This window comes from Xiphophorus maculatus, chromosome 14 (genome assembly GCF_002775205.1).
Source record: "Xiphophorus maculatus strain JP 163 A chromosome 14, X_maculatus-5.0-male, whole genome shotgun sequence".
Taxonomy (NCBI): Eukaryota; Metazoa; Chordata; class Actinopteri; order Cyprinodontiformes; family Poeciliidae; genus Xiphophorus; species Xiphophorus maculatus.
The window spans coordinates 5,614,112-5,756,528 of NC_036456.1; the positions used below are offsets into that span (position 1 = coordinate 5,614,112).

The 142,417-nt window shown below is 41.7% G+C and overlaps 6 protein-coding genes across 8 annotated transcripts in view; all 6 read right to left on the minus strand.

Moving 5' to 3' along the window:
* Positions 1–1,147: 1,147 nt before the first annotated feature.
* Positions 1,148–30,497, minus strand: LOC102222291 (zinc finger protein 536-like). Of its 2 annotated transcripts, none has more exons than XM_014472955.2 (5): positions 30,371–30,497; positions 13,560–13,644; positions 11,007–13,353; positions 10,697–10,843; positions 1,148–7,794 (listed from the first exon to the last, which is right to left on the minus strand). In XM_014472955.2, exons 3-5 carry the CDS (start codon positions 13,348–13,350, stop codon positions 6,611–6,613), a joined length of 3,675 nt encoding a protein of 1,224 aa, XP_014328441.1. In that variant the 5' UTR covers positions 13,351–13,353; positions 13,560–13,644; positions 30,371–30,497; the 3' UTR covers positions 1,148–6,610. The 2 variants fall into 2 exon arrangements, with proteins under 2 accessions (XP_014328441.1, XP_023201919.1); XM_023346151.1 differs by having other exon boundaries at positions 11,007–13,357.
* Positions 30,498–43,063: 12,566 nt separating this feature from the next.
* On the minus strand, positions 43,064–87,954 carry LOC111611000 (pleckstrin homology domain-containing family G member 4B-like). Of its 2 annotated transcripts, none has more exons than XM_023346463.1 (27): positions 87,656–87,954; positions 78,480–78,569; positions 76,882–76,989; positions 72,761–73,046; positions 70,765–71,899; positions 70,360–70,595; positions 70,070–70,261; positions 69,841–69,955; positions 68,058–68,151; positions 67,852–67,938; positions 66,338–66,454; positions 65,792–65,890; positions 65,554–65,705; positions 63,178–63,316; positions 62,126–62,245; positions 61,293–61,484; positions 59,918–60,433; positions 58,101–58,474; positions 57,482–57,707; positions 56,590–56,679; positions 54,037–54,243; positions 51,211–51,390; positions 50,926–51,106; positions 49,285–49,395; positions 46,745–46,854; positions 44,807–44,850; positions 43,064–43,757 (listed from the first exon to the last, which is right to left on the minus strand). In XM_023346463.1, exons 1-26 carry the CDS (start codon positions 87,656–87,658, stop codon positions 44,824–44,826), a joined length of 5,187 nt encoding a protein of 1,728 aa, XP_023202231.1. In that variant the 5' UTR covers positions 87,659–87,954; the 3' UTR covers positions 43,064–43,757; positions 44,807–44,823. The 2 variants fall into 2 exon arrangements, with proteins under 2 accessions (XP_023202231.1, XP_023202230.1); XM_023346462.1 differs by having other exon boundaries at positions 57,482–57,731; positions 87,656–87,953.
* Positions 87,955–98,486: 10,532 nt separating this feature from the next.
* Positions 98,487–104,934, minus strand: LOC111611007. The gene is made up of 15 exons (XM_023346508.1): positions 104,809–104,934; positions 103,503–103,783; positions 103,185–103,376; positions 102,983–103,072; positions 102,692–102,824; positions 102,376–102,587; positions 102,060–102,251; positions 101,858–101,947; positions 101,380–101,512; positions 101,106–101,275; positions 99,943–100,134; positions 99,748–99,843; positions 99,499–99,634; positions 99,292–99,420; positions 98,487–99,206 (listed from the first exon to the last, which is right to left on the minus strand). Exons 2-15 carry the CDS (start codon positions 103,779–103,781, stop codon positions 99,163–99,165), a joined length of 2,088 nt encoding a protein of 695 aa, XP_023202276.1. The 5' UTR covers positions 103,782–103,783; positions 104,809–104,934; the 3' UTR covers positions 98,487–99,162.
* An 8,076-nt stretch (positions 104,935–113,010) lies between these two features.
* On the minus strand, positions 113,011–126,750 carry LOC111611006 (mucin-5AC-like). The gene is made up of 19 exons (XM_023346507.1): positions 126,651–126,750; positions 118,528–119,072; positions 118,211–118,402; positions 118,009–118,098; positions 117,534–117,666; positions 117,218–117,429; positions 116,902–117,093; positions 116,700–116,789; positions 116,409–116,541; positions 116,093–116,304; positions 115,777–115,968; positions 115,575–115,664; positions 115,284–115,416; positions 115,010–115,179; positions 113,833–114,024; positions 113,638–113,733; positions 113,389–113,524; positions 113,182–113,310; positions 113,011–113,096 (listed from the first exon to the last, which is right to left on the minus strand). The coding sequence occupies exons 2-19, from the start codon at positions 119,068–119,070 to the stop codon at positions 113,053–113,055; spliced, it is 2,979 nt and encodes a 992-aa protein (XP_023202275.1). The 5' UTR covers positions 119,071–119,072; positions 126,651–126,750; the 3' UTR covers positions 113,011–113,052.
* A 2,810-nt stretch (positions 126,751–129,560) lies between these two features.
* Positions 129,561–134,811, minus strand: LOC111610878 (putative ferric-chelate reductase 1). Its single transcript, XM_023345926.1, has 7 exons — positions 134,692–134,811; positions 134,140–134,363; positions 133,815–134,003; positions 133,633–133,728; positions 133,378–133,513; positions 133,122–133,259; positions 129,561–130,282 (listed from the first exon to the last, which is right to left on the minus strand). Exons 2-7 carry the CDS (start codon positions 134,359–134,361, stop codon positions 130,239–130,241), a joined length of 825 nt encoding a protein of 274 aa, XP_023201694.1. The 5' UTR covers positions 134,362–134,363; positions 134,692–134,811; the 3' UTR covers positions 129,561–130,238.
* Positions 134,812–138,068: 3,257 nt separating this feature from the next.
* The window catches only part of LOC111610883 (ice-structuring glycoprotein-like), an 8,680-nt gene continuing 4,331 nt past the window's right edge, over positions 138,069–142,417 (minus strand). The window contains exons 2-7 of the mRNA XM_023345943.1: positions 140,519–142,417; positions 140,222–140,410; positions 140,019–140,114; positions 139,770–139,902; positions 139,514–139,666; positions 138,069–138,460 (exon numbers count right to left, since the gene is read on the minus strand). The exon at positions 140,519–142,417 is cut by the window's right edge and continues 566 nt beyond it. Coding sequence (XP_023201711.1) covers positions 138,417–138,460; positions 139,514–139,666; positions 139,770–139,902; positions 140,019–140,114; positions 140,222–140,410; positions 140,519–142,417 — 2,514 coding nt within the window. The 3' untranslated portion in view covers positions 138,069–138,416. The remainder of the gene's footprint in view (positions 138,461–139,513; positions 139,667–139,769; positions 139,903–140,018; positions 140,115–140,221; positions 140,411–140,518) is intronic.

The window sequence follows — 142,417 nt, forward strand, 5'->3', positions numbered from 1 at the left end:
ATCTCAGTATAAATGAGAACTTTATTATAATTTATTATCATAATAAATGATAAATTATTATCATAATTATAATAAGATGATAATGTGATTATCAATATAATTATTCATAATTTAGCCTACTGTTTTCCTTCCTCTTCACCGGTCTTGTCCGTAGTTTTTGTTACAAAATTGTCAAGTCAAAAGCAATCAAAGACCAAAGAGAAAAGAAAAAAAAAACTACAATTACAAAGAAACTTGCTGATACTTTCTCAGCAATACACCCAGCATCTAAACATACAAGGCAATCACAACTTTATATTGAAAAGTATCAAAGGTGTTAAAAGTGAAAAATATAAAAATCTGAGTGTATATGCATAAAAAAAGACATACATTTTCTATTTTTTTTGCATGTTTTTATTTCTAATGTGTTTCTTTTTTTTTCCATTTGTCCACAAAGTTATATTAGTCACTACTATGTTAGGTCAGTTTTTCCCTCACTGCAATGGCAGTCAACTACACAAGAGCCCAAACTCAGCGTGGCCCCCTCACCTCAAGAGAGATTTGTCATTTCAAGGCAATACTTGATAAAAAAAACAAAACAAAAAGACAACCTTATAGTAAAACCAGGAGATGAGAGACGAAGCTTTGAGAAGTGTTAGATATGATTACTTTAGGAGAATTTCATCCACGTCATTTAAATTCATTAGTCATTTCAATTTAAATTAAATATTTTTCACTTCCTTTTGAAATGAGTAGTAATATCTTTCTCTTTTTTGCATGAAATGTTCTTAAAAAACACAAGCATGCACATAAGATGTGCCCAGTTGAACACATACAAACCAAGATGAACAATTTCATACTATTTTATCTCAAGAAATATGTTTTTCTAATAATTTAGCTGCTAGAATGTGACACAGATCTTTTTATTTTGCTGGGGGATTTTTTTTAAGCACAAAGTTTACCAAATTTTTTTTATTGTTCTCTCAGATCAATAAACGTCAGCAGCGTCACTTTGTCTCCGTCAATATCTCATAGTGACAGGACCATTGTCTACAGTACAATGATTGGCCGGCGATTTTATTCCCATCTGCCAGTGGGAGGAGCCGAAGGGGCCATCGCTCAAGTTTGTGCTCTCTTAAAAAACAAAAAAACAAAAACAAGAACCCGAAACAAAACACAAACACAACATCTCTAGAGCTATCTGTACAACATTCAACATCACATTTCTCTTTTGTATTTTTTTTTAACCATAATGCCAAAAACAATAATACTTATCATTATAAGAGCATTTCTCCATCTCGACGGCATTGAACAAACACCACACAAACAGAAAGGAGAAGAAAAAAAAAAACCTCTAATAAAGGCCTCAATACCAGATAGTACACGTCACCTTCGAGTGGTGCTAGAGACTGATTTATGGACGAGAGAAGGACGTGGAGGAAGAGCAAGCAGGGGGATGGAAAGAAAACAGAAATGGAAGGGAGAAAAATCTGTAAGTTGTCCTCCTTCTTCAAGCGTTTGTATCTTTAGTGTCGCATTGGACATGTTTTGGCACCTCATGATGTTAAAAACAAAAAACATCGTTCAAGAATCAAAGACTTTGGGCTTTGGTTTACCAAGGATTAGTATGACGACTACAGGTAGCCTCGCTCTACAGCTACAACCATTCTTTTTAAATTACCTAGGGCTTAGACAGTCCATAATTTTTCTTTTTTTTTCTTTTAGAGTCGGGGTAAAAGTGAGGCCTAGTGGCCTTGTTTAAGGCCCAACGGGCCTGATGAGCAGGAGACGCTGGCACGAAAACAGCTCTCCACCGGAGAGAACGGCCGGTCGGGAAGCAAAGACATGGGAACGTGTGTGATGAAGGGAAGAAGGGAATGATAAAAGGAGGGAAAATGAACAGAGAGAAAACAGGAAGAGAGGAGCGAAAGTGTGATATAGGCTAAGTGCTTTTGGTGAGTTTTACAAAATACACCAGGAAGTGCTTGAAACAGAAGGCACGGTGGCATTGATAGTAGTTGTAAAGGAGACACCACTAAGGGACTTTTTCACTACAAAAACTCATAAGGTGCTCTAAAAAAACAGACTCCAAACACATTAATGCACATTAAAGTGTGGTGGCAGTAACTCCAGACGGACTCCTGTGGCACATTTTCAGAACCAATGTTAACCTAAGCCAAACCATTTAGTACACACAGTCGGTACGGAGCCACCAGATATTGCTGGGGAACATTCTGAACACACCTAACGTGTAGAGGGGCAACGTCAGAAGTGTTTCCATCACTAAATGTTTTCGGAACAGCTTTCCATCTTGGCATATATGCTGGTGTATTGAAAAGCACTTGTTTAAGTCTAAAAATATGGGAAAAGATAGGGATTGTGTGGAATATGAAGTTTTGTGGCATCTTTAAAGGATTTCTGATTCACTCCAGTCATGAATAGTGCACGCGTTTTGGGATCAGTGGTGTGGAATTCGCAGTGTACTGCTGTTTCAGGGAGTGGCTAAGTTATTTCTGCTGTGACATGAGAATTTTTTTCATACTTATGCATACATTAAATATATCTGAATGGTCTCACAAAGTCTTCTAATACTTAGATAAATTAATCAGAATGTCGGTCAGTAATTTACCATAAAATGGCAAAAATACATTTGCTTAAAAGAAAGCACGGCAATTTTGAAATAATTCACGTTTTTGATAAAGTGTTTGTGGTAATGAGGTGGTTATCAGCTGTATCAAAATAGATGTATTTCGCACAACTGCAATGGAAACACCTTTTTCGCATCACACAAGTCGCGTGATCAACAGCTGGATGTTACTACTGGCAGAAATAACAAAGAAGACGAAATAGGAAGTAGCAGGAGGAAGATGTTTTTTCTCGGACAGTGTGCAGCTGGCTCCACCAGAGCTATCACAGCTCATCAGAAGCTCTTCTGTAAAATCGTAGACTACAATTTCCCCAAAACGTGTCGTACGTAGCCGCTCCCGAGGGCTTGTTGCTCCAACAACTGAATAAGACGCCATTTACAGCTATCGCAAAATTGTTTTTTCTTCTTTCAACAAAGATTTTCGCACATTTGTAATGGAGACAAGAGATAGTGTCAGTTTTAAGCATCCAGAATCCAAACAGTTCCACATTTGCATAGAGCGAGTTTAGGTGTAGATACGGTTTGGTGATTGCCGTGACATCGGAGTTGGAGTTGCTTCTGTTGCAGTGAATACATCGCATGTTGGGGCTGCAACACACATGCAGTGAAAGTCTATCAAAATCCGTGGCAGTCTGGAATATCTGGTGATTGAAATCTATCTTGTACAGCGTCAAATGTGTAGTAAAACTAATACTGTAGCATTATTTCTCATGGCAGTGTGTCTTCGTGAGCCACTGAAACACAATACTGACTATATTGTTACTGGGACTCAAGAGACTCAACCAAACACAGTGGAGTTTCTACAGATGCCATGCATCGTTGCAAAAACTGAATCTATAAAATCTGGTATAGTACAAATGAGGACTTTTAAAGTTATGTATTCATCGAGGTGTACAATCAGTTGATATGTATAGTTAAGTTACATTATTTTAGGCAAATTAATGTGTGTTGTCAAACACACTGCTTGGGCAGTACGGGGGCCTCAAGTAGGTTTTGCTGGGCAATTCCCACGCTTGCAATCTTGTGCTTTTTACATTTTCTTGTTTCATAATCCAGTGTTTCTGTTAAGATTTGTCAGCGTTTTGTACAAACATTGTGTCGTTTTGTATCCACATTGGGTACATTTTGTACCAGATATAACCACTGATTGTTTTAGTAATGTTCTGTATTGTTCTCAGTGTTCACTATAAATAAACACTGAGGTTATGCGATGTTAATTTAAGGTTAAGCTAACCCACACAGCAATCAGAACCACAATAGATGATGGGGTGTAATATGAAATCCACACAAAAAAAAAATAGCAATAAATATTTTGTGAGTACTGTGGGTACTATTTATCTTCATACTTTATCAAAACGTTAAACTACCTAGATACATCATTGACACGGGAGTACAGAATGGAGGTATGAATTAGCGAAGAAACAAACTGACCCCAATACATACATAAATTTAATGTTGCATATATTGAAAAGCACAGCTAAAATAAAGTTCATCATTTACTCGGATTCTTTGGTTTTCATTCTTAAACTGTAACAACTGTTTTGTCTGAAAAGTTTAAAGTGTCAAATTAAAATTGTCACATCAAAGATTCCATGGAGAGGAAGCAAGCTAGCACTAGCATCCTACCTTCCTTTACTTATAATGTTAGAAGTTGTAGCTAAAATTAAGTTTATTATTTACTTCCTTTTTTGGGGGGGATGTAAAACTGTAATAGTTTATCCGAATTGTTAAAGTGTCAAAGATTAAAACAGTCGCAGTCAAAGATTCCACAAAGAGAAAGCAACTAGCATTAGCATTTTAACTACTTCCATTTGTAAAGTCTTATTTTAAAAGTGTAGCTTAAATAATTTACTCATCTTATTTCCTTAAAAAATTTAAGACTCTAACAAGTAACCAGGACCAGTTGTTTTAAATGTTAAAAAGTTACAGCTAAGTTTCCATCAAGAGGGTGAAAGCTAGTATTAGCATTAGCATCACAAAGCACATCGGCAGAAGACAGGAGATTATCAGACCTTTTAGAGGTATGTGTGGAATCAGATATGCCTGACGATGCCCTCTAAATGTATAATGTGTTTAGAAAACTCTCTAGAAATATCTGATAGTGCTACACAAATTTTTACTTACATGTGTACTAATGCTAATGCAGACCGACACTGCCAACAACATAAACATTTGTTCTGATATCACACCACAAGCCTTATATCCCATCAAATAACAAAAGTCGGCATTAACCAGCGCCGTCTACTTTTATTAGCTATACCTTCAAATCTCTTTATTTTATGTTATTTTTTTTACTTCATATTCTTAGTTATTTATATTTTGAGCTCTAATTATGCTTTGCAACTGTTTGTTAATCGATGGGGTAAATCTACTCAAGCCACACACTTACACATTTAAAATGACAACAAAAACTGCCATTGGAAAAAAACAAAAAGTTTGGTCTATCGATAGAGTCAACAGAAAAACAACTACTTTGGGAACTCAAACCTTGCACAGTGCTCTGTATAGACATTCCAACTAGTCTTAGCTCACAAACATTATAATCAATATTACCTATATTGATAACCTTTTTCTGTAAGCATCTTGAAACGAAAATAAACAAAAGTCTGTGGGTTTTTCTTTTCTTGTCTGTCTTTACAAAAGCTACACATATACTACTGGGATGTCTAAGCATGTGTTAGTGTTTTAATAATTACTCCTACCGTTGTCTTTTCAGGGATTTTTTTTTTTTTTTTACAGAAAAGAAAGAAGAGAAGAACTCTAGTTGTCCAAAAGTCACCATATACCAAAAGTACAGCTTATTTCTCGAATTTTGCCTTGTCCGGTAGCAACTTTGTATTTATTTTTCATTTTCAACCCTCTATCTATTTTTGACACGATTGTTTTTATTACAATGTGCCAGCTGATTGTGGAAGAGGGCTCAATCTTGCCCCCTGCAGCCCTCAAATCCTTGATTTATCGTTTGTTCAGCACGACGGACCACAACCCAGCTGGCACTGAAAACACTGAATTCTAAACTGTGCCCCTTCTTCTATCTCGTAGTCTTTAAACATCTTGTCACCGCCTACTTTTTAAAATTTTTTTAACTCCTTTTGAAAAGAACCACAAACCGGCTACAGTCTGTGTCAAGAACATTAACGCTATGATGTAGCATTTCTTTTACAACTATTCACAACACCCTAGAACCACTTTAAACAAATATATTGTATTTAAATCATTTGAAACTGTATATTCCGATAAAATTAGCGACCTATGCGAGACTCGGACAACGCCAGAGACTCTTTTGACAACATACATGAACAGGCACTAACTGATTACAACAACAACAACAAAAAAATACAAACTTTTCTTTCAGATAAGTTTTTTAGGACAGTAATCGATAAACACTTAGCTGAAAAACAAGGCAGTGATACACAGTCGAGGAAACAGTCACCTCATGCCTTAAATTAATGCCAGATAGCTTAAAACTTTCTGTGGATTGAGGAGGGAGATGAAGCTGACAGTCTCAAACTGTTCAGTGGTCAGTCTGTAGAGTTACCTGTTCAGCTCACTCAGTGTAGTAGTCAGGAATACACTGCTTATATAGCAATGCGTCAAAGTTTGAGATTCTGCAACGATGCTAGACCCTTAGCAGATGTTTGTTGAATAGAATATCGTCTCAAAAAGCATCAACCTTGGACCTTTTCTTGGGGGGAGAGGGACAAATACAAAAAGTGGCCTACAAAAATCCTGAAAAGTTGTGTAGATGCTCCTTTGAGATTATAGGACTATTAGTGTATGTTGTAGAGGATTAAGCAGTCACAAAGATAGTAGACAAGTCATACCAGAGGGAATATTAAAGCAGCACTTTTTCCCCCCGCTTTGCGGAAACATTAATCTTCAAGACTCTTTACGTGTTCTCATAAATTAAACTATGAAGGGATGCCTTTTGCATTATTTCTTGTCTATCACATATACAGCTGAAACTCCCTCTGTCTCTTTCTTTTAACCAGTTAGGACCTTGTCATCCTCCACTGCCATGTTGGGGCTCAGAGCTGGTGAAAGGTCGAGGGACATCCTCAGATCCCGATCTTGCAAATCCTCCACACTGCTGCTCTCCATGTTCTCTTCAAATTCTTCATCGAGTTCTTCTTTCTCCTCCTGTGTCTTTTCCTTGACAGCTGGGCTGTCTCTTACATTCTTGGGCACTGAAGCCACAGAGTCTTGACGATAAGAAGCATCATCCAGATGATCTGCTGTATCCTCAGGGTGACCATTAGTGATCTGGTGCTCAGTTGAAGACCAGTGCCCCACAGGGACTGGAGATTCTCCCTCACTCACATGCCTCCATAATGTCAGAGGATCGAGGTCGGAGTTATCCATCCGTGGCTTGGTGGCCCTTTGGGCGCGTTCATCATCCAGGAGAGCAGAGGAGACCCTCTTGCGCCTGGACTTACTTGTGTGGTTTACTTGGATATGCATGGCCATCAGCTCAGCTGATGATGTATGAAAAGGGCAGAACAAACACTGGCTCAGTTTGACCCCTGCTGAGCTATCCCTCCCACCATCAACACCAAACCCAACTCCTCCATCTCCGGCACCAATACTTTCATTCTCCTCCATCCCTCCGTGACTGGGCGAGGTGCGACGGGAAAGATCCAAAGGTTCAAACCCTCCCTCCTGAGTTGATGGCACAGGTTCATCTTTGTCACTTTGTGGCTGAACCATTCGACTAGTAGTGAGAGGCTTACGCCGGGATACTTTAGTAGTCTTTGGTGGGGGGGATCCCCTGATCCAATTTCCCTCCATCCCTCCTTGGTACAGGGCCCCCATAACTCCAGACAGATACCTGTACTGGGTCTCCAAGTCGACATCCCTTAGAGCTGCCAGAGCCTTCCGATGTTCCCGTTGGTCTGGGAGGCCCAAGAGCCATGACTGCTGGCTGGACCGTGAAACGGTTGTATCAGCAGTGCCTCTGTTGATCGGGCCGTGGTTGAGCTGAGATCGACGCTGCTTGACCAGTCCAGGGGTTCCAGATGTGTGAATGCTGGAGGTGGGCCCAGAGGAGGAATTGGAGGAAGCTGATAAGGCATTGCGTTGCTCCCTGTGGTGCCGCTGGAGGTGGTACTTCAGTGACCCAGACTGAGTGCCTGCATAGTCACAGTGGGGGCATTTGTAGGGTCTCTCACCTGCAGGAAAAAGAGTATGTCAAATCAAACTGATTACATCTGGACATATGTAACATTGACCACAAGTCTCAGGCCCTGTTCACACGGAGACAAGATTAGGGGTTTCTTGGGTGTATCCACAAAGGGATTTTGTCATTTAGGCTGTGCATTCACACGTATCTGGCATTTTGGGAAACCAGAAGCAATCATTTTTGAAAATGGGTCCCAAACTAGATACATTTCAAAGCTGCAATTTTATGTTTCCATGAGGCCATGTGACTTCCGTCATTTTTGAAACTGTGACATAGAGGCTCCGTCGCTCTCGGTATGCAGCATTTGTTTGTGTGGACGGACATTTGTTCTTAATCACTTATGGAAATTTACCGTTTGTGTGCAGCACGTGTGGACAGCACGTCTTTCATTAAATGAGAAAGCCAAACATAGAAGTGGACAAAAATAATGCTAAATGACAAATAATACAAGTTAAATGTGATGTCAACTCACATAGTGCCTACCATCTTGTTTTACAAACATGTGTATCAACTTGTATTTAATTGAACTTTGAATTCAAGTCAACTCCCAGAGCAGATTATTTAAATAATAGCAAGTTTTAAGAAATGTTTTGTCATTTGTAATTCCTGGTGGATCTCTGCAGCGCCTCCAAAGTTTAGTCTAGTAACTGGGTCTACTTGCGCTTTGTTAGTGAATCACATAAAATATGAATAAAATACACTTAAATTTGTGATTGTAATGTGACAAAATGTGAAAAGTTCAAGGCATATGTAGCAATGAAGCTAACGCAGCAACAAGACCTCACTGGGTGGATCCCCTTAGAGTGCAATGTCAGGGCAGCTAAGGGTAAATAAGTGCCACTGGGTTACATTTTATTAGTGTGCAGTGGGAGCCGTAGTTGCAGAGTTTGAAGGTAGATGGCAGTGTTCCATTACAGTTAAAATACCACAGCTGGTTCTACCAGAGGCTCATGTTGCTTGTCAACAGCAGGAAACCTATTGCATATGAAAAGTGCAAAAGATCTTATCTACAACATTAAAAAAAAGCTGAAATTTAACAAATTGTCAGCTCACGATCATACTCCATTGTACAACGGTGAGAATACTTTGAAGAACTCTGAGTGCATTTTGGGCTGATTGAGATTGATGGAGATCTCGCAAATGGACAAGATGGTGTTTAATTTTAATGAGATGTATCAAGCACAGGAAAATATTAAGAAATGGCCACGGATAATCCACTAACGATGCTAGGGAGGCGCTGCAAGAGAGGCCAGGTTCTTCCTTTTGACGTCATAATTTTCTTACCAAGAAGTGTATTAAGGTCAGCATGTGGTGCAGTGTTAGATTGGGGAACCTCAGACATGGAGTCTTTAACGCATCCACCAGGGGTTGGATTGCTAATGATAACACTGTTGCTGTATGTCTTTTTTTTCTCTGCTTTTTCTTTCCTAATTATGCTCAATAAAAACCACTAACAGCAAGAAATAATAAAAACTATTTTTGTTAACTTGCATTCTTGTTATTTTAGTGTTAACTCCAGAGTGGGACTGAAAGCCATATTGCATTGCAAAGGTTTTCTTAAGCCTTTAATCCTTTCACATTTTGCCATGTAGCAACCTCAAGTTTCAACATATTTTATTCGATGACTTTTGTGAAAGAACACAAAATTGTAACGTTAAAGAAAAATCGCACATTCTTTGTCACAATTCTTACTGATTTGATTACAACCAATTAATTATTTTTTTATTAATAAAATATGAAAAATATATAGTGCGATTTTGCTCGGGTCCCTTCACTCTACACTTCAACAAAATCCAGTGAACAAAGTTGAAGTTGTTGACCTACAGAGAAAACGGCTGTCTCTAGAAGAAAACTAACACTGCCCAGCGATTTGAACAAACCATCCCCTCAGTGAAACATAAAGGTGGCAACATCATGATGTGTAGATTATTTTCAACAACAGTATGGGAAGTTGATGGAAACTCAGATGAAACTAAATGCAGCTGTGAGAGTCTCCAAAAGCCTTGGAGGAAATTGACCTTCCAGCCTAATCATATAGCCAGAGCAGCAACTTAATGGATTAGCTCAAACCTATCAAAATCTTAGAATGGCCTAGTTAAAGTTCACACCCAACCACGATTGAGAAATTGTTCCCAGCCCCAATCCTTTAATCAGCTTGGCTTGGTTTATGTTCACGAATTCAACCCTTCCAATCTGACTGAGTTTGGGCAAACATTTCAATCTTTGATGCAAAGTTTGTTGCATCTTGGCATTATGCTAATTTGTGTTGGTCTATGACATTAAATTCCAACAATATACCTTGTAGTAATTAGTTGTAACAATAAAAAATGTGAACGTTTATCCCTTAACTCACCCTAAAAACACTTTTTACAGGGTTCAAAGACCTTTTTGATAACCTTGTAAGTCACTGTATGTTGATGATATACATGGGACTCCAATCCATTCATACTCTGATACAAACAGGTAATTTTTTGTCCTTTATTAGACTGAATTGTTTCAAGTTCCTCATGTAAACCAGCATTGTTTCAATCACCGGTCATAAAATCTATATTTGTTTGACCTTGCAATGGAGATGAAGGTGCACACAAGTGAGAGAAGTGAGCGCCGTCTCGGGTTTAAATCCCCAGCATGGCTTAATTTTCTCTTCAGAAGCTACTGCTAATATGTGCCCGAGCTCTACTCCTGCGCAGGGCTAGAGCTCCAGAGGAGCCGCTCACTTGCCTGCAGTAGAGATCTATGATTAGCACTGGTCAGCTCTCTGGAGTCAATGTGTGGAAAAATAAAGAGGTAGTTATGAAAACGAGACAACACTCAAGAAACCTTTCCAGGGATTTCTAGAGGTAAAAAAAAACAGAGAAAAGTGGCTTATTAAGCCCACAGCTGCGTCTCACCTGTGTGAACTCTCAGGTGCACTTTGAGATGGTGGGAAGAGCGGAAGGCTTTGCCACAGTAGGGGCAGTCTTTTATCCCTCTGCCACGCACTCGCTCCCTGGTGGGAACAGAGGGCATGGAGGAGACTGCTGTGAAGCCGTTTTCTCCTGCGAGTGGAGAGAAAGGAAAGTAAAATGTTAGCATAATAGCTTTTACTGAAGAAATAGACATTATTTACTACAGTAAAACGATAGGAGAGAAATTTACACATTAGGTGTGAACAAGCAAACAGCAGATAACACAAAGAAAACAAGAAAACAGATGTGATACCTTTGAAGTTTGAAATAACAGAGTGAAACCCTGTGACTGCTCCTGCTTGCTGAGATATACTGCTGTTCAGTTTTGATTCCTGTCTTCCATCTACCATTTGCTGGGATCCACCACCGTGAAGTTGGGATTCTGGTCTCACGTCACCGCCGCCGTTGCCTCCTCTTCCCAACCCCGCTCCTCTTCGAGTACCAGCCCCCTCTTCTTCACTGGTGCCATGATTCTGCGGCCTCTGAGCATGGACGCGAGCGTGCACAACCACCTGCTGCAGGCTGCGGAACAACTTTCCGCAGTCCGGGCATTCCCAAGGCCCTCCGGCTCCTCCTGACTCTCCTCTGGGTTCTGGGCCTGATCGGTAGACCCTGATTTGGTCTGCTTCTGTAATCACTGAACTTCGACCTGGGGCTCGTTGACCTTGCTGCTGCCCTCGTTGCTGTCCTCGTTGCTGTGGTCTCTGCTGCTGCTGCTGTTGCTGCTGCTGCTGTGCAACAGCCAGGCTGCGAGCAACCAGCTGCCACCAAGTTGCCTGATCCCCTCCTTCTGAAATAGTTGATGTGGTTTCACCTGTGCCACCTCCTCTGGATGTTCCCCCTCCTCTGGTAGGGTCATCACCTCCACTTCTGCCTCCACCACTGTTTCCCATCTCTGCCACCTGAGCTGCTGCTTGAAGTCTTTCCATGCAACTGGCCCCGCTGCCATCACTGGGCAAGCCAAGGTATCCCAGGATAGCAGACTTGCTTAAACTCATATCGATCCTACCCCCAGTTTCTCTGTCAGACCTTCCTTGTCCACCTCTGGCTCCACCTCCTCGATGGGCCATGAGCAGGCTCGAGTACAGGGAGTTCAGGGTGTGTGTACTAGCAGAGCCCTTTGACTGCTGCTCAGCATTCCCGAGAATACCATGGGTTCCCAATCCAGCTTTGAGGCCAAGCTTGTTAAGATGAACTTTCATGTGGTTCTTGAGGAACCAAGGCTCCTTAAAGCCACGTCCACACACCTGGCACTTATGGTCTAAGGAGTCCTTGTGTTTTCGCATGTGTCCCTTCAGAAACCAGGACTGAGTAAATCTCTGGCCACAAGTATCACAGCGAAATGCTGGCACTGAAGAGGATGCAGAGGCTCCAGCAGCCGATGAGATCTGAGCGTTACCTGGGGTCGGGGCGGGAGTATGGGTTGGGGTGGGCACTGGTGTGTCAATGATGGTCCTGCAGTTGAAGGCTGTTGTCAAGGCCGACACCTCTGGGGAGGGGTGGCACTCCTGTAAGTGAGATGCCAGACTCTCTTCTTGGCTGGCAGAGAAAGGACAAAGGGTGCATTTGTACGGGTTGTGGAGGATGCGGACGTGACGTGCCAGTTCTGAAGCTGTGCGGAATTTTCCCTTACAGGCATGGCAGCGAAACGTAGGCGCTGTGGCAACAGATGAGCCCTCGCCAGTAGAGGAATAAGGGGAGGTTACAGATACAGGGTCTTCTGTGAGGGGTGGGGTCAAGGGTGTGCTGTCATCCAATAAAAAGTTTGGGTTCTGGTCTGGCTTCAGATCATCGTCTAGACCTTTGTCTTCTCCATTGATATCCTCCTCCTCCGTGAGGTGCTGGATTAGAGTTTTTGGCAGTAAACGCTGATTTGCACGACTTCTGTGATTGGAGAGCAAATCTTTGTGATTCTGATGGATTTTGAGATGTTGCTTAAGGGAAGTTGAGGGGGGTCTAGTGCGGTACAGCGATGCAGCTCTTCGATCTCGGTCCAAACTATGTGCCCGAGCATGAAGAGACAAGATGCTTTGGAATCGAAACCTCTTCCCACACACATGACAAGGAAACTTGAGTGCAGGCCCAGGCGAGGCCCCTCCAGCTCCAGGTGTTGCCCTGGTAACAGTTTCCTTCTGGAACAGTTGAAGGTCTAGCTCATCGCTGCAGTTTCCACCCTGTCCTGAAGAAAGGGCCAACTCAAGGGCACCATAACCAAGAAAAGGAGCTGACGGCGTGTCTGGTGGGGAGGAATCCAAACCGGGGTTGCATCCCGCATCTTGAGCGCTTCCACCTGGAAACAAAGCTACAGCTGGGGTCGGAGATGGAGGAATTCCATCTAGCTCTTCTTCGCAATCTTCTCCGTCAAGATCAAGGCAATCATTATTGTTGACCTCTTGTAGGGGGAAGGGAGAGAGGGGGAAGTACGGCGGGGTGTCAGGGCTCTGCGGGGAAGGTTCAGGGCTGGGGATCGGCAGGACAACGGGGCTGTCAGGTAGAGGAGAGGAGGCTTGAGGGCTGTGGTCAAGAGATGGCAGCGTTTGGGGAGACTGTGGCTGCTCACAAGCAAGAGACAACACACACTCTGGTGGAGAATCCATCCTCTATCAATGAAAAGATAAAGACAAACAGAAGTCAGGCAATGATTGAATAAAATATCATTGAACTTATTGCTTTTAAATCACTAAAATAGTTAACCCCTCCCCAACTACAATAGAATTTTCTGCTTTCAAAACACATTCTAAAAGTGTCTATTCAACTATGTAAGGTTCTCATACATCCTGTCTAGAAGGGTGGGGCAGAAACTTACTAGCAGTGTGTTTGGTGTTATGCCATTCTTTAGTGTCTCGGCTTAGGGGGGAAACACTTCTGAGGCAGCCTCCTTCTATAATTTCCTGGGGACAACATAAACAAATAAACCTAATCAGTGAACAGGAAGATCCAACACAAATTTCTCAATATCAAGCTTTTAAAATAAACATTTTTGAACTTGAGTTTCTGTGCAGCTCAAAAAATTTTATGCAATCTTGCATTTTAGTAACAATCTGACAAACTGCTTAATGGTAAATTTGTACAAGTGTAAGAGGAAATGATTTGCAATGCTGAGCATCAAACCGTAGGATTCCCCCCCCCCCCCCCCCTTTCTTGTTGAACAGGATTAAAAGCAATTTGCATTGAAGACACTTTGAACACGTTCCATCACCATTTTCCGACGACAAAACGAACGACACGCGTGCTCGCCGGTTTTAAAACCACGTTTTAACGTGTGCACATAAAAGAAACCCGTCACTTGATCTTCATTTACTCCTCAGCCTGCGTGGGCGTGAGCGCGTGCGCCTCAACGCGTAACAGGTGCGCACCTGTTCGTTTCCTCCTCCGTGTGTTCGCGGGATTCTCCCGCATACTGTCAGCACATATGGGACGATTAGCCGGTGTGTGACTGCGCACCGGTGTGCATTTATGCGAGTGTGTTTAGAAGTTAAGGGCACCACCACAGGACATGGAGTGTCCCAAACAGGATGGGCGCGCAATGTTTTGACTTCCCCACACACCCTTCCTGTCCACACATACAGTAGCAGCTTTTTTTTCTTTTTTTTTCATCTTAAATCGGGATTCCATACACAGGAAGCATGCATCCACGACAATATTTCTTGAATCCTCTGCTCGGGTGCGGTTGTACTTTGCTTAGTCATGGCTACTTGCTTAGGTCATTTACAAATGTAAGCGTTTTTTGACTATTGTGTTGCCTGCACTGCGACTGTCACCCCAGTTAACACGTCAGCTAAAACGTAAAGTGTGATATACAGCATATTGAGCCTTTTTTCCCCCTTTTTCTTTTTGGCAGGCTCACTCACTTACTCACATACACGCCCCAAATGTCTTTTTTGGGGGGGTTTTTTTGGAGTACACAGCAGTTTGACTGGATTTATGCACATTCAGGCTGTAGAGGGGTTTTTTGTTGTTGTTGTTTTCATGCCCATCATTCGGTGCAGTTGAGCAGCGGCGAATGCACCCGCAACAAAACAAAAGGTCATAAATCAATGTGCAAAAACAATAGAACATCTGTGCTCGCAGGTGTGGCAGATATGTTGGCGTTTGCATGGCGGCGGGATCATGTATGTGTTTGTAGGATGCATGTGTTGGGGTGTGCATGTGTGTGTGTGTGTGTGTGTGTGTGTGTGCGTGTGTGTGTGTGTGTGTGTCGCTGAGGCTGGATGACAAAGAGATTCTCATGTAGCCAGTTGACATTTTAGCTCAGCTATGACTCACAGGGATATCACCCCATATCAATCACATGAACACTCACACACAGCCCTTTCTTAATCCACCATTATTGTTCCTTCTCTCCCCATCTTCTTTTCTCCCCACTCTCGTCTGTCTTTTCTTTCTCTCCCTGATTCATACTTCTTCTCCCATCCCCCTCTCATCCTCTCGCACCCTCCCGCCGTCTATTATTCACTAATTTTCTTTCATTTGCTCCCTCTCTCCCCCTTTTTTTTTCTCTCTCCTGCAGTGTTGCCAGTTGGCGGAGTGCCAGGGAATGCTGATATCAGCTGGTAGATTGGGCCCTGCCAACATGGCGAAGAGCAAGGGAGAAAAAAAAATGAGAAAGGAGGCAGACACGGAGAAAGAGAAAAGGCAGACGGAGAGGAATATACAAACAGGGCAGCTTCAGAATAACATTGTCAGAGGCCATGGGAATGAAAATGACTTAATTTGATTGTCAACATGGTGTTGCAGGGTGGGGTGGAGGGGGGGCGAAAATGGGGTGGTTAAAAAAGACAGGCATGTTGGAACAGAGGTTAGTAGAGAGTGCCACAATAATATAAAGAGATGTTATGCTCTTGAAAAATAAACAACAATTATACAGATAAAAATGAGCAGAAGGACAGAAAGCAAAAAAAAAAGGAAAGAAAGCCTGTATGTGTGGCTGTCTCTGCAGTTTTAGCTCTGATGCTATTATCATATGAATATCAGCATCGCGGCGCATTGTTCCGCCGTGACGGCGGCTGTCGCCAACCACCGGTCCCTGTCATGCCAATGAGGAAAATTTGGATAGATGGAGAGCGGGCGATAAGGTGCAGCAAAGGATGCAGGGAAGGGGGGGAGGAGAGAGGAGGAAAGGGAAGGAGAGGGGAGGGGCGGGCCGGGGCCGGTGGAGGGGCAGAAATCAGATTGGAATCGGGTGGAGCAGAGACAGAAACAACAAAAGGTGCAAATGAACCAAGGAATGTGCAGAGGAACGGGTGGGGTGGGGGGGGACTAAAGCGCCTCTAGATGTGGTCAAGAGGCGCATTTATTCACGCTACGGGTTCATGTAGGAGACGCTCTCCAAGTGGAGGCTGTAATCCCACGTCCCCCCCTAAAAAATCCAGCTAGTCACTAAGGCAGACAGACAATTACAGGAGAAATCAGATCCCATTAAAATGTGTGTTTGATGGGATCTATGGTGATTTCAACAGTCGGATGTCGGCCTGTCATAATAACATTTTCCTGGACGATGAATAGTCCCAGAAGTTATCGCGACAAATGATGATATTGTCGCCTTGAGACCGTTTTCCATTAAAATAATGACAATGACATAATAATGCTGGAACACATTCTCACAGATTAATAAACTTTAAATTCAGGTGAACATTTAACACCGGCACTGAAAGATGTTTCAAATGTCCAAAATAAATAAACAAAAACAACAAATAAAATTAATTGTGAAGTCGTCTTCTTCAAAAAAAGAGGCATTTTAATTTATTGCGGCGGTCCTGGTCGCATGGCAACACATGTCGTAAGTATTCACACTGCTCAACTTTTTTTATTTTATTTATTCACATGAAAGAGACGCATAATTTTGAAGTGGAAGGAAAATGGAAAAGATGCCACATGTGATGGAAAATTTATTTATCCACACACACACACCCCCACACACACCGTACCTACAGTGAAACATGGTGGTGGCAGCGTCATGGAGGGAAATGGAGACAAATACAGGATAATTTTAGAGAAACACATTGAGAGGCTGCAAAGCTATGAAACTGAGCTTCACCTTCCAGCAAATTATATTCAGCATCACAGCAGCGATGAGCTGGATCTTCTCAACACTTTGCTAAGTTACTGGTGTAATTTCAGCTTTAAATTTTTGGAGGCATGCTGGGTAAAATGATCCCCACACCACGATGCTGTCACCACCATGTGTCAAGAGGGGTTGGTGTGTTTAGGGGAGGGATGCAGGGTTAGATTTCCTTAAGACTTAAAGTGTCTTATGTGAAATTTCTGATTGGGCTCCATCAACCCAGTACGCAGCTTGTGGCCTTTATTGGATTTCTGCTTGGCGCTTTTCAATGATGGTGTGTTGCTAATTGCAAATAGTTCACAACTGAGTTAAATTTTGGGGTATCTGAATGAGGCGAGGCGAACAAAAATGTGCATCACAAACTTTTTATTTGACAATTACGAGCTAGTTTTTGGTCGACCCCAAAACTCCAAAGAAACACACTGAGGCTTGTAATAGTAGAGCAACAGAATGTGAAAAATATCAGGGATGTCCAAAGTGAGGCCCAGGGGGCCATTTGCGACCCTCTGGAAGATTTTGCGTGCCCTCCCACCGTTATCCTAGAATGGAGCACATCTGGCGTTCAAGGCGGGCGGTTGCTTTGGATGGACGATTTGTTTTTATTAATTAAAGTGAGATTTAAACAATTCATAGTTCTATTTACTGTGAGGTTTGTGGTTGCTCCACAAACATCCAGCAACCTTTAGTCAGAAACAGACTCGGTCCACAGAAACAATCAGAACCCTATGCCTAACATTTTGTTTGCTTCAATAAAATCTTGCCCCGTTTTGCTTGTTATTGAGCAGATAAAGATAAAAATAAAGCTAATTTACGGCATTTCTGATGGGGGGGGGGGGGGGAAGAAACAGCTCTTGTGGCCCACAAGTGTTTCCAACTGGATGTACATTCTGATACCACTTTTGTAGAGGGTGTGGATACTTTTGCAAGGTACTGGGGGAGAGAAGGGGATTTCACACTCTTGTAGATCTTTCTCTTCACTGACAAATTCCCAGCATTCATGGGGGAGTGTAATGACACAAGGTAATGACAGCTTAAAAGCACCGGTGCTGCCGGTTTAAGCAGCGCAGTGATGTTGTCATTACAGTAATTGCAGCGTAACTTTGTGGGCAATGAGGTAACTCATGACCCCCCCCCCGGGCCCCTCCACCCCACCCATCGCCACCACCATCACCACCGGCCCTGTTCTAAAAAAAATCTGAGCGCATTTGCATGGTTTAAATAGTGATAACCCCTCTTGACTTGAAAGTTGCGCGCGGAGAAGAGGAGGTTGCTGAGTCATGCATCACATCCCTGGTAAATAGTTGCCAAAAGGAGCGAGAGGCCAATATGTTCTGACAAGTTTATTTCGGGGAGGTTTTGATGACACTGTCTAAATACCAACAGTATTATAGAGAAGGCGGTGAGCGCGGGTTTGTACATGTCAGCAAGCTCCGCATTGTGAATGTAAATATCAGGGTGTGAGAGCATTTCACTTTTCTTTTTTTTCCTTTTTTTTGACAATGCGTGTGGGCAGCAGTGCAAAATCAGCTCGGCTTTCCTTTAATGTGTGTCATTTTGAGAGGGCTTGGGTAATGTTATCCATCGTTTATAGCCAAATAACGGTTTATGTGATTGTCTCTGTGACCTCCCGTTGTTTTAATGTAAAGCAGTGATTGGTAAAAGGCACGAACAGGCCTGAGCACGGAGATTACACCCGGTGGTGTCAAACGGTGCGTGAATCCAAACAGACTTCCTTTGGCTTTGGGTTTTTTTCTCCCAATCAAATGCCTCAGATCAGAAACATCATTTTAATATTGAGCAAAGATAACTTGAGTACATACAGAGCAGATTTTAAATGATTGTAATTTAACTGAAGAAAGGGTCAATTCTGGCCATATGTTAAAGTCATTTCCCTTACTGAGTCTCAAATTAACTGCAAGTAACCATTTTTCTTTCTTTCTTTTTTTCTTTTTGGAAAGGCAGGTTCTATTCTACCTGTACGCTCTAAAAAAACTGAAATAGAAGCTGTCTGACAACATGAAGTAGGCAAAATGGTACTTCGAGGATGTTCTAATGTTTTTTTGGGGGGGGGTTTGTGATTGTTGCAGCCTAAAATGACTGATTTTGTGGCATGGTTTAAAAAAAGTTGCAGTCAAAGTTGCAAAGTTTTAATACAATAACATGACACGGTCTTGCAGTGGTTATGTGGAAAAGTGTCACATAACCTTTCCAAAACAGACAAGATTTTAACATAGCTAATATTCGAAGTGCATATAACATTTTCAAGGACCTTCTTGAAATGGCACACTTAATCCTAATCAAATCATCTCCTGAGGAGTTGTCAAATGCGAAAGAATTCCATGTTGGTGATTCAATTTACCGTGAAACTGTAGACACAGCAGAAGTAAATTCTTCAGAAAAAACTCAAAATGGTTTTTGCAAAAAAAAAAGAAAAAAGCCAAATGCTGCAAGTTTTGCTTACAAGAAGAGTCCAGCGTATCGATCCAAAATATCGATAATATCAATATCAAGTGAGTATTGGTATTGTATGGATACTTGAGTTTAGGATTTCCTTATGAATTTTTCTTTTTTTGCAGTGTAGTTTCTCCACTCAAAAAATATTTTGTTTTGATTTGTGTGTTTTTTTCCGCAGTTTATTTAGGAAAGAACACAAGTTTGTTTTGGTGTTGAATATTAAAGTATTTTGTAGAAACCTATAAGCTTTGTTCAAATTCTAAGGTTTTGATATAATTCAAAGGAAAAACCACCAAAACACCTAAATGTCATTTCAAAATTAAATAGAAAAAAGTATTGGTATCAGTATTGGTAATACTGGCCGTGCATTTATTTGGTACTCAGTACTTTCAAGAGACGTCGTGAAACAGGAAGTTAAATTAGAAAGGGGCCGAGCGGATTGGTCACAATTCAGCCTAGTTGCTTGGTGGTATTGGTTAAGGTGACTGGTCAGATTTTCAGAAAACTTAAAATGGTGAAAAAAAAGCAATTTTGCGAATGGTTAGGGAATATGTTCTAATAGTTCCGATTGCAACATCGCAACTTCCTGTTTGTACCGACTAACAGATCTCAAAAGGCACCACCTTCAGTCTGTAATTTAATCCAATTGAGAAGCTTGGGGATGACCTGAAACCTCTCCAGTGTCGCTGAATAAAAAGAATTCCACAGGCAAGAGTGGGTCAACATTCCTCCACAGAGACGTCAAAGACTCCGACAGTTATCGCAAACGCCTCAAGGGCAATTGCTACCGCTAAGGTTGTCAAAACCAGTCATTAGGTTTAGGTGGCAATTAATTTTCACACAGTGAGGCAGGTTGGTTTGAATAATATTTTGCCCTTAATAAGTGAAATTATCAGACTTATTTTTGTATTTCCTCAGGTTAAAAAGAAATCTGCATGGGGGAGAGAATACTTGTTTCGCAGCGTTGTATCTTTCTAAGTTCATCCCTTCAGGTCCTTTGTTCCAGCTGTATTGTTTGATATCATCTCCTGAGAGGAAGAGTGTATCAGGTAAGGTGTCCTCTGGGGATAACTCTTGGTGTGAGAGAAGGACCACACACAAGGAAGACGCCACACACACACAGAGTACAAAAAGGAAAAGAACCGGAAAGAAGGAAGCACAGGCAGACTGTTCTCCGTGAGGTACCGTACAATCTGGTCCTGTTTCTTTCTGGCGTGGTCACGTGTCGAACTTCCCCACAGACGGTATTCATTTCCTTTATTTCACCTTTCCCTGAACCCCTGGCGCTTCACTTCAACTTTGCCTGGCTCGCACTCCCCCTCTTCTCCCGTTTACCAGAGATAAGGATGAGAGTCTCCCACTGTGTGTCTGATGTTAACTTCTTACAGGTGTAACTGAATGGTTTTCTTGTGGAGAAAACGTGGCTCTTTTAACCATTTTGGTGTGAAAACGGAAGAAAAATTGCCTCAATATTGTCTTTTGGTCGATTGCAGAGAACTGGAATGTAGGTTCCCACTTTTGGAAATATGTCAGAAGCACTGTAGAACTTCCTGTCTGTTTTTGGCTCTTGCTTCTTCATGCCAAGGTCAGTTCTGTAAGCGAAACCTAGAGGAAACACCAAGCAAGCGTCTTATGTTTTGGTTCGATTCCTCCTTTCTAGTCTTACAACTCAACTCCTCCTTACTCTCCTCTTGACATCCTCTTAAGCTTTTGCTTCCTCTGTTTCTGAATGAATTCCTCCTCCGGCGGAGAACACGAGCTGACACTCACTCGCGGCTTCGGCACAACGTTCTGGGAGCGTCTCGACAGTGCTAGATCTGAGCGAGCGAATTTGAACGTCGGAAACATCACAGCGCCGCAGCAGAAAGAAACAAGACCGTGGCTCCGAGTCACACGGGCCACGCTGCGTCTGAAGGGCTGAGTGGGAAGTGCCGACTGACTCGTCTGATTTGGAATTATAAGACAGAAAGCCTTTAGAGAAGGAAAGATTCAAGGAAATAACTCGGTGTGTTCTCACGGAAAGTTCTTGTGCTTGAGATCACCTGCTGGGCTCAACATCAGAGAACTAAAGCAAGGGAAGACACGAGAACCTCCGCAGATGAAAGCAACATCTACCTGATGGTCAATCCTCCCTAATCATAGATCCAAATCCATCCAGGATACCGTCAATCAGTCCCAAAACACTTCAAAATTATTCCCGTCCTCCTCTTAAGAGCCTTTGAGCAATGACAGTCCCAAGAATCCCAACCCTACACCATGACCTCCTTGTGGAGTTTGTGTATCACATAAGACCCGTGAACACGCACAAGAATCCTTACAACAGAAAAAATAGTGACTGTAGAGTAATAATGAGTTGATTCTTCAATCACTCTGGGGAAATCTACTAAGGCTGTGTTCTCCTTCTAAGTGACACTTTGCTTGAAGCGCACTACATTACGCTATATATATGTTTTAGATCCTTTGACAGAAAGTTATGTCATAAGTTTATTTTTAAACTACAATTACATTATGTTTTACCAAGAACAAGGTCCTTGACACGATTTTGCACGTTCCAAATATTGATATGCTCATTTTGGAACATCAGATTTTATTTTTTTTTATCATGTTCTGATGAATATTTTAGTGATGCACCTATAACCTATAATTCGACTGGGTACTGACAGAAAACTGAGGTGGGCTCTGACCAGGTAAATCCGTCCATTGCTTCAAAACTGAAAAAAATCCCCCAAAACTTTGCATCTGAAAAGGCTTCAGAAAATTCCCTGTTCTCTTTGCAGCACTTTACTTTGGATTGAGTAAAAAACAAGCAGGTGAGTAACCATGATCTTGTCATTTTCATTTGAATTTTGAAGCAGAAGTTTTCAGAGGTATGGACAGGTGAAACACAATAGGACAATTTTTGACTTTTGACATCCAAAATTTCAATCTTTTTCCAATTGGTGAATGAACTCAGATCTCACTAGGCACAGTGCTCTTCAGTGTGGACGTTTCTGTAAGGAACGAAGTTTCAGTAAGGTGTTTATACCAACCTAGGGGATGTTTTGTTGCTGACAAAGGCGAAAACTGACCCAGAGCCAAGTTCAGAGGACAACAGGAATAGTCATGCTGCAGAACAGTTATTATTTCTCGTCACGGAACAAGCCGAGTAAAAAATGTCAGTAGCTTTTTAGAAAATTTATTAATTTTGGAAAGCTAACATCCGTATTCTCTGCAGAGAAGAGACGAGGATTTACAATTAAAGATGCTAACCCTATTTAGTAACAATTGCTTGGTTGAGGTGTGGACTGAAATCATTGGATCAGATTTTACCCATTTGCTAACGTTTGACAATGACATAGCTCAATGAAGCTATCTGGAAACTGTTTGCTGCAAACAACCTTGTGGGGAGTAGGACCACAGCATCTTTGTTAGCAATAAAATGTCTAATACATTCCTCTTGCTCTGACTTTAATTGCTTAGCATTTGAAGGCGTGGCCAACATGGGCTGAATGGCTTTGTTCACTTCCATTCCCTGCCATTGCTAAAACTACAGCGCAGAAAATTGAGGTCAACGTTCACAACTCCTTTTTCTGTTTGCTGATCGACTTAATTGAAATTCAGTCAGAGAAATCGAGCTCAATGGGAGAAAACCCAGACACAGCATTGAAGGGAGATGATAACTGAGTGGAATTGCACAGGTAATGGCCAGACTAGCAAGATGTTAGATGCTCTAAAACAACTCAAAATTGTTTTATTTTTGTTTTGAAAATAGTAAAACTTTGTTTTAATGCACCTGCTCTTTCTCACACACAGTGTGAAATCACCTTCTGTTCTAATATACACAATTAATGATAACACACAGCAAGAGGGCTATAAAAATATATAGAATGCTGTTCTTAAAGTTTTAATAACATTTTGGAGCTGGCAAAAAATGTTAAGGCAGGTTAAAGCTTTCAAAAAACCCAAAGAGAAATCAGCCACACATGCCTTTTTCTGCAGCAGTTTTGTTCTTCCTACAATCAATGTTTGATACATTTATCTTTTTGCTAAAACAATGTATAAGTTGTAGCTCTTATTGTAAGTAGTCAAGGTCAGAAGCCAGAGAAAAACAGAAAATTGGTATCAGCCAGTAAACTCAAATGGGTGCGTCTCAAAAATACTTAGATGACTAATAGTTTAATCTTTTAGTTTTATTTCTGTATAGCAGAGAAGGTTTGGACTTTTACAATGTTTCAAAGGTTTAAAGGAACAAGGGTTTTCTGTTACATCTCTGCATCATCAACTGAGTCAGGCGAAGAGCCTTTATATATGAAACAACGGCACTGTTGACGCCCAACATGCCCAAGATGTTTTTTAACTCAGTGGGGTTGAGGTGTGAGATGTCTGTGGGATCCCTTTCAGAATGAAATAACCAATTCGAATCAAGTTTTATCTAGGGATGCACCGACATAAACATTTGGGCCAATACTGATAGCCGATAATTACAGATATTGCATATATATTATATATATTTCCCCACCCTTTTGACACTGAAAAAATATGCACCCTTGACATTGCTTCTATGCTCCAGTTAAACACACCACACTCCTATCCTGCATCATCACATGCCCATCGACTGACACCATTGTTGATGCTAATGTTCGACATTACCAAAAAGCTACAAAATGGACACCAGTTGGTACGACTGAAAATTTGGAGTTTCCCACATGGACAAGCCAGATGTATTCATGAGAAACATTTTGAGGTCATGTAGGACAAAGGTTGAGCTATGTAGCCACAATTACGAGAAGCACGCTTGGGGAACTTAAGGTGAGGCTTTTGAACCTAAGAACATTGTACGACCTATTAAACATGGTGGAGGGAGCATCCTGCTGGGGGGCTTCTCCTCACGCCATCAGCTAGATGGCTGAAATGCAGACAGTATGACTTCACAACAGAAAAATGTTTTAAAACATTAAAACTGGTTTTGAAAACAGGGTAAGCACGCTTCCAGAATAGCTCTGACCCAAGTACTAACTAGCCAATAGTCTGCTGATGTCGAAGAAACAATTTTGCAATTGCCGTTTCCTTTAAATAAACAACACAGTTAAAATCGAAGGTGAATAAGTCTGTTCAGGTGAAAAGTCATTAAAAGTCATGCCATGGTCTTCCAACTACTTCCTGTCATTGTCGACAATGTCCAGTTGTTCATGTGACTCATGATGTGAAAAAAGTGTTTCTATTGCAGTTTTGCTAAATAAACCAATTTCGATATGGACAAAAAAACCCAGCCATATCCTTGCTTTTTTTTTTTTTTTTAGCAAAAAATGTGTTTTGTCAAAAGTTACATGTTTCTGTTAAATTGCACAATTATGGTCAGTGGAAACACTGTTAGTGTATACTGTTCTACAAAATAACCTATGGTAAAGATCTGGTTTGCTATTGGTCATCTCATCAAATATCATTGCATGGATGTATGTATATATTTGACAATATAAGTTTGACCGAGTGTGGATAGTAGAAGATTGACAACAAGACTCGAGTCTTGCTTTGGAGAATCATTGCCTGTTGTATGATCGCCCCACCTTTTAAAAGAACGGGTCGAAATACATTTATCCATTAAAGAGCCCAAATTAAATGCATTAACATACGTGTTGAGTGCTTATAAACTTCTGCACTGACCTGCTCTTTAGAAAAATGCTCAGTCAGCAAATGCAAATAACGGTACAGGCCTGCTCATTGTCCTATTGGTCAGTATGGAGGAGGAAACAAAAGCAGGAATTGATCTCGAGTCTCCAACGTGTCAGTGGATATCTGAACCAAACCAGAGACTCTTCTACTTTTTTAGTCAACAGCTTCTGATTGCCCACAATCAATTTTCCATGTAGTGTTTCTTTTAGAGTTTAAGTCAAAGTTGAAAATCGGTTGTAGAAGATGAGATTTCATATTAGCTGGAAGTAATTACATGGCTCAGGAGGTAAATATCCACTAATGCAATGAAGTTGAGTGCCCTCAAGCAAGGTATTAAATCCCAAGATGCCCCTAAAGGTAGCCATGACATATGTTTAAAGGAAAACGAAATTGGAAAGCTTAAGTTGTGGTAAAAGATGCCAAACAGTTCAGTAGATCTGTAAAGTGTTATTCCGTATGGTAAGCCGATTGTTGGCAGGATACATTTTCAGTAATGAGCTTAAAAGTTACTGTCGTCTCCGACCAGACGTCTGATCAATGACTAGTAAAAATACAGCGTTTGCTTCAGTTTCCTTCCCCCCCCCCCCCGTTTTAAAATTAACAAAAGCTCTCCGGAGTTTCACCTTTTGGTTGTATTTTCCGACAACTGTCCACTTCCACTGCCAGATTGTTTGAAAAGTAGTCTCCAAACTCAATACGATCTGCGAAAAGTGTCACGCTACATCAGTAAGACCCTAATGCTCTAAATTCACAGTAATCCCTAGCAGCAGGCAGAACTCTCAACAGTCTCAAAATGTCACAATGCAGTAGATTCTCCCTAACTGAGGGCAAGCAGGTGCCTCTCCCGTGGCGCACTAATGACCCAATTATATCAATCAGAGGCCTTGATTGGTGCTACACTCCTTTTCCTTTTACTCCATCTCTTTCTCCTTCGCATACAATCTTGTTCCCAGGAGCCACCTGGATTGGATGGTGTGGGTGCGCGTGTGTGTGTGTGTGTGTGGGCGTGCGCGCGTGTGTGTGGCCCCCTCAAGTACAGCGCAGTACTATGCACACAAAGATAGCAAGTAGGCGGCATTGATGGTGGCGGAGGAGCAGGAGGACACTACTTGAACACAAAAAGCAGATAGGGGTCTGAGTGAGCAAAACCCATTAGACCCTTTTTAATGTTGGGCCCGTGTTTAATGTTCATTAGTGCAGCTGGATCCCGATGAGTACCTGCAAAGGGTTTCACATGAAATCATCATCTTGTTACCAAAAAGCAGACTACCTGTAGAGGTGAAGGGGGAAGTCTTCAACTCTCTGTGTTGTATAAGTAGTAAAACAACATTAATCCTCCTACTTTTTCCTTTTCTGCCATGTGCGACTCGAGAAGAATGAAAAGTTTGACTAAACATCAGAAGAAACTGAGCTTTTCAGAGACGCCCTAAAAAATTAGCTGGTCACCTGAACGAGCTTGATCGGAGTAGAAGATAAACATTTGCAATGATTCTGGCTTCTAGTTTTGTTTCCCTTTGTACAAGTTCAAAAGAATCCAAATTGTGAGTAAAAAGTGCCATTTTCCAACTCTACTTTTTTAGGAATGCAACAAACGATCACTAGAGTTTTCTCCGCTTTATAGAGAAACTCCCAAATCCGATCCCGTTCGATTATTGAACCGGACCACACTTTCAACAGCACTCTTCAGTGTGGGTAATGTTACTGAATGAAAAGCATGAAAGCTGGTTACTTATTAGTGTCTGGGTGGTGTATTAGAATGAGGTCAGAGGAAGCAGAACGATATCAGAAGCTGTTTAAAAGAAAACAACTTGCAATGACACGTGGAGACATGTCTGTGGTTTCGTCAGGCAGAGGAAGAGCGGTAAAGCTAAAATTGACCAGAAAACAGGAAGGCTGAACATTTTGTGTTTTAACAACTTAAGCTAGATTTGGAAGCCTCTTAGTGAAACTACACTCATATTGATGGGGGGGGGGACACACATGGCTTTAGAAATGCGCGACATACTAACTGGTCAGATTGCTAATATGTGAAGGTTTAAAAAGTCTACTTTGTTTTTATTTTTCATTGGTAAACCTTCGTTGTAAAAATGTATTAATGTTTGACCTCTTGTGGCAGGATAGTGAAGAAAAAGCTTGGAATGCTGTTCCTATGTCTTCTTAAATGATTGTTCTTAAAGAGGAAAATTGGCTCAGAGTCTGTATCCGCAGCTGAAAGCTTTACAAAAGCTGGAGATCAGGAATCTGCTACAAAAGACTTTAAAAAAATTAAATAAACTTTCATTTTTCTGGCCACTGCTTTGTAAGTTATTTCAATTTAAAGGCACTATACAGTGGTGTATTTAATTTATTTTTTTCAAATATACACAGACCATAAAACGAAAGGTTATTAAGTATGTAGCTCAACAACATATTTCACAAAATTAAGACTTTTCCTAAAATCACATTGAAGGAAGAAAAAAAAAAAAACCCTCCACAAATTCAGCTTTGTGTTTATTCAGGCTGATGACATCACATGAGACACAAGAACTGACTTGATTGGCTGGCATTAGTAAAACTCGTGGCAGCCAAGCAATTTTTATATGGATTCAGAAACATTTGAGCTCTAAGTGGCTTAACCTGCCCTCTTTGACAGAAAGCATGATTTTTATGACCTCCATTGGACACGTGAGTCTGTTTGGAGATATATTTGGCCAGAAATAGTGGGTGAAAAAAGGGACCTCAAAAGTATGTCAATGCAACGTAATCAAGGGTGCACTGATTGCAGTTTTCTGGCCGATTACCAATCATCAAACAGGATGACCTGCCAATTTGGATTTTGGCCGGTACCAATTTTTTATTTTAATTGTTTTGGTGAAAGTCTGTAAGTTGGCAACAGTGGGGTGACTTGTTAACTGTGCACATCTGGCTTGAACTTGGTGGGCCGGTCTGCCCTCGCTAACGGCAGAGCACTAGGTGGCAGATTTTCAGATATTTGGAGGAAGATCAGCGGATGAGATCAGTATTGCCAATCTGGGCCAATTTAGGGAGTGCACCCCTAAATATGTTTTTCAAAAACATAATTTGGTCACTCCAAATTATGCTTGTGCCCTGATTGTCTTCACAGACTGTTCCTGTGTATTTTATTAAAAGCAAACGTATTTGACGGCAAAATTGGAGTAAAAACATGAAAATGAGGAGGCAAAAGAGAAAAACTACAAATAAATTTATTCAAATGAACTTATGCGATGTCACCAGATACACTGGGGTGTAGAAACTTTTTTGTTTCTTAAAGTTAGCTCGCTGATTGACAACCACCAAAGCAAAACAAACTTAAAAACGGACCATTGAGTGTCGTTCGATACACAACAAACTACGTCAAAACTTAAAATACATGTGACAAAAAAAAATAAAAAAAAAATGCCCCGCTTGTCATTTTAAAAGACTTACAGAAAAATGAAACTTGGATGTAAACAAGAGTTTAAGGATTCTCAAAATCGTCTGATTATAGGACAAGCCAGCAATGTCAACCTACTTCCTCTGTCTGGACACACACACACACACACACAGCTCTCAAGAGTGTGACATTTTTAGGTGGATGTAAAAAAAAAAAAAAAAAGAAGAAAAAAAAGGGGCATTTCAGAATGCCTAAACATATTCCATTGGATATAGAAAAGGGCGACGGGAGTGTCTTTTATGGTCAGGCCAGATGACACGTCTGCGCCTTATCTCGAGAGGAATTTCCTCCTCGCCCCTGTGATGTGCGTCAATAACGTGCAACCATTTTCAGCACGCTCTTTCCCCCTCTCTGTCCTCCTCCTCCTCTCGCGGCCATCTCAATTAGAGGCACATTAATGAAATAAATAACCATCAACAAACAATGCACTAATAAACACCCCGACTAAAACGAGATTAACCCTGCCCCGTAGATTGTATCCCAGAGAAAAAGAATGCGATTAAAACACCACCAGCGGAGGAGCAGGAGGGGGACGGGGGGGGGTGTAGTTTGGAGAAGTCGGAGGGGTGGCGTGTGTGTGTGAGTGTCATGTCAGCCCATCTATCGCTCTCTCCCCTGCTCCATTTTGTTCCTAAATTTTCTATACAAAAGATTAAGGGAGGGGAGAAAAAGGCGAGCGAGCGAGCAGCGAAAGGAAAGGAGGAGGGTACAAAAAAAGAGAGAAAAGTGTCATCATGGATTTCATTTTCAACCCTGTGCCAATCTCGAAACGACATCCGTCCCAAAAAAGCCACCGCGTCCGAAAATTCTTTTTAAAAACACGTTTATTTTGAACATCAAAGCTGAAACCCGGCATCTTGTCTTCACACGATTCAAACCTGCATGTCAACACTTTATTAGCTACTTTATGAGGCGACGTTAGGACAGCTAAACGCCTGATAGTAAACACTGTAGTAAAGGAAAAAGTGTGAAAGGAATAACGTCGCTCGAGACGCTTTTTTTTTTTTTTTTTTTTTTTTTTTTTGCGCAAAGCTGAAATGAAAGTGACGACGCTTATCTCGCCAACGAGGAGCCACACAATGCCGTTTAATGTGCGACCGACAAAAGACAATTAGTCGGGCTGGATACGTTCACCTCCAACTCAACTTACACAAAATTGGACACTTTTTTAAAAATGTGGCTTTTGCCCTCACGCGTTGACACCCGGATTCTATCAACTCTAGTTTACTTTCCAACTCGGAACATCGCGTCGTTTTATTATCAGAGTTGCCCCAAAATTCACTCCTCCTGACAGCAGCTCCCAACTTACTTTTAAGTTGCTTAAATCGGAAACAAATTCCTCTTTTTAACACTCCGCGCGACTTTTCGAGCACTTGCGACCATTTTAAAGTGGCGTTAAAAATCGCCCCGACCCACCGAGGCGACTAGTTCAAACTGTTACGCTGAGGGGTTTTTTTCGGTGAAAACAGCGGTTTTCTCTCTCCCCTTATTTTCCTCTTTTTTTACGGTCACGTCACGGACATGAGACGAGGCTAAAAACGCATGTCGTCCACGCGCGCGCCTACATAACACCCGGTTTTTTACATACATGACCCGACGGAAAGTGTGTCCGGAGCTCGCTCGCTCTCTCGCTCGCGCTTACATGCATACCATACATACGTGCTTCATGCCAATCACTCCACATGCTAACACACGCGCGCGCGCGCGCGTTTCTCCTTGTGTGCGCGCGAGAGAGAGCTAACTGCACATGAAAGAAGCAGAGAGATACAAAAACACATCAACAACTACCATTATCCCGCTCGCGAGCGGAGAAGAGGGGAGAGAAGAAGAAGAAGAAAAAAGGCAACAAGAGTCGCAGTTAAATTCTCCATTTTTGGAAATGTTTCATCCCCGCCGTGTCATGCCACCGAGTGTAAAAGTGTACACACGGGCTATGTAAACATAGTAGTGGGAAAATTTGAAATGGATAAATGAAGATATAGGATATATGTTGAAAGTAAAGACTCAGTGTACTTACGGGAGAGGCGGCGAGGAGATTAATGACACGACACGTCATGATTACGTTTCACTTGAATTAAATACATTACGAGTTGGGAAAAAAATGGAAATCAGGGTTGTATACAAGCATACGCCGTTTCCCCCTCCCTCCCTCCGTTTGGTCACCCTCTCCTCTCTCTCACTCTCTCCTCCTCCTCCTCCTCCTCCTCCATCTCCTTTTCTTTTCTTTCTCCCCTTCTCTTCTTTCTTCTTCTATTCACAACTCCCCCCCCCCCCCCCCCCCAATTTATCGTACAGGAGTGAGTGAATAGGGGAGAGCAAAGGAGAAGTGGGAGGGAGAGTGATGTAGGTTGGAAATGTTAATTATAATCTCAGCACGGGCTCCATTTTACAACGCTGTCATCTCTTCACATTTGTATCCTAAATATGGCATCTGGGTTGGAGGGCAGCTGACAGTTTAGACACATTTTTTTTTTCGGAAGGGGTGAAGGAGAAGGAGAAAGTTTCTCACCAATGGAAGTGTTATAAAAGTGATGGAGGGGATAGGGGGTGGGGGGGACAAGAGGCAGTTTAAATGCTGTAGTGAACCACCCCGGAAGCACATGGCCAGGGGAAGAAACAAAAGTGCACATATTTGGGTCCCAACATGAGGGTAAGTGACTGCATGGGTCCTTCGGGAGGAGGGAGCCAGTCCCCAGTCAAAACATAAAGACAAAAAATGTAAAGAAAAAAAAAAAGTATTACTTTTCACAATATGTAAAATAAGCAAAAACATAAATAAATAAACTGTTGAACTTACAGAAACTAGATTTTAAGATTGGAAATTTCAAGCGCACGTTTTGGACACAGCAGTCGTCCAGCTGACCCTCACCTTCACTGCTATTCTTGACTGGAAAATAAAACACTGTATGCACAATGCAGGCAAAACTTTATGACCACTTACAGGTGAAGTGAACAAGTCAGACTTTTTTTTTTTTACATTATGGCACCTGTTAGCGGCGGCTTTGGCGAACCTCGTGACCTCGAAGTCGACGTGTTAGAAGCGGGGTGGAAAAAAACCGGGGAAGCACCAGAATGTGACACATCTGGGTCAGGGCATATCCAAAACCTCGGTTCTCGTGGCGCGTCCCGGGTCTGCAGCGGCCCATATATATTTTGTACGTGTTCCAACGAATCCAAAAGTTCAGCATAAAACTCTCCAGAGGTGAAATAAAGTTGTATTAATGACCCTAATTGACAAAGAAAGGGGTCATTAATGCATAGCTTTTCCTCAAAAAACAAAAAAAAGGGTAGAAATTCAGTTTTGTGCTTACAATTGGAAAAATAAATTTTATATGTTAAAGAAAATAAATGAGCAAGGAACTGGCTCTCATTGCCCTTTGCTGGCTATAGAAAGCCTTGTGCAGTGCTGTGCAAGATGTCAATTCTACTAAAACAGTTTATTTATCCCAAAGGGAAATGAAATATTGTTGTAACCCATACCATCCCAGAATCTTCAAAGAGTCGTTTTTGGAGGGTGATGCTGTGGGCAGGAAAGATCTCCAGTAGCAGTCAGTCTTCCAATGAATCCGAAGAGACTGCTGACTGAAGACTGCTGCTATATGACAGTCAAGCTAAGCTAGCAACTCAAAGTCTAGGCAGCAGAGATGAGGTTCCACACCAGCACGACCTGGTTGACACAACCAGTTGTTGGCAAGCGCTGCTAAGCACTCAGTTGCTTTTGCTGCTTTAAATGCCCATCTGGTTGTGTGGTTAAAAAGCCAGGCAGACAGGTGTTGGATGTTTTGGTCCTGCTCCGCATCCATGAAGTCTCCCTTCCAACCCTGTAGTTCAGGTTTTGTTTGAGCTTTTGAGATGCTAATCAGCTGCTTCCAGTTGTAAAAAAAAAAACAACATTTGCTGTTATGTTTGCGTATCATAATGGTCCAAAAGCAATTTAAAAAAAGTAAGAGTAGAATCCTTCCAACTGCACAGCATCAAAAACCAGAGGGAATATTTGACAAAATATGCAAAACAAAAAATAAATAAATAAACAGAAGTCCACAAAAAGAACAAGTATAACAGAGCAGTTCCTGCATTCTGCGACCAGGAGCGTTGCAATATTAGTGACTCTGTGTTGCCCAAGTTGTACCCCACCTCACACCCATTTTCACAGATAGACGCCAGTCTGCCATGACCCTACAGGAAACGGAGGATTACGCAACATGTTCGAGTCAAGTTTCATGTAAACAGATTATTCTATAGAGGATAAAAACTGGTTTGGTTGTCATGGCTGAACTCAAAAATACTCTTGACAGTTGCTTTGATAGAAATCAATGCTTCTTTTAAAAATAGAAATTTAGCAAAATTACCACAAAGGTTAATGCTAATAATGATAGCGCACTTGTTAGCACTGTTGCCTGGTAGCAAGAAGGTCCTGGGTTCATACGCCGACCAAGGGACTTTGTGCATGGAGTTAACCTGTCCAAGATGTACCGCACCACCCGTTACAAGACTTAATATTTTGTTTATGCTTATTTTCATTTTAATATCCCAACTTCTTCAAATATAATCAACATAAATTACTTAAGTGCTAGCTTAAATTACGCTATTGTTCTTTTAAAAAGAACAAAATCTTCTAGAACTTTCTTACATTTAATTTTACTAGTACTTTCTAGTGGTGACACCACCAGATCACTTTCCTTCGCCAACATAATTGCCTTGCAAACATTAAACATCCCTCATAAACAGCGTTATGCTGTTTGTTTTATCACATGCAGGTTTGCACGGTGTTGAGTAACAGTAAGGAAACCATTTCCGTTTATAATTGACGGCAAGCCAACGGCAACACAATTTCTCGCAGGACGTTGTTCATGTTCATTTCAGTCTTTAGACCCAGGACAGTTTTCTTGTTACGTCTTGAACATTTTAGCCCACGAGGAGGTGAGAAAACTCTCCCAGCTGGATTTTTACACAGTTACAATTATGTGGCACAATTTGCCACTGGGAGGAGACGAGATCAAGACGGAGACGCTGAAAGTCTACGACTTTGACTGATGTTGCAAGCCTCGGTTATATCAGATGGACTGTGGGAACCTGCCGGGATGCGCATCGCAGATCTGCACACAGTTGCGTCTGATATGTGATGTAGCCATTTGAAGTGTATCGTGTTGTTGGCCTTGAAGAAAGTTATTTTCACATGCCAGCTCTTCTGCGAGCTCAAAATATTTTTTCAGAAGGTCTCTGTCCTCGGCTGTATTTGCTCCACTTGTATTAAGCCAAACGTTTCTCTCACAGTTATCCGCTGTAGTCGTTGCTCCGAGGCCTGACACCACGGTTGAGTTCAGGGTCGAACGTCAACCATCGCAGAGCCAAACCTTTTTGTGCTGAAGAGTTAGAGTGAGCACAAAAATGTGTTGCCAAAGCAAAAACTCTGAAAAATGCTCATATGTCCCTCAAGTCGAGCCTCATCGCTGACTTGTGTCAACAAAGCTTGTAAATGTGGTCAAAAGGTGAAAGTTGAAAAGCTGCTTGTATGTCATATGGAGGTGGTTCCCCAAGAAAGCCTGGTGGTAAGGGCTCTAGGGTAGTCCACCAGCAGTCTACCGTGTTTTTGCATCAACAAATGGTAAAAGTTACAAAATTCTGGAGGTGCATGCGTGAGCAGGCATTATAATTTCAAAAATAATAGCTTGTGAGTCTAATGGGCAGTTGCGGTGATGGCGCAATTGGCGCACACTCTCTTGGCTAACTTCTGTGCGACGTGTTCAATGTTTGCTAAAGATGCTAAACAGTGTTGTGCTTGGTCACCCTTTTGTATTTGTTTTAACATTGGCAACATGTGCTGTCCTGGCTTATTTACATTTAGTCCTCTCCTGCTGTTTTTCCTCCCCTTTGAACAAACTGTAATATTAATGTAGCCAAACTCTCAAAGTTTCACATATTGTGAGGTTTTCTTTGTCAAAAAGGAAAATCAGTGTCTAAATCATGATGGGAAGGCCTTTGCGTTGAATTTTCTAAAGCGCGCATAAACCTGGAGTTCCTTCCACACATGTCAACTGACAAAACCTATGTTGCTATTTTAGCAATAGGCTACTTAACTCCGATGATCAGAGGGTAACGTTGGACGTGATTAACAGCAAGAAGCTTGGTCTTCTCTTTGATGTAACTCCAAACTACCTTCATGCCTGTATCTAACTGCTGGGCACTTCCAGTGACAAATGGATGCTGTTGAACCTTCAGGTTTCAGTTTATGTGAAGTTTTGAGCAAAGACTTAGTTTGAATTGAGAAGAGAGGCAACAATTGTCAATCAGACGTCTTCAAGAGTCAGAAACACATGTGTACCATCTAAAACACGCCCGGACACACACACAGACTTGTAGACACTTGCACACAGACACACCATTCACCACATTCTTACCTGTGAGGGTAAATGTCAGTGTCTAATGACACCATGGAAATATGAACTGAATGTGCGCAAAACATATTTCATTTGAACAAGTTCCTTCACAGTGCTCGTGTTGACTGACGTGTCAACCGAGTTAAAACATTGTGCTGTTCGCGATGAACGTGTCCATTTAAAGTTTCACAAGACCCAAACCGCGTCTCAAAGAATCTGTGATTAGATTTTACTTGAACTGAACGAGTAAAATCACAGTGGAGTATTTATATGGAAACGCCAGCTGTAGCATTGTAAGTGGCTAACAGTCAGCCAGTGGCTGTATTTTTGCACGTCGTTCATATTTTGTCCATAATTCTCTGTTGGAGACTTCAGCAAGTTAGCCTGACTAAACAACGTCAACTACTTCCTTTTTTTTTTTTTTTTTTTACTTTAAAATAAGAGGACCAAACGTAGGTACAAGATGTGAAGTTTGAAGTAATCATGCTAATTTCTCACCTTCCCAAACGAGTCTGGTGAGTTGTGAGCAGCTAAATGGCCTTTTAACGAGACAGATCATGTTCTCCAGACATTTTGTGGCATTTTTACGGGATCTCCTTCCCCTCCTACTAAAGACTGACGATCTAAGGCCAACCTGCAATACTCATTAAAAAAAAAAAAAGATATCCAGCGTTTGGGAGACTTTATTGTCTTCCATCTTCTGCGTTTTAATTGTCGCTTCTACCTTTGAATGTTCGTCCCGACATGTGGCAAGATTCCAGTCAGAACAAAAGAAAAGTTGGAACATTTTCAGCAACAGGCCTGCTTTTTTTTTTTTTTTTTTTTTTTTAATTTGATTTTTTTATTTCCCCCCTACAACATTTAAATGCGCTGCGCTCACACGCTGCGTAAAGGTAAGCGTTGGCTCAGAAATTCAAATGTCTTTGCTGACGCAGAACATATCTCCTGGATCAGCCATTGTAAGCCCGCTATTGTGTGACTGACTTAGTGTCTGTGGCGTGTGTGCGGCGCACGCTCGCCTCCCGCGCGCGCGCGCGCTGCCCTCGCAAATCAACGTGCGTCTGGGCCCGTTTTTTTTTTTTTTTTTTTTTTTTTGCGCGTCAGCAGGGTTAGATCCATGCATGCATGTGCATGTATATGTAGGTATGCCCGCGTCTAGTCGTCGTCCCCGCGAGTGCGCGTGTGTTTGTGTGCGCGCACTTGGTACATATGTGCCACAATGGCATCATCGCCCGCCCCTGACGCTTTGATTGTTTTCTCCGCCGCAGCAGAAATGCACCAATTAATATGCAGAGAGTGAGTGAGACGGAGACACACACACACACACACACACACACACACATAAATACAAAAAAACAAAACCAAAAACAAAACAAAACCAAAAAAAAAAAAAAAAAAAAAACAGCCGTGAGGGAGGGGAGGCGAGGAGGGAGGTGCGATGGGGGGAGGAGGGGGAGCAAAAAGGGGTTGAAGAGATGGCAGAGAGAGAGAGAGAGAAAAAGAATTGGAGAGATGAAATGAAAGATGAGGAATGAGACTGTGTGTTTGTGGAGGATAAGGGCGTAGATGGGAAGGAGAGGGGCGCGGGTGGAGGAGGGGGTGGGGGGGGCGAAATCTAATAGATGTTTGAGTAAAACAAGAGAGAGTGAGAAAGAAAGGAGTGAGGGATGAGGAGGAGAGGAGGAGGATCAATATGCACATATTCAGTGAGATATGGTGGGAAATCAATTGAAAGGAGGGGTGGAGAAATTGATTTGGGGGAGGGAAAGCGGCGGGGGTGAGGAGGAGGAGGCGCAGGTGTGTGTGCGAGGAAGGAGGAGTGCAGAGGTGGAGTGATATGTGGCTACGGCTGCTGTCCTTTTTGTCGCAGTGTCAGGGTATTGATACTGTAATACCCCCCTCTCCCTCCACCCCCAGCACACACACCCCAACACACACACCCCGACGCACACACCATCACAATGCTGTCGCGGCGACGCCTACTGGCACAATGCAGCCACAATACTGGGGGCACTGAAGCATCACACACACACACGCAAACACACCCCCACACACACCCCTCAGAGCAAAAGAGGCCAGATAGACGTCGAAAAAAAAGAAGGATTCAAACAGGAGAAAAGAAGGAAGGAAGGAGACATCCAAACAGGGTGGGGGGAAAGGTGGAGATCAAGATGGAGAGATGAGGAGAAAGAAAGAGGGACAGAGAGAAGGGGGACATGGGTTGATGGAGAGACGGCAGCGAGGGAAGGAATGAAGGAGGGAGGAGGTGGAGAGGAGATAGGTTGGGATAATGTTACATGTGTAAAAATGCCGGAGGGTGTGTGTGTGTGTGTGTGTGTGTGTGTGTGTGTGTGTGTGTGTGTGTCGGTGTGTGTGCCCGTAAAAACATGTTTAATGGCTTTTGTGATTGGAGGGAAGGTAGTGTGAGGTGTGTGTTCTTAGTTTGGTGTTTTATTAACTGATGGATTCAGCGTGTAAAACACACACTCATTCACCCCCCCCCCCCCCCCCCCCCCCCCCACACACACACACGTGTTTCATTTTACGCGTCAGTTCAATCTGTTTAATATATTGGGCAATACTTTTAACGGTTACGTCAAAATGGTTCATATTTCTACTTTGGGACAGTAAGTGTTGTGATTTAATGTTGATTATATTTCATTTTATGAAGATGTCATCACGTCTTTGTTAAGATTTGAAAACGTTGCGCAATTTACGTTTGTTCACATTGAAAGAAAAGGCAGATAAATACGGAAATGTTTTCAAGTTTTCATAAGGTACCGTCGCCTTCCTAAAATAATGACTGAAGTCATTTTTAATTTTTTTTTTTTTGCCACAAGTGATTTAAAAAAGTAATTTTAAAAAAATCACGTGGTATTTATTGTGATATTGAGGCCTTAGTGTTAGATCGGGGTTGATCCAGGTGTGAGTTTTGAATTTTGTGCGGTTCGCCCCCCCATCTTGTCTGATGACTTTTGAACGAAGGAGAACGAGAACCTGAGAATCCGCAGGTTGTAAATGAATTTGGTTGGTTGCTTTATGGAGCTTGCTTTCAGTTACTGGTGTCAAACCAGTATATATATATATATATATATATATATATATATATATATATATACATATATATATATATATATATATATATATATATATATATATATATGACCTCTCTTTTTTGAAAATTTCTGTGCTGGCATATTACTGTACCCCCGCCACCAACCCCGACATGTTCTCTCATTTACAAAAGAAAACGCTTGGCTGGCTTCCTATAAGTCAGTTTATCCGCCTGAGATGACCAATGTCCCTCTTTTTTTCTTTTTTTTTTGGGGGGGGGTCCTTCATACAGTGTGTGTGTGTGAGTGTGTGTATGATCTATAGTTCCCTGCCTCTCTCCATAACCCCCTCCCCTCTCTTCCCGTCCCTCCCTCACCCTAACCCTTCTTAATATGATGTAAAAAGCTAATCGCATGCAAATGTCTGTTGTCCCGGTAACCGGGCCTGAAAAATCCCTTTGATGTTTCCCCCGACTCATTCTCTTCACGTTCTCTTTGTTCGCCACAGTCTCGCTGCTTTGTCAACATCCCCCTCTTTTTTCTTTTTTTTTTTTTTTTTACCCCTCTCTCCTCCATCTATTCTGCGGCTCTCGGTTCTCAACGTTGGAAGGAAAAAAAAAAAAGTTCGAACTCTACTTTGTGTCTCCCTCTTTCTATAAGCCCTCCCCGCCCCCCTTTTTTCTTTTTTTAATTCCCCTCCCTGTTTCTCCCCTTGACTGTGCCTCTCTGTCTGTCTGCCCCTTAGCCCTCGCTCATTTCCCATCATTCCCACCTACTGTCTCCTGTCCTTCTCCTCTGTCGCTCCCATTCTCGTTCCCTCTGTCATGCCCCTTCCTGTTGCCTCCCCCCCTCTCCCCAAGCCTTTTTACTTTATCTCCCACTCCTCTCTCGGTGCCCCTCACATGCACAGATGGACTCTGAAGCTGCCCTCCCTCCTTAAGGGAATTTGATCCCTGGAACTATTTGATATGGCTCTGTACTGTAGTTATCTAATCACTCTGCTTTTTGTGTGGCCGCGGCAGCACAGCTGGTTTCCACAGAGGAGACCACGCACTCATTACGGCGAGTTCGAGGGGCTTACAAGGTTACAAGCCCCCCCCCGTGTCAGGCCATACGAGGCAGGGTGGGGAATAAAAAAAAAACTCAATTGGTGCACTTTAAATTTAAAGTCCAGTTTTAATTCAGAACAGAAACGTACAAAAAACAAAAGCAGAACAACCGTAACATGCATTTCTAACGTTCCACTTTGTTTCACAAAAAAATAAAATGTAAACATCCGGCAGAGTTCGTCATACACCAAAAGCGAGGAGGGAAAAAAAAAAAAGAAAAGAGTTTCTTTACAATGACACTGTTCATAAAAGTGAGACAATGTATGCTGCAGTATAAATGAATGATGGTGTTTATTACGTCGCTTCCAATGCAATGTACCAAACAGCTGAAGGCTGCGACGTGTGCCGACTTCTTCAAGCCAACAAATTGCATATTGATCCAGAAATGGCTCAATAGCCATTTGCAACTTTTCAATATGGATGCAGATATGAAACGTGAAACCGGCCACAATCTGCGGCAGTGGGCTGCCTCTCCTGCATCCTGTAGGTCTGTACCTTAAACATAACTCTTTTTTAAAAAAAAAATGAACATGTTGTTTTTAATTACACTGTATCTGTTTGAAATAGCTACATTTTTGGTAAGCTGTATGCATCTTTCTTTCCCTGTAATTTCCATATCCGAGTGTGTAAATAGCACTCAGCGGTGTAACAAACAGCTATTAATAGGTTTACAGCAAGTGTTGCAGAATCGAGGAGGAAGTGAAAGTTATTTTTATCCCTCGCTATGCTAGTTTTGAGGTCTCTTAAAGGAATGGTTTGACATCTTGGGGATACGTTTCTTTGTTTTTTCGTACCAGTTGCATGTGCTAAAAATGTGCTTGAAATCGGAAAGGTGAACAGAGGTCCAAATAAGGTCATATTTTGAAGTCTAAATGTGACTGAAAGGGGGGATTGAGGTCTCTAAAACACGCTAATAAAGCCTGACATTCAGAATGTTTGCTTAGGCTAAATTTGGACAGAACATACGAGACCCAGAAGTTACATTTTCGCCAACAACCAGCTTGTCCAGCAGCACTTAACCTCTTTGTGCTGAGTGCTTTTGGACAACTTTATCTCCACGTCTTAAGCTCTTCAAGGTCAATTCTTGACTACCAACACATGACACTGGAGCTTCACTACGAAATTCTGGAAATTAATATTGCAAAAAAAAAAAAAAAAAAAAAAAAAAAAAATATATATATATATATATATATATATATATATATATATATATATATATATATATATATATATGCATAACAAAGAAGGAAAGAGTAGTAGTGCTGGGGAATGAATGCTAATTAATTGAGTAATTTGAATGTTTTTCATCTTTCTCTGAGAAGCTGCTCTGACTGAAAGACATGACAGGACTGTAAATCTTTCACACGTTTCCGACAGCGAAGGACGAGGTTGTTGCTGTACGACGCACCGTTAGAGATTTTTTAGCACATTATGTCCTTTCGCTTTGCTAGGTGGTGGCCTAGAAGCCGCGTTCGTTTCATGTATTTCAGACCTTGACAAGACGATGACGTCACCCCAGTTTATAAAATCAAGGTCTGCGGTAGAGAAAGCCGTGTTTCATTTCTCGCGCTGGTTGTTAGCTTTGCATCCAGTCCCTTTTGAATGTTTTCACACCCCCTAAACTTGTCCACGTTTTGTCACGTTAGCACTACAAAACCTCAGTGTACTTTATTGGGATTTTATGCGTCACACTAACACGAATTGGCAAACGTCGAGAAGCTGAAAGGGGAAAACGAAAACTTGGCTTAAGATTCTTTTACCGACAAAAATGTGAACAGTGTGACACGAATGTCTATTCAGGCCTCCTTTGCTACTTCAAAAACAAAATCCAGTACAAGCAATTCCCTCCGGATGTAAAAAGCGAGGGACACATTTGGAAAGAAGTCGGTTTGCTCATCCCAAACTTTGAACATCTTGTGGATTTTCCACTTCACAGCAGCAAATACTCTGCAGCTGACAAAATGTGGAAAGGTTAAAAGAGTTCAAAAACCTTCTTTCAAGGAACTGAGGGAAAAGTAAAAAAGCAAATTTTTTACTCATGCAACCCAAGTTTCTCTTTTGAGTTTTTTTGGTGCCATTTAGTGTATTTCGTCATCCCCAGTATGTAGAGGCGGCAGCGCTGAAACGTGGTTATCTTTAGTTTATCAGTGTTTTCAGCCTCAATGCGAAGACAAACTCACTGCTTCCTTCGACCTCCAAAATTTGCTGTATGGACATAATTCATTCAAACTTCAAGAAAGACATGGGGGGGGGGAAGAAACCCAAATCAAAATTCATACACAAAGCTGAACATTTTACACTTCCTTCTTCAAACGTAATACTGTCATTAAATTTGTCATATTGCTCCTTAAAAATGATCAGATGTGGCTCATGTCTACTAGCCTAAAGGATAAAACTCGTAAACGGAGAGTAAAGCAAACGTAATGATCCACTTTCCTCCATTTCATGGAGAGTGCAGACAGTGTGTGAAAAACAAAACTAGTCGATAATGTTTAAAACACAAGTAAACATTGCACTGACGCCCATTCATACCTTTGGCATACAGAATATGGCATCTTACAACAAAAGGCGAAGCAGTAAAAATTCAGTTTCAGTTCACTGAAGGAGATTCTTCAGCGCAGGCACCAAGACGTTGACGGCTAACAGTGCTGTGAAAAAGTATTTGCCCCCCTTACAGGTAATCTTTTGTTCTTGCTTTCTACTTAAATGTTTCAAATCATCAAACATGTTTGTAATAAAGATAACCCCATGTAATTACACAAGAAAGTGTCTATTTAAGAAAAAAAAACAGCCACCCTATTTGAAAGTATTAAAACTGGTTGTGCCGCCGCACCTTTGGAGGCAAAATAGTTTTGATTTTGTCACATTAGATTTTCCGAAGCTTTTTTTTTTGGCATCGTCCAGAGCTGGACTAGAAGGTGTGCTTCATAAATTGTGTTTCTGACAAAGTTTTCTTGAGCGCATGTTGCATACTTTAGAAGAAGAAAAGGTTGATGGAAACAGCAAACGTTGCAGTAATGTTCTCGAATTTGCAAAAAGAACCCAACAACAACAAAAAACAAAGTTATTTCGCTTGTGTTGGTTTTTGGCTGTCCAAGTAACGGGCAGATGGCAGCACATTTGCCTAATAAGTTACGATGTAGCAAACTTATACCTCACTTGACCAATCCGCTGCTCCGCTGTCGGTGCATGTTAGAATCGCTTTTCTTTCTCTGTCTCCTTACAGGCGGTAACATCGCCAGTGTTAGTTGACATCACAGAACAACTACAACTCAATAGCTTCGCATTCCTGAAAACCTCTCTCCAGTTTTCTGAGATGTGTGGTTCATGCTACCCAACAACTTCTGCTTCCTTACTATTGTAGTCGTGTGTAACGCGAACATCTGACGACATTACTCTTTACGTAGCCTGGTCGATTTGTTCCAAGCCAGTAGGCGGACGCACGACTCATTTGCATTTTCTTCTTTTTTTGCAACATTTAAAAAAGTTTTCTCAAAAATGTGCGACGCTTGGATGGAAACGTAGGCTTAAATTTATGCGCTACTGTTGGCACATAATGTAACGGGACAAACCCCTTTTGGAACAAACTTCCAGAAAACCACAAAACTGCCGCAACACCGAGTTCCTTTAAATGACGGCTAAAAACATTGATCAGCTTGTGTTTGCTTGATGATGGCTTTTGACAAAATGTAATATTTTTGCTTGTTTTAGAATCGATTACATTATGTCTTAACAGCCTGAACTGCCTCTAAAAAGTAAATTTGACTTGTTTGATCTGAAATATTGAAGGATGACCCCAAAAAAAACCCAAAAAAAAAACACTGTAAGGGGGGATGAAAACTTTACAGCACCATTACTTACACTTCAAGAACCACTAAATACCGTTATTACTTTAATTTCTTAGTACTGTTCATAAAAAGCCACATAATTTGCTTACACACTCCCAACAGTTTTGAAACTGCAAACCACTCCTCTTCTTCATCATCTGTACGTGTTCAGATGTGAGCTCGCCTCATTTAGTCACTGTACCAGGCTCTAAGCTGGGCACTGTGTGTGTGTGTGTGTGTGTGTGTGTGAGTGAGAGGGAGCTGGAGAGGAGGGGAGAGAATGTGAATGTGAACAGTGCTCCACTGTCTGATAACAATAAGAGTGACTGCATGTGTCGGGGAGGGGGGGGGGGGGGGGGGGGGGCATTGTGTGTGTCTGTGTGAGTGTGCTTGTTACCTCATTTACATAGATCCAATCCCACCTAACCCGAGACACACACACACACACCCACCTACAAATAAAACACAGGGCAGATAAAAAGACAAAAAAAAGCGTACGGTCTCCATTCAGCGTTATGAGGGTGATAAAGTACATAATACATCCTAAATCTGCAATCCCACGCCACATTTACACCCGGCATATTACTTCCTGTTTATTACCAGATGCCGGAGCATGTGATGTGTACAGTCGGCCAGTCAGTGGTTCAGACCAAGTGGTTTGGCCTAGTGGGGAGTTGCGGGGCAGACAATGGCCGCACTGTGCAAGCTTGAAGTGCCGTCGGTGTCGATGACTCTGCCAGCAGCTGAGACTGGCAGACCCAAAATGGCGGAGCGCCGGAGAGCCACCCTTTCTCCCCCCCCCCATCGGCGCTTGTCATGGTTTAAAACAAGGAAGGGGGGACGGGCGAGTTTTTGATCCTGTTTGGATGCGGAGCGGTGCAGCTGCGCCTGATCCCTCCGCCCCCTGGCGTCGTCTGCACTCTCGCAGGAGGTTGAAGGGCGCGAGAGAAGTTTCGGGTGGAAGTCGGTGAAGTCCAGTTTCGAGTCGAGTCAGAGATGACGGAAGCCACGAAGAGTCCCGAGTGCAGTTCCTGCTTCCTAAAAAGCAGAAAAAAAGAAAGGACATTCACTCCAACTATTTCAGTGGGAAAGGGGGGGAAACTCGCAATTAGGTGTGATACGGACAAAAAAAAAAACAATTTCGCAATTGCAGTGTTTCTATTAAATAAGAAATGAAATTAAAATCACACGTGAATAAGTTTGTTCACACGGTAAGTCAGTAAAAGTCATGGCAACAACAGATGAAAAAAGTTGCATGAGATATTCAAGATTCAGCCATGGTGCTGGCGCTCATCCACCAGCCGTCAGAGGAAACGCCGGCATCTTATTCAGGGGTTGGAGCAACAAGCCCCTTATACTCGGCAGTGGATACATACTCGGCGTTTTCATGAATTTGTAGTCAGCGACTTTACAGAAGAGCTTTGGATTCATCACATCTGACAGGAACTGTACAACGCTATGAGAGCTACAGTGTCCGGAAAAAATGAAAAACAAACCATCGTCCTCCCACTACTTTCTGTCGCCTTCTTCGTTGCAGAAGACGAGTAGAAACATCCAGCTGGTGATCACATGACTCGTGTGATGCAAAAAAAAAAAAAAAAAAAAAGGTGTTTCCGTCGCACTTTAAGTCGGAAAACCATTACACAGCTAACGACGGCATGGCACAACATTCATAGTGCCTCAAACACAAATATCGTTCTTGAAAACTATTCCCATTTGAAAAGGGCCTTTTTTTCAGGCTTCGTGATTTATATCACTAATCTGTGCACAGCACTTATATTTAGTCATATTTTTGAATTTTCTCATAGGTATAGATGTTCCTGTGGAACTAACAGTGGAGAAGACAGCAAAACATAACATTTCTGATAATGACGTCAGTTTTGTATTTTTCTTTATCATCAATAACTGAAATTTATCGCGGCAGCAATAAATCAAAATTCTTGTAAGAAATCGTTGACGATAAATGATAAACGATGCAGCAAATGCCCAACGCTGCTGGTGATATCCCCAAAGTGAGCAACATGAGCAGCGCAATAAAGAAAAAGGAGCAACAGAGGGAGAGGGAGAGACCTGCCCATAAAACTCACTCTTGTTCAGATGACAGTCACACAGCTGTAGAGGGAGAATGACTCTGTGGGCAGAGAGAGAGAGAGAAAAAACATAGTCACATGTTAGATTCTCGCACCAAAGGCGTCTTCAACCTGTTGTCGAACGTGCGCACGTCGCTGCCTGCGTGTTTGCCCTTATCCGCTCTGTCCGTCTGTCCGTCAATCTGTTCCCGGCGCAGTCTGTTTGCCAATCTGTCATATTCTGTTTGCTGGATAAGGAGATCTGGGGGGGGGATCTGTGTATGTGTATGTGTGTGTGTGTATGTGTGTGTGGATGTGTTTAAACAGTAAAAATGCATCCGATTCTGGGTTGGCACACTTGTTTGCTCACAGCTAAAGACGAGTGTTGTGTTTCAGCTTCGCAAAACATATGGAAGGTGAATTCACGGTTTGGGGACGGACACCTTTTTATTAAAGGAAGAAAAAAAACTCAGAAATTGTAATAATAATTTCTTTATAAAGTCGTAATTAGGGACATTTTCACCTAAACAAACACTAATAGTCCTCGATACCATGATGCATGTTTCTTTTTACACTGTAAAACATGCTTCAGTTTTATACTTATGTTAAAGATCATCGCTGATAAAGATTTAATCAAAAAAAATAAATGTTTTTTTGATTAAAGGAGTGTAAACATCGCACTCAAAGTTCACACTGAGTCGTCTGTGAACTCTGCCACGACTTCCTGTGTCCCTGGGGTGTAAATAGATGATGTGACAGAAACGCCTTTTCTAGTTTTCCAGCTTTCAAAATGGGAAAGACAAGAAAACACATCATTCAAGTGCAGCGGATATCCCTAAAATTATTTATGCCCGCAGCTGATTTAGATTTCTAACTTGAAAACACAAACAAAGTTACGTTTGGCTCTAAATTGGGACAACGCAATGAACATGAGACAACTGGCAGTTTGTCTCATTTTTATTGCGTTCATAAAAATAAGGTTATATCACTTTAAAACAAATTTAAAAATGTATTTGTGTGTTTGCCAGATTTTCAACTATAGAAAAGGCAACAGTGGTTGTGTCAGATTAGATACATTTCTGTCATTTTTAACGTTCAAATTGGTAATGTAAGGTGTAAGGTGTTACCCGTAACACCATTAAAGTGAAACTTGGTAATGGCAGTATCATGCTGTGCATTAGCAGGGACAGGAGGCCTGATCAAAAGATTTGAGACCATCTTTCAGCTGGACTTCAACCCCAAGCACGACGCCAACTCTTTAAATCAAAGCATATTCTGGTGTAACGATGGCCTAGTCAAAGTCTAAATGTAAATCCAATTGAGAATCTGTTTCAAAACTCGAGTTTGAGCTGTTTCGCCCCGGGCAAGCCCCCATTAATGTAGGTAAAACAAGATATTTCATTCTGAGGTGAGCATATTTAATTTTTAGGTTAAGTTCTTACATTAAACATGTGTGCATGTACTTGTACTCAGATGAGCAATGTACAAATACATGCCACACTTCTCCAATTTATAATTATAAAAATGGTAAAGAAAAAAGGTTTTGATTTTACTGGCTTGTCACACAAAATCCCAAACATGGACATTTGTGGACAAGATGAGAAAAGTTTGATGGGATATAAACATTTTATGAACAGCAGTGTGAATAATCAGAACCTGCCTTTCTTGGTGACAGTCTGTTGTTTTTAAGCCTGTAAAGGTTTTGAATCTTGACTTTGACCATGTTTGGTGTTATCGTGTTCTGATAGATCCTCAGCTGTTCCTCTGGTATTAATATTCCAACACTCTTACAAAAACGTCCTGCAAAACCCGGAGCCGCCGCAAAAAAAAAAAAAGAGGGGCTTATCATTTCATAACTACATGTTGGGAATTTTGAGTAATGTCTACCAATAAAACCAGCTTTCATTCACCTCAGTGAGGCCTGCGGGTTTTTGTGTGTAAACTCTCCGTGCCCACCTGTGAATAGCTTGTTGATCCGGAGCTTGACCTGGGGTCCCTCCCAGACGCCGGGGATCCCCCCTCCTTCTGGCTGCCCACAGAGGACGAGTCTGAGCAGCTACTGTGGACTGAAGCAGAGTGGTGGGGGGATCCAATCAAAACAGAGCCACGAAACATATTCAGCACAAAAATACAGGTTTTCCGTGGAGAAGACTTCCTTCAATGAATCATCATACAGGTTTTTATTTTTTGGAGGGTGGCAGGAGTTGGGGGGGTCATTATGGTTATTATTTTTGATTTATTCTTGAGGAGTAAGCATAGGGGAAGACAACAGGGTAGAAAAGATTTTCCTTCCCCCCCCCCTTCATCTGTACGGGTGAATTTTTAACACCAGTTTCTCTCCCTGAGGACATTTCATGGCCCGGAACCTGCTCAACAAGACACCTGGTGGGCAGAACGCGCATTGCACTGAGGTGTCATAGGGGAATCACTTTCAAACAGTTCTTCTCTTCAGAGACGGGATGGATCTTAAAAAGAAAAACAAAAAAACCCAGAAGAGTCGTACTTAACAGCTGAACTCTGCGGCAGCAGTTTCCAGAGCATGCTAGCCCCCCCCGCCCCCCGACGCTCATGAATACACTCCCTAATTCCCTGTATTTAAGAGACAGATTTATGAGTGCGCTCTAGCTGTTGTGAATATGTCCCTGCCTATTTATATCACGTCTCTTGTCTCCGTTCCTTTCAGAAACGGTTGGTTACTTTGAATTTGCTCAGCTGCCAAAAGGCCAACGATGTGTTTTTCTGCAAGATCGACAAAAGACGCAATCGAATCCCCGCAACAACAACAACAACAACAACAACAAAAGCTACTCTGAAAGTAGATAAGCCAGATAGTTTAGAGTGCATATTACAATGTTTCATTTTTTTTGAATGCTGCATAACTAAAAGGAACAGCGTGTCCCTCGGAGAAGACTTTAGTTTCGAGACCTCCGAAGAGGCGCGCCGACTAAACAGATGGAACTGCAAATGAAGGGGGGGGGGGAGGCTTCTTCTCGCCCACAGTGATTTCATCAACCATATTAACTTTTACAGGAGGATAATATGTTTTCTGTTAAGAGATTGGTCTGCTGCTCCGAGCGGCTCAAAAACAAAGAAATTCAATTAATGTGTCCGAAAAGCTAGTTTTTTTCAATTACGGCGGGATGTCACGGCAGACTATTACAGGCACAATCAAAGTAGAGGTGCAGGCGAAACATTACGCAATGTATGCTCCAGTGCTCTCTTCTTGTGAAAGTGCATTCCAGGCAGAAACTCTTGAGCTCCATTAGTTACTTGCAAAGGTGTGCATGTCGCTTGCACTTTTTCCACATATTGTCATGTTAAAACCCCAATAAAGTAAAAAAAAAAAAAAAAAAATTAAGTGTAATTTATTGGGATTTTATGTGACAGAAATTTGAGAATAAATTTGTATAAACGATAACTGGGTGGAGTCTAGATTATACTTTAAGAGTGTGCACTCACACCTGACCTATTTAGTCCGCTTTAATCAAACCACAGCAGGAAGTCTGGTTTGTTTGAGGAAGTGTGAATGCTTAATCGAACTCTGATGTGGACCAATAAACCAAGTCTGGTCCATATAAAACCCAGGTCTCGGTTCGGTTGAAGTGAACTCTGCCGTGGTTCGAATGCATGTGTGAACGCCAAGCGGACCGGAGACCGCTCCAAAAGCAGGAAGAGGACCATAGCGCAGGGCATTCTGGGTAAATACAAAATAAACAAACATGAGAGTGTAGTGCTATCAGGATCTTGTACCAACAACAACAAAAAATCGCCATTTTTGTGAAGAAGGATTTCAGTGTCGCTTCCTTCAGTGGTTCTTGGTGCAGTGACCCCACAGACGAGGAGGAACAGGTTTTTTGTTTGACCCGGCGCAGTGTGAAAGCGAACCGCAGCAGCTGAAAATGTTGCAATTATGGTCCCCGGTCGGGCAGAGTCTGCCGGCCTATCAGGTGTGAAAACACCCTTCACATAAACCAGTGCTTGGTAGCTCTGCTTTTATGTTCAGGCTCATTCACTCAGAGGATTTGAATACAAAGGAAATTTGGAACAAATTATTCATGGCAAATGCAGGTAGAAAAAAAATTTCTTCATAGCGCTTTTCTAAAATATTCGAAAGACAGTCCTTCTGAAAGGAAAGCAAGCTGAAATACCTAAGCGCTAATGCTACTGGCTGGTGTTGGCAAGGCAGCCAATCAAAGAAAGCCATTCGTTTTCCTTTGTGCTGATTGGACTGTACCCCCAAAAGCAGAGATAAAGAAGACAGTAGATCCTACCCTCGGCGGTAGGGCGAAGATGGCTTTCGTTGCACATCTCAATGCACTTTGAGGTATATTTGGTGTCTGAACTAATAAAAAAAAGGTTTTTTTTAAAGTTTATTACGACATTGTTTCCCTTCCTGTCCACCATAACTTGCCACTTCATGTTGATCACATAAAACAAACTGAAGTTTGTGGTTTGAAGGTGAAAAAGTGCCGGAGGTCTCGACGCTGTGCTCCCACCTCTGTCGCTGAGACTGCAGATGGAGTCCAGCTCTGATCCCGGGGTTCCTGTAGCGTCCAGCAGAAGCTTGCTGGAAACTCCCATGCACAGCGACTCCTTCAGACACAGCTCTGAGGGAAAGAGTCAAAAATATTCCGAAAAATCACTTCAGTAAGCATTTCTAGGCATCTTTTCTCCCCTACGAACAGCTACGCATTCTCATCCAAATCACGGTTAAAAATCTCAGCAACATCCCATGTGCTTGCATTTGTTTGTTTTTTAGAACAATGCGTTGTTTCTGGGGAACATTACCATCTGAACAGAATTAATCCCTTCTTATAAGGAGCTTCTGAGCACCATATTGCAGGGTGATACTGAAATCTAAGCCAAGAGCAGGAAGCGATGCTCGAACACATGATATGGAGCAGCTCGATGTGTTTAGAAAGCTGAGCATAAACAAAGGGGGGGAAATGTCAAACTGCAAACTGAAACCATTGTTTTGGTTTCCATATGCTTCCTACTTCTAGGAAATGCTAGTAATACTGTTCCACATTTTGAAACAAAGTACATATTTGCATCTTAAAGTTTTTTGTTTGTTTTTTTAACTGTGAGACTTCCGTGAAAAATACTGTAATACCACCTCTCCAGCAGTAGGTGGCAACAGCAAATATAATGGAAGAAGATTCTGGGCACCGCTATAAAACTTTTCTAGCTTGACTTTTTTTTTTTTTTTTGACATTTTCTAACCGTTTCCTTTCGGTCAGTCACTCATATTAGGTGAACATTAATCGTGATTAAGAGTGTGCATTCATACCTGACCTATTTAGTCCGCTTTAATCAAACCAGACCAGGAAGTCTGGTTTGTTTGAGGAAGTGCACCTGCATTTGCCATGGTCTGAACATATTAGCTTCACCACATCCAAAATTCACGGTTCTGTCAAGTATGGCTTGTCATCCAAGTTTTACATCCACCGCCGTATTTGACATAAAGTATTGCCTTTTCTTTTTTGCTGTAGTCCCAACTATTTTATTCTCCAGCTGAAAATAATTTTTTAAGATTTTGTACTTTTGCAATAATGCTACAGAAGCTCAAAAAGCAAGACATTAGGCCCTGATCTGAAGAAAAACATTGTGTTTTTGAAGTGTTACTTCAAGTTGTCAGCAACATTCTAATTTTCGAAGTGGAAACTTATGATTTACCAAACAGGGCAGTTACTATTTCACATGGGGCCTGCTTGATGTCACATGTAAGTGTGTCAGAAAATGTTTTAGTCTGCAAGGGAGCAAATACTCTTTCCCTAAATATCAATGGACGGTACTGCAGTAGCAGGCTAGTGTCCTTGTTGTTCTTTAGCATATTGAGCGGTGGGCATGGCTAATAACGTGGCTAATAACTATGTGGTCAACAAATAGCAATTATAGCAAGGAGTAAAAACACCATAGGCCTTCTTTAGTGTAGTAGACCAATTATAGCATTTTGAAAGTTGATGTGAAAATGCTCAAATATTAAGACATTTATTAGGGTATTTTAACACTAACTAAAAAACAAGTCCAACAACAGTTTGGACTTGTTTTTGGACTTCACTACTTTCAGTGTATGAAAGACTTGTAACAATGGGATTTGGTGATTGATGCGTCTGGCGCTAAAGTTTATCGTGTACCTGTATTGTTTATGGCGTGCGTCCACAGCAGGTGGGCTATGTCATGAGCCCAGGACTCCCTTCCTGCTCTATTCTGGGCCTGAAGGGTGATACAGTCTCTGGTCCTGGGTGCCTGTCGGACCCAGACTTCAAACTTCACTCCCTCATCGCCGACATTCTGAGTTAGACCCATTTCACTCATCTGTCGGAAGAAGAAGAAGAAGAAAATGATGATGATGATGAAATCGTGTCTGAATTATTGATCCAAACTTTGCCATTTAAAGAAAATAGCCCCTGGCTTCTGACCTTAATGCTGTGCTTGTAGTTGTAAGCGGTGCGACCCGGACTCGGGCTCTTCTGCTTGGTGAAGATGATGGCGTGCTGGTAGAGGAAGACATTCCTGACACCCGCTCGCTTCCTCCGAGGTCCCCCGCACACGGTGAGCTCACCCTGCCTCACCAGGTCGCCACGATCTGCCACTGAGATCTGAAAACAACAAGACACATTAGCCTCGGGGCTTATATAAATATCTTTTTAAAGAAATCTTAAACTGTAAATAAGGGTTTGTCTCCAGAGGGTCAGTATAACCACTGAATTGCTATCAAAGACATTTGGGTCCAAAATTCCAATGGGACGTACTTTGAAAACCTCCAGAGACGCATCTTAACCACCTCAGTTGCCTCCTTTTGGTGATGTGGATTGAGTCTGAGCTAGCTTCGGACGACAAATTTTCTCACTGACCTTTAATCCTTTTAACTTCTTGCATATGAAATCTCATTCCTTTGCTAATAATCAATACATCAAGGCCAAAGGTGAGAGTCACAATGTACGCAGACCGGTAACATGGGGGCTTTGCCTTTTAGACTGTCAAAAGTCTTTTTATTCTCCTGCCAAACTACACCCCTTGTACACAGTGCCGCTCCAGCTACCAGTTTCCTAGTTTGGTGTTCAAAAAAAAAAGAAAAAAACAACATTTCAACTGTAAAGATTGATAGGCCTTGTTCGCAGTCCAATAAAGAAAAAGACAAAGCCGTATTATTATTATTCCTCCGCTTTCTATAGAGGCAAACGCTGCCTTCGCACAAGCGCTTTTTCTTATCTGTTGGATCTTTGCTCTAATTGGCCAAATGAGTCATGTCTTTTCGCGAGACATGTGACTTCATTGTTCGCGTCAATTACAGGGGCCGAGACTTTTTTTTTCTTTGCGCCGTTGAGGCTCATGACAAAAGGCAGACAGACACTCGTAAAAGTCAGAAATTGCGTAGCGCTCCTACGAGACGAGATACCGGCCGCAAACAAACGGCGAAGAGCGACGAGAAGGTTTATTTCCCCCAAAGCGGTGAAAGAGTTACGGCGATTTACTGACATGCAGCTTTATTTTTTTACAACCCTGGATAGGTGAGGTGTGTGTGTGTAGGGGGGGGGTCATCATATAAGTGAGGCTTCACATACATCATGAGCACCCACACACACGCCCACTGAAAAACACCTGCACTTGTAATCACTTTTTACCTGGAGAGCTGTCAATGTGAAGTGGCTCCAGTGGAAGTGTTTGTGCACTCCTAATCTCTCCCCTCATATATAAATTGTGTTTGCTTGTGTGTGTGTGTGTGTGTGTGTGTGTGTGTGTGCGTGTGTGTGTGTGTGTGTGTGTGTGTGTGTGGTGGAGTCCAACGCTTGTCGTGACTGCCTCTGAACGATGCCGCCGCGTTGGACTAACAATGTGAAGGTCAAGAGGAGATGTTTTTGTCAAAGAATTTCTAAAGCATAAATATGTTCAGAAATATCCACAATAACTGCAATAACTGTGAACATTTCCACGGTCTGAACAGGAAAGCAACATCGTTGTTCTCGGGGGGGGGGGGTTCTGTTTCCCTCCGCTTGTACGTGTCAAAAGGTGGGTGAGTATTTTCTGTCTGATAAGATAAACAAACGTTTCAAAAGACTGTAGAATATCTACCTGACTATTTTCACGAGAAAAACCGCAGGTCATTTTAAACAGCAGCTTTCAGGTCTAGAAACGATCGAAACTTTAGTCGCAGTAGTTTGTTCACTACTGCCTTGGAGAACGTATTGAATATTTACATGTTATTTATTATGTTATAACCACAAATTTCAATGTATTTTTTTCCTGGGATTTTATGTGACTATAGACAGAACACATTACAGTGGACCCCCCATCTACTCTGATCCGATACCAAGTGCATACGGGGCAAGTGTTGATATATCGTTAAACTTCAGACCTTTTGGTTGTTTTTATAGTTTTCCTTTGGAATTATTTTGTCAAAACTTGGGAGAGAATCAGGACAAAGTTTATGTGTGTCTACAAAATACTATAATAACATGATAAAGAGAAACAACAGAAAAACAAAGCAATTTTCTGCATTGTTTCTCTGAATAAACAAATATATACTGTATATATATATATATATATATATATATATATATATAATCTGAGAGAAAAACAAAAACAAATCTTTTCAGAGGTGAAGTTGAGTTGAAATTACAAGATGGAATCTGAAATCATAGCATTGATCTCATCACGCTAGTGTTGATCAATCAATACAGATATCGACTTGGTATTGATAATATCGATATGTTTGGATCGATCCGCCCGTTCGTATGGAACAGTATTTGCAGATTTTTCCGTGAATCCAAAGTATTTTTGGAAAATTAGTTTGTTCCCAGGTTTGTTTGCAGAGTATAGCTAAAATATTGTAGCTATGAGCGTTTTTAGAGATGGTCTCAACTATTTACGGATTTCAAGTTTATCTTCGTAAAAATAGGGAACTAAATATCAGCTTCCTTCCAATTTTCCAGTTATGTGCTTCTTTGTGTCACATAAAAATGTTGACACAATATGATGAAGTTCTTAGCTGTAACGTGATACTATTTCGAAGATAGAGTATGAATGCTTATTTTTAAAACAATATTTAAACATTGTGAACCTAATAACTACTTGAATCTCCTTTAATTGCTGAATGAAAACAAATAAAAACTGAAGTGAAAAGATTCTCCTCCCTTCCCCGTGGCCTGACCTCATCAAAATTATTTGGGTTTTTCCCATCTAAGAAAAGAAAGTGGGACTTGACAGTTGCAGACTGTGAAATAATGTGGGACAGGCGCTCTCACCGGACAGCCGACGATGAGGTCACTGGCCCTGAGGTCCTCGCCGTGTCGCTGGGCGTGTCTCAGGACGGAGAGGGCGGAGTCTGAGGCCAGATTTAAACCCCCCAGCTCCTCCAGGGCCTCGCAGTACTGCTCCAGCCTCTGAATGGGAGCCTGCAGGCAGTAAGGGAAAGACAGAGGGGAGAGGGGGGACGCCTGGGGGAGTTTGGACTTTGGGTGAGGGGGTGACAAGAGCAGAAATGTAGAAACAGAATAAATGCCACCTCTGTCTCTGCTTTGGTTTCACATCAGAAAAAACTGTCCAGTGTGTGGGTGTCGGTCTGTAACACCAACTCAAACAACTGCTGCGGATCAGACGGCTCTCCGTGGCAACCGAATTCGCTGACGCAGTGAAATGTCTGAAGCTGCCCAACAGAAACTCCTCAGGGAGTTTTCAAGCAACGATTTCAAGAGTTTGAGTTGTAGCCTGAAACTTTCCCAGAGGTCAGTCTGATTGTGAAACACTCAAAAATGCAATTCATGAAGGTCCAATCATGCAAATCGTAGAACTTAAAGGGGTAGCTTACTATTTCTGAAGTTAGTTTCTGCTGGAAGGTTAGAAGCAGTTCATGTGTTCTCTGTTTTGGGTAACATAATGGGGTCTTCATTTAGTAAAAAATCCAGAGTAGCTGGTCTGGAGGATAATGCTACCAGCCTCTATGTCAGTGGTGTCCAAACGTTTTACTATTTTGCTAAATGCAGAAGCAGCAGGAGTTAAAACCTTTTAGAACCTGGAAATCCCTTCAGTTTCTCTGGAGTATTAAGCTAACAGCTACTCAGCTGGTATCTATAGTCAACTCTAAGCTCAACGTCATGGCAACTTATGGTAACACTATTTTATAAACCTGTAGAACGTCAACTATATTGAAAGAGACATGCTAACTCTCAGCTAAACTGAGGGTTGAGTTGGTTTACAGTTAATCACTTATACTGTTTCATGTAAAACTAATTTTTTTGTTTTTATTATTTTTTTACTTTTTTATTATTTTATTTTTATTTTATTTATTACTTTGACTTTTTTTTATTATTACGTACTTTATACTTGGCCAATTAACCATATTGGCCTGTTGGTTAATTGCAATAGGCCAATATGTTCAGTGTGAATATCCATAGATATCAATGTAAATATCTGTTCAGTACAAAATGCGTGGTGATATAAAGTTTATTTTTAAAGAGTATTTGAATAAGTTGTGACAAAATGTTTGAAACAGGAGAAATCAACTTTGCTCTGATTAGCTAAAGTTAGCTCGATGCTCTGGTTAGCCGTCCTATCTATTTCTCCAAACCTGAACTGAAAGACCTTAGGAAGTGAGTTTATTTTTTAAGTTTCTAACATCCAACCTCCTACTAGATATAAACTGATAGTATAATAATAGGATTGTATAGACATGCAACAACTATTTGCGTTGCCTTGACAAATTCAACTACGAGCTAAAGCTTAACTTTTTTCAAGATGCTACATTATGTTTAGAGAGTATCCATCCATCCATCCATCCATCCATCCATCCATCCATCCATCCATCCATCCATCCTCCCATCCTCTGTATACTCTTGTCCCTACTGGGTCAGGAGCTGCTGGTGTCTATCTCCAGCTAAAGTTCTGGGCGAGAGGCGGGTTCACCCTGGACGGGTCACCAATCTGTCACATGTTTAGAGTGTAGAATATTAAAAGTATATTAAAAAAGAGAAAATAATCAATGATTTTTGGCTTTTTCAGTTTTCAGCTAGAGCTATTCAAAATGAACTAGTTTTAACTGAAGTTTCATTTGGAAATCCCTTTTCATCCTGAACCCCCCACAACAACAACAACAAAAAAACCATGAACAAGTTGAAAGCCTTGCTGCTCCTGTTTTCACTCCCATTAAATGATCACCATCAGCCAACATGCTGTTCCACAGCCATTACTATAACCATAAACCTGCCCGTTCCCATTATCTACCATGTGTTCAAGCTGCTGCAACAGAGGCTGGCTGTGCCATCACGAGCGCACGCTGCCACCTGCTGGTGGTCGGCCACACTTTACACCACTGTCTGGTGCTTTGATCTCCTCGTGTAAAGTCTTGGTGGTAATCTCATCATGCTGTTGATGGATTAGTTTTAGCTAATTGTAGCTTGGATGCTCAAATTACTTTCTCTATAATCTGCCTTTAATTGGCTTTTCTGGTCTTATATTGAACATATAATTAGCATCACTGTATACAGCTTAATTGCTGCCACTGACAAATAAAAGCTACTTTGATTGGTTTGTGTTTGAGCACAAAAAAATACTTGGATTGATACTCTTGGGGGGTTTATTTTTTTCTTAAAAGTGAAAGCAACATGTTTTAGATCATTTTTGGCCCAAACTGTTCCATTTTCTTTAGTTTAAATTATGATTTTTTATTTATTTTTTTTAAACCAGTTGATTGTAGGTTGGGGAAAAAAAGCACTGGAGCAAATTATGAATGTCTTGATATTAAATCTATGTGAGTAGAACTTGCCTTTTGCATTCAGATGTTGAAATTTGTTGGTTCTTACCTTAAAGAAGTCAGCTGCCTGTGCGACCAGAGGTGAATCCATTTCTGGTTTAGAGCGGATGTAGTGGGAATACTGGAGAAATTCCTCCCGCTTTGGATGCATGTGGGGAAGGAGGAAAACAAAACGTTACCGTGTGTTTTTATGTTAGCTGTCACTTAAATAAGCGCAAGGTAAAATATGAAGTTTAAATTAAATAATATACAGTTTGTTATTCGAACCTAATTTACATTTTCATTGATGTTTTGCAGAACCGGTTCAGATGGAATGGTGAGTACTTTAAGACAACTCAAGTGAAATTGCACATATGAAGCTCACATTTTGTTGCTAAATTGAGGGGCTCTTTCTGTGTTTTTAGGATTTCTGGACTACATGTTTATCCATCAACTTGATTGTCATAAATATTTAGACGAGGCAGACTTTAGATGGGCGTCAATTTTATTTAGTGAAAATACAATTTTAAAAAGAGGTTGGAATCATGTTTTGTGTAACACTTGCTCTGTATGTAAAAAAAACAGAAAAGAAAACACAGTCCTAATAAATTATGTTAATCCTCCTGTAGTTTTAAGAGACGGAGTAATTTGAGCCTCACAAGTTTTTCCGGCAGGGTTTCTTTAACAACGTTTTTGTGTGAGTGTTATTTTGGGAACTGACGATCTGACAGACAGAACCCCCATTTCCTCGCTGTCCAACATTTGCCGCAATCCTCCTGATCGTCATGCTAAGACCGCTCTGTGAGCTTCATCAAGGGTGTGGGTTTTTTCAATGTCACAATTTATTTTTTTAAATGATTCCTTTACCAAAGCTTGTGAAATCCTAATAGCTAGACTTTGAAACATAGATAGTGGCACTAAGGTCGCTTGCTGTACCTTCCCAGCAGATTTTTGGGACTTACATATTTGCTGAAGCAGTCCTGCTGCAACAAACTCTGCACAAGAGCGCCCTCCATGGCAGGGAGCAGGTCCCGCGAGTGAAAGGTACTGAGGCTGCCCCAGTTGGGGAAGAGCGTGTCTCCCTTCCCCCTGATGGAGGCCGGGGTGTCGGAGAGCTCCAGCAGGGGCAGGTACGTCTCTTCAACTCCCTTCAGGACGGCGACGTACTGCCGCTCTGAGCTCAGCATCCTGCACCAGAGCAGGTACAGTTTACTGCGGGACGAATGGGGGGGAAAGCGATGGGAACGGGAATCGGTTAATGCGAATAAGAAAGTAAACAGTTGGCGGTTTTTTTAAACGAGAAACAAACATGAAAGAAAAAGCAGAGATGTTGGAGGGAAGCCGTAGCAGCAGGCAATGGACGGAGATCAAAGAGACGATGATGAAAAAATGATCACAGATTGCGCGCTGATTGATCCCCCCCAAAATGATGCGTGCATTTTCTTTTTCATCTCAGCCCCGCTTAATCTAATTTATTCAGTGGGTTGGATTTGGGAGTTTTAGGCCAAGCGTGCGCTCAGCTAAACTTCCACATCCTCAAAGACAATTGATAGGAAAATGAAAGAGTAAAATCCTACACACCTCTGTGCAGTTGAGCCGGTCCTGTCTGCCCCCATGTCCCTCTCCGTCCTCCCGAGCAGGACGTGTTGCCGCGGCGACCCTGTGTGATCCACCACTTCTTTGCTGCTGACCTCTACACCTCGGATCAGCACACCACCTCCGCCTGCTACTCCGACGCCCCACCCGGGAATAGCCGCCGCCATGCTGGTGGCGATGACGGGGTCCGCCATGTTCTTTCGCCCCAGCCAAGACATGGGCGAGGAGCGGCTCGCCCCGCCGACGGGGGACTCCGGCTTGGGGGTGGCGGTGCCTTTGCGGGGGGCCAGGAGAGCCTGGAGGTCAAAGCTGGGGTGGCGCTTCCTGGGAGGTTTGGGAGGGAGCGGGGCCTCTGGGGGCTGGAAGATCATTTACATGGAAATTTGTTAATATCTATTATTATCGGTACCCCTTGAATTTTTCCTTATCTGGTCACATTATAACAGCAAAAATGCAATCTAGTGGGATCCCAGGTGATAGACCAACACAAAGTAGTGCTCAATAGGAGGGAGATAATGTGATGTATAGTAATGTAAATGAGCAGCATTTGCTAACAATCCCAGGTTGCTCCTCAGTTTTGGTTGCGAGTTCTTTTGAAACGTTGATGCCTGTTTTCTCCGATATCTGGTTTCCTGACTGCCAACATTTAAATGGCCATATCTTCTTCATTTCTTTTTTTGACTTTAATGTTTTTGACGTTGTTGAAAAGCGTAGAACCCACACTTTTTATTATCTGTAAATAACTGGAAATGCTCCTGAAAGCAGTCTTTGTTAGCTCCTCCAGGTTCCTGAACAGTTTTGGGGAAGAATTCTTTTTAAACTTTCAGAGACGTTTTCTTCTAAATTTGGTTTCCTGAATGTTGACATTCAAACGGCCATGTCTTCCTCGTTTCTTTTTAGGTTTCCATGTGTTTGATATAATTGGAAAGCTCAGAATCTACATTTTCGGAATGTGTAAATAACCTGAATCAAAACTTGCCCTTGATTGCAGCCAATCACGTATATATTTGTGATTGAGCTGCATTTCTTTCTCACGGAGATCAAGGAGAAAGCTGTGGAACCGAAGCCAGGGTTTCTCCAACCTTTCATCCTATCAGAATCAAGAATCTGGAAAAGCACATGGATGGAAGAACCTGTCTTCCATCTCTATAGCCTTTGTAACTAAAAGCTATAGAGCCTTTAGTTACAAAGAAAGTAATGTTGAGCCCATAGAAAGTTCTATGTTGAGCCCATAGAAAGTCTCATTTGCTGGCTGCTAAAAGTCCTGTAGGGGGCAGTAAACACATGAAAAATGTGTTCTGGTCAGATGAACCCAAAATTGAATGTTTTGACCTTTATGCAAAGCGCTGGGGGAGCTCGGAAAGTAACACTGCACGTCACCCCTGACACAAGAATTCTGGTTGGTGGCAGCATCATGGTGGGGGGGGCCCTTTTCTTCAGTCGGGATGAGCACAGGGGGATGGATGGAACTAAATCTTATGAGAAAACCTGCAAAACCCCAGTCTGGAATACCTGAGGCTGGGATGAAGGTTCACCTACTGCTGCTCTAGAAGCCACTTACTCCTCAGGAGAGTGAATACTAATGCTCAGTATTTTAGATTTTGTTTAAATAAATGTTGATGATCAGTTATGTTGTCCAGTTATGCAATGCTGTGTGCTGGTCTGTCACACGAGCACTGCAAAAAACACAAAATCACACCACGTATTTTTAAATCTAGTTTCCAGTCCAAATATCTTAGTGAACTCGAAAGAAGACAAACCAGCAGATCTGACGCAACGAGGACAAACAGAAACCAACTCACACTTTTCTTCCCAGGATTCAGGAGGTTCTGCAGGAACTTCCCTCCACCGGCTCCTCCCGCTCCACCTCCGTTCCCCGCTGACCCGTCCCTCCGGTTCCCTTTGTCCTCTCCTATCTTCAGCGTGGAGCAGGTCTGAGGCCTGAACAGCGACGCCAGGGACCCCCAGGACTGCAGGCCCCCGTCCCCTCCTCCGAGCCCCCAGTCGCCCTCCCCGTCGGGCCCCACCAGGTCCCAGAAGGTGCTGCCGGACGGCGTCTTGGCCTTCCCCTGGCCGTGGCTCTGCGTCCGCTCGGAGTGGAGGAAACGAGGTTTGACCTGCGCCACGGTCCGCTGGTAGCGCTCCACTGTTTGGGTCCAGAGGTCCAGGAGGGCCCCGCCTCCCAGCTCCATGGCTAAGGACCGTGCGTCCTGGAAGCGAGACGGGGGGATTGGAGGAAGGGACGCCAGCGGGCAGGTGGAAGAGGAGGCGGTGGGGGAGGAAGGGGTGGAGGAGACCGCGTCGCACCACTGGGTCGCCTGAATACGGGAAAGTACAGTTCAGTTAAATTAAATTCAGTTTCATTCTTTAAGTAGCAGCCAGATCTGAAATCTGGGAGTATTGACCTGAACCTTCAGAGCCACATAAAGACAGTCACAAAGTCGGCCTTCTATCACCTGAGGAACATCTCCAGGACTAGAGGACTAATGTCTCAGCGAGATCGAGAGAAACTCATCCATGAGTTTATCTTTAGTTTCATTGTTTACTGCAACAGCGTCTTCACAGGTCTGACTAAAAAATGTCAACCTTCCAGCTGCAGCTGATCCAGAATGCTGCTGCTCAGGTTCTCACTGAAACCAGGAAGATAGATCACATCACCCCAGTTCTAAGTCCCTCCACTGGCTCCCCGTAGCTCAAAGAATAGACTTTAAAATACTGATGTTAGTTTATAAATCACTGAACGGCTTAGCACCACAATACATTAAAGATCTGCTGTTGTTGTATCAACCTTCCAGAACCTCTCAGGTCTTCTGGTTCTGGTTCTGCTCTGCATCCCCAGAACCAGAACCAAACATGGAGAAGCAGCATTCAGCTCCTATCTGGAGCAAACTTCCAGAAAACTACAAAGCAACTGAAACACCGAGTGCCTTTAAATCTCGAATAAAAACCCAGCAGTTTAGAGTTGCCCTCGAACCATAGCAAATGAAACACTGACCAACACATTTGGTGCGTATAATTTTGGTGATGGCACTCATCAAAATGCAATGTTTGTTCAGTTGTTGACTGTGTGGTGTATTTTTTTGAAACTTTGTCATTTTTAAAACTGGAATGATTGATCAATTGAAAGCAGGGTTAGACAAGGGGAAGACGTTGATGCATCGTCCTGCGCCGTGTTACCTCTGTCAGCGTGGACAGCAGCCTCTGGGTGTTGTCCAGGGTGGTCCAGCAGTCGGACAGACAGTGGGACATGTCTCTCAGCTTCTCCCTCACGGGGGGTAGACGGATCTGGATGTCGCTGAGGCCGGCCCAGTTCAGCTCGCACCAGCCCTCCAGATCGCTGAGCACCGACAGAGTGTCGCTGTGCAGCTCCTGAGGCAGGCCAGGAAGAGCTTTAGGTTCAGTTCAATTCAATTCAACTAAATTAGAGTCAGTTTTATTTTTAAATCCAGATCAGTTTAATTTAACTCAGTTCAAGTCACTTCCGTTGAATTTAATTTGATTTCGTTTAATTCCCTTGAGTTCAGTTTAATCCAGTTCCGATCATTTCAATTAAATTGCATTAAATTCCATTCGGTTTAATTGTTTTGAATTCAGTTCAATTGAGTTCAGTACAATTCAATTGAATTAATTCAATTCAATTCTACATTGATAACAGGTTCTTTATTATTAATTTGGTCATCGTTCAAACCCTTTTCAAGGACTGGTTATTTTGTTAAGACACAAATCAGTCAAAACATCATGACCGTTGGAATTAAATGGATTGGTGGGCATCCTTAGACGTCTGCTTTTGTGCCGTTAGCAATAAATCCCATAAAGCCTTGTGGCTTTTTCATCTCTGGATTAGACTTCCCACAGACCCTCATATCAGCAGACTGGGTCTCATTCCCACTATGAACTCTTATAACGTCTGATGATTTTTGTTTACTTTCTTTTTTTCTTTGTTTTTGCGTGAAACTGCTGCCATTGAGCTAATAAAAGTTTTTTTGGGGGGGTATTTTTGTGTCACTCACGTTGGCCGTTTCTCTGAACGTTCTGAACTTCTGCTGCTTCAGCGACAGCCTGCTGAGAGACAGAGGAGGGTCCTTGTATTCCTCCAGCTGGGACTGCACTTGCTCAATCTCCTTGTCACACTGTGGGTCGAAGGTCGACAGAGACAGGAAGGGAGGGTTAGCGGTGGAGGGGGCTTGAGTCACTGTACGCAACACGAAGTCACAGGAGAAGACGGCTGAAGAGAGGAAATGAAGACGAGGAAATCTGAGGCTGTTGCTACTGGTGTTGTTTTGTCTGGCTGTGATGTTGACAGGAAGTGAGAAAAAAAACGTGAGAAGAAGAAGTGAGTCTAGGAGTTTCCACCGAGTCCATTTTGAGCGCAAAAGAGGGAAGTAACAACAAGGATGAACAGCAGTATGAATCCACTTTAAGTACATGTAGCAGGACAAATGTTTTCCTATCCTGATCATTGCCTATGTGTAATTCCTCTAAATTCTCATCTCCCTTTATTGCTCAGTCTGAAGATTTCTCCCATTGGCTTGGATCCCTCTGGTAGAATTTAAGCCAGTCCAATCAGTGAACAGAAGAAGAAGTTGTGACATTGATTTTCTGTGCTGTTTTAGAATTGTAGACTGCCTGTAGTTTTAGCAATGGCAGCGAAGGAAGTCATACGTTCACTTTCTCCGCTGCCATTAGCCACGCTACCAAATATTGAAGAAACATTTGGCTCGGCATTTCTTTCTTTGCACTGGGGGATGGTTATTTACAGCGCAGGCAATTTCCGATTTCTGAGACACATGTCATGGCCTAACATTAGCGATTGGGCCAAATGTTAGTGACTAGGCCAGATGTCAGCGATTGGGCCAAACGTTAGCAATTGGGTAAACTTTAAAGCCTTAACAGAGTTCATGCCTCCAGCTAGCAGTTTGTTGAGGAACCAGACCCTCTGTACGAAGCAAAGCACAGGACCAGAGGCTGGTTTTTACCAGGCTAACGCTAACTGTTCAAATGATTGTTTTGGATAAATCGTTTTAAAAATAAAAAAATGTTAAATAAGTAAAACCACACACACCTTTTCCAGTTTGTCCACCATTCCCGCCAGTCGTCCCAGTGCTTCCAGGTCACGTCCTCGCCGGTTGGAAACCTGGACGAGCCGGTGGAGGGCATCGTCCACGCCGTCGTAGAGCTGCGAAGTGGCATTGAGAGCAGCCCTGTAGAAGACCAGAATGTTCTGTTTCTGTTTTTCATTCCAAAAATCAAGGCTATTTCCAGCTGGTTTGCATTTCTGTCGCAACTTTTCTAAGTTTTACCAGAGAGTGGTGCTTAAACCCAACTTAGCTCAACCAAACAATACTTCAGCCATACAGGAGCCATTTATGTCATTTAAGACCAAACGAGTCACACAGGTGGCCCAATTACAGCGGTTGTGTCTGTCATGACCTTGCCGTAAGTCTTGTTGTTTCGTCTAATTATCAGCCTGATTAAAAATCTTAACCCTGAGCGGAGCGTTTTAACAAAGAAAGCAAACTGCAGCAGGTAGGAGCATTTGGCTTCTGTGACTGAAAAAGAAAACATGACACATTCGGGCAACTGTTTTTGAACTGATGACTCTGAACAACATGTTTCAGCTTCTGTATCCACAACAAACTAGAAGACTGTGTGCTTTGATGTGAACATAGGTTTGTTTTCTCTGACTGCTCTTTTTGTGACTCCTAAATGTTTCAAATTTTTATTTAGACTTTAATACCAGACCAGGACATCTTGGTCTGGTAAGAACACACAAAAGAGTTTTCAGTTGATTATTTAATCTTTTAGAGAGAAAAAACTATTTGAAGCAACGCTCTGAGTGTTTACCATCACTGTGGAGGGATGGTAAACACTCCATCACTTCCTTGCAGAATTGCTTTTTTTTTAACCACATCTGAGAGCTTTGTTTGTTTAAGGTCACACCACAACACCTCAATTGAATTTAAGTCTGGACTTTGACTAGGCAATTCCAAAACCTTGATTCTGTTGTTGAAGCCAGTCATCCGGTCGACCTCCTGGAGCATTTTCGGGAAAGTTTGCCAATGTTTGTTGATGTCTCCATCTGCGTATAGCTCTCGCTACAATATGTAGTCCTGAAGCCTCAGAAACAGCTTTGGAACAGTCTGATCCGTATCTGTTCTTGGATTTCTTTAGATTCAACGTGATGAGCTACTTTTAATTAAGCTCATTTTAAACCTACTTAATGCTGTTAGCGAGGTTCTTTTTAAGTGACTTCTTTATTCTACAGGCGTGGAAGGAATTAGGCCTTTTTTGGACTGAAGAAATCAAACTTGTGGTTAATCACATTAATTCATGATTTTACAGTAGAGGGTAAATACCGTTTTAGGTTGGTTTTGAAACATTTAGGTTTCAAAAAAAGAAGAAACATACAAGAAGGAATGTAGTTTTTTACATCCCTGCGGTCGTACTAATGGCATATACAACCAGTTTCAGTTTGAAGAACTTCCCTATAATCTCTTGTTTGATGAACGGTACAAACTGTATGTCGGTGGGGGTAGAGGGTGTTGCGGCTGAACCACTAACTACTTTCAGAATGTCGTAGGAGGATACATCATCAGCTGAGTCGCAATGCCAACGCTAAGAAACAAAGCTCAGTTTGTTATTTGCCTGGTTTTCAATGCGTAGTCTGTAATGACATATGGGCAAAGACTTGACAAGATGTAGAGATAGCCCAAGAACTGGGTGCCATGTCTGATAAGAGCGACAAAAACCTGCAGTACGTACCCAAAACAAAAAGGCTAAATGTTCTATTGGCAAAAAATGAACAAACCATGCACCTCAAGTAAAAGTATTCACACCCTAGTCATGAAGCAACTAAAAAGTTCATCGGGTTTTATGGGATTATGTCATACATATACAGAATTGTAAAGTGGAAGGAATACGATACATTTTCAAAACAAATGACTCGTGGCACGCATTTATGTTCTGTCAACTGCAGACAGTAGTTTGTTGAATCACCTTTTACCATAATTGCAGCTGCATTCTTCTTTGTTCAATAGCTCAAGTCTAGCCAGACTGAATGAATAGTTTCTGTGAACATCCGTTTTCAAGACTTATGCTTCTGCTTTGACGTAAACTGTTCCAATGAAACTGGTGGGGGTTTTTTTGTTGTTATTAATGTTTTTTTTTTCCAGGATATCCTTGTAGTTATCTCCATTCATCTCTCCGTTATCTTCCCCACTCTTGTAGAAGAAAAGCATTGTGATGGTTCACACATCCGTCTGAACTACAGACGAATGTGTGAACATTTCAGTATTGGTTTCCTTCCACTTCACTGTTTTTCCACATTTTGTCTTACGTTTATCACACAAAATTCCAATGAAACAGAGTAAAATTTGTGGCGCTGCATAACAAAAAATGATTTAATATGAAGCTCTAGGTGAATTCAGGTGTGTGGTACCTGCAGTCAGGTGACCTCTGCACCAGTCCGGACGAACAGGTAGTCAGTCCTGCTAGCCAGGCTCCGCCCCTCTGTTGCAGTTCAGTTAAGCGTTGGTCAGCCAGTACACTCGCCATGAGCTGCCTGTGTTTGTCAATGCTCTGAGGAACAGCCTGGAAGAGATCATTGTTTCAACATTTTCAGACCTCTTTCCGACAAAGGACACAAAGCATGTGATGATATAGTGACTGCAGTCAACCTTGATGTCACTGGGCATCTCCTCCATCTCCAGGCACCGCAGTGCTTCTCCGAGCAGAGAGAGGGCGCTCTCACAACGCTCCGTCAGTTTCTCCAACCTCTGTTGGAGCAAAAGTGAAGGTTTGGTTGAAGCTTTCCTTCTCCTGCCGTTGGCTCGCCTTCTTCACTTTTGTGTGTTCATCGGCTTCACATAAAGTGGAGGGATGAAAACTACAAGCAATGTTTTCGGGGAAACTATCCCACCGGATTTAATCAGGAATGTACGGAAGAGGATTAGGGCCACCAAAAATAAATAAAATAGAGATTCTGACTTTAAACTCGGGATTTTGATACTGTGCCAATCTATGTCAAAATCCAAATAAATAACAATGCATTTTAGCTGTATGTCAGTTGTGTTGTCATTATATGGAAAATAATCACTAAACTGATTAAAATCAGAATTCTGAGAAAAAAACTCAGAATTCTTCTTTTTTTTTCCAGTGGCCCTAATCCTCTTCTGTAGAAATGGAACAAATGTCACCAACACAAAGCGAAGCAGGATTTTTACCAGTCTGAATGCCAGCCAGTCTGAGTGACTGTGACTGAAGTCTCCATCCAGCTGCTTAGGGAGCTGCTGACTGTCTACATATTGCTGAAGGACTCCTGTACCGCGCACTACGTGGGTCTGAGGAGAGAACGTAAAGATGCAATAAAACATTAGCACCAGGACAGGGTGAGAAAGTCTGGCAAACAATATCCCAAGCGGCAAAAAACGAGGTGAAAATCCAGGAGAAATCTTCTCTCCTAACAGTTTTAACATCATTTGGGCGGGATTTTGCTTTAACAACCAAAGGCTTGGTACTGCCAAGCCGTAATACAAACCACATGTCACAAAGAAATTTGCTCTGCAAGTGTGCATGAAAAAACATGTGAGCTGACAGATGCAAGTTGTGGCTTGATTGGTAGAGGAACTTGCAATGGGTAAATGTGCAGAATGCACCCCGAGGCTGAAGCACAAAGTGAATTTATTCCAAGGCAAATGGAGTCCAACATTATAATGTGTAACTAGAAGAAATCAGAATCGAAAGTCTGATTATAGTTATGTTAAAGAGATAGTGATGTTTTTTTTGTTGTTTTTTTGGAAACAGGGTTCTGTTCATTAGTTACCAGGAAGCAGTAGCTTATGTGCAGCTAACAGCTGTCTGAATAAGTTTAATGTGGTGAAATCACAGAAATAAATTTGAATGTATGAGTTAATAACTGCTGGGTTCAGATTAAATAAAAGTAGTTTTCTGGTAGGTCAGGTAGACTTACACATCCATTTAAAATGTTACTGCCAGATGGTGAAAACGGCAAAATCACTGAAATACACTAAAAACCCGAGGCGGTACGGATTACATCTTGTTGTTGTTGTTTTGTCGGACTTGCCTGGCTTACTTAGTTATTGTTTATATTCATAAAAATCCAACTGTATTAAAATAAGAACATTGTTAGAAAAACATAAATTCATTTAAAAAAAAAAAAAAGAAACAAAGTTGTCGCCCCTGAAACTCAGTTCTCTGGGCTTCCGTCCCAGTGAGGACTTTTTGAAGTGTGGCCCGGCCCATAATGCATCACGTTTCATACAAAACATTATTTGTAAGAGCCCATGGGCCTCCAAGTCTATGGAAAACGCTTTTCAAAATAAAACTTGCATGAACAGCAACCATGATTGATGTAAAAATTGGCCATCTGCTCAACTTTAAAGTAAGAACTACTCACTGATTTTTCAGGCTTAGGGAGTTTAAACTACTGTCTGGTGCAGGTAATATTGTGACATTTAGAAGTATAATTAATTTAAATTTGTATTTTCTTTTAAAGTTACTCTTAGGATGAGAAATATAGTTAGTAATAGTTCCCTTCCCTGGAGTAGAAAGACATCATGTTGAAGTGAGATTGCAGAAAACTCAATAAGTCCTCTGAATTTTGGAACATTAGCAGCTAGTAAGCTGGACTCACATTTACATGAGTTTAGACATTTTAAAATACTCTAAAAGTTTTCACATTTGTGTGAAACAGTGATATATTCCTAGATATGGTCACCTCTGTCCCATCTAAAGCTAAGGAAAGGGACTCCTGCTGCTCCTCCACCAGGACCAACACGGATCCTAAACCGCCAGGAACCAAGACCTGGAACACACACAGAAAACACACGTGTTTGTCTGTAAGATAATTAAAGCACACAAACAAAAAAATAAATAAACTGGCACATTTGTCTTAACAACTATTTTGTTTTCCCTTCGCCTCACCTGGAACCGTTTAAGAGCAGAAAGGCAAAGACTGGATGGTTGGGAGCATCTGCTGTCTATTAGCACAGTTAGTCCCTTTTCTTTGGCTTCAGGCCTGATGAGGGATGATAAACAAAGGGGAATGTAGGATTAGGACAGTTTTTTAAAGAAAACGTGTTTTCAAAGAGTCACAGTGGTCAGAAAAGTTTGTAAATCGCAAAGTACGAGGCGTGAAAAGCTCGTCAAGTCAAAGAAGTAGCTGTTAGAACACCAATGGCCTCTATCGCAAACAGTCCTCATCGTAAACACGCAAAGACAAGCCCCAAATCACAAATCGAGCTCTTGATATCCCGCACACCTGTGAGCTCTAACCCTCTTAAGAGACGGGGTCATTAAGACCCCACGAATTTTTTAGTCCGTGTGCAGTCCAGCCGGGTTTCCACTGACCTTGTGTGCTTTTATGATGGTTTTTTCTGCATGGTTTCCGAAATTAACGGTCTCATGCATCAACCCTTCCTACTTCCACGCTGTCCAACCGTGATATTTAACGCAATCCTCCTGAGCTTTGCGCTAAGACTGTGGAAGGGCTAAGCGTAGAACCAAAGGCATGTTCCATGTCACGCATTGGACATGCTAGGCTATTTTTGTTAGACATATTGATTTGTAAGGTGCTAAACTCATTGACTTTGTTTGAGGTCATCCACTAGAGAAACTCTCTTTTGCTAAAGTCCAGTGAGATGTTCTGTGTCGACTGGCTGCTAAGACTAACTATAATCGTTACACAACATATTCAAGCCTTAATCCCGAAAAAAAAAAATCTGCATGGGTGGGTTGACTTTAACCCCCTCGCCATCTTGTACCTATTGTAAAACACACTCAAACAGAAGAAGGTGCTTGAAGAGCTTCACCGAATTGGATATAAATACATAAGCTCATGAAGTGCAGGTCGGTGGAAGCAAGCTTGAGTAAAGTTACCTGGATCCATTCTTAGGTATTGCTCTTACTTTTACCATGGACAAGTTTAGGTGAGCTACATTATTAGAGCCATTTCCTAAACTATGAAAATAAACACAAATTTGCTTTAATTCAAAATCTTCCCTGGTTCCCCATTTTGACGAGTGGCTAAGAGAAATGTTGGTAATTAAAAGATCCTGTGTAACACTTTATTTGACGGGTTGTGAATAAGACCGTCATAAACATGACATAACACCTGTCATGAACGTGAGTAAGTCTTCATGAATATTTATGACTGTTCAAAAATGATGTAGCTTTATGTTCTTAAAGCTAAAGTTTAATCAGTCATACTTTTATAACAAATTTATGTCAGCTCACGATTTCTTGGTTAATGTCCAGTTGTCATAACGAAGACATTTTGAATAATGTCATCTTTGTATTAAAAGTGTCATTATTTACCGAATAACACTTTATGACAACAGTCATAAATATTCATGAAGACTTACTCATGTTCATGACAGGTGTTATGTCATGTTTATGACGGTGTTCATGACAGAATTATTCACAACCCGTCAAACAAGGTGTTACCAGTTCCTCAACACTCTACCTTTAAAAACTAAAAAACATGCATGTGTTTCAAATATTTTTTTACTGTTGTGTGATGAACACTTAGGGTGACCTTATCCTATTACAATCAGAGATTATTTTGGGGCTTTTTACATCTTTACCAGCATTGTCAGTAGAGGTGGAGTGTGTTGTTGCTGTCGTTGTACAGAGAAACATGCTGAAATAAGAAGAACATGTGCCAGAATCAGAACAATATTTAGTGGACAGACACACACAAGCTCACCGAGTGATCCAGTGGTAACAGGAAAGAACCCGCGCCACCTCCTCCGAGCAGACCCCCTCCTCAGACGCGCCTGCATCTGTGAAAACCAGAGCTCGCCCCAATCTGTCCACTGTACCTGTAGAGATGAGGTGTCTGTAATTACAGGTAAACTGCCGCCCTGTCTCTGTATGACAGGCTCGTTTGAGACAAATGCAGAATAAACATGAAGGACAGAATGAAAGGAGGTCACCTGTCAGCTGAAGCTTCCCTGACTGAAGTAATTCTGTATCCAGTTCCCTTAAAAGCGCCGGCTCTTTAGAGGTAACACCATTTATCTGGTCAGAACATGTCTCCGGTGATCCAGCCTCCACAGTCAAGTGGTTTAATGAAGACGTGCTTGACTGACCATTGCACACAGGCAACGATCCACCTTCTGTCTCAGCTGGAAGATGGAAAAACAGAAATGGCACTACCATAGCAACACCTGGGGGACTAAGAAAAATCAAATATTACTGCGGCTGAATAGGTTTTCCCACCCACTTCCATTGCCTTTCCTTGTGTTTTCCTTCCCTTTAGTGTCAGTTGAGGGCACTCCATCAGGTTTGTCAATCTTTTCTGTTTCCTCTGCCTTCTTTTCCTCTGGGATTAGCAGCTTTGTAGTTGCAGAGTGGGCTGTGGGACTTGGCAGAGGACTTTTACCCTGTAGTTTTGTGCCTTTTTGGTTTTTGCCACCAGACCTAGCCTTTCCTTTGGCGCCCTTTCCCTTCCGTTTCCTCCTAAACACAAAGCACAGGAAGATCTTACTGAGGTTACAGTAGAGGGGACAGAGTATCATTTTTTCATTAGTTGGAGGTTTCTTTGTGCCGTCCAATTCAGTGTAATACGCATGTGTAGAAATAAGGAAAGTATGTAATTTATCATAAGAAAAATGTAACATTTCCATACCGTGGAGCTCTGAATCCGGCAGTTTTAACTTCTTTTCCTCTGGGGCACACTCTGTCCTCTGTCTGCCTTTCGGCCCTTTCATCTGGAGTCTTTGGCTTCGATGAGTTCCTCGTCTTAGACTGAACGTTGGATGTATCTTTGCTTTCAGAGACTCCAGTAAATAGCCTCTCCGGTGCGTCCGATGTTGGCGTAACAGCCTCGCTGTCTCCACTCAGTGGTTTATCTGCATCCTCAAACACAGAGTCTGAATGTGAGCCATGATCCGATTGACCCTCAACATCATGGCCACTTTTATGGCTTATGTCGTAGATTTCGTTTGCTATTAAGTTGTCGCTTCTCTGGGAGTCTTTATTTTGGTGTCCATCTCGGGACGGTTGTGGGAACCCGTTGCTGTCTCTTTCCTTGCCCACACCAGGTCTCCTTTCTTTTAATGGAACATCAAAATAAGGGCTGCGGCTTTCCAAGCTATTTTTGTCTCTGCTTGTTTTATCTCCTTCATCTGAATCATGAGCAGAGGAGGAGTAAGACTGTCTTTCTCTGGTAGATCCTGAAACCGTTGTTGGAGGCTTTGGCGGTAGCAAGTCATCCTTTGGATTTGCCTCCTTCTCTTTGGTACTATAGGCACCCCGAAAGCTTCCCGATCTTTCAGGTTTTGCATAACCCCAAGCTTTTCCTTTGCGAAGTTTGATGGCCTTACCTCTCCTGCATAAGGGCAAAGTTCTGGTCTTACAAATCCCATGCATCTCCAAATACCTCTGCTTGGTGTCAACGCCTCCATCAGGTCCTCCTCTGGGTTCCAAAAGCTCCACATAATCCCCATCCATCTGAGGCTGCCTCGCAGTCCGCCCAAGGCCGTCTTCGCTGCGCCGCCGTCTGATGGCAGGGTCAGAGTCCATGCAGTTTGGTGGTAGACTGTCGTCGTCTTCATCATCCCAGGACCAGGAGTCCATGTCTCCTGAGGAGGAGCCACCCCACCCTCCGAGGCTGCTGCCCCCCTCACTGGAAAGGCGGTTGGAACCCAGGCCAAGCTCCTCAGAAGGGTCATGGAGGAATTTTGGGTAGACTATTTCCTTCCATGGCACTCGTACCACACCATCGCATGTACTGACCAGACAGGTGTCGAGTCCCCCTCCAACTATGCAAAAGATGGCAAAGGATGGAGTTCAAACAAAAGTTTCATTTAAAAACAGTACCTCTAGTTTACAGTTATGCTAAGAAGCAACTTAATCTGATTCTATATTTTTAGATTCCCGGAGGTAAAAGAAAGGAGCTGGAGAAATGTAAATATTACTTCAGATAAACTGAACATAACATAGTTTACACATAGAATCTAAATTACAAGCCTGACTAATTTATTCCAAACAAACTTTAACACTGATTGACTGTTTTGGTTGGTTGTTTGGTTTATTAATAGGTCATAAACTGTCACAACACACAGTCGTTTTTTTATTGTTAAGGCTTCTCTTACAAAGGCTCTTCTGTTATTTCAAGGCCTGTTAGACTATGATAAATGTTGAAGTGATTTGGCTGATATAGGTTGCAAAATTTCTCTTTCAGGAAGTTCACAGTCACTTCAAACAAAGCCAAAGGGATAAGTGTTTTCCAATTCTTGGCTCAATGGATGCATGTCCACTTAAGATGGAGAACGATTGTGACCTGGATAATAACTGGCTTGCGAATGATCAGGCTCAGTTCTGCAGACTCACTTATACAATTATCATTTGTGTCATGGCTTATTAAGTATAATTTTGTGAGCACAATCTCCAAAACTGCTCAACTCGCAGATGCGTTGCCTTGCAAAAGATTTTCTGTTCTCTTTAAAAGAAAAAGCATACCTACATTTTGAAATGTTGACTATCGGCAAAATGCAAAACTCTGCATTTAACAATCTCAAAAGACGAAAATCAAGAGGAAAAATAGCTTTTTAGCTGAGTGTTGCTTCCCCTTTTAATTACCCACTTCAGTCAGACAGATACGACCAATAGAGAAAGTTCACCTTCTCTCTTGTGACCCCGTTCTTTGTTGATACTGTGGAGCCACTCGGAGGTAAACACCAGGGGATGCTGTGACTCGGGCACCAAGATTTCTTGCACGGTGCGACCCCCGGGTGCCAGACATTTTAGGGCCAGTCGTGGGCAGCGAGTAGAAAAGGGCACCACCTGAAGGTAGAAGTCATTACTGCGCAGGAGCCTCCAGTCCAAGGTGGAGAGCTGAACAACCACTTTCTCTCCAAGGCAGAGGGGCCAGCCGGAGTGAAGGAACAAGCATCCCAAATACTGAGACTGGGAGATAATAGAGATTAGCGAGAGACAAAAAAACATTATTTACAAAATGTACATTTTGTGAACCAAGTCTTTAATTTGAACATCATCAGGGTCATTTATTCATTAATACAGTCTGTAAGTCTGAAACATAAAGGTTATTTTCCACAAACATTCTCGGAAGTTATGACAACATCATAACTTACGAATTTTACCGGGTAAAATGTCACCAATTTTTACCAAAATTTACCCGGTGCTTCTCAGGAAAGTTATCAGTGAGGTCTGGATTGACAGCCAGTTAGTTCCAGAAACTTCTAAGTACTGGGAAAATACCAAATTTAAAATGACATTATAAAACAGCCTGAATATACCCAGTAAGTTCCAGAATGGTATTCATTGAGTTTTGGGAACCCCGTAATAATACTTTAAAACGTTTGAGGGAAGTATTTAAAATTTTCCAGAAAAGTTACAAGTATGGTAAATAAAAGTTTCAATTTCCAGGAAAGTAACCTGTAACTTTCAGGAAAAATATCAGAAAAGAACCCAGGAAAGTCTGGAAAGTACAGGTAAAGCTTGGAGACAAAACCTAATAAGTTCCATGAAAGTTCTAGAAAATACAAGTTCAGTTCAGAAAAAACACCTTTTAATTTCTTGGAAAGTAGCACATATTTGGTCATGTATTTGTATGAAGACATACGAATCTTCACACAAAGAGGTCATGTCTTACTTTAAGTTCCAGAACAGCACCCAGTGAGATCTAGTAAAGTACCTGGTAGGTTTCTGGAAAGTTTAAGGAAATGTCAAGTATGTTCCAGAAAACTACATTTCAGGAAAGTATCCAGAAGTTCCAGAAAAGTACCTGGGAAAGTTTTGGTTTACCAAATACCAGATACCATAGTTTACCAGACACCATAGTTTACCAGATACCAGAATGTATCTGGTAAGATTAAAGAAAGTTCTGGAAAGTAACCTCTAAATACCAGATTAATACAAGCTGTTTTATCCCTCTCTCTTAACTGCCACAATCTTAGACCCCCATCTCATGAGAGACAGGGGTGAGTTTCTATCTGCTGTGCTTCAACTTAGCCACTCTGACAAACTGAATTACTAGAACCTATCCTGCACTGGACACTAGAAGGGTTGATCAACTGGCCTAATGTTTGTACCAAAGACAAACATATGACTCATGTGACCTTTCCGATTTGTACTGCTTTGATGAATTGAGACAATGGGGAGGACTGTGGAGAACTGTGAGTTAGACAACAAGCTACAGGTGACCAACTCAACACAAAGTACCCTGGTTCATAGGAGGAAAATACAAGTAGACAAAGCAGTATGAGAGAAGAACATGTGTTTAATTCAATTAGGGTAAAAAAAAGACTCTTTACCTGGAAAGACTTTAAAACCTTTTAAGGTCGACGCCCGCCCTGTGGCGGGCATGAGGTCATGTTTCTGTGTGTGTTTTTTGCTCCAATGTGATAATAAATTTTGTCAAAATGAAACAAACACTGTAAAATCACAAAGTTTAGGATGTTCTGAAAATAATGATACCAAACAAGGTAAGGTAAATAGTTTTTATGGTGAAAATATAAGGGTATATTCAAAATTAGACCAAAACGGCCATTTAGACCCAAGACTCCAAAGGGTTAAGAATTTGGGCAAGGAATGGAGGCCTGCGGAGGCCTTCCACTGCTATTATTGGATTGATCTATTACAGTAATGCTCCCTAATGAAAGCATTAACTCTAGCTCAATGAATGCTGTGTCAGATCTAGATCTCAGCTCATGAAGCCTGAACTCAGCTTTGCTATTCTCAGTCACGTCTAAAACACTGACCCGGTGCTGCTCCCTTCCCTCCAGACACGTGAGATGTGATCACATTAAATTCTTTCCTCCACCTCTCCTCCATGTTTCCTACTTTTACTTCGCTGCCCTTTCTTTAATTTCTTTCCCTCATGCCTTTCTTTTCTCTCTTTCTGAGTCTTTTCTCCAGCTCAGGGCAAGCTTCAGGCAAGTAGAAGGCTAATGTATTTCAGAGTTGGGCATTAGTGTAATAAACGAGTCCACATTCTGAAACTTTCTGTGTCCTGCGGTCCTCTGCTCTCCACCCACGTTTCCCTCAATGTACGCCTGTGTCTGCGCCTTCTCCACCCCCTGCCTCCAGCTCCCACTTTACAAGATTTCTCAATCACCCCACTATGGTCTGCAAAATACATCTTCCCCCATTTTTTTTTTCAACCACTCAACACAGGCGCAGTGAATGAAGGTCATGTTCATTCTCTCCATTCTCTCGTCCAAAGTCCCACCGCCGCTCTGCGAGTTCCTCCTTCTCTCACAGCAGTAACCCAATCACATATGGAAGGAATTATTGTCATGACTCAGAGTCTGACTCCCGTCCCAGGCAACTCCACTCAGCGACAATGAAAACATCGTTCGCTCACAGCCCCTGCATGCGGACGTGTATATTACCGAGAGTCTAGAGAGGAAAACTCTACGGAGAAATGCGAGAAAGCTGAGGCGCAAACCCTTGAACTGGAGCCCATCAGTTGTTTCGCCTTCAAGTGACACACAAAGTAAAATGATAGAGCTGCTAAGCTTAAGCGTCAGAGTTTTGCTTGAGCACGTACAGTAGTGCTTATCATTTGTTTGGCTAGTGCAATCCTGAATTTGCTCGATTTAGACAAATTTCGCAAATGGTTGTCTTTACCACACCGTTTTACCTTTAGGGTTAAGGTTAGGGTTAAATGCTAGGGGTCAATTAAAGTGTTGAATTAAAACGCAAGATATCAAACTTATGCTTTATTTTTCTGCGTGTTGGTTATTTCTATCTTTTCCGTGTGAAACATCTCAATCGGCGAATTTAATCAATTTTCTTACAGTCTTGTCCTCACATAAAAAAAATTCTTCAAAAGTTCTCATCATTCTTGCAAAATCACAAAACATGATCCAAATTTATAGTAACTAACACAAGCCTGTATGTGACGCTGTACTGCAGTCAATTAAATAAAAATAAAACTAAAGAAGAAGGTAATCTGTTTTGGTTTTCTACAGGAAAATATAGGTATAGATTCTCCTGTATTGGAACACAATGGTTTGTGTTCCAAAAAGTATTGTTACCGGGCTTTCATTTTGTTTGTTGGATTTGTTTGGATGCAAATTTGGGATGGTAAAAAGTTGTTTGTCTAGTGACATGGTCGAGCATGTGTTAGCCTGAAAATACTTGCAAACGGAATGTCAATGGCTAATGCTTATAATTGCTTTTAGAGGTTTTTCAGGCTTAGGAAAGGGTAAGGTTAGGGTTAGGGTTAGGCCTACAGACTGGATTCAAACTTGAATAAGCAAGAAATGTGTTTTAAATATTTACGGTGCACAGGCCTTCACTTTAGAACTCCATAACAACCTGAAGTTCACATTAGAAGTTAACAGAAGAAGAAAAAACCCAATAAGGCATCGTCCGTCAGAATTTGAGTAGATGTGACTCCGATCTCAGCTTACATGAACTTGACCTTATGTTAATCCTCAGGAAGAAAACCGCAATCTCGACTTGGATGTGTCTAAGCCGACTTTAAATACTCCATTTATTTCTCTAAACTCCGCTGAACGACCCTGCGACCTCTATAAAGTTTAAGACTCGATGTGCTTTGACGACTCGAGGCTCGACTTGGACCGACTGGTCAATCGCCTTTCCCCGGGGGCATGAGTGTAAACATCGCCGGAGGACAACTTTCACCAAAGGATTCAAGAAGCTGACACATTTCCCACAGCAGACGTCTTGCATGTGACAGCAGATTCTGCTTCTGATTATGCGGCGCTGTGGGTGTTCTCGCTTTGCAGCGTGCTTGCACTCTGGAACTCACACAGGCATGCTGCTGGAGCTTGTGCAGGAGATGCTTGGCAGGTACGAAATAGTCCAGGAGGTAGCGCAGGCTGTCGTGTTGATAGGTTGACTCCAGGACCGAGAAGACCTGCAGAAACAATGGAGGATCAGAAAAGAAATAAGCAAAAAAGAAAAGAAAATACTAAGGTTAAAAACTAGGTGCGAGTATTTGGTATTATTTGGTCCATATTTGTTTTAATGTTATAACCGCAAACTGTGAAAAACCAAAAGTACAATCACGTAAAAGGATGCTTTTTTTGTTGTTTTTTTTAACATTTTTCACCAGAAGGCTGCACAGTGGCGCAGTTGGTAGCACTGTTGCCTTGTAGCAAGAAGGTCCTGGGTTCGATTCCCGGCAGGGGTCTTTCTGCATGGAGTTTGCATGTTCTCCCTGTGCATGCGTGGGTTCTCTCCAGGTACTCCGGCTTCCTCCCACAGTCCAAAAACATGACTGTCAGGTTAATTGGTCTCTCTCTAAATTCTCCCTAGGTGTATGTGTGTGTGAATGGTTGTTTATCCTGTCTGTCTCTGTGTTGCCCTGCGACAGACTGGCGACCTGTCCAGGGTGACCCCGCCTCTCGCCCGGAACGTAGCTGGAGATAGACACCAGCAACCCTCCCGGCCACATTAGGGACAAAGGGTGAACAGAAAATGGATGGATGGATAGATGGATTTTTCACCAGTACAAATATATAAAGCATGCCCTGCATTTGCATTCAGCCTCCTGGGGCACAAATAGATTGTAAAACTACCCGTAATTACAGTTGCAGGTCTTTCAGAGTATGTCTCTACCAGCTTTGCTCATCTAGAGACCAAACTGCTTTTCCCGTCTGCCTTTGCTAAATAGCTCTAGTCCAGTCAGACGCTATGGAAAGCGTCTGGGAACATCAATTTTCAAATATTGCTTCTTATTCTCATATGGGTTTAGGAGTGAACATTGACTGGGCCCCTCTAACACATGCACATGGTTAGTACTACACCTCTTCTCAAAGTTTACGTCCTCTGCATGTAAACCTTTCTGGTTTTCTTAAACAAATTCTGTACCCATATGGGCTGAAAAGGCCATTTAGGAAGGAAGAGGTCATCAATTCACAAGCAACATCACAAATGGCATCATGGGGAAAGAATACTGAAGCAACATCTCAAAACATCACCCATGAAGCCAAAGCTTGGGCACAAATGGGTCTTCCCATTGGTCAATGACTCTAGGCATACCACCAGGTTGGCTACGAAGTAGCTACAAATGTAATGTTTGCAAATGGCACATCACAGAGCCCTGACCTTAGTTCCATTTACAATAACATTTGTGGGCAAAATTAAGGAAGGAGTTATATGAGATGGGTAGTTCACAAACTAACTCTGCCACAGCAGCTCCGTCAGAAGGAATAGGCTAAACTTCAAGCAATCCTTTGAGAGGTATGTGTGGAAAACGTGTAACCTAGGTCATTCAGCAGTTCTGCCTTTTGGTTAAATCTGGGTTGAGTGCTCCTTCTCTAACCCTCTCATTAACCGAGTGGTATGCACTTTTGGAAACTTGTATCCTTGAAATAAATGCACAACGAATGCTTTTCATTTTACCTGAGAGAGGAGGGGTGGCGCCGTGCTCTCGAACGGCGGATAAAGCGACGAGAGCGCCCCCTGCACGCAGTCCTCCATTGCCTCCGAACCCTAAGGGACACAGAGACGGTGAGCAAAGGGTTAATAATCCCAAAGCGGACCACTTTGATTGCGCGCTCGCGTCTGGGTTCGCGTGGTGTTGAACAGCCGGCTCGTCTCCCTCGTTGCTGACACCCACACATATTAATATACACAGATACGCCGCTTTCAGCTTCCTGCCGTAAGGTCTGGGGAGTGTCAAACATTTCCTCCGCCGGCCAGTGACCTCCCCTCCCTCCTGCCCTGAGTAAAAAAACAAAGTGTAAACTCTGCCGACAGATGCAGACGCGCGCGCATCTGAGAACACAGCTCCGGCGAAGCGCGAGGACCTCCTCGATGTTTATTTTTCTGCTTGTGCTGTCGGCATGGCAACCTGTAACTTTTTTTTCTTCTCCCTTCTTCCTCCCCTCACATTTTCCCTTAGACATTCAGTCTGTTTCTCTCCCTGTTCTCCTAGGCTGCCCCCCCCCCCCCCTCCAGCCCAATGTGCGGCGCTGAACCTCGGCTCGACTGAATGTCATCTGACAACAATTACGCCTGGATTCTCCATACACTGGGCCGAACAATTACGGCGAACGAGAGGGGATATAGATCGAAAGCGGTCGTAAAAGACGAAACAAAGAGAGCAGGGTCTGTGGAAAAAGAGACGAGCGGCGAGTGAGAGACGGCCAGGACTGAATGAGCTGGAAGCGGTGCGTGTGTGTGTGTGTGTGTGTGTGAGGGGGGTTATTTTATGGCAGAGGAACCGGGTTCAGGAGCAGGAAGAATTATTCTCTAGGTTTTGTTTTGTGTACATAGACGAAACGCGGTTAGCCACGCTGGAGGGCAGAATGAGCTACATAAACAGGAAAGTATTTGAAAATGGTCGGAGTATTTTAATGTGGCGCTACCTCTTGTCCAACTTTTGACAGACAGGTATTGAGAAAACAAGAGCCGAGAGTTCAGGTTCAAACAAATGTCACGTGCAGTTTCCAGTTGCGTCTGAACAGAAATCCCAAGCTCGGGATGAAGGCGCTGGAGAAAAGTTTGAAATCTCCATTTACTGCCGATAATTAGCTACGTACCGGCTTGTATGGAAAGCAAACGGCAGCAATCGACAGCCGGACCGGTGCTGGGCTCCAGAGTAGCTCACCGTTAAACGTACGTGAGTGTTGGTGGACAACAGGGATACAAATACGATTATTACTTTGGGTCCTGGTGAACAAAACTTCAGCAAACTCGTGTGAAACTAGACACGTCACTCCGCTACTTAAAAAATAAAATAAAATTACATTTTCTTTTAAAATCTTCATGATAGTGATCTAAAAAACATACAGATTAAAGTTTTTGTTACATTATGGCCACAAATTTCATTGCATTTTATTGGGATTTTTTTATTACTTTCGGCTTGTTGGGGTCAGATTGGATGGAAAGCTTCAGTGAACGCAATCGCAGTCTGACTCATCAACAGGCCATTGAATAAATAAAAAATATTCAAAGGAAAATACTTTGCCATGGCCTACAGTCAAAATCCAGGTGTAAACATAATTTAAATTCTGCCCCTTTAGAAACCTTAAGAGAAATGAATGTCTGCCGACATAAATCAACTGGAGCAACAGAAAGAAAGATGGGCCACAATTTCTTCACAGCAACGTTGGCGACTAATAGTTTTTCTCAAGAATTTTCCCTTGACATTTTTTTTGGCCCCTAGCCGTTACCTTGCATTCCTTTTCCGAACAAATTTGAGTTGTTAGCGTTCACACAGCTGTGCACACGAGTTTCTACCAATGTTTAGACTCAAAAATGTAACTTGTCTGTTTATATCCGACGGTTGCGATAATTTAGAGGGAATAAGATTGATTAAAGCTGCTTTTTGCAACGCAGCAACGAGGCGTATCATAGAGTATATGCAACAATATGTCACGAATGTAAATATTAAAGCCTCTTGTCATTCATTGTCGAAGCTACTCACGAACACGAACAGACATGAAAAGATCCTCAAGTAAAACCTGGTAAAAAAAAATCTACTCAAAGACTTATTGCAATTTTCAAGCTATTAGTACCATCAAAGCAATCACCAAAAAAAGTTGACTGTACAGTTAGTGCTGCCAGCATCGCCATCTTTAATACTTTTGTGCGGACTGCCTTGCAAACGTATTCATATCTTTTCATAAGAAAGAAGTGAAAGGAAAAAGAACTTCCTCATAAAAATCTGGAAACTATGATGTTCTTTTTGCGTTGAGCCCCTGTGAGTCAGCGCTTTGGACAAGCACCTTTCCTTGCCGCTGGCGCTTCAGATCTTTTGCGTTATGTCTTAACCGTCTTTGTACTTCTAAACACTGAAATTGTTACCCAGTCCGCTTTATGAAGTGGCACGAGATCGGTCAGAATGGGGAAGCAGCGTCTGCGAAAGTCAAGCCTCGAAAAGCCAAAGTCTTAAAGTTGTCGTTCCAGCCAACTTCTCGCAGACGAAATGTGGAGCAAGCCAGTGAAATATTTGCTTTTACAAGCTCTCACCTCCTCAACCTTGGCGATGGGGAAACTGGTTATGTTGGATTAATATTATTTGGGTATGGACGGAACTGTGAATACCGTGTCCGCTCTTGTAAACGTCAACCTGACGGGAAACATTTTATCGCCTTTGTCCGGTTCCTCTCCGCCGCTGTTATTTGTAGCGTTTGTGTGTGTGTGTGTGTGTGTGCGTGTGTGTGTGTGTGCTGCAAAGTGCTCCTACAATTACAAGTTTGCAAAAAAGAATAGGAAGAAAGCTTGAAAAAGCTGTTTTTCCTCAGGATTCCATTTTTTATGAGACTGAAAGCGGTTTAAAACCAGCGTTGGAAGAAATCCGCTGAAGCGTCAAATAAACTGGATGTAAGGGATGAAGATAGCTGGCAGAACATCAAACCTGCGAGTCAAAGTGAGTTGGAGAAGTTTAAAAAAAGAAGCAAAAGCGGCCGCAGACTCGCAAAAAAAAAAAAAAAGAAAAAAAACTGAGAGAAGCAGACAAATTTTCAGCGAGTGAGAGCGCAGACAGAAAGAAGGAGGCTGACCAGCGGGAGAGATCGATGGGAAACGAGAGCAGCGGTAACCATGATGGAAACCAGATGTACCAGAAGGACACGAGGAAGAGCAACGGAGCTGAGAGGACTTTGCAAAATGTGGAGCTGATAGATGGAGGACGACAAGATTAGAGGGCGATTTGGAGGTGGGGGGGGGAAATGGAGAAGAAAAAGCAGGAAAAACAGACAAAGGGAAATGAGGAAGACAAAAACTAAAGCAGTCGAGCCTGACAGTGATTTCCTCTCCTAAATGAGCTTTTGTAATCTAACCTAACCTAGTGGGTCTTGCAGCCAGACTGCTTGAGTTTACTAAAAGGCACGGCCAAGTGAAATCCAGCTGGGATAATAATACTGCCTTGGTTTCTGTAGAACACAAACCATATGGAGTTGGAGATGATTGTAATGGTTTGGACCAGGAGCCGCTCTTCGTTTGGTGAATGTTTTTGAGTTGGCGAAGTTGAACCTCATCTAGTTTGATCGATGCTGCATTCTTGCAATTTTGGTTCACCGGGCACAGCTTGTTTTTGGTGCTGGGAGGTCACACGTTTTGAACTTTGACCCGAGCTGAACCTTGTGGGAACAGACAGTTTCTGTTGACCACAGCTTGAAGGCAGTTATGGTGCGACTATAGCTAGAGAGAGATAAGCGTCTCTCTACGTGTGCCCAATTAGTTAATTGCTCACATTTGGTATCTTTATTATTATTATTATTAAAAATCCACCTTCTGGAATGAATGAAATGTATCTTTATACAGTTATGACCAGTTTCACATGGAGGCTTTTAACTGCGAAAGCATGCACACATATTCAGGAGCGTTCTCTCGTTTTATTGAGAAACGTTCTTGTGAAAACGAGAAAACCTTCTCTTTATAACGAGATGCTAAATTGTTTTTTTATTTTGACGAAATGAATTTTATGTCTCGTTGTAATGAGAAACCTTTACTTGGCTACGCCTCTCTTATGACAAGTCATGACTATGACACATGACTCTCCTTCTTGCCTTGTTTCCTCTGGAAAACATCTAAAAGGAGCAGCAGGTGTTGCTGTTTTACTGTTGCGTTAGGTTTCTACGTAGATATTTTTGGTTTTAATGCGATACCAACCTCGGTATAACAAGTATTGCAAATCTGGTTAAAATGAGAATGTTTTCTCATTGTGACATGAAAGCGATTCAAATTTCTAAGCCAAAAATTGTAATTACTATATAAAAAAGATACAGCAGGTTTTTTTTTCTCACGGTCTAGTGTTAAATGTCCTGTTTTTCGTCAGTTAGACTGGCCAAAATTGTTTCAGCATGCTAAATACCAGAATAATAGATTTTTTTTTTTTTTTTTGTAGTTTAATGTCAGAAAATCTCCACATATTTAATTAAAATCAGTATTATTTTAAAACTCTGACTTCTTCAAACATTTTGGGTGTCCTTCCGCAATAGCTTGCTAAAGTCAGACATTCCTCCGGACAAAATTACTGTATCTTTAAGTTTGAAGTCGCTAGCTTACACACAATTCTTATTTTTTAGCTTCACTCAACATTTCTACTGGATTTAATGTCAAAACATTGTCAACTTTTTTGAGACAGTATCTTTTTTTCACTAGCTAGAACAAACATAGCATAGCGAAGGCTAACATTGTCAAATAAGTAATAATGTTAGATTATATTTTTGTACTAAAGTACTAAATGTGTAATTGAATATAAGAAGATTTTTAATTTATAGGTATTGGTTTTGGTGTAGGAATGCATAAAGGTGTGCATATCTATAATTTATGGGTAAATATACATGTATGTAAAGCTTAATAAATCTAGGACGCCGAAGAAGGGAAAGGTTTTAACACAAGAAACAACATACATGCGTTGTTATAACAACAACACATACTGTATATGTGTAGGTGTACATGTTCATCCAATCGAATTTGGACGCGATATTTGCCACCACTCCAAAACATTGACTCTACTGTCCTGAAACTACTGCCTTCCCACTTTGGGATGCTAGCAGCTCCAAATATAACACCAGTCATTGTGGTCAAATGCTTTCACTTCAGGTTCACCAGACCACAGGAAATGTCTACCAAAAATTTAAAAAAAAGAATCATTATTAGTTTACAATTGCAAGATGTAATCAGATTTTCTACATGGCATTTGGAGCAATGGCTTCTTCCTCACTGCGTGGCCTTCCAGCTCATGTCAGGACAGAATCCGTCTCGCTGTGGACAATGAAACTCTTCGCCAGCGTTACAGAACCCGTCTCCTTCCTGAACAGAATGGTGGTCGGATATTCCCGTAATGTTTATGTCTTCAAGCATCTGATTTTTTTCTTTAAGATCTCCGGATGATGTCACACACGGAAGGGCATTTTCTTCTAGTACGTCCACAGATTTGCCTTCGTTTAACTTGCTGTGAATCACCTCACCACATCTTGATTTAGCTTAAATAATCTCAGGAACTCATAAAGCCCTGAAATCATCGTCTGAGCTATTCCAAAACGACTTCGAAGCGTTGTTGGTCTCAGCATTCAAATTTAGCTTCGAATATCGAATACAAGCTAAAAATGCCGTATTTTAGAGCCAAAGAACGGTATAGTTGTTTACACCCTAATAAGCGATTAAAAGAGAAAGTTTAAATATTACACCAGCTACAAAGTTCTTAATTGTCTGCATGATATGTGCAGCTGCCAGGATATGAACCGATTCCCAGCATTTTGTGTTTTGTGACACAAATTGTTATGACTCTCTGCTAAATATCTTTTTCTCCTATCAACACAGTCTCACAGGCACAAAGGCGTTGTTTTCCCCTCGGATGCTTCCCACTTGTTGATTTCTTTTGAACGTCACTCTATTCCCATGTGCGTTTTCTCTTTTTTCCTCCAACTAAATCCCCCCACATCCCCTCCTCCCTTTTTGCTCTAATTTGCCGATCCTCTACAAACTCCCGGGGGAATCATCTGTTTTTAGCGTTTTACATGCTCCATTTTTTTTCCCAAACTGCTATCTTTGTCGGTTGTTTGGTTGTGAGGAGATAAGTCATGTGGAAGCATTGGTTTATCGGGGCATTTCCGCCCGTTCATAACGAGGCTAAAAGCAAACGGCGAGCTCCAAAAGGATATCAACAGGCGAAACTTGATCAAATAATCCGCAACGATGACGTTTCCGTCACTGTTGACTATTTCGCTGCGTTGAGAAGATGAAGGCTGATGAAGAGCTGGAATAGATGTGGAAAAGATTGGGATTGCTGAGCAGGAACGAACCCGTCCTCGCTACGCCGCATGCACTGCGTTCTGGACAATTGCAGGAAACTCAACGCTAGCGCGAGATTCCTGTGACTGACAACACTGATTCTGATCGCGTCTGGTTTGTTATCTGTGGCCAGAGCTGTTTGCATTAACTTTCATTAGGCCAAATTAGGCGGTCCGCTGGCTGAAATCAGGGGCTGGTACATAACCTCCAGTTACAAAATCTTTCCAGACAGCAGCAATGGAAATACCCTCTGCCACATATTCTTGGCAAAGGAGTGTCAATGTTTGAACGGCAGTATAGCTGTGTGTGTGTGTGTGTGTGTAAAGGAGCTTGCTGGTAAATTTTAACACCTACGTGCACATGAGTACAAGTTTCTGTCATTTGCATGTATAGTGCAAGTATTGTCACTCCGGGAATCCTCTCGCGTTTTGTGACGTTGCGACCCGTACGTCAGACCAAGACAATGTGGTGCATCATTGGCCGATTGCTAGAAAAGCATGTGTGGCTCTTACAATGTGAAAAGTGAGACGTGGATTCTTGCTCAGAAACGTTGAGTCAGCACTTTCAGAAGCAACGTTCATCGCATTTCCAGCTGATAGACTTCCAGGAAATATCTCTGCCAGAGAATATCTGCGTTGTCTTCACACCGTCGTACTTGGCATTGTAGTTCAAGCTCAGTCAATTTGGAGGAAGAGGACTTTTGAATGTCGTGCCACAATTTCTTAATTGGATTTACGTCTGGGCTTTGACTGGACCACTCTAACATATGCACAAAATTCGATCTAAACAATTCCATTGTATCTCTGGCTGTATGTTTAAGGGTTGCTGTCATTCCCCCCGCCCCCAGGATTCTCCTCCATCCATTTCCACATTACCTCTGACCTGCTGAAAAAAGAAAGCACCCCAAAGCATAATGCAGCCACTGCCATGTTTCATCATGAGAGCAGGGTACTCTTTCTTCTTCATTTTCTGTTTCCAAAAGTTAACTTTAAGCGGGATTTCTAATGACTTTCTTTCAGCTGTGACTTCCTTCCCATCACTCTTCTGTACATCTGAGGAGCGAACGACTTGCATTTGTCTTATTTGTCCTGTCTGCAGCTTATCCCACCTCAGCTCTGGATCTCTGCAGCTCCTCCAGAGGCACCGTTACCCAGCAAACCCCTGATGTCTTCACGGAGCGAAAGCGCTTAAAAGGTGGAGCTCCATTTACCAACAAGGTGGCTCTCGAGGGTAAGCGGCAGCCGCTGTTTTTATCTAGGCCGTATGAGGTAAATGCCTGCCACACATTTCAGATTTTTATTTTATTTCTTGGCGTTCCAACCTGCAATTATTCACTTCTCTCTTTTTTTTATATATATATCTATGACAGGGGCTCTTAAAACCTTTAAATAAAAATGACATAGAACCAACTAATGTTTTTAAATACGTATATAATTAAAAACAATGCCGAGTTTTAGTATTAATTCCTCTATTGTCATGGAAGAATTGCAGTGAATTTTCACAACAGATGACTGTTTTTCTTGTCTTCAGATTGCAAAAATATTCTAAGTTTTGCGTTTTTCTTTATTTTAAAACCTAAAAGCAGAAATAAAACCATAAAAAAAAAATTAAACCAACATTTCTACTGTAGATATACCTATCTTATTTTTTTTTTTCCTTTTTTTTTAATTTGACCTTAACGTTTGTAGCTCTGAACGGGTTTCATTTAAACGGGTTTTACTGAAATGGAGGGACGTTGCAGGACGGCACGTCCTCCCAATGAAAGCACATTGAAGTTTGAGGTCAAACTGCAACTGTTCCTCCTGCTAAAGCTCCCCAGTCCTGGCCAGTGATGGAGGGGAAGAAACGACGGAGCACATGTTCTTCCCTCTCCTCAGACCATGCCATCCCTTGTTCCCTTTCCCTCCGCCCCCTCTCTACTTCTCCTCGCTCCACTGTGGAAAATGCGGCATCACCGAAACCACCGTTGCAACCGTCCAAGACTCCAAAAATAATAATAAAGAAGAAAAAAAGTCACCCTGCCCTGCCGCCTTTATTCCTCCCTCTCCTCCCTCTCGTTCTGATTTTGTTTCTCTTCCTCTCCATGCCAAACGGCTCCACCCAGCACGACACACAGAAGCTGGAACAAGAGCTCAGTTCTTGTGTCGCTTCTCTCTTTTCTCTCTGTCTTGGATTCATTCAGTTTTCACATGTACATGCATGATTCTGCCATCACCCGGTCTGTCTTTCTGACGCGTTAGCGGGCGGAGGAGGGGGTGGTGGGGATGTGAGCACAATCCCAGTGGATGCAACAGAGAGCGCTCTTTTGCGCTCCTGTGCAAGTTAAGCCACAAAACGTCACCGACGTCACGCGACTGAAATCGTGTCATAATTTACAGCCTGTGGGAATTTATCGTCCCGTGAGCCGAGGGTCGGATCTGCTTAAACAACGCAACCCTGCCTGAAAAAAAGGAGAAGCGGTGTTGGAAGATTGTTACCGTTCCCCCCTGTTAAAGCTAAAAGCTTCAATGTATTTTAGTAGAAATTTCCCCAAAACTCTGGATTTCACTTGGGGTATCAGTGGAGAACTCGTAAATGCACGCCACACCTTTCAGATTTATATTTCCAAAACGTGTGTGATTTTTGCCTTCTGTTTTCACATTTATCTGCTGTTTTGTGCCGGTTTACTACAAAAGTCTGAACCAATGAGTGAATTTGGGGGTTTTAGAGTTAAGGTGGGAGATTTCAAGCACTCTATTCAAGGCGGTTGTAAGTACTTTACATGACTGCAGTAAAAAAAAAAGGGAACTCGCGTCTCCATGCAGAGACGCTCATAAAACTCGGGGACTTACCATGACTTCAGTCAGGAATTCCTACATAGTCCTCAGCTCCTTTTCCTGGCTCCGCTTCCTCTCTGCATTCTCCACCAAACTTTCTCCTCTCGCTCATCGTCCGCCTCCCATCGCCTCTCCGTCGTCAGATGCTTTTCCAGCTTTCAATGTCTCCCCTTCTTTAAAAAGAAAAATGAAAGAAAAAAAGAAGGGAAAAATGTAAATAAATAAAGGTTTTCAGCATGGGAAGAGGAAAAAAAGTTACATGTCCTCCTCTGTTGTCCTCCACGGTCTGCGCTGGATTTCCCAGAGTGGGAATGTCCAGGCTGCATTTTCATTTCCCCTCCCCTCTCCTCTTCTCTCCGACTGCCCCGGCAGCTGCACCCCACACCACCTCCCGGCCCCCACCTCCCCTCCTCCTCTCACCTAACAGAAGCACCACAGTTTGTCTCCACTCTCAAACTTTCCACTTTTTTCCCCCCTCCCTCCTCACTAACTTTAATGAATAGACAATGGAAACCCCACCCAGCCGGAGACTTGAAGAAAAGAAACCTCCACTGTTTTATTATCGCGCTCTGCTGATGTGATTGCGCGCTCTTTCCTCCTATGTGGAGGATGTAATTAGGCTTCAAAAGGAGCCTATTTCTGCACATTTATTGGTGCCTTTTGCAACGTTCCAGCTCCAAACGTTGCGACCAAACCTGTTTGTAATGTAAGCTGTTGCATCCAGAAAATACTACATACACTGCAAAGCAAAACCAAGAGGTATGGCCATGTTGAACACTTTAAAAAATGGGAATTTTTGGCAGCTCAGGAGAACTGTCACTTTCCATTTCATTGTAAACGTCCAACACCTCATTTGTTGAAATTCCTTTTTTTCTTTTCAAACTTGCTTCTTATCTTTCAATCATCTCAACTGGGCATAAGTTGGATCTTAGTTTAACTTAGTGTTTACCACGGAAGCAAACTGTCGGGCATGGCGGTGAAGGGGTGATGATTTGGGCTCATCAGCACGACAATGATAAAGACGACAACTGAAAAGAAGATTAGATGTTGCAAGGGCCCAGTCAAATTCCAGTCCTAAACTTGTTTGGATTGTCGAGTTTGGACCCAAACAGAAATGTGTTTTAAATGCATGTCTGCAAACTGCAATAAACTGAAAGAATGTGGTAAAAACAAGCAAAACAAAAGAAGATTTAAAAGGGGCAGTTTTTGTTGTTGTTCAGGGGAAAAAGAACAGGTGCTCTGGCTCCCCCTAGAGTCTGTCAGTGCACATCCCTGGCCTGATAGAATGTTGAATAATTTCACTGAACTCCACAGCATTCTGGGGGATGTAGGCAGACGGCAGGCTTTAGCTATTCAACCTCTAAGTGAGGCTGGTGGCATCGACTGACTGACTCACTCATTTGTTACCTAGCAACAACCAGTTGAGTGACACGAGCAGCGGCAGTTTCATGTTGCCCCCAACATACTCGGGTGTACTCCACCCCTTGGAGGTCGGTGCGCGCTCGAGAGGGACTCGAACCGGACGTCCTATGGACACGTCCCCACAGAGGTCAATTCTTTACAACTGCGGACGCGTACTCGGTGACACACCAATCCGCACGGGGAGCTGCTCAGCAGAAAACAGGGTTTACATCGAGCTGCTTGGTTGTGCAGCACCGAGCTGATATTGTTGAGAGTAACCAGCCGTAATTACATGTAGCATGACTGGCGCTCTCTGTGTATGCTAAAAGGTGTGCGGAGGCTACGATGGTGGAGAAATATTAGGATAGGTGCCCAATTAGCTCATCGGATTTTCTAGGCTCCGTTTTGATTTTGGAAAATTAAGGAATTTGTCATGAGAAATGTAGACAATCGGCACGCTCAACTATGAAATCGCAACCCTCCGCCGACAGTGAATGTGCGTATACGCATTCTCCGGACCGAGTATGTAGGAGCAGTTTCATGTTCTCCATGGCCTCGTAATTATTTAAAAATTACTTTCATAAAAAGATCGGAGTGGAGTGAAAACGAGTGTGAAATAGTGGATGGAAGAGGAATCTGGTCCCGGTGTAATCATGTGTCGCTCTGAGTTTATGCTTATATGTGCAGCTTGTTGCAGTCCACGGTTCTGTTTCTGATTTGCTTGTTGCTGGAGTGCGCTGACTCAGCTTTCTGTGCTCCATTTTCTTCCTGCCAGATTGTTTGTGGCTTTTGGTGTCAGAGTTCCAGCACTGTCAAGTTCATGTGTCAAGTGTGTGTGGGGTTTTATTTTTCTTTCTTTGTTTGTTTCATCAACTCAGTCTATGAGCCTCTGTTGAATCGAGTTCATGTATCCAGTGCCCGTCTGTTTTCATCCATTCAGTGGTGGATTTTGTCTCTCTGCCTACTTCTCCTCTCTGGCAGCAAGCCTTCGTCACTATCGCCAAAACTCACCCTGCCATCATTTTCCTTCTCGTCAGTTTTTCCCTCACCATTACCTCTACTCCTCCTTTGCGATAATCAACTGCCAAATTGCTCTCTACGATCTGACAATCACTCTTCATGCTCCAGAGGATCTCGGTCTGAGTCAAGGGAGCGAAAGCAGACAAAGTACCTGCTGCACGTTGTTTATTAGTCGCTGTTTCTCTCTCCTGAGAATCTTGTTGCAGAGATAAGATAAAGCACCGACTTCTTATTCATCAAAAAGTCACTCCATAATAAGCTTTGGAAACCTTTCGGGTTGTTGGGTTCAGTAGAAGTGGGTCAGTTGACTGGACTTAAGATATTTGTGAAAAGAATGGGCAAAATTTCTAACCTGTAGATGAGCAAAGCGTGTAGAGATGTACTCCAGAAGCCCTGCAGCTGTAATGGAGCGAAAGGCGGCTCTACAAAGAGAATGTTTTATTAGCTCTGCTTTGTTTTCGTCTGCAATATAGATTTAAAGTAGATTTGCTTGTTCGGACAGCTCACAGTTCAACAGTTTGGCCCAGAAAATTGATTTTCACCAACTCTACCCACCCAGTCGGACTGATCGTCATCTATTTTATGAAAAATAATGTGCAACAAGCAGGAGGAGTTGAAGTATCTTGTTCACAAGTGATGGAAAGGAAGATGGACTGACAGACTGGGGCTTTGTCTGCAGCAACGAAGGCACTGCTCCAGTCTGCTGTGGTGAAGAAAGATTTGAACCAAAAAGCAAAATCTCTTGATTTGCATGTGTATCTTCGTTTTGAACCTCACCAATGGTCATTAGATTTGAATCATGGCCGAAGAAGTGGCTGAAATGACTTTCCTCCAGATGGTGACTGGACTCAGCCTTAGGGATGAGGGGTGGAGCTGTGTCAACTGGGAGGAACTCAAAGTAGAGGCACGACTTCTCCGCATCAAAAGCAGAGAAGGTGGTTCGGACAGCTGATCAGGATGCCCATTGGTGGTTTTCTGGGCACGTCCCAATGGGAGGAGACCCTGGGGAAGACCCAAAACCTGCTGGAGGTGATTATAGATCTTGTCTTGTGCAGGAATGTCTCCGGAATAAGCTGGAGGATGTCGCTGCGGAGAGGAATGTTTGGGTTTCCCTTCTGAAACCGTTGGCTCTGTGATGCGATCTCCGATAAATGGAAGACGAGTGAATGTATCGATGTATGTATGTTTGTATGTAAGGATGGATGGATAGACGATAGTTTCAGTCTGTAGAAGTACAAACCTGGTTGAAGCATACCCCCAAAAACCTGTTACTTCATTTACAAGGAAAGGTGAATCTTTCCTTGTAATTGATAAACTACTTTTATGATTTTTATTTGATTTTTTTATCTTTAAACTTTAAAGAGCACTGTGTGTTACAATTTCAACTTTTACAGTTAGACATGTTCTGCACTAGTGGTGGACATAATAGTTGTAATATTAAAAGAATAATTCAGAGTTTTGGTCCTGATAGCTGAGCAGAGTCGAAGAGTCCAGCCTTCTTTCACCTCTAACTCTTGAGCTACACTGTAATGCCATCAGTGTTTCTGGTAAGCTGCAGCTAAAGGTTCAGCTCAGACACATCCGACTCAAAGACGCCGCAGAATGACGACACTTATTGTGAGCAAAGGTGACAGATAAATCAATTCTTTTTTCATATGAACCATACGTTTCCCCTTCTAATGCCTCCCTGGGCAACTGCCCACACGGGGCCATTTCCAAAAACCACCAATCTGCAGTATCTGTCCCCTCAGTTTACACTGAATAGTTTGTAACTCTGGTCAAATTGTTTTATATCTGGCTTAGCTACTTGTTTTCAACAAAGTGTAATATCTGTTTCACATCCTTCTTCATGACTCCTTTATATCAGCTGGCTGAAGCTTTTCCTGCGTAACAATATGAGTGATCTATAAACCTCTCTACCCTATAAAGCATTGATGTGTGGATAATGGCAGACAATGGCAAACAGTAGCTCTGGAGCTATTGTCAGAGTTGTTTTTCTAAATAGGAGACCTACCAATGGGTAAAGTAGCTGAGTCTGCACAGTCACAGATGTTTGACCCACGCATGCACCCAGGAGACCACGAGGGGCCCGTGTCAAGCCACAAATTCCCTTTAGAGCTTTGCTGTTGTGTTCAGCAACATCCAAAGTTACCACCTCTTTTCAAACGGACACAGATCAACTGGTTTCTGGGTTTATTTCAACACCTAAAGATGTTTTACGCTCTAGCAGCGAGAGAAAGGAAACTCAAACTCATTACTCTGACACAGTTAAACAGGGAGCCCATTGTTCTGACTCACTTAAGCAGAAGGGCGAAACATCTGCAGAAACCAGATAGACTTCGCGTTACGTATGAGATATTTAAAAGCTCTCAGATAATCTTAGCAGGCTGTAACTGTTGCAAAGAGCGCCATTACAGACCGATGGTGGTTTCAGCACCAACTGTTCTGAACTGGGTTCCCCTTCCCCTGACAAGCCCCTCCCAAATGTAATGTTAGGCAAGCATTGTTCCCACTGTTGTTCACACTAATGTGGATTGAGATTCAGATTTATTCAAGAAACGAATGGGCAACTAAAAACAACACAAACAAACAAAATCCTGTTTTATAATAATAATTTTATACATTAAGGTAAAAATGTTGCCAACGCCAACCTGCTGTTATAAAAAATAAAGACCCTCATCCCCCTCAGTAATCACTGATATAATTTAATTGATGACATCTGTACTGATTAACACACTTTAATTGATCCCATTTGTGTCTTGTCCTGGACTTCATAGCAAAACACAGCACTAATAAAATTATTTTTAAAAATCTATCTAAATCATTTCTTGAAGGGTCGTACAAACAATTTTTCCAGTTTTTCTTGTTTATGTTTAGCCTGTGTTTCTATATCCCAAACATTAAAGTATGTACAAGCCAAGGTACTGTTTTTTTTGCTATGAAGTCATTAATGTAACAACTTAATAATGAGACACAGTCTTTAAGTCTATACTGGAAGAAATATTGTGTCAATGGAGTAATAAATTGGCTGATTGTGACATCATAAAAACAATATCTGAAAATGTGAAATGTTCGTAGCGTTTGTTGTTCACGTGACCACTGTTCTCATCCTGAATTCTGTCCGGTTGGAGTAAAGAGTAAATCCATCCATCCATCCATCCATCCATCCCTCCCTCCATCCATCCCTCCCAGGTCCATGGCCAAAACAACAGAGTCCTGGATGTATTAGCCACCCAAAATTAAGAATTTTAAAGCCTACAAACTTTAACGTACCTCTAACTTTTTGTCTGGCACATCCCACTGGCCGCGGGGAAGACCGTCAACTTACTGGAGGGACTTTATGTCGCGCCTGACCTGGTAAAGCCTTCTCTGCCGTCCAGAATGAGATTGTTGACAGGTGGAGGAATGTGTGTGTTTGCACTAAGACAATAAAACCACTATCATAATGTCATTGACTATATATATTTTTCATACTATTTCTGTGCCTCAAAAAAACAAAGGAAAATGAGAAAAATGTCAATTTTTTAAAATCATTGGTATAAAGTTAGAAATTTCAGCATCGTGACAACCAGTGGAGTGACGCCTGAAAGGAGTCGTATTGTTTTGTGCTCGGGCTCCTGAAAGGGGGAAACGTTTCACGTCCATCTCCTTCTTTTTGAAAGACAGACACCGCCCTCTAGTGTTAGGCGAGCTGAATTTCAATCACCAGGAAATCCCAGGAACAATACCTTTAATTCATTCGCTGAATTAAATAAATTAAAACTTGTAAAAATGTGTTGGAACTTGTGGCAGTGTAATCATAAAATGTACAAAACGCTGAATAAAATTCAAACCTATGGAAGCTATGGATTGTAAAAGTGTCAAAATATTAAACTTGTCTACAAATCTAGAGCATGGTCTGCTGCACTTTACAATCCAAAGAGCCATTTTCTCCTCGATCCAGCTAAATAAGGCTGGTTGAGCCGTGAATATTACACAACTTAAAAAAAAAAGATGACTTATGATTTTTGTTTCACTTGTATTTTTTGGGGTTAAAATAAAGACATACCCCCCATCCCCCAAAAAAATAAAGGCTACATTTTCTTATATGGGACATTTGCACATAGTTTCCACTCATGTAAGGCGAAAAATAGATCTAAATAATAATGGGTGGTATTTTAAGTGTCACTGTTGTGGAACTTAAATACAATTAATGGAAAAAACTGAAAATTGCTTAAGCTGGAATTTTTTATGTCTATTTTAAAAGCCTCAGTTGATTTTTTAAATTTTCTTATTGTTTTTAGTCACAGTTTTTAAAAAGCCATTGTGGAAGGCCCAAAGATATGGGTTGCAACATGAACACAACGTTTATTTAAAGTTTAATGGGTTGATTAGAGCAATATTATTTTACATTTTTGCTATCGTTTTGCAACAGAATGTGGAAGACCTGAAAGGCTTCCTCTTTTAGTGACGTTACAACGGAGGTTGTAACATTGTAACATCTGTGGTAAACCTGTTGAAAACTCGTGGTACGTAGTCAGATGGGACCGAAACTAAAGCATCGTGGTTACATGCTTTATGTATGTATCATCCTGTAAAACACAAAGGAAGCAGGGTAAGGCTGTTTGGTTTTTTTTAGCACTCCCCAAAATATTTGTAGTCGTAGGACAAGTGAAATGTGGCTGAGTGGATCAGAATCTGAAACACCATTCAGATTTTTGTGTTATTTTTTTTCTTATTTAAAAAAACAACAACAAACAAACAAAAAACGTAATATCCTTTTGTCTTCCTTGACCATTACTCCAATTTTCCTGCTGATCTGTCATATTCAAATTAAAATGTGACGGGATTTCTGGCTGTTTCATGACAAAGTAAAAAAAAAAAAAAAAAAAACTGTTCAAGAGTGGCAAATGCTTTTGTAAGCTATAATGTTTAAACAATACTGTTAATTTACCCATGTTAGACTTTTGAAAGTATCCAGTTTTAATTTCACTTTCCCTCCCTTAAAGTAAACAAGCTGCTCCATCCCAATGGTATTTTTCCATCTGTGTTCAACTCCTTCAAAACTCTTCTTGTTATGAACAACATACACACTTGACATATTCATAACTGTGATTAAAATCAGACAAGTGTGTCATACGGATTATTACGCTAATCTAAGAAAGGAGGTTAATTACAGTCTGGAGAATCCAAATACAATGTGAAATTGACTGGCTAGACGATGTCATTGGACTCTTACTTGTATACACAACAACTAATAATTCTTCTTAATGTAATTCTTATTCTTCGTCTTCGTATTATTCATTTAATTTGTTGATGTTTTGGTCCCTGTTTAGCTTGGATGTGGACAATAACTTGACTCCGGCCGCACCTGCTGTAAAGAAATCAGGCCTGAAGGACTAGTAGGACCAGGTTAAGTCGATATTGAGCCACACCCTTAGTCTCTGGGAGTTCACCGTCCTAATGTGTGCAACACTCGAGTCACTCCTGCAACAGTCAACTTTACTAACCGCTTGTCAAAGACTCAGGATTGCGCCGCACCCACAGAGCAACATTTTGTTCTGTTTTGACAGTTGCACATCATCGCTCTCGCAATGCCTCCTCCTCATTGTCTGTCTCCTGTTGTGACGTTAGTGTAACAACTATAATATAATGCATCAGAGAGCAATTATAAATGGAGATTGTTGAGATGGAGATTGTTTGTGAATTATTGTCTTTAGTTTGTCTTTTCAGTTATTCTTCATCTTTTACGTTTCTCGCACAAAAATGTCGGTTTTTAGCCGAAGTGGGTTGGCTTTCATAATGAATGAGCGCCCTTTTGCCAGCAAACAGATCCGGGTTTAAGAGAATCGGGGAGAAAACCGAGCAGCAGACTAACAAGGCCTGGAGTAGACTGAACTCTCTCGTTGCACTAAGGAAGATCTGGTTTGATTTTGAGTTTAGCTCAAAATCAAACCAGAGTCGTTCACTTTCCTATAACTTACCACCTAGCGTCATAACGTCAATCAGCCGTGAATCATTTCCCGCAGTCTAATCCTACAACAATAACTGCAGACAGGGAAGCTGATTGATTTCGAGAACGAGGACAATGCGCCTTTTCTAGCAGGTGTACGAGACCGAGGCTACAGCGGAGGAACTGTTTGTGGGAGAAGCAGAAAGAACAACTTCTGCTCGTGCAATGACGTACGGGGAATGTTGCTCGCAATTGTTTGGTTGTACAAACTGGAAAATGTCGATATTTCAGATGATAAAGTTCACTGAGGTGGAGTGTGGAGGGATTTATTTAGAAGGCGCCTCCAACCTCATACGCGCAAAGTTCGTCAGCAAAGATAAATTGCCCAAATTCAAGTGGAGATATGTAATTTTGAACAAAAACAGATCAATTGGAGTGACTGAAACATCTTCAGTAGGTTCAGTTTAGCTCAGACTCCTCATCTCCTGCTTCTAAGCAAACAGGCCTTCGCATCCTCTGCAGTCTCAAGAACTGCTGCCGTACTGTCACACCTCAGATGTCCCGTCTTCCACCTCGGCTATGGATTGTCTTACTGCTTTTAAAACGTTGTGAACCAAATCAGAAGATGCTGGTGCTGAGGCATTCCACGTGCGGAGAACCTGGAGAAAATACCCCAGGTTGAGAGTCACATACCCAAGGGAACTTTGCCGCCAAAGCTGCTTTACCGGTACATAGCCACAAAAACTGGCTAAAAAGAGAAAATAGCTTCTTTTACTATGTTGTCATAAGGCATTGTGTGTCAAATTTTGAGGAAACAAATGAATTAAATTTTGTAACAGGATAAAATGTGGAAAAAAGTGACGCGTCGTTGATGCTTTCTGAATGCCCCCGGTAGGCCAACAAGTCATCTTGCTCGTTAAAATGCTAATTATGGTTCCATGGATGACTGGAAAAGTGCTCACTTCGCACCAGTAACTAAGCCAGAACAGGCAACGAGTGCCGTGGTACTGTGCACACACCTCAGTCTCTTTAGCGGCGGAAGGCATACTTCTTCCATTGATCACATTGCAACACCCTCTCCATCACATTCCTGTCCCACAGAGTCATACTAACAAGTCAGGTCAGAGCAACCAGTTGAACAGGTAAGTGTTCCCGTACATACAGAAAGAACTCTGTTCGCTTTTGGTTTGCCTCAATTACGTATAATCATTCACTTTTGAAAGAGGTTTTTCTTGCTAAGTGAACTTCAGTTGAAAGGTGATAATTATAGGCTACAAACGAGATAAACTAAAGAGAGGCCGAAGTGCCGCTCAAGGCGGTGTAACAGAGCCGCGATTAATGAAGAATTACTGAACTACTTGCACACAATAACTAAAGAGCTATAATTATGAGACTTTTGTAGATAAATGAACAAGCCAGAGAAAAAAACTACCACTGATCAGTTTTTGTCAAAGACGTGCGATGTGGATTTTTCTTGTTAGATCAGTTGTCTTTGCCCTTAGTAACTTTCACGTGAGTGACTGGAAAAGTTTACTGCAGGCCGGTCGCACACATAATGCTGCTTTTCTTTTGGCTTTGGTCTGTGGCGTATCATACATGTTCAGTGAATCGGTAGCTGTACATAAAAGCCTATAAATTAGAGCCGCATGTCTTCAAATAAATCTATAATTGCTAATGTGTAACTGAAATTGGCAATGAAGAAATCGATTTGTAAAGTCACAACCTCAAACTTTAACGGGAATATTTTGTGACATTTAACTAGGCATAAAGAAATATTTTGGATGTTACTTTCCAGTTTATGGCAACATAACAAGTATTATGTCACTTTTTTCTACACACACACACGCATGCATGCACACACACGCACACGTTAAACTTAAAATTTAGCTCCAGCTAATCCAAATATTTTAACCTCCTTAAGTGTTTTTGAGAAACATAATGGTATTTTCTCACTTGATAGTCCAGTAGACTTGATTTTATTGCTGGCCAAAATTGCAACCACTGTTACAATTTCAGCTGGCGCGGTTCGCTTTCGCAGTGCACCGTGACAAATGAACCAAACTCTTTGAAAAACCTGTTCACTCCCTGGCCTGTGGGGGCGCTGTACCAAGCACCAGGAAGGAAACGGCACGAAAAACCTCTGAAGAAGATACTGAAAAAGCGGAACTTTTTTCTTCACAAAATGTTTTAAAAATGGGGTGGCGTCAGATTTTAGAGGTCTAGGATTTTTTGTCTTGTCTTTGGTACAAGACCAGGATCCATTTCTCGTGCTCGCACTTGTACCAGAACCAGAACCAGAATACACCTCAGTTGAGCCTGAGGAGAAAACTAGCAACCTGCCAGCTGTCAGTCAACAGTACCAACTACTCAACATTTGTCATCAATATATATATATATATATACACCAAAGCTTATATTTGAAGACAAGAAAGAACATTTGATTATTTTTAAAATCCAAAATTTGTAGAAACAAACAAACAAAAAAGACTGGACTGTTTGGATGAAAATATATTTATTCAACTACTGAAAAAATGTAAAAAAATCTGTTAATCTTAGCATAGGTCTAAATGATTAACTCACCAATTTATGGCATATGGTACAGCATTTTGTTCATGCTGTTTGCACGTGACGAGCATACGTCAGCCAGTGAAGGCTTCATAATTTAACCACCTGTACGTTCTTAATAACAACATATATCATGACAACAAACGCAGTACTTTGATGGCATCGGCTTTAGCAATGCTGCAGGACGTGTTGGAAAACATTTTGCAACACAAATGTTACGCGTAGGTTTACACGAGCTGTTTTTCAATTGAACAACAATTTTAAAAAAAATAAAATAAAACACAAAATTTTAACATAAACCACCAAGTTTTACAATGTAACCAGACCTCAAAACCCCAGCCCTGTTGCATAAATCAAAATCAAATCAAATCAAAGTTGGCTTATGCTGATTAAGAAAAAAACAACAACACCCAAACAAAAAACATCACCACTTTTCTTGCAACTCTTTAAAAGTGTAACAGGACATGCTACTTAATTGTACTCCAGTGATCTAATGTCCTACATTCACGTTTGAACTTTAAATAATAAATAAACATTAAACGGTCCAGTTTAGTCCTTTTTCTTTAGTTGCAGAAATCACAAGTCACTAGAGACGTTGGTTTCTTCACATTGCTGTGAAGGCCAGCATATACACGGTGACCAGCAGAGCTGCAAGGGAAGGGAGGAGAAAATAAGGCAAATACATTAGTTTAAATAAAAAAAAAAAACTCAATAAAAATCATGTTTAGCTTACCAGGAATGAAAGAGGAAGCGTAATTGATTGGGGCATTGTTTATCAGGTTGGTGAGGTTAGCGGTAGGATCCGACAAGTTTGTACTACTTGTCAATAATCGGAACGTTGTTTTTCCCAGCTGTAAGGTCTCTGACAGAAAAAGGAAAACAAAATAACATTAATTGGAGTATATATTCATGTTTATGAGTGCTTAAAGTGATTGCTTACTGGCGTCGTAAGTTCCATTTGAAATTGACAAAGCATAATTTGCTGTTCGGACAGAACTGTCTGGTAGATCAGCTGAAAATGTGCACTGGATTTTGTTGCCGTTGACTGTGCCCCGCTCATTGCTTGAGTTCTGCGACTGAAGAGAGAAACAGTTGGATTATTTAAATGTTCAGGGAGAACTTGGGTCATACAAACTGAAAAAACAATGGACCCTCGCCCATTTACCATTCCGACGTAAGCTTAACTTACCAATTTGAGATTTATCACAAAATTGTCAATGGTGCCAGTGAAGAATCTGACATTGCCATTTTCGTTTGCACAAATGTAAGCCGTGTGAGTGCCATTCTGCCGACCCCAACAACGATATGATCAGTTTCATCGATTTAGACAACACTGTACTTCAGTCTGAAAACATTAAAATCTGTACGTTTACATATGACATACCGCAATTGCACTGGTTGAGAGTCCAGCAGCAACATAGCCATCTGACTGTCCTGAGAGCTCAAAGTTGTATATTTGGCCACTTTGTTGCTTGACAGATAGGAAATAGCAACTAGTTCCGGCAGTGGGATCGCACTTTGAGGGTTCGGCTGCACAGAGCTTTGTGGTGCCACATTCTTGCCGGGTTATAGCTGTCTGCAACAGGGAAGGCAAATAATTAAAATCTTGTACTTTGACACAAACCACTATGAAAGAGGAAAGCTGCATTATTCTTAAAGTTATGTGGGGGGGGGGGGGGGGGCATATTATGAGACTGTGTAAACCTTTGCTTTTCTCACATATTTAAACATAAAGATATTTCACTATTTCTGGTGTTTAGTACTGCTGCCTTCAATTTCAGGATATTTAAAATACAATTTAATCCTCAAAATGGACAATTTTAGGATGTCTCAAAAATCTTAAAATGTCATCACAGACCCTACAATAGCAAGGTTTCCCCCCAGAAAACTTGCTAAGGCCGGTGGTTGGGTGCCAGGGCAGTAATTCATCCAGCGACCCGTCGTGTTTTTAAGTCAAAAAATGTTTAAAGTTGACAGGAAATTTTGAAAAAAAATCACTCGATAATTATGTGCTATTGAAATATTGGAAGATTAATACCTGAACACCAACTATAAAGTCTTAAAAAATGCAAACATTTTAGAAAGACTTAAACAAATAAGCAATGCTTAGCCTGCACAGGTTTTACAGCACCTGTCAGAGTTGCTGTAAAACCTGGCGGCCCGCCAGGCTTACAATACACTGGGGGAAACGCTGAATAGCCTCATGCTACTGCTGACAAGAATGCATAAGCTCGTACAATTAGGAGGAAACTACATTAAGTTTAGCTTCAGTGGAAGGTGTGCTGGGATGAAACCATCACCCCTTGAGAGAAAATATGAATGCCAGGCCAGGTCTGAAACCAAAATATTTGTTTATATAAGAACAGAGGACATGTTTGGTATAAAAGCTGCAGTTGTCATGTTTTGGGACGAGCTCGCCATTTTAGAAGCCACTGTCAATTCTACTGTGTTTCTGGGTATGCTTGTGGAAACTGAGCTTTTCGTTCTTTTTCACAACGACTCTCTTTTCCATTTGGCGAGAATTCTCTGTACGCGTGCCTCCCTTACCGAAAGTTGGGGGATGAGAGTCCCTGTTGGTGCCACTGTGGTTGCATTGTTTCCGGTCGGTGCTGGGGTTGTTGTGTTGGCAATCTCGTTGGTTACATTGTTATCAGGGTTTGCCAGATCTACAGCGCTGACCTTTATAACAGAGATGGGAGTACTCAGGACATCGTTAGCTGAAAGCAGAGAAAGCACATAGTTTTTAGTTAAATTTGAACATTTTCTGCTCTTGTTAAAATGTTGCATTTCCTTGTGAAGTCACTGTGTGATGTTGGCTTACTGTCGTTGTACTCTCCCGTTGAAACCATAACGCCGAGGGTTGTTGCTCGAGTTTTTGGTTCTGGAACAGTGGCAAGGAATCTGCACTGAATTACCTTGCCCTTGATCTTGCCCTTCACCGAGTTCACATTGAGCTGCGGAGCAGAAAGTACAACAGAAGTTTTAGAAAGTTAAGCAGATGGGAATTTGCTTAAGACATTAAGCAAATTAATTATTATTTATTAATAATAAATTATTATTATTAATAATAATATTTTATTATTAAATATAATAAAATTATTTATATAATAAATATAATAATTATATTTAATTATTAAATTATTGTCAAATTGTTATTAATTTGACAAATTAATTATTTGTCAAATTCTTAATTCCTTTAAATTAAGAAGCCAAAAAGCTAGTCAACATGTTACCTAGTTGAAACTGACCTTTGATGGTTTGTTATCAATGTAACCTTAAGAGATAACTGTAAAACTCACCTCTGAAATATTCAGAACACCATTGTTGAGGACCGAACTAAAGAATTTGACTTTGCCCTTGCTGTTTGCACAGATATAAGTCGGGTCTCCCTAAAGGAGGAAATTGGGTAAAGTAAATGGTACTGTCAGAACCAAAGTTACAGAAATACAAAATATAGCTTTAGTCCTTTTATCTTCCAGTGAGTTGATGACGGTAAATTACCTGCCCAACACCACCTGTCAGAGTTGCTGCAATGTATCCGTTTGATTCTCCTGAGAGATCGAAGTTAAAGTTTCGACCACTTTCCTGCTTGGCAGCAAAGAAGAAGCAAGACCCTGTTACAAAGGGGTCACACTTAGGGGGCTCAGCTATGCACAGCTGCTTGGATCCACACTCAGCATTAGTGATGTTGGCCTGCAGAAGACATAACAGCCATCTCAGTACATAGAATGATTTACAGTTTAACCATTAACAAAAAATATCTACAATGGCCCACTCTATTCTTTTGCATTTAAAAAAAAAAATCTTTTTCATTTACCTCAAGTGTCAGCACTGTGGTGTTTGGGGACACTAGGACAAATTGTGTTGATGCTGCCATTGATACATTCGTCACGGGGACTGCTGTTGCTGTCATATTGCTGGCTGGGGTTGTTGTGTTGGCAATCTCGTTGGTTACGTTGTTATTGGGGTTTGCCAGATCTACCGCGCTGACATTTATAACAGATTTGGGAGTACCCAGGCTATCGTTAGCTGAAAGCAGAGAAAACACATAGTTTTTAGTTAAATTTGAACATTTTCTGCTCTTGTTAAAATGTTGCATTTCCTTGTGAAGTCACTGTGAGATGTTGGCTTACTGTCGTTGTACTCTCCCGTTGAAACCGCAACGCCGAGGGTTGTTGCTCGAGTTTTTGGTTCTGGAACAGTGGCAAGGAATCTGCACTGAATTACCTTGCCCTTGATCTTGCCCTTCACTGAGTTCACATTGAGCTGCGGAGCAGAAAGTACAACAGAAGTTTTAGAAAGTTAAGCAGATGGGAATTTGCAGACAAAAGAAGCCAAAAAGCTATTCAACATGTTACCTAGTTGAAACTGACCTTTGATGGTTTGTTATCAATGTAACCTTAAGAGATAACTGCAAAACTCACCTCTGAAATATTCAGAACACCATTGTTGAGGACCGAACTAAAGAATTTGACTTTGCCCTTGCTGTTTGCACAGATATAAGTCGGGTCTCCCTAAAGGAGGAAATTGGGTAAAGTAAATGGTACTGTCAGAACCAAAGTTACAGAAATACAAAATATAGCTTTAGTCCTTTTATCTTCCAGTGAGTTGATGACGGTAAATTACCTGCCCAACGCCACCTGTCAGAGTTGCTGCAATGTATCCGTTTGATTCTCCTGAGAGATCGAAGTTAAAGTTTCGACCACTTTCCTGCTTGGCAGCAAAGAAGAAGCAAGACCCTGTTACAAAGGGGTCACACTTAGGGGGCTCAGCTATACACAGCTGCTTGGATCCACACTCAGCATTAGTGATGTTGGCCTGCAGAAGACATAACAGCCATCACAGTACATAGAATGATTTACAGTTTAACCATTAACAAAAAATATCTACAATGGCCCACTCTATTCTTTTGCATTTAAAAGAAAAAAAAACTTTTTCACTTACCTCAAGTGTCAGCACTGTGGTGTTTGGGGACACTAGGACAAATTGTGTTGATGCTGCCATTGATACATTCGTCACGGGGACTGCTGTTGCTGTCATATTGCTGGCTGGGGTTGTCGACACGTTGGTGAGACTTGTCACTGAGTTTTCTGCTGTTGCTGTCATTTTGGTGGTTGGGGTTGTTAACATATTGCTAGGTGGTGCTGTCGTAGTGTTTTCAGCGCCCACAAATCTCCCAGATAGCATCACCAACAGAACACAGAAGATAAGTCTTTTATCCATGCCTACAGGAAATAGCAAAATAGACAGAATCATTCCTGATGGGTAATTTTGATACACTTAGAGATGAGAACATAACTTTGAGAGTTTTCAATTCACCCAAATTTCCTCCAAAATATTATGAATATTTACTGTTAATTTAATCCTAACTCTAATATTTGTCAGTATCCAGATCAGTATTTAACAGAGACTAGATGGACTATCTGCACACACTTAGACGTAAGACACATGTAGAGAAGAGCTTGGAAAACGTATCGTCCAGAACAGTGTCCAGACAATGTTAACTGTCAATGTACTGTGTCAATGGACAGAAACCAGCCACAATGCATGTCCAATGTGGTTTTTATGATTTAACATACTATTGTGTGTTCTGTAGTTAGACTGTTTCAATGGCGTTTCTATAGTCATTTGCTTGCTACAGCAGTTCTGTAGATAGGTGTTCCTACGACAGTTTACGGCATTTCCGTGGAGAGAAGGTTGCGTAGGGAATTGTGAAAATAATCGCAACAGAGACTTTATAAAACATTCTATTTACATCCTACTTAGGAATTAGGATTAGGACTACACTCCAGAAACAGAAAGAGCCCTGGGTGTTTCAGACTTGACTCAGACGCATTTCCTTAATTTACCACTAAAGCATTAAAAGGGATTCTATCATTTTTTGGTGCTGAAGTCTGAATTAATAATGAAAAAAAATTATTCTTTTTGCCTTACAAATGTACAATTTCATAACATCAAAGAAATAGTCATCATCAATAGGTGACACTAAATGCAACAAATTAAAAAAAAAAAAAAAAAAAGTAGAAAAAATTCATTATTCTGGTTTTTTTTAGCAACCAGAAATAATTTGAGTCGTCCTTACTGACATAACCATCATACAATAAAAGGTATGATGTAAAGTCAGAGAGAGAGAAAGAGAGAAGAAAATGCTTTCCTCTTTTCAATTAGTGGTTTGAATTGCAATTGAAATTAAAATACCTCTGAAGGAGAAATATTTCACAATGGAGAGCGTTTTTTTTTTTTTTTTTACCTGTGAATCTTCTTGTCGTCAGTCTAATCGGTTGTTCCTCGGCTGTCAGAGTTACTGCCCCAAAATGTGATCTGCAGGTGGAGTGTCTCTGATGCTTTCTGCAAACTCCCAAAGGAAGATGTGACACCTGTTTACTGTAATTGTCACTATTTAAGATTAGAAGGAGGAGTTAAAACAACTGAAACCACAAGCAAAAATATTCGGTAGACTGCTTAGTGGCATTATCAGATCAGTTCCTGTAAAACAACTTGTTCAGAAGAATTTAATCAAAAGTATGTATGGTATGTGTGCCAGGGGTGTGTGTGTGCGTGTGTGTGTGTGTGTGTGTGTGTGTGTGTGCGCCGTGTGCACATGCTTAGCCATCCTGTTTAGGACCATTTCTGGCACACTGCGGGTACAACAAGTCCTGAACGTATCACAATTGTTTTTATAGTTAACCTACATCTAAAGTTGCTATTGACATACATTTTTCACCAGGTGTTGACAACAACCCAAGTAACCTATACATAGAAATAAAGTAGAACAAATAAGTTGAGAAATTAAGTTATGTGTAGTAATGTAAAATAGCACAGGTGAAAAGTATTGAAGACTCTTTCTGATATTTAGTTAATACTTTGACCTCCAAACTTCAGTGATGGGGTGATGTACCTCCAAACATGGTTTGTGTTTTATGGCAGCCAAAGAGTTCAACTTTACTGTCATCTGACTAAACTATGTCACAGGCTTGTCCAAATGTTGTGCGGCAAACTTTCAAGGAGCGTCAACAAGCTTTTTCTTCAAAAATGGATACCAGCGTAGTGAGTAGGGCCGAGGCAGGAAAGGCAAATGCTAAAGGCGCCAGCAAAGAGGGGCAAGACGAAAAATAAACTTTGGTAAGGAGGAAGGAGCCTGGAAGATGCTCGGGAGGATGAGGGTGGAGACGGGGAGGAGGTGGGTCCGCGGTTGTTTGGCCTGTTGAAGGAGCTCTTGCGTGGTGATTGGCTGGAGCGGAGCGACAATCCGGTGCTGGTTGGCTGAGGCGGAGGCGTGGTAATTGATGATGCCGGTAGGCTGAAGAGAGTCTCACAGCTTGAATTTACGCCTATAAGGCTACATAACAATGAACCGATTGTATTGTGCAATTATTCTGCATTATACCTTTGTTGACTAAACTACACGTGGCTGAATGAAGCTAAAACAATCATCCATAAAACTTACTCAAAAATAGAACTGGGACACAAAATTTACATCAATTCATAAAATATAAACTTGCACACACAAAAAAAGCTTCTCCAAGTCCCAACATAGGTGGATGCAAATGTATATATTACTCAGTCTTTCTTTGTGTGCTTTCCATGCAGGGCCGGCCCAAGCCTCCATGGGGCCCTAAGTGAAATGTAATTTTGGGGCCCTCTAGTTCTGCTAGCAAGGGGGACCGGCTGCAATCAGCAGTCCGATCACTAGCTCATTCTCACACCTGCTATAAACTTATTGCATCTCAGGCAGTGCTGTTTACATTATATACATGTATAATAGGATACATTTATTGGCCAACTGATGTCTGAAACTGAAATTATTCATAGTGAAATTGTGTGTCTTTGATATTACAGTGACAGAAATTATTACTAAAAAACAAAACAAACAAAAACCTCAGCTCCACCGAGGGGGCCCCTTAGTGGCTCTTGGGCCCTAAGCGGCTGCTTAGTTTGCTTATGCCTTAGGCCGGCCCTCTTTCCATGCACCCATGTGAAAACAAATACTTAATCATTGCAGTTTCTAAACCTGCCACTATGAGCGCTATAATGCATGGGTATCATAACAGTAATATAATTTCCTAATATACAAAAAAAAAAAGTCTGTCCTAATTAACATAAGACAATCCTTTGTTAGTCCTACAAAGGATAATCTTAGGAATTTGTCATATATATATTTTTTTTCTTCCTTTTTTTTTTTCTCCTTAATAGTTTTTGCGGTGCTAGTGGCTCGTATTTTTTCTACAGTAGGCAGACAGGAAGGAGGGTGAGGAGGAGCTGTGGGAAGACATGCGGTAAAGGTCGTCGGGACCGGGAGTCGAACCCGCGACGTCCGCGTCGAGGACTAAGGCCTCCAAACGTGGGGCGTGCTAACCCCCTTGCGCCACCTGGAATTTGACATATTAGGAAATAATATTATTAGCTATAAGTTTTTAAAAGAACAGTTAGCTACTTTTTCTTGGCCCTCTTTATGTTGCCTTGTGGACGGCTGGCGCCCACTTAGCTGCATGGCATAAAAAATATCAAACACTACATTTAAAGATAATGATACTTTGCTGAACTCCACTCTTTCTGTACAAGTCGGTTTGTTCAGCTGTGATGCGCCTCCCCTTGCTGCGGCTCGTGCAGAGTGGCGGACAGCGCACGAGTGAGTGGGCTGAGTTTTGTAACACAAGTAACTTCCATGTCTAAAAACCTTAAATTGTCTGATGCTCAAGGCATAAAGAGAAGAGAAAGAAGGGAAACACGTGAGGAAAACAGAGGTACAGTAAAACTAATGTGATGAAATTACCTGTTTGCTTATCTCCTTAGCTGTAATGTAGCAGCGAGGAGCTAATCAGTAGCTTAGCCAATTTTTCTTCATTGCTGCCAACTCAAACTTCACATTTTTTACCCATTAGGAGTTTTTCCTTGTGGGACACCTTGGTAATAATAGACGTCTTTATAAGCTATGGGTTTTAATTGAAACAGCTGATATTCATTTGTACTGAGAAGGGGAAATACTTACTGTATGGATAATTTGGGTTGTTACCAACACTTAATAGCACCTCTGGAAATCTGTCTACATGATTCAATACTTATTTTATCCACCATATGTAGAGAAAGTGCAATGCTAGAGATAGAATAACAAGGATGGACCAAGTGTTTCCTTCAGAAATACATATTTATTAAACCTTTGTACATATATGTAGACATACTATGATTAAAAATACATAGTAAAATATGTATTAATGTTGTTACCTTCACCAACATATGGTACCATAATTAGTATCCGCCTTATATTGACACATCCATACACATCAGCCAGTAAAGACTTCATAATTCAGGAACAGCTAACAACGCCACCATAACAATAAAACAATATAATGTAAAAAGAAGTCAGATTAGAACTTTTTTAAATATGCACCAGTGAAATAGGCTTTAAAGGTAATCAGACCATGAAGCCCCAAAGCTGTTACGCATGATGATATGCTGGTAAAAATCACACAATCTTTCTTTGTAGCTCTTAAAAAGGTTTTTTTTTTTCTTCATTAAATTTCATTTTATGTTTAATTCATACGACAGAGCAGAATTGCAACAGTCCCGTGGGTAAATAATTTTATGCTAATAAAGAGAAGCATTTGACTTCATTTCGCTTTTAGTTTCAGAAACACAAACTTAAAACCCTTAAAACAAAGGGTTTTAAATTTATAACAGACTTGATTTTTTTTTTGTTCATTTCTTCAAATAATAACGACTCAGTACAAAATGAATCCTACTAAACTAAGAAAAACTGTGCACAGGACTTTGCGGCTTTCTTCGAGCACGGTGGACATCAGTGGCTTCACCCTGCCGTGAAAGCCAGCAAACACATGGTGGCCAGCAGAACTGTAGGGGGACAACAAAGAAGAAATAAATACAATATCTTGTTAATTTTAATGTCAGAGATCAGCAGATTTAGAGAACCACTAATGAAAACTGTGTGCTGCACGTGGCCTTGAGAACATATTTTATGGAGGAGCTTTGACACTTGGGAAAATTGTCCTGGGAAGAAACCAGGGAGGCCTTGGAGACATTCAGTTTCAAATCAGTGACGTGCGGTCAGGGGAGGCAGGTGAGGCAGAGTCTCACCTGTCATCATGGAAAAATTATATATAATGATAAAATAATTTATATTGCTATTTTAGCCCCTGTGGTTTGTACTATAAAGTATCTAATTTTCATTTAGCTTCACCAATTCTGATTATTTTTTCCTAAAAATCACTGAATTTTTGCATTTTCACCATTCAAATGCTCGCAATCAAAGGTGAGGCAGCAGTGAGCTGAGCCTCACCTTTGATTGCGCAACCTCTCGCTAACTGCACCGGCTGCCATTCAATGAGAGCATGATCCTCCTGTCTGTACGTCGCCAATAAAAAGGCTAGAAAACATTTCATATATGAACTGATTTCCCCTAATTTGGCTTATTTATATAATGCACAGTGTTTTTTTGTCACCAACTGTGTGCAACGAGTTTCGTGTGCTGAGGAGCGAGAACAGATTCGAGGTGAGTCAGGCAGTTCTCTTGCCTCATGGCAGGGGGCGCTCACGATCCCAGACATTGTGACTCCACAACTGCAGAGTAAGAGACAGAAACAGCGAGCTAGCCATGGAGCTAGCAATACAGTAAAGTCAAGTGCAGCGATATATTTATAGTTTTCTCCTCTTACCACAGCAATCACTTATTAATAATCGCAAAATAAACATTAAGTCTAAAACCATACTACTGCAACAGACTGAATGTTCTGCTCTTTGTGTGCGAAATATTTGAGTGGGTTTTTTGTGGCGTTGTTGTCAGTTGCTATGGCAACGAGTCTGCGCATAGCTTCGCTAATACACAGGGCGAGAAAGGCCATGTTGTACTTTAACGTTTTTTCCTTTGCTGTGAAGCACAGCACGAAATTAATAATATCTACATGTCCAAGTTTGATTGAGTTAATGGATTTATTCTACGGCGGCAGCGCGGCTAAGCATGGCATGTTAAAGAATTGTCTTTTTGCCCTCCACTGTTGTCAGTATGTGCGAAATTTCCTTATGTAAACAATAACATGCAGGGGGTCTATATTTGTAAGTCTGATTTTGATTTAGTCAGTGCCTCACCAGCTATGAACCTCACCGCACGTCACTGTTTCAAATAGAAGAGTAGATTTATTTACTGCTAAAGATAACTTGTGTAGTTTATTTTAAAAAAATGGCATGTCATAATAGTTATTATGCTTTTCTGTATGTGTATTAGTGTAGTAGCTATCAACCCTCCCTTTTGACTGGTATTGCATTAGCACACACAACCCAACTTTGGTGTGACAACAGGCATTCACAAAGTGGCATTCCTACATAGGCCTGTCATGATAAACGATCAATCAATTAATCGTATGATAAATTAAAACTATCGACGTCATTTTAATTATCGGCATCATCGTCTCTTCCGGCCTTTTTCTCTTTCTGTTGATGACACTGAATGAAAAAAGGCTCAACTCCGGTGCTCTCCACTGACTCCTCATTTCCTTAGTGTAAAGCCCAGCGCACACTACACTGTCGGCCGATTGTCGGCTCATTTTCAAAACCTGACAAACCACACATGTACCGACAGAAATCCTAGGTTTAACGGTTCGATCGGTTCGTTCCTGCCGTGTGGTGTCCAACAATGGGCACAAAATAATGGCTACAAGTTCAGTGAACTAATTTTAAAACCAGGCATTAATCAATGCTCTACTACAATCTACCTGCAATGCATGTGGCTAGTGTCAGTGTAAAGTCCTGACTGAATGAAAATCATTATAACCTATTTACGTCACGTTAACGAAGAACAGCTGAAAAGTTACCGGTTTATAAACTGCGGTAGCAATTTCGCTCCAACTCCTCCTCTTGTCATTTCTATATTCTTTGCACAAAATGTTGAATAAACATTAATGTTGTTTCCACATATCATCTCCAATGTCCGCTGGACTTGCCGTGTCAGCTGTTTGGGATTCCCCTCTGTAATTTCCCCTCAGAAAGCATAGAGGAGAATCCGCGCTTTCTGATTGGCTGCCTGTCACATTCAACAGGCTGCGTTAAAGCTGCCAGTCGGGAAAATCCCTGATTTGGATCTGAGCGGCAACAACGATCTACCATAACACACCAAACACTACAGGATGATCGGTTATGAAATCACAAGCGACAATCTTAGATTGTCATAAGGGGAAAAATAGGGGCAAAAAATCATGTAGTGTGAACTATTGCATCAGGTAGTCGGATGTGCCCATTTTCTCTATTTAAATCTAATTATTATCTAATTATTAAGGGCGACATAATATACAGACTTCATAATCTGCACTCTTTTGGTTGAATGCAGTATTTATTTGGCTTTATGTTGTTTAGTTTTTATTCAAGTACATTTTTTGTTAATGGAGACTGAGAATCCATTTTATTTTTGGTTGTTTTGTTTATTTTGTTTATCAGCTCCAGTGTTAAATATTCTTTTGAAAATAAAGTGTATCTATCTTTGGCAGAAAATTGCATGCATTATTACGTCATTTCCATTAAATCAGTGTAAAAAGGTCTTCAAACAATTTTATCGTAAGTTTATCGTAAGTATCGAAGTGCCGCTCAAGGCGGTGTAACAGAGCCGCGATTAATGAAGAATTACTGAACTAGTTGCACACAATAACTAAAGAGCTATAATTATGAGACTTTTGTAGATAAATGAACAAGCCAGAGAAAAAACTACCACTGATCAGTTTTTGTCAAAGACGTGCGATGTGGATTTTTCTTGTTAGATCACTTGTCTTTGCCCTTAGTAACTTTCACGTGAGTGACTGGAAAAGTTTACTGCAGGCCGGTCGCACACATAATGCTGCTTTTCTTTTGGCTTTGGTCTGTGGCGTATCATACATGTTCAGTGAATCGGTAGCTGTACATAAAAGCCTATAAATTAGAGCCGCATGTCTTCAAATAAATCTATAATTGCTAATGTGTAACTGAAATTGGCAATGAAGAAATCGATTTGTAAAGTCACAACCTCAAACTTTAACGGGAATATTTTGTGACATTTAACTAGGCATAAAGAAATATTTTGGATGTTACTTTCCAGTTTATGGCAACATAACAAGTATTATGTCACTTTTTTCTACACACACACACGCATGCATGCACACACACGCACACGTTAAACTTAAAATTTAGCTCCAGCTAATCCAAATATTTTAACCTCCTTAAGTGTTTTTGAGAAACATAATGGTATTTTCTCACTTGATAGTCCAGTAGACTTGATTTTATTGCTGGCCAAAATTGCAACCACTGTTACAATTTCAGCTGGCGCGGTTCGCTTTCGCAGTGCACCGTGACAAATGAACCAAACTCTTTGAAAAACCTGTTCACTCCCTGGCCTGTGGGGGCGCTGTACCAAGCACCAGGAAGGAAACGGCACGAAAAACCTCTGAAGAAGATACTGAAAAAGCGGAACTTTTTTCTTCACAAAATGTTTTAAAAATGGGGTGGCGTCAGATTTTAGAGGTCTAGGATTTTTTGTCTTGTCTTTGGTACAAGACCAGGATCCATTTCTCGTGCTCGCACTTGTACCAGAACCAGAACCAGAATACACCTCAGTTGAGCCTGAGGAGAAAACTAGCAACCTGCCAGCTGTCAGTCAACAGTACCAACTACTCAACATTTGTCATCAATATATATATATATATATATATATATATATATATATATATATATATATATATACCAAAGCTTATATTTGAAGACAAGAAAGAACATTTGATTATTTTTAAAATCCAAAATTTGTAGAAACAAACAAACAAAAAAGACTGGACTGTTTGGATGAAAATATATTTATTCAACTACTGAAAAAATGTAAAAAAATCTGGTAATCTTAGCATAGGTCTAAATGATTAACTCACCAATTTATGGCATATGGTACAGCATTTTGTTCATGCTGTTTGCACGTGACGAGCATACGTCAGCCAGTGAAGGCTTCATAATTTAACCACCTGTACGTTCTTAATAACATAACATATATCATGACAACAAACGCAGTACTTTGATGGCATCGGCTTTAGCAATGCTGCAGGAATAAAACGTGTTGGAAAACATTTTGCAACACAAATGTTACGCGTAGGTTTACACGAGCTGTTTTTCAATTTAACAACAATTAAAAAAAATAATAATAATAAAATAAAACACAAAATTTTAACATAAACCACCAAGTTTTACAATGTAACCAGACCTCAAAACCCCAGCCCTGTTGCATAAATCAAAATCAAATCAAATCAAAGTTGGCTTATGCTGATTAAGAAAAAAAAAAACAACACCCAAACAAAAAACATCACCACTTTTCTTGCAACTCTTTAAAAGTGTAACAGGACATGCTACTTAATTGTACTCCAGTGATCTAATGTCTTACATTCACGTTTGAACTTTAAATAATAAATAAACATTAAACGGTCCAGTTTAGTCCTTTTTCTTTAGTTGCAGAAATCACAAGTCACTAGAGACGTTGGTTTCTTCACATTGCTGTGAAGGCCAGCATATACACGGTGACCAGCAGAGCTGCAAGGGAAGGGAGGAGAAAATAAGGCAAATACATTAGTTTAAATAAAAAAAAAAAACTCAATAAAAATCATGTTTAGCTTACCAGGAAAGAAAGAGGAAGCGTAATTGATTGGGGCATTGTTTATCAGGTTGGTGAGGTTAGCGGTAGGATCCGACAAGTTTGTACTACTTGTCAATAATCGGAACGTTGTTTTTCCCAGCTGTAAGGTCTCTGACAGAAAAAGGAAAACAAAATAACATTAATTGGAGTATAAATTCATGTTTATGAGTGCTTAAAGTGATTGCTTACTGGCGTCGTAAGTTCCAGCTGAAACTGACAAAGCATAATTTGCTGTTCGGACAGAACTGTCTGGTAGATCAGCTGAAAATGTGCACTGGATTTTGTTGCCGTTGACTGTGCCCCGCTCATTGCTTGAGTTCTGCGACTGAAGAGAGAAACAGTTGGATTATTTAAATGTTCAGGGAGAACTTGGGTCATACAAACTGAAAAAACAATGGACCCTCGCCCATTTACCATTCCGACGTAAGCTTAACTTACCGATTTGAGATTTATCACAAAATTGTCAATGGTGCCAGTGAAGAATCTGACATTGCCATTGTTGTTTGCACAAATGTAAGCCGTGTGAGTGCCATTCTGCCGAACCCAACAACGATATGATCAGTTTCATCGATTTAGACAACACTGTACTTCAGTCTGAAAACATTAAAATCTGTACGTTTACATATGACATACCGCAATTTCATTGGTTGAGAGTCCAGCAGCAACATAGCCATCTGACTGTCCTGAGAGCTCAAAGTTGTATATTTGGCCACTTTGTTGCTTGACAGATAGGAAATAGCAACTAGTTCCGGTAGTGGGATCGCACTTTGAGGGTTCGGCTGCACAGAGCTTTTTGGTGCCACATTCTTGCCGGGTTATAGCTGTCTGCAACAGGGAAGGCAAATAATTAAAATCTTGTACTTTGACACAAACCACTATGAAAGAGGAAAGCTGCATTATTCTTAAAGTTATGTGGGGGGGGGGGGGGGGGGGGGGGGGGGGGGGGATATTATGAGACTGTGTAAACCTTTGCTTTTCTCACATATTTAAACATAAAGATATTTCACTATTTCTGGTGTTTAGTACTGCTGCCTTCAATTGCAGGATATTTAAAATGCAATTTAATCCTCAAAATGGACAATTTTAGGATGTCTCAAAAATCTTAAAATGTCATCACAGACCCTACAATAGCAAGGTTTCCCCCCAGAAAACTTGCTAAGGCCGGTGGTTGGGTGCCAGGGCAGTAATTCATCCAGCGACCCGTCGTGTTTTTAAGTCAAAAAATGTTTAAAGTTGACAGGAAATTTTGAAAAAGAATCACTTGATAATTATGTGCTATTGAAATATTGGAAGATTAATACCTGAACACCAACTATAAAGTCTTAAAAAATGCAAACATTTTAGAAAGACTTAAACAATTAAGCAATGCTTAGCCTGCACAGGTTTTACAGCACCTGTCAGAGTTGCTGTAAAACCTGGCGGCCCGCCAGGCTTACAATACACTGGGGGAAACGCTGAATAGCCTCATGCTACTGCTGACAAGAATGCATAAGCTCGTACAATTAGGAGGAAACTACATTAAGTTTAGCTTCAGTGGAAGGTGTGCTGGGATGAAACCATCACCCCTTGAGAGAAAATATGAATGACAGGCCAGGTCTGAAACCAAAATATTTGTTTATATAAGAACAGAGGACATGTTTGGTATAAAAGCTGCAGTTGTCATGTTTTGGGACGAGCTCGCCATTTTAGAAGCCACTGTCAATTCTACTGTGTTTCTAGGTATGCTTGTGGAAACTGAGCTTTTCGTTCTTTTTCACAACGACTCTCTTTTCCATTTGGCGAGAATTCTCTGTACGCGTGCCTCCCTTACCGAAAGTTGGGGGATGAGAGTCCCTGTTGGTGCCACTGTGGTTGCACTGTTTCCGGTCGGTGCTGGGGTTGTTGTGTTGGCAATCTCGTTGGTTACGTTGTTATTGGGGTTTGCCAGATCTACCGCGCTGACCTTTATAACAGGGGCGGGAGTACCCAGGCCATCGTTAGCTGAAAGCAGAGAAAGCACATAGTTTTTAGTTAAATTTGAACATTTTCTGCTCTTGTTAAAATGTTGCATTTCCTTGTGAAGTCACTGTGTGATGTTGGCTTACTGTCGTTGTACTCTCCCGTTGAAACCGCAACGCCGAGGGTTGTTGCTCGAGTTTTTGGTTCTGGAACAGTGGCAAGGAATTTGCACTGAATTACCTTGCCCTTGATCTTGCCCTTCACTGAGTTCACATTGAGCTGCAGAGCAGAAAGTACAACAGAAGTTTTAGAAAGTTAAGCAGATGGGAATTTGCAGACAAGAGAAGCCAAAAAGCTATTCAACATGTTACCTAGTTGAAACTGACCTTTGATGGTTTGTTATCAATGTAACCTTAAGAGATAACTGTAAAACTCACCTCTGAAATATTCAGAACACCATTGTTGAGGACCGAACTAAAGAATTTGACTTTGCCCTTGCTGTTTGCACAGATATAAGTCGGGTCTCCCTAAAGGAGGAAATTGGGTAAAGTAAATGGTACTGTCAGAACCAAAGTTACAGAAATACAAAATATAGCTTTAGTCCTTTTATCTTCCAGTGAGTTGATGACGGTAAATTACCTGCCCACCGCCATCTATCAGAGTTGCTGCAATGTATCCGTTTGATTCTCCTGAGAGATCGAAGTTAAAGTTTCGACCACTTTCCTGCTTGGCAGCAAAGAAGAAGCAAGACCCTGTTGCAAAGGGGTCACACTTAGGGGGCTCAACTACACACAGCTGCTTGGATCCACACTCAGCATTAGTGACGTTGGCCTGCAAAAGACATAACAGCCATCTCAGTACATAGAATGATTTACAGTTTAACCATTAACAAAAAATATCTACAATGGCCCACTCTATTCTTTTGCATTTAAAAAAAATTTTTTTTTTCATTTACCTCAAGGGTCAGCACTGTGGTGTTTGTGGACACTGGGACAAATTGTGTTGATGCTGTCATTGATACATTCGTCACGGTGACTGCTGTTGCTGTCATATTGCTGGCTGGGGTTGTTGTGTTGTCAATCTCGTTGGTTACGTTGTTATTGGGGTTTGCCAGATCTACCGCGCTGACCTTTATAACAGGGGCGGGAGTACCCAGGCCATCGTTAGCTGAAAGCAGAGAAAGCACATAGTTTTTAGTTAAATTTGAACATTTTCTGCTCTTGTTAAAATGTTGCATTTCCTTGTGAAGTCACTGTGTGATGTTGGCTTACTGTCGTTGTACTCTCCCGTTGAAACCGCAACGCCGAGGGTTGTTGCTCGAGTTTTTGGTTCTGGAACAGTGGCAAGGAATTTGCACTGAATTACCTTGCCCTTGATCTTGCCCTTCACTGAGTTCACATTGAGCTGCAGAGCAGAAAGTACAACAGAAGTTTTAGAAAGTTAAGCAGATGGGAATTTGCAGACAAAAGAAGCCAAAAAGCTATTCAACATGTTACCTAGTTGAAACTGACCTTTGATGGTTTGTTATCAATGTAACCTTAAGAGATAACTGTAAAACTCACCTCTGAAATATTCAGAACACCATTGTTGAGGACCGAACTAAAGAATTTGACTTTGCCCTTGCTGTTTGCACAGATATAAGTCGGGTCTCCCTAAAGGAGGAAATTGGGTAAAGTAAATGGTACTGTCAGAACCAAAGTTACAGAAATACAAAATATAGCTTTAGTCCTTTTATCTTCCAGTGAGTTGATGACGGTAAATTACCTGCCCACCGCCATCTATCAGAGTTGCTGCAATGTATCCGTTTGATTCTCCTGAGAGATCGAAGTTAAAGTTTCGACCACTTTCCTGCTTGGCAGCAAAGAAGAAGCAAGACCCTGTTGCAAAGGGGTCACACTTAGGGGGCTCAGCTATGCACAGCTGCTTGGATCCACACTCAGCATTAGTGACGTTGGCCTGCAAAAGACATAACAGCCATCACAGTACATAGAATGATTTACAGTTTAACCATTAACAAAAAATATCTACAATGGCCCACTCTATTCTTTTGCATTTAAAAAAATTTTTTTTTTTCATTTACCTCAAGGGTTAGCACTGTGGTGTTTGTGGACACTGGGACAAATTGTGTTGATGCTGTCATTGATACATTCGTCACGGTGACTGCTGTTGCTGTCATATTGCTGGCTGGGGTTGTTGTGTTGTCAATCTCGTTGGTTACGTTGTTATCGGGGTTTGCCAGATCTACAGCGCTGACCTTTAGAACAGAGGTTGGAGAACCGAGGCCATCGTTAGCTGAAAGCAGAGAAAGCACATAGTTTTTAGTTAAATTTGAACATTTTCTGCTCTTGTTAAAATGTTGCATTTCCTTGTGAAGTCACTGTGTGATGTTGGCTTACTGTCGTTGTACTCTCCCGTTGAAACCGCAACGCCGAGGGTTGTTGCTCGAGTTTTTGGTTCTGGAACAGTGGCAAGGAATCTGCACTGAATTACCTTGCCCTTGATCTTGCCCTTCACTGAGTTCACATTGAGCTGCGGAGCAGAAAGTACAGAAGTTTTAGAAAGTTAAGCAGATGGGAATTTGCTTAAGACATTAAGCAAATTAATTATTATTTATTAATAATAAATTATTATTAATAATAATAATATTTTATTATTAAATATAATAAAATTATTTATATAATAAATATAATAATTATATTTAATTATTAAATTATTGTCAAATTGTTATTAATTTGACAAATTAATTATTTGTCAAATTCTTAATTCTTATAAATTAAGAAGCCAAAAAGCTAGTCAACATGTTACCTAGTTGAAACTGACCTTTGATGGTTTGTTATCAATGTAACCTTAAGAGATAACTGTAAAACTCACCTCTGAAATATTCAGAACACCATTGTTGAGGACCGAACTAAAGAATTTGACTTTGCCCTTGCTGTTTGCACAGATATAAGTCGGGTCTCCCTAAAGGAGGAAATTGGGTAAAGTAAATGGTACTGTCAGAACCAAAGTTACAGAAATACAAAATATAGCTTTAGTCCTTTTATCTTCCAGTGAGTTGATGACGGTAAATTACCTGCCCAACGCCACCTGTCAGAGTTGCTGCAATGTATCCGTTTGATTCTCCTGAGAGATCGAAGTTAAAGTTTTGACCACTTTCCTGCTTGGCAGCAAAGAAGAAGCAAGACCCTGTTACAAAGGGGTCACACTTAGGGGGCTCAGCTATGCACAGCTGCTTGGATCCACACTCAGCATTAGTGATGTTGGCCTGCAAAAGACATAACAGCCATCACAGTACATAGAAGGATTTACAGTTTAACCATTAACAAAAAATATCTACAATGGCCCACTCTATTCTTTTGCATTTAAAAGAAAAAAAACTTTTTCACTTACCTCAAGTGTCAGCACTGTGGTGTTTGGGGACACTAGGACAAATTGTGTTGATGCTGCCATTGATACATTCGTCACGGGGACTGCTGTTGCTGTCATATTGCTGGCTGGGGTTGTCGACACGTTGGTGAGACTTGTCACCGAGTTTTCTGTTGTTGCTGTCATTTTGGTGGTTGGGGTTGTCGACACGCTGGTGAGACTTGTCACTGAGTTTTCTGTTGTTGCTGTCATTTTGGTGGTTGGGGTTGTCGACACGCTGGTGAGACTTGTCACTGAGTTTTCTGTTGTTGCTGTCATTTTGGTGGTTGGGGTTGTCGACACGCTGGTGAGACTTGTCACTGAGTTTTCTGTTGTTGCTGTCATTTTGGTGGTTGGGGTTGTCGACACGCTGGTGGGACTTGTCACTGAGCTTTCTGTTGTTGCTGTCATTTTGGTGGTTGGGGTTGTCGACATATTGCTAGGTGGTGCTGTCGTAGTGTTTTCAGCGCCCACAAATCTCCCAGACAGCATCACCAACAGAACACAGAAGATAAGTCTTTTATCCATGCCTACAAGAAATAGCAAAATAGACAGAATCATTCCTGATGGGGAATTTTGATACACTTAGAGATGAGAACATAACTTTGAGAGTTTTCAATTCACCCAAATTTCCTCCAAAATATTATGAATATTTACTGTTAATTTAATCCTAACTCTAATATTTGTCAGTATCCAGATCAGTATTTAACAGAGACTAGATGGACTATCTGCACACACTTAGACGTAAGACACATGTAGAGAAGAGCTTGGAAAACGTATCGTCCAGAACAGTGTCCAGACAATGTTAACTGTCAATGTACTGTGTCAATGGACAGAAACCAGCCACAATGCATGTCCAATGTGGTTTTTATGATTTAACATACTATTGTGTGTTCTGTAGTTAGACTGTTTCTGTCGGGTTCTGGGGGTCTTGGTCCTTTTTTTTTCTCCTTTTGTTTTTCTTTTCCCCTCTTCCTGGTGTCAGTCTGTAGCATCACTGTGGCCCACTAGATGGAGCCAGAGGCTGTCTACCTGGGAGGCGCGCCCAGGGGTTTTACGCACCTGGCGGTCGTTATCTCATCATCCTCTGGAGGTTAAAGAAGCTGACTGCCAGCACTTCGACGCCGGAGTGTTTTACCTACTTGGTACACTGAGCCCCTCGAGGTTAGTCCTCTGAGTTTGTTTTTCCTCTAAGTAACTCTTCGTTGTCCTCTGTGCTCTTCAGGAATCGTTTTCGCCTCGAGACCATTTGGATTCCCCAGAGTGACTTTCATCCTGGCTTTTTGGTTAAAGCCCTCCTCGTGACGCCGTGGACGTTACCCACTGGTTGCCCGAGTTCCGTCTTCACCTCTCCTGTCAGATCTCAAGAGTCTCAGTTGTCATCGGCTGGCAGTCGGACCCCGCCTCCACCTCCGTCAAGACACCACTTACCTGCCCGCCCTCCACCGCAGCCTCCCTGCTTAGGAACCCACAGACTATCTCCCTGATTGTGATCATTCCTTCCCACGTAAGAACCGATCTGTTTCCATCATAACTCCCGTTTCCCAGTTGACCCGAACTCACCATCTCCTCCTGTTCGCAGTTTTCCGCTGTCTTCCAGACTCCACCCCAGGATCCCCACCACATCACATAACTTTGCCTCAATAAAAATCCTTAACTGATTTCTGTTCCCTGTGGTGTTCTGCATGTGGGCAAAAGCTTTAACGCCATCATGACAGAACACTCCGGCCAGCAGGCAAGCCCCGCAGACGCCATCAGACGAACACTATCGGAACAACAGTCACAACTTCACACTCATGAGTCCGCCCTACGAGAATTAAGTGCCCGTCAAGCCGAGACTAACCAGCGCCTAACTGATCTAATGAATTTCCTACAGAAATCTGTTCCGCAGGCTACGCCTCCAGACCCCGCGCCGGCTCCCGACCCGGCTCCGCCAGCGCGTCCTTCATACTCGGAGGTTCGACCTCCTACCCCGGAAAGATTCTCTGGAGACATATACAGGTGCAAGGGGTTCATTTTGCAATGCTCTTTAATTTTTAACCACTCTCCCCAGAGTTTCCCTCATGACGGCGCAAAGATCGCCTATGTTCTGTCTCTGCTGTCCGGTCGAGCGCTAGATTGGGCCGAGGCAAGGTTTCCATCTCCCACTGATTTCGGGTGTACGTTTGACGCTTTCCTGAAAGAGTTTAGGCAAGTTTTCAGTCAAGACCAAGATAAAACATTTAACTCTCGTGAATTGTGGAAAATTAAACAGGGGCAGCGAACGGTAGCCGACTTTGCCGTCGATTTCAGGGTGAAGGCTGCAGCTTCTAATTGGAACTCGGCGGCACTAAAGAGTGTATATTTTCATGCACTAAATGAGCAGATCAAAGATGAACTAGCCACGCTAGATGAACCCGAGACATTAGAGGATCTCATAAGTTTGACCATTCGTCTCGATAACAGAATCCGGTCCCGCGCGAAAGAGAGAAATCGGAGAGAACCACCTATTAGAACTTTAACATCTGCTACTCCCTCTCCCTCCGCTCTCAGTCTTCCATGTCCGCCAAGTCCCCCAGGTCCGGAACCGATGCAAATTGGTCATACTCGCCTCACCCCAGCTGAGCGTCATAGGAGAATGACTTCCCGCCTGTGTTTATATTGTGGTTCACCTGATCACTTCATAGCTCATTGCCCAACTCGGTTAAACCCCCGGGTCCACCAGTAAAGGCGAGGAAACTGGTGGACCGTTTAGAAAAGGGGGATTCACCTCGCTTGCTATTATCGGCAACATCAATCGACCGTGATCAGTCACTTCCGTTGTCTGTCTTTATAGATTCGGGCTGCGAACAGAATCTCATTGATTCAGCACTAGTTCAGCAGCTGTCCATAGAAACCACCCCATTAACCGTTCCCCTTTGTGTCTCAGCTTTGGATGGAAAACCCCTTCCTAAAATCACCCATCAGACCAAACCGTTGAAGTTAGTTATTTCTGGAAATCATAGTGAGATCATTTCGTTTTTTGTTTTTCCCACCGTAAGCTCCTCCGTAATCCTAGGGTTTAAATGGTTGCAACAGCATAATCCCCACATCAACTGGACAGACAGACATGTTGAATCCTGGTCCACTTTTTGTCATCAATCCTGTCTCCGCTCAGCAGTTCCACCAGGTCCTCCCACGGCTAAACCAAAGGAGGCAGACATGCCTGATCTCTCCACCATCCCACCCGAGTACCATGATTTAACCCCAGTTTTTAGTAAGTCTAAAGCACTCTCTCTACCACCACACCGTCCGTATGACTGCGCGATCGACCTTCTCCCCGGGGCGCCACTTCCCTCTAGCCGGCTGTACAACATTTCTCGACCTGAACGGGAAACCATGGAGGGTTACATCAGAGACTCTTTAGCTGCCGGGATCATCCGCCCATCCTCCTCTCCCTTAGGGGCGGGGTTTTTTTTTGTAGGCAAGAAGGACGGTTCGCTGCGGCCATGCATAGACTACAGGGGCTTAAATCAAATTACAGTAAAAAATAAATATCCTCTGCCCCTGTTATCTTCAGCTTTCGAGCCAGTGCATGACGCCACTATTTTCACCAAATTAGATCTAAGGAACGCCTATCATTTACTCCGTATTCGTCACGGGGATGAATGGAAAACCGCGTTTAAAACACCTATCGGACACTTTGAATATTTGGTCATGCCGTTCGGCTTGTCTAATGCTCCCGCTTTCTTTCAAGCTCTTGTAAACGATGTTCTGAGAGACTTTCTGAATATCTTCGTTTTCGTCTACCTAGATGATATTTTAATCTACTCCAAGTCCCTCGAAGACCACAAGCATCACGTTCGTCTAGTTTTACAACGGCTCCTAGAAAACAAGCTCTATGTAAAAGCTGAGAAATGCGAGTTCCACAAGCCATCCGTCTCTTTCCTGGGATTCATCCTTGAGGGTGGGCAGGTAAGGCCAACGGAGGAAAAGATCAAGGCTGTGCTGGAATGGCCAATCCCGGAAACACGCAAACAACTCCAAAGATTCCTCGGATTTGCCAATTTCTATCGCCGCTTTATCCGCAACTATAGTCAGACAGCCTTACCGTTAACTGCCCTCACTTCGACCAAGATTCCGTTCAGTTGGACTCCCGAGGCGGATGCGGCTTTCATTAAGCTAAAGACTCTGTTTTCTAACGCACCCGTGCTAATCCAACCTGATCCTAAGAAACAGTTTGTCGTTGAAGTGGACGCATCTGAACCAGCCCCTGACTCCTGTCCTTCACATAAGATCTATGTTCCCTCCTCTGTCCGAGCCCGTTTTCTTAACTGGATCCACTCATCCAGGTTTTCCGGACACCCAGGCATCAGTCGCACTATTGCACTAATAAACCGCAAGTTTTGGTGGTCATCCATTCACAAAGATGTTAAGGAATTTGTGCTAGCTTGTCCTGTCTGTTCCAGAAATAAACCATCCCATCAGCCCCCTGCAGGTCTCCTGCAACCCTTACACATTCCGAAACGACCCTGGTCCCATATCGCTATCGATTTTGTAACAGGCTTACCTTCGTCTAAAGGCATGACCACCATTTTTACTGTTATCGACAGGTTCTCCAAAGCTTGCCATCTAATTCCGCTTAGGAAGCTCCCTTCTGCATTTCAGACAGCTCAACTCCTGGTCAAACATGTTTTCCGTTTACATGGTATTCCACAGGAAATATTATCTGATCGAGGTCCACAATTCATATCTCAGATCTGGAGGAACTTCTGCTCAGCGCTTGGCGCAAAGGTGTTGTTAACCTCTGGTTTTCATCCCCAGACTAACGGCCAGACGGAACGTTTGAACCAGGAACTGGAGTCAACCCTCCGCTGCTTCACATCCACCAACCCCTCAGACTGGAATCAGTTTCTTCCTTGGGTGGAGTATGCTCATAATTCACATGTTTCTGCTGCCACCAGTTTGTCCCCTTTTGAAGCTTCCCTGGGTTATCAGCCTCCGTTGCTCTCCTCCGAAGAACGTGACTTAGCCGTTACCTCAGTGCAACATCACATCCGCCGCTGTCAGAAGATCTGGAGAACCACTGTCACCACACTTAACAACACCGCCGAACAAAACAAACGCCTCGCTGACCGCAAACGGACTCCCGCTCCCTGTTACACCCTTGGACAAAAGGTTTGGTTATCTTCCCGGAACATTCCCCTTAAATCCATGTCTAGAAAGCTCTCTCCTAGGTTCATTGGTCCGTTTTGCATTGAACGCATCATCAGCCCGTCAGCAGTTCGTCTGCGTCTCCCGGCTTCCCTGCGAGTTCATCCCACGTTCCATGTCTCACAGATTAAACCTGTCCAGACCAGTGCGCTTTGCCCTCCTCCAGAGCCCCCTCCTCCCGCCCGTGTCATTGATGGCCATCCGGCTTATTCTGTCCGCCGGATCGTGGACTCCCGTCGGCGAGGTCGTGGGTGGCAGTACCTCGTCGACTGGGAGGGCTACGGTCCGGAGGATCGTTCTTGGGTCCCTCGATCTTTTATCCTTGATCCTTCTCTTATTACTGATTATGTTTCGTCGCTTCCCTCCTGCTCTTCTCGGCCGCCGGGTGGCGACCGTTGAGGGGGGGGTACTGTCGGGTTCTGGGGGTCTTGGTCCTTTTTTTTTCTCCTTTTGTTTTTCTTTTCCCCTCTTCCTGGTGTCAGTCTGTAGCATCACTGTGGCCCACTAGATGGAGCCAGAGGCTGTCTACCTGGGAGGCGCGCCCAGGGGTTTTACGCACCTGGCGGTCGTTATCTCATCATCCTCTGGAGGTTAAAGAAGCTGACTGCCAGCACTTCGACGCCGGAGTGTTTTACCTACTTGGTACACTGAGCCCCTCGAGGTTAGTCCTCTGAGTTTGTTTTTCCTCTAAGTAACTCTTCGTTGTCCTCTGTGCTCTTCAGGAATCGTTTTCGCCTCGAGACCATTTGGATTCCCCAGAGTGACTTTCATCCTGGCTTTTTGGTTAAAGCCCTCCTCGTGACGCCGTGGACGTTACCCACTGGTTGCCCGAGTTCCGTCTTCACCTCTCCTGTCAGATCTCAAGAGTCTCAGTTGTCATCGGCTGGCAGTCGGACCCCGCCTCCACCTCCGTCAAGACACCACTTACCTGCCCGCCCTCCACCGCAGCCTCCCTGCTTAGGAACCCACAGACTATCTCCCTGATTGTGATCATTCCTTCCCACGTAAGAACCGATCTGTTTCCATCATAACTCCCGTTTCCCAGTTGACCCGAACTCACCATCTCCTCCTGTTCGCAGTTTTCCGCTGTCTTCCAGACTCCACCCCAGGATCCCCACCACATCACATAACTTTGCCTCAATAAAAATCCTTTAACTGATTTCTGTTCCCTGTGGTGTTCTGCATGTGGGCAAAAGCTTTAACGCCATCATGACAGTTTCAATGGCGTTTCTATAGTCATTTGCTTGCTACAGCAGTTCTGTAGTTAGGTGTTCCTACGACAGTTTACGACATTTCCGTGGAGAGAAGGTTGCATAGGGAATTGTGAAAATAATCACAACAGAGACTTTATAAAACATTCTGACTTTAACCAGATTCATCCTTGAGACTTTCTTTAAAATCAGGAATGTGCTATAAGATTACTATTCCTGTAGACAATTCTGATGCCATGGCTTCGATAGATACGTCCCGCCATCTAAGTTAATTGGAGGCTGTTGATTTATTGTAGGCAACACTCAAACATATACAGTACAGACCAAAAGTTTGGACACACCTTTTAATTCAATGAGTTTCCTTTATTTTCATGACTATTGACATTGTAGATTCACACTGAAGGCATCAAAACTATGAATAATACGTGGAAATATGCACTAAACAAAAAAGTGTAAAACAACTGAAAATACCCCTTATATTCTAGTTTCTTCAAAGTAGCAACCTTTTGCTGTGATTACTGCTTTGCACAAACTCTGCATTTTCTTGATGAGCTTCAAGAGGTCGTCACCTGAAATGGTTTTCACTTCATAGGTCAACCTGCCCTGTCAGGTTAATAAGTGGGATTTCTTGCCTTATAAATAGTCTTGAAAATAAAGAAAACCCATTGAGTTAGAAAGGTGTGTCCAAACTTTTGGTCTGTACTGTACTTCCTTATGTGACATGCGATTCTGCTCACCTGACCAAAATTTGTTTTAAGATTTTCATTTACTACATTTTAAGCTCTGCAAACACGGCAAGTGCATCCAGAATGAAATACATGACTCTCTTTAGCTGCGGCCAACAACAGCTCAAGACTTTTGTTGACCTCTGCTACGTCTGCTAAAATGCCGAACGGCGGGCTGAAGTGTCAGTGATGTTTGAGAGCAACTTACTAAAGTCAGTGAAACTCCTACATTGGCAACACTGAAGTCCCAAACCCAGACAACATAAGCTAATGTCCAGGAATTTCCACAGTGTGGAGCAACAAAGGATGTTTCTGCTTTTTTATTCCGTTCAAAAAATTTGGTTTGTAGTTGCGAACCACGCAATGCTAAGTTCTCCTGCATTGCAAATTAACAGAATAAAAATGTTAATTTCAGTAAAGAAAAAAAAATTGAAATTAATTTCACCTATTTACATCCTTCTTAGGAATTAGGATTAGGACTACACTCCAGAAACAGAAAGCAGCTGCCACATGAGTTAGGAACAGAGTCAGGAGCAGAGCCCTGGGTGTTTCAGACTTGACTCAGACGCATTTCCTTAATTTACCACTAAAGCATTAAAAGGGATTCTATCATTTTTTGGTGCTGAAGTCTGAATTAATAATGAAAAAAAATTATTCTTTTTGCCTTACAAATGTACAATTTCATAACATCAAAGAAATAGTCATCATCCATAGGTGACACTAAATGCAACAAAATAAAAAAATAAAAAGTAGAAAAAAATTAATTATTCTGGGTTTTTTTAGCAACCAGAAATAATTTGAGTCGTCCTTACTGACATAACCATCATACAATAAAAGGTATGATGTAAAGTCAGAGAGAGAGAAAGAGAGAAGAAAATGCTTTCCTCTTTTCAATTAGTGGTTTGAATTGCAATTGAAATTAAAATACCTCTGAAGTACTGCAATTAGTCCAGTAAGGAGAAATATTTCACAATGGAGAGCGTTTTTTTTTTTTTTTTACCTGTGAATCTTCTTGTCGTCAGTCTAATCGGTTGTTCCTCGGCTGTCAGAGTTACTGCCCCGAAATATGATCTGCAGGTGGAGTGTCTCTGATGCTTTCTGCAAACTCCCAAAGGAAGATGTGACACCTGTTTACTGTGTGTCACTATTTAAGATTAGAAGGAGGAGTTAAAACAACTGAAACCTCAAGCAAAAATATTCGGTAGACTGCTTAGTGGCATTATCAGATCAGTTCCTATAAAACAGCTTGTTCAGAAGAATTTAATCAAAAGTATGTAGTGTATATGTGCCAGGGGTGTGTGTGTGTGTGTGTGTGTGTGTGTGTGTGTGTGTGTGTGTGTGTGTGTGTGTGTGTGTGTGTGTGTGCGCCGTGTGCACATGCTTAGCCATCCTGTTTAGGACCATTTCTGGCACACTGCGGGTACAACAAGTCCTGAACGTATCACAATTGTTTTTATAGTAAACCTACATCTAAAGTTGCTATTGACATACATTTTTCACCAGGTGTTGACAACAACCCAAGTAACCTATACATAGAAATAAAGTAGAACAAATAAGTTGAGAAATTAAGTTATGTATAATAATGTAAAATAGCACAGGTGAAAAGTATTGAAGACTCTTTCTGATATTTAGTTAATACTTTGACCTCCAAACTTCAGTGATGGGATGATGTACCTCCAAACATGGTTTGTGTTTTATGGCAGCCAAAGAGTTCAACTTTACTGTCATCTGACTAAACTATGTCACAGGCTTGTCCAAATGTTGTGCGGCAAACTTTCAAGGAGCGTCAACAAGCTTTTTCTTCAAAAATGGATACCAGCGTAGTGAGTAGGGCCGAGGCAGGAAAGGCAAATGCTAAAGGCGCCAGCAAAGAGGGGCAAGACGAAAAATAAACTTTGGTAAGGAGGAAGGAGCCTGGAGGGAGCCTGGAAGATGCTCGGGAGGATGAGGGTGGAGACGGGGAGGAGGTGGGTCCGCGGTTGTTTGGCCTTTTGAAGGAGCTCTTGCGTGGTGATTGGCTGGAGCGGAGCGACAATCCGGTGCTGGTTGGCTGAGGCGGAGGCGTGGTAATTGATGATGCCGGTAGGCTGAAGAGAGTCTCACAGCTTGAATTTACGCCTATAAGGCTACATAACAATGAACCGATTGTATTGTGCAATTATTCTGCATTATACCTTTGTTGACTAAGCTACACGTGGCTGAATGAAGCTAAAACAATCATCCATAAAACTTACTCAAAAATAGAACTGGGACACAAAAGTTACATCGATTCATAAAATATAAACTTGCACACACAAAAAAAGCTTCTCCAAGTCCCAACATAGGTGGATGCAAATGTATATATTACTCAGTCTTTCTTTGTGTGCTTTCCATGCAGGGCCGGCCCAAGCCTCCATGGGGCCCTAAGCGAAATGTAATTTTGGGGCCCTCTAGTTCTGCTAGCAAGGGGGACCGGCTGCAATCAGCAGTCCGATCACTAGCTCATTCTCACACCTGCTATAAACTTATTGCATCTCAGGCAGTGCTGTTTACATTATATACATGTATAATAGGATACATTTATTGGCCAACTGATGTCTGAAACTGAAATTATTCATAGTGAAATTGTGGGTCTTTGATATTACAGTGACAGAAATTATTACTAAAAAACAAAACAAACAAAAACCTCAGCTCCACCGAGGGGGCCCCGTAGTGGCTCTTGGGCCCTAAGCGGCTGCTTAGTTTGCTTATGCCTTAGGCCGGCCCTCTTTCCATGCACCCATGTGAAAACAAATACTTAATCATTGCAGTTTCTAAACCTGCCACTATGAGCGCTATAATGCATGGGTATCATAACAGTAATATAATTTCCTAATATACAAAAAAAAAAAGTCTGTCCTAATTAACATAAGACAATCCTTTGTTAGTCCTACAAAGGATAATCTTAGGAATTTGTCATATATATATTTTTTTTCTTCCTTTTTTTTTTTCTCCTTAATAGTTTTTGCGGTGCTAGTGGCTCGTATTTTTTCTACAGTAGGCAGACAGGAAGGAGGGTGAGGAGGAGCTGTGGGAAGACATGCGGTAAAGGTCGTCGGGACCGGGAGTCGAACCCGCGACGTCCGCGTCGAGGACTAAGGCCTCCAAACGTGGGGCGTGCTAACCCCCTTGCGCCACCTGGAATTTGACATATTAGGAAATAATATTATTAGCTATAAGTTTTTAAAAGAACAGTTAGCTACTTTTTCTTGGCCCTCTTTATGTTGCCTTGTGGACGGCTGGCGCCCACTTAGCTGCATGGCATAAAAAATATCAAACACTACATTTAAAGATAATGATACTTTGCTGAACTCCACTCTTTCTGTACAAGTCGGTTTGTTCAGCTGTGATGCGCCTCCCCTTGCTGCGGCTCGTGCAGAGTGGCGGACAGCGCACGAGTGAGTGGGCTGAGTTTTGTAACACAAGTAACTTCCATGTCTAAAAACCTTAAATTGTCTGATGCTAAAGGCATAAAGAGAAGAGAAAGAAGGGAAACACGTGACGAAAACAGAGGTACAGTAAAACTAATGTGATGAAATTACCTGTTTGCTTATCTCCTTAGCTGTAATGTAGCAGCGAGGAGCTAATCAGTAGCTTAGCCAATTTTTCTTCATTGCTGCCAACTCAAACTTCGCATTTTTACCCATTAGGAGTTTTTCCTTGTGGGACACCTTGGTAATAATAGACGTCTTTATAAGTTATGGGTTTTAATTGAAACAGCTGATATTCATTTGTACTGAGAAGGGGAAATACTTACTGTATGGATTATTTGGGTTGTTACCAACACTTAATAGCACCTCTGGAAATCTGTCTACGATTCAATACTTATTTTATCCACCATATGTGGAGAAAGTGCAATGCTAGAGATAGAATAACAAGGATGGACCAAGTGTTTCCTTCAGAAATACATATTTATTAAACCTTTGTACATATATGTAGACATACTATGATTAAAAATACATAGTAAAATATGTATTAATGTTGTTACCTTCACCAACATATGGTACCATAATTAGTATCTGCCTTATATTGACACATCCATACACATCAGCCAGTAAAGACTTCATAATTCAGGAACAGCTAACAACGCCACCATAACAATAAAACAATATAATGTAAAAAGAAGTCAGATTAGAACTTTTTTTAATATGCACCAGTGAAATAGGCTTTAAAGGTAATCAGACCATGAAGCCCCAAAGCTGTTACGCATGATGATATGCTGGTAAAAATCACACAATCTTTCTTTGTAGCTCTTAAAAAGGTATTTTTTTTTCTTCATTAAATTTCATTTTATGTTTAATTCATACGACAGAGCAGAATTGCAACAGTCCCGTGGGTAAATAATTTTATGCTAATAAAGAGAAGCATTTGACTTCATTTCGCTTTTAGTTTCAGAAACACAAACTTAAAACCCTTAAAACAAAGGGTTTTAAATTTATAACAGACTTGATTTTTTTTTGTTCATTTCTTCAAATAATAACGACTCAGTACAAAATGAATCCTACTAAACTAAGAACAACTGTGCACAGGACTTTGCGGCTTTCTTCGAGCACGGTGGACATCAGTGGCTTCACCCTGCCGTGAAAGCCAGCAAACACATGGTGGCCAGCAGAACTGTAGGGGGACAACAAAGAAGAAATAAATACAATATCTTGTTAATTTTAATGTCAGAGATCAGCAGATTTAGAGAACCACTAATGAAAACTGTGTGCTGCACGTGGCCTTGAGAACATATTTTATGGAGGAGCTTTGACACTTGGGAAAATTGTCCTGGGAAGAAACCAGGGAGGCCTTGGAGACATTCAGTTTCAAATCAGTGACGTGCGGTCAGGGGAGGCAGGTGAGGCAGAGTCTCACCTGTCATCATGGAAAAATTATATATAATGATAAAATAATTTATATTGCTATTTTAGCCCCTGTGGTTTGTACTATAAAGTATCTAATTTTCATTTAGCTTCACCAATTCTGATTATTTTTTCCTAAAAATCACTGAATTTTTGCATTTTCACCATTCAAATGCTCGCAATCAAAGGTGAGGCAGCAGTGAGCTGAGCCTCACCTTTGATTGCGCAACCTCTCGCTAACTGCACCGGCTGCCATTCAATGAGAGCATGATCCTCCTGTCTGTACGTCGCCAATAAAAAGGCTAGAAAACATTTCATATATGAACTGATTTCCCCTAATTTGGCTTATTTATATAATGCACAGTGTTTTTTTGTCACCAACTGTGTGCAACGAGTTTCGTGTGCTGAGGAGCGAGAACAGATTCGAGGTGAGTCAGGCAGTTCTCTTGCCTCATGGCAGGGGGCGCTCACGATCCCAGACATTGTGACTCCACAACTGCAGAGTAAGAGACAGAAACAGCGAGCTAGCCATGGAGCTAGCAATACAGTAAAGTCAAGTGCAGCGATATATTTATAGTTTTCTCCTCTTACCACAGCAATCACTTATTAATAATCGCAAACTAAACATTAAGTCTAAAACCATACTACTGCAACAGACTGAATGTTCTGCTCTTTGTGTGCGAAATATTTGAGTGGGTTTTTTGTGGCGTTGTTGTCAGTTGCTATGGCAACGAGTCTGCGCATAGCTTCGCTAATACACAGGGCGAGAAAGGCCATGTTGTACTTTAACGTTTTTTCCTTTGCTGTGAAGCACAGCACGAAATTAATAATATCTACATGTCCAAGTTTGATTGAGTTAATGGATTTATTCTACGGCGGCAGCGCGGCTAAGCATGGCATGTTAAAGAATTGTCTTTTTGCCCTCCACTGTTGTCAGTATGTGCGAAATTTCCTTATGTAAACAATAACATGCAGGGGGTCTATATTTGTAAGTCTGATTTTGATTTAGTCAGTGCCTCACCAGCTATGAACCTCACCGCACGTCACTGTTTCAAATAGAAGAGTAGATTTATTTACTGCTAAAGATAACTTGTGTAGTTTATTTAAAAAAAATGGCACGTCATAATAGTTATTATGCTTTTCTGTATGTGTATTAGTGTAGTAGCTATCAACCCTCCCTTTTGACTGGTATTGCATTAGCACACACAACCCAACTTTGGTGTGACAACAGGCATTCACAAAGTGGCATTCCTACATAGGCCTGTCATGATAAACGATCAATCAATTAATCGTATGATAAATTAAAACTATCGACGTCATTTTAATTATCGGCATCATCGTCTCTTCCGGCCTTTTTCTCTTTCTGTTGATGACACTGAACGAAAAAAGGCTCAACTCCGGTGCTCTCCACTGACTCCTCATTTCCTTAGTGTAAAGCCCAGCGCACACTACACTGTCGGCCGATTGTCGGCTCATTTTCAAAACCTGACAAACCACACATGTACCGACAGAAATCCTAGGTTTAACGGTTCCATCGGGTTCGTTCCTGCCGTGTGGTTTCCAACAATGGGCACAAAATAATGGCTACAAGTCCAGTTAACTAATTTTAAAACCAGGCATTAATTAATGCTTTACTACAATCTACCTGCAATGCATGTGGCTAGTGTCAGTGTAAAGTCCTGACTGAATGAAAATCATTAGAACCTATTTACGTCACGTTAACGAAGAACAGCTGAAAAGTTACCGGTTTAAAAACTGCGGTAGCAATTTCGCTCCAACTCCTCCTCTTGTCATTTCTATATTCTTTGCACAAAAATGTTGAATAAACATTAATGTTGTTTCCACATATCATCTCCAATGTCCGCTGGACTTGCAGTGTCAGCTGTTTGGGATTCCCCTCTGTAATTTCCCCTCAGAAAGCATAGAGGAGAATCCGCGCTTTCTGATTGGCTGCCTGTCACATTCAACAGGAAGCGTTAAGATCCCAGTCGGGGAAAACCCCTGATTTAGATCAGAGCGGCAACAACGATCTACCATAACACACCAAACACTACAGGATGATCGGTTATGAAATCACAAGCGACAATCTTAGAACAGCCGGACGTTCTAAGATTGTCATAAGGGGAGAAATAGGGGCAAAAAATCCATGTAGTGTGAACTATTGCATCAGGTAGTCGGATGTGCCCATTTTCTCTATTTAAATCTAATTATTACTAATTATTATCTAATTATTAAGGGCAACATAGTATACAGACTTCATAATCTGCAGTCTTTTGGTTGAATGCAGTATTTATTTCCACTTTGGCTTTATGTTGTTTAGTTTTTATTCAAGTACATTTTTTGTTAATGGAGACTGAGAATCCATTTTATTTTTGGTTGTTTTGTTTATCAGCTCCAGTGTTTAGTGTTCTTTTGAAAATAAAGTGTATCTATCTTTGGCAGGAAATCGCATGCATTATTACGTCATTTCCATTAAATCAGTGTAAAAAGGTCTTCAAACAATATTATCATTTATCGCAATCATTTCTGAGACAATTAATCGCTCAGCAAAATTTGTTACCGTGACAGGCCTATTCCTACATCACACAGCCTTAGATTCATTAGCTTACCTGGTAAAAATGAATGTGTGTGTGTGACCGGATAAACAAAGGAAGCGCTGTTGCCAATCAAATTGGCGGTAGGGTCTGACAGGTCAACTACGACAGTCGTTTGAGTTTTGGATTTTGACACTCCCAGCTCCCCAGTACCTCAGCAAAGATGCAAAAACACAAAAAGATTTCAATGCATGTTACCAATGATTTTGACAAATATGCTTCTTCTCTGAGCAACAGTGAAATTATGCAAGTGCTTAAAGTGCTTTCTTACTGGAATTGTAAGATCCAGTAAAAATACCAATAGCGTAACCTGCTGCTCGCTTTTTTGTGTCGGGTAGATCAGCTGTAAATGTACACCGGATTTTACTTGAGTTGACGGATCCGTGCTTTTCGGTTACGTTCAGCAACTGAAAAGAGAAACTGAATTAATTGAAAGTAAAAGCATACTGTGTCCATCTAAACTTCGGGTTGCAGATGCTGATAAATATTTCCCAACACCTACTAATGCTATAAAAGCTTTACTCACATCCGTCACATTTGGTACAAGATTATTGAAGAAGCCAGCAAAGAAACTCACACCACCGTTGTGGTTCGCACAGATGTAAGCTATCCCACTGTCATTCTGTTGAAAAATATACCATTATATCACTTTTCATATTCCTCTTCAAAGTCATACTATAATCTAGAATCATAAAAAGTGTGCACTACCAGATATGCATCAGTTGACAGACCAGCAGAAATGTAGCCCTGTGCCTGTCCTGAGAGCTCAAAGGTGTACGTTTGGTTACTTTGTTTCTTGACAGAAAGGAAATAGCAGTCTCCAGAGGCAGGATCGCACTTTGAGGGTGTATCTACACAGAGCTTTGAGGTGCCACATTCTTGCCGAGAAATACTGGTCTGCATGGGTGGAGACATGCATTTTAAATATCACAACTTCATAAGCCATCCAATAAATGTCATAATTGATTATTGTGTTTTCCTATTCAGCTAGTATTATTATTGTTGTTGCTATTATTTATTTTCCATCTCTTACCATAATTGCATGTATGATGCCTGATGCTGCTGTAGTGTTGATGTTGGTTGGTGCCACTGTAGTTGCGTTCTTAGCCGATGTTATATTGGTATTTGGTGCTTCTGTTCTGTTGTCTGTTGCAGTGCTATTTACTGTGACCGTATTGTTTGTCTCAGCATAAGTGGGCATAAATTCCCAGGACAGCACCAGCAACAGAACACTGAGGATAAGACGTTTATCCATGCCTTCAGGAAAGAGTGAGACAATTTAGTTAAGCAATGTAAGGCGAAACGTAGCTTCAGTTAGATGTGAGATAAATAGTTCCTGTGAGAGAAAGAGGATAAAAGTTTTAGGTTTTATAAAATACTAAAACTGTTTGAAAAAAAAAAAAAAAAGATTTACGCCACTTCATATCCCTAAACAACTTATCAGCAGTTAAGTAAAATTCTTTACATAAATATGTGTATAACTATATTAGCTCTTCATATGGTTGAAAGAGTCTTTCTTTGCAATGTAGTTGAGTTATAATATGAAAATTATTTTAAAGTGGACAGAGGATGTTCTTGTGCCTACCTTGAAAGAAAAGATAATTCCTTGGACAGAGTATCTCGTAAATGTTACGTTTAATCCCTAGGCATTACTCTCAGGTGGATTGCTCCTGATGTCCTCTGATTCCCAGGGGAATATGTGACACTTATTTACTCTGTGCCAGTATTGAGGACCTAGGGGGAGGGAGGAGACAGGACAGTTGACACCGAAGGATAGGAAAGACGTTCATAGGGGTGGCAAGTTACTTAATGAGTTTACTTTTCTAAAGTCCTCCCTAAACACACATTAAATTATGTCAATGATTAGACCAAGGAAGTAAGGGTTTTTCCCCCCTCAGCTTCTCTGATTGCACAGAGAAGCTGGAGTAGTCCCACACTTTTGAGAAATTTCTTATTTACCTTTAATTGATAACAGATGGAGCAAACATATTCACCCACTCACACATACACACACACACACACACACACTAATGGTAGAAAGCAACAAAAAATAAAACATTGTCATTGAAAAATTAAACAGTGACAAATGACTTATGATGATCTTCTTATTATACACTGCAGTTTGTTTGTTTTTTTTCCAATGAGAAAAGTTTTCAGTTGTCAATGTTTGCCATGGTTAAACAAAACGCTACTTTATGGATCTTCGGTTTCTGTCATAAAATGTGGCGGATGAGTGGTGAGGTAGAACGCCAGGTAAGAGAGATGGTTGTTTTAATATTAAATAATTCTCCAAACAGTCCACAAGATTCTGGCGGCACGACTGAGCGGAAGCCAGGGCTCACACCGGTAGCAAACAGAATATATGCGTGGCAAATGAACAGGCAGACAGATTGACGCAACAGGCGACGAGGACCCGACAAGGAACAAAGGACACAATTGGGATAAAATACACAGAGGGTAATTACGGGGAGGAGAAACACCTGGGAACAATCAAGGGGAGACAGGACAACATGGAGACTCAGAGACACAGAAACTTGAAATAAATACACAGAAAAACATGGAACATGACAGAACCCTGTACATCTTCCTTGCTAGTATCCATATGGATTCTGGGAAATGAAGGAATCTGTCACGAGAAATGTCCACAGTCAGTACGTGGAGAGTCTGCGCTGCTCAAAGAGTATAACCAGTACTTGTATTTGTGTACAAGCCTTTTTTAGACTGACATCGATAAGCGGAAAACGGGAGGCTCATGAAAATAAAATGACTGTAGTGGCACTGAAAGTTTGTCTCATTAAAAAACAAAATCTGCCGTGCAAGACAAGTATTGTCAAGTATTTCTATGTCAGTGTTTCTTTTTTCAGTGACAATGTTTTTTGATGACTTCTTATTTTTCAGTGATTCATTTTTCTATGTCAGTGTAAACTGACATCAAAAAAGATGTCGTACATACTCTGGTGTACTGGTTGTACTCTTTGAGCCGCGTGGACTCGTGCCGCATACTCTCTGTGAACATTAATCGTGACAGATACCTTCATTTCCCACAATCCATATGGATACTAGCAAGTCTGATGAGCTGGTTGGGTGCATAGTCCGGTTTCTTCTCTATCAGGGTAGCCACCACACAACTGTAAACACTGCACTGAAAGTGCCGACTGTGCTGCACATCCTCGCCACTTTGTGCCAACTCTCAACCTTAACAGCTCAGGGTTGGATACAATACAATTATAGGATTGTGTATACTGAAAAACCTTCTTTTCCCATTGTGAATTTAGATAATCAGATTAGTGCGTGTAATCCTACTCACCCTGCTACCACAGATTTGCACACTCCTTGACATCACTGTCCCCTGTTACCAATCTACAGAGGATTCCCCTCTATATGGTCTTGCGGTCAAAACAATCGCCGATAAAAGGACACAATCCATTCCTCTGCTTTTACATCACAGATAATTAAAGTCAACTGAGGTCAGAATCTCTGAAGAGGATCAACCTAGAAACCACCTCTATCTAGTTCAACTTCAATCCCTGATTACGCAATACGTCCTGTTTACTCTGCCTGTCACTCATTGATGGTGGCGATTTTGGCAATGCTCGTACGAGTTCGTCCCATAGTCAGTGGGTGGCTGGTTTGAACCCCACTCTATCAGTCTCTGTTGTTGTGTCCTTGGGCAAAACATTTCACCCACCTTGCCTGCTGGCGGTGGTCAGAGGGCCTGGTAGTGCAGGTGCATGGCAGCCTTGCCTATATCAGACTGTCAGAGGGCAGCTGTGGCTACTATTCAGAGACTTGCCACCATCAGGGTATGAACATGTTTCTGAATGGGTGAATGACTGAATGTAGTGGGAAGTAGGGCTGTTGTAAACTAATATTTTAGTAATCGAGTAATCTATCGATTATTCTTACCATTAGTCGAGTAATGGGAAAAAAATGTGTAAAATAAAATATTGATAAATCTAACATAACACCAGTGTTTCTATCGCATATCAACATGAGTCCAGTTTTTCACATTTGAGCTTCCTAACAATAATTCTTCTGTAGTTTAGAGCATTAACCTGTAACAATAATTGCTCACTTTCTAAGTTAACCTGAAGAAAAGTTGTACAAAAATATGAAATTCTATTCAAGTTAATAATAAAGAGACAGGCTCACAAATACGCTTGTAAAAAATGTCTACTCTCCAGCTTTTGGTTTATGTATTCATCTTCAGTGAGTTTGATAGACGAACTCTCACCTTGCCCAACCATTTATAGCATTTGTGTTCATGTTAGCGACAGGATTTCTCACCTTCGTTTGTCACATTCAGAAACTCATCTACCAGCTACGTGCCTCCACAAAGCACTCAGTCACCTATTTGTTGAGGCCGGGATGATATGAAATTTATTGTGCGGTTCGTCCGTAAAGCTACACTTACACTGTAAGCATCAACTACTCAGCCGCCCGCCGTGTTCAGTATTTATGCTTACCTGTATAAATACTCCTGCAGTGCTCTTCCCGCCGTTCGCCATCAACCAGCAGCTCCTGTAGGAGAAAGGCTGCCGGACTACACACAAGTCATTTTAAGGATGCTTATTGGTCTCCGAAAACGATGAAAACCTGTGCATTATCATCAATCAATAAAATCCCCACGGGCCGAGCTTGAAAATTGGACATTATGATGATAACACTTAGCTTTCGTCAACAACTCATAGAGCACTGCGCAAGGCAAATAATGTCCCGGCTCCTAAGAGACACCTGTAACCTGACATGGATTGGATGATATGCCAGGCCAGGTTTAAATGTGTCCCGTTGTCCCAGGTAGCATGTAAAAATTCAACAGAAGTGAAAAATGTTTAAAGAAAGTGCAGTGTTGAAAACAGAATAACACTGGACCAAGTGATTCCTTAAGAAATACATATTTATTTACATTTTGTGCAAATACATTGATCAAGTATACTTATTTTAAAATATATATGCACTAAAAATATTTATTAATTTGTGCAAATGTTTAAATGACCTTCACCAACTGTTGGTACCACATTTAGCATTCGTTTGATCAACAAGCCCATTCACATCAGCCAGTAAAGACTTCATAATTTAGGAATAACATCACAATCACAACAAAGAATAATATTACATAAAGTCAAAAGAAGTCAGATAAGAAGTTTTCAACATGCACCAGTAAAATGGGCTTCAAAGGTAACCAGACCTTTCAACCCAAATACTGTTACGCATGATGAGATATGCTGGTGAAAATCATGGCAACAGACGTTTTGGGACTCTTGAAAACGTCTATTTTTTCCTCTTGTGTAGTGGTGGAGGTCAGTTGCTTCATACTGCTGTGAAAGCCAGCATCGACACGGTGACCAGCAGAACTGTAGAGGAGACGACAAAAGAACAAAGAAATACATTTTTTGGGATATTTTTTACATTGATAGCTAGCAGGTTTAGAAAACTACTAAAACATATGTGCTGCTCAAAGCCTTGGAAACACAACTCATCGAGGGGATTTGACACCTGGGCATCGAGGGGATTTGACACCTGGGCACATAGTCGCTAGAAATAATTAGGACACTCTACGACGTATTCAGTTTCAGAAAGCAGAGTGATTTATTTACAGGTAAACATAAAAAGAGACCATGTTTTATTCAATCAAGAGATTCTTAAAATGTGAATGTTGGGTCACTATGTCTTCCATTTGATGGTCTTTGGTGAGATGCTTATTGTAACCATCCACCGGTCTCTGACTCCGGTCTGAGCGAAGCTTGCCTTCTCTATCAGCTGTGAGGTGTTTAAAGAGGCTCTATTGTCTTCAGCTCAATTCAGGTCAACATCCTGCAGCTTAATGGGATCACGTTGCAGGCTACAGTTCTGCTTCATCAATTAGTTATGTTTCCACCAAGTAGTTTGTCTCTAATAAGAAATGCGGCAAGCATCTTTCAGAATACGAACTCGTGTAAAACAGTGTCCTGTTTTTATGTCTATTTTAATTTCAGTTAACTTTTTATCAAATGATAAGTGAAATAGACCTAGTTATTTCTTATCTTTTTAAGAGATATTGTTTTTGTCTGGAGAATTGCACATAAATGTCCAATGTTGCAGTGACAATGAAAATTCTATTCTATTGACAAAACATATCATTGTATAAATCTGCCTAGTTTATACAAAACAAATGGTAAGTCAACTGGAGGTCACCATAGTTTTGCATGTTACCACAGGCACTTTGACGCCTTTGAGTTTGGAGAGCCTCTTTCTCATCACCCTAATCTTTAGCTCTGTCTTTGTTTCTCTGATTGATTTAAGTCGGGCGTCTGGCTGAACCTCTGCATACCAAATACTTTTGGAAGTCGCATATCAAACATAAACAACCTTACTTTAATGTGTCATCTGACACATCAAAGCCCTACTTTCCACTGCCATCAGCTTACCTGGCAAGAATGACTGTGTGTGTGTGACCGGGTAAGCAGACGAAGTGCTGTTAGTGCTGTTGCTCAGCAAATTGGTGACGTTGGCGGTAGGGTCGGAGAGGCTTACGACAGGCGTTAGTACTTTGAAGCTTGCTGTTCCTGGCTGCCCAGAACCTAAGATAATGTGAAAGAAGATTTCTAACGTTAATACCAATGATTCATCAAGTTCTCTCTGGGCGACAGGAAAATTGTTCGAGTGCTGAGAGTGATTCCTTACTAGCATTGTAAGGTCCAGTTGTAATAGACATGGAGTAGCCTGCTGCTCGTGTCGTGTCAGGAAGAACAGCTGAAAATGTACACTGGATTTTGCCTGAGTTGACTGATCCCCGCTCATTGCTTGAGTCCAGTGTCTGAAGAGAGAAACAGTTTAATTATAGTAAAAACAATGATGTCCATGCAAACCTTGTGCCGCACAAATTGATAAATATATCCACACATCTACTAGTCCTACAAAAGCTTAATTCACCTGTGTGAGATTTAGAACCAGATTATTGATGAAGCCAGTGAAGAAACGGACAGCACCTTTGTGGTTAGCGCAGAAATAGGCTCTGAGACTGGCAGTCTGTTGAAAAACATTACATTATTTTATTTTCCATCTTTTCAAACTAGAATATTGCTCTGGGTTAGATTTCATGGCATTTTATTCTAGGTTCCTAAAATATGCATTACCTCAGATGCAGCATTTGACAGACCAGCAGCAATGTAGCCGTCTGTCTGTCCTGAGAGCTCAAAGTTGTACGTTTGGCCACTTTGTTGCTTGGCAGAAACGAAATAGCAGGTTGAGGAAGAGGGATCACACTTTGAGGGTTCAGCTGCACAGAGCTTTGAGGAGCCACATTCTTGTCGAGAAATACTGGCCTACAAAGGTGAAGGCATGAATTTTAAATATTGCACTGTAATAATCTTACAATAAATCTCATATGTGATGACTTTCTTTTTTTCAAGGAGGTTATTTCTATTTCTTACCACTGCCGGGAGTGTGTTTGATGCTACTGTGGTTGCATTATTAGCCGGTGCCATGGTGGTTGCGTTGCTAGCTGGTGCCACGGTGGTTGCGTTGCTAGCTGGTGCTACTGTAGTTGCGTTGTTGGCTGATGCTACTGTAGTTGCATTGCTGGCTGGTGCTACTGTAGTTGCGTTTTTGACTGGTGCTACTGCTGTTGCGTTGTTGGCTGGTACTGCTGTAGTTGCGTTGCTTGCTGGTGCTACTTTGGTTGCGTTGTTGGCTAGTGGTACTGTAGTTGCGTTGTTAGCTGGTGCTACGGTGGTTACGTTTTTACCTGGTGCTACTGAAGTTGCGTTGTTGGCTGGTGCTACTGTAGTTGCGTTGTTGGCTGGTGCTACTGTAGTTGAGTTTTTGGCTGGTGCTACTGTAGTTGCGTTGTTGGCTGGTGCTACTGAAGTTGCGTTGTTGGCTGGTGCTACTGAAGTTGCGTTGTTGGCTGGTGCTACTTTGGTTGCGTTGTTGGCTAGTGGCATAGTAGTTGCGTTGTTAGCTGGTGCTACTGTAGTTGCGTTTTTGGCTGGTGCTACTGTAGTTGTGTTGTTGGCCGGTGCTACTGTAGTTGCATTGCTTGCTGGTGCTACTTTGGTTGCGTTGTTGGCTAGTGGTACTGTAGTTGCGTTTTTGGCTGGTGCTAGTGTAGTTGCGTTGTTGGCCGGTGCTACTGTAGTTGTGTTGTTGGCCGGTGCTACTGTAGTTGCGTTTTTGGCAGGTGCTACTGTAGTTGCGTTGTTGGCTGGTGCTACTGTAGTTGCATTGCTTGCTGGTGCAACTTTGGTTGCGTTGTTGGCTGGTGCTACTGTGGTTGTGTTTTTGGCTGATGCTACTGTAGTTGCATTGCTGGCTGGTGCTACTGTAGTTGCGTTGTTAGCTGGTCCTACTATTGTTGCGTTGTTGGCTGGCGCTACTGCGGTTGCGTTGTTGGCTGGCGCTACTGTGGTTGCGTTTTTGGCAGGTACTACTGTAGTTGCGTTGTTAGCTGGTGCTACTGTGGTTGCGTTTTTGGCTGGTCCTACTGTTGTTGCGTTGTTAGCTGGTGCTACTGTGGTTGCGTTTTTGGCTGGTCCTACTGTTGTTGCGTTGCTGGCCGGCGCTACTGTGGTTGCGTTTTTGGCTGGCGCTACTGTCGTTGTGTTGCTGGCTGGTGCTATTGTTGTTGCGTTGCTGGCCGGTGCTACTGCGGTTACGTGGTTGGCTAGTGTTACTGTGGTTGCATTGCTGGCTGGTGTTACTGCGGTTGCGTTGTTGGCCGGTGTTACTGCGGTTGCGTGGTTGGCTAGTGTTACTGTGGTTGCGTTGCTGGCCGGTGTTACTACGGTTGCGTTGTTGGCCGGTGTTACTGCGGTTGCGTGGTTGGCTAGTGTTACTGTGGTTGCATTGCTGGCTGGTGTTACTGCGGTTGCGTGGTTGGCTGGTGTTACTGCGGTTGCGTTGTTAGCTGGTGTTACTGCAGTTGTGTGGTTGGCTAGTGTTACTGTAGTTGCGTTGTTGGCTGGTGTTACTGCGGTTGTGTGGTTGGCTAGTGTTACTGTAGTTGCGTTGTTGGCTGGTGTTACTGCGGTTGCGTGGTTGGCTAGTGTTACTGTGGTTGCATTGCTGGCTGGTGTTACTGCGGTTGCGTTGTTAGCTGGTGTTGCTGCGGTTGCGTGGTTGGCTAGTGTTACTGTAGTTGCGTTGTTGGCTGGTGTTACTGTGGTTGCATTGCTGGCTGCTGCCACGGTGGTTGCGTTGTTGGCCGGTGTTACTGTGGTTGCATTGCTGGCTGGTGTTACTGCAGTTGCGTTGTTAGCTGGTGTTACTGCGGTTGCGTGGTTGGCTAGTGTTACTGTAGTTGCGTTGTTGGCTGGTGTTACTGCGGTTGC

What these genes read in the sequence shown, in the direction of transcription:
- LOC102222291 (XM_014472955.2), bottom strand. Translation starts at nt 13,350, where the DNA reads ATGGATTCTCCACCAGAGTGTGTGTTGTCTCTTGCTTGTGAGCAGCCA. An exon ending in TGTTATTTCAAACTTCAAAG is followed by an intron (nt 10,844 to 11,006) that starts GTATCACATCTG and finishes CTCCACTCGCAG; the next exon opens with GAGAAAACGGCTTCACAGCA. An exon ending in GCACCTGAGAGTTCACACAG is followed by an intron (nt 7,795 to 10,696) that starts GTGAGACGCAGC and finishes TTTTTCCTGCAG; the next exon opens with GTGAGAGACCCTACAAATGC.
- LOC111611000 (XM_023346462.1), bottom strand. An exon ending in GCCGGATTCAGAGCTCCACG is followed by an intron (nt 70,596 to 70,764) that starts GTATGGAAATGT and finishes CTTTGTGTTTAG; the next exon opens with GAGGAAACGGAAGGGAAAGG. An exon ending in ACTGGCTGGCATTCAGACTG is followed by an intron (nt 65,891 to 66,337) that starts GTAAAAATCCTG and finishes TTGCTCCAACAG; the next exon opens with AGGTTGGAGAAACTGACGGA.
- LOC111611007 (XM_023346508.1), bottom strand. Translation starts at nt 103,781, where the DNA reads ATGGATAAAAGACTTATCTTCTGTGTTCTGTTGGTGATGCTATCTGGG. An exon ending in CCACAGTGCTGACACTTGAG is followed by an intron (nt 103,377 to 103,502) that starts GTAAGTGAAAAA and finishes TGTCTTCTGCAG; the next exon opens with GCCAACATCACTAATGCTGA. An exon ending in TGACAGGTGGCGTTGGGCAG is followed by an intron (nt 103,073 to 103,184) that starts GTAATTTACCGT and finishes TTCCTCCTTTAG; the next exon opens with GGAGACCCGACTTATATCTG.
- LOC111611006 (XM_023346507.1), bottom strand. Translation starts at nt 119,070, where the DNA reads ATGGATAAAAGACTTATCTTCTGTGTTCTGTTGGTGATGCTGTCTGGG. An exon ending in CCACAGTGCTGACACTTGAG is followed by an intron (nt 118,403 to 118,527) that starts GTAAGTGAAAAA and finishes TGTCTTTTGCAG; the next exon opens with GCCAACATCACTAATGCTGA. An exon ending in TTGTGATAAATCTCAAATCG is followed by an intron (nt 113,525 to 113,637) that starts GTAAGTTAAGCT and finishes TTCTCTCTTCAG; the next exon opens with TCGCAGAACTCAAGCAATGA.
- LOC111610878 (XM_023345926.1), bottom strand. Translation starts at nt 134,361, where the DNA reads ATGGATAAACGTCTTATCCTCAGTGTTCTGTTGCTGGTGCTGTCCTGG. An exon ending in TGTCAACTGATGCATATCTG is followed by an intron (nt 133,729 to 133,814) that starts GTAGTGCACACT and finishes ATTTTTCAACAG; the next exon opens with AATGACAGTGGGATAGCTTA. An exon ending in CACACATTCATTTTTACCAG is followed by an intron (nt 130,283 to 133,121) that starts GTAAGCTAATGA and finishes GTCCCCCTACAG; the next exon opens with TTCTGCTGGCCACCATGTGT.